Source organism: Phyllostomus discolor, chromosome 12, assembly GCF_004126475.2.
Source record: "Phyllostomus discolor isolate MPI-MPIP mPhyDis1 chromosome 12, mPhyDis1.pri.v3, whole genome shotgun sequence".
Taxonomy (NCBI): domain Eukaryota; kingdom Metazoa; phylum Chordata; class Mammalia; order Chiroptera; family Phyllostomidae; genus Phyllostomus; species Phyllostomus discolor.
The window spans coordinates 4977845-5084553 of record NC_040914.2 but is presented as its reverse complement, the minus strand read 5'-3'; the positions used below and the strand labels follow the sequence as shown (position 1 = coordinate 5084553).

Here is a 106709-nt window from a genome sequence, read left to right as displayed (position 1 = left end):
TGAGATTAGAGCAGAATTAAATTACATAGATACTAAGAGAACAATTCTAAGGATTAATAAATTCAGGAGCTGTTTCTATGAAAAGATAAACAAAATTAAAAAATCTTTTACCAGACCCAGTAAGAAGATAAAAGAGAAGACCCAAATAAATTAAATAAAAAATGAAAGAGGATAAATTACAACCATTACCACAGAAATACAAATGATTGTAAGAAATTACTATGAACAACTGTATACAAAGAAATTTTAAAACTTGGGCGAAATAGACAATTTCTAGAAACACATAATCTTCCAAAATTTAAACAGGAAGATGCAGGAAGCTGGAATAGATGGACAATAACTAGTGACATTGAAGCAGTAATCAAAAGACTCCCAACACACAAAAGCCCTGGACTGGATGGCCTCATGTGAAAAAAATTTAAAACACTTAGGGAAGAGCTAAACCCTTATCCTACTCAAACTTTTCCAAAAATTCAAGTAGAGGGAAACTCAAATACCCAAATGCTTTTTACAAGGCCAGCATTTTCCTAATTCCAAAACCAGGTAAAGACGCAAAGAGGAAAGAAAACTACAGGCCAATTTTGACGATGAACATAGATGCAAAAATCCTCAACAAAATATTGACAAATTGGTAGGAGCTCCTTCTTTCTTTGTGCTGCATAGTATTCTACCATACAAATATACCGTAGTTTTTTTTGATGCATTCATTACTAATGGGCACATAGGTTCTCCTACCCTTTGCAACAGCATGGATGGAACTGGAGAGCTTTATGCTAAGTGAAATAAGCCGGATGGTGAAGGATAAATACCATATGATCTCATCTTCAAGTGGAACCTAATCAATAAAACAAACAAGCAAACAAAATATAACCAGACACATTGAAATTAAGAACAGTCTGACAGTAACCAGAGGGGAGGTGGGAAGGGAAAATGGGGGAAAAGGGGAGAAGGAGTTTCAGGAACAACTATAAAGGACACATGGATAAAACCAAGGTAGGGGTGGAGTTAAGGGAGGGAGGGAGGAATGGCTGGGGTGGAGGGAAAATGCAGAAAACTGTACTTGAACAACAATGAAATAACTTTTTAAAAAACTGCTGACAAAAAGCTTTATCATATAGAAAAAAAATACTGGCAAACTGGATCCAAGAATACATTATAAAGATCATACACCATGATCAAGTGGGGTTCATCCCAGGGATGCAAGGATGGCTCAATATCCACAAATCAATAAACATAATACATCACATAAAACAAGAAAATACAAAAATCATTTGATCATACCAATAGATGCTGAAAAGGCATATAGTTAGGTATAGCACTCATTCAGCAAACTGGCAGTAGAAGGAGCATACTTGACGTAATAAAGGCCATATACAAGAAACCTACAGCCAACATCATACTAAAAAAAACCCCAGTAAAATCTTTTCCCTTAAGATCAGGAAGAAGAAAAGAGTGTCTGCTTTCACCAGTTCTGTTCAACATAGTACTAGAATTTGTAGCCACAGAGATAAGACAAGAAAAAGAAATAAAAGGAACCAGATTGGAAATGAGGGAGTTAAAGTGTCATTGTTTGCCAATGACATGATAGTGTACAGAGAAAATACTATTGATGCCACCAGAAAACTGCTTGATCTGATAAATGAATATGGCAAAACAGCAAGGAAACAGTCAATATCCAGAAATCAAGGGCATTTCTGTACACCGACAATGAAATATCAAAAACAGAAATCAGGAAAAAAATCAAATTTGACATAGCAACAAGAAAAATAAAGACCTAGGAATACTTCTGGCCAAGATGGAGGCATAGGTGGAAGCACTGTGCCTCCTCGCACAACCAAGATAGAGACAACAACAATTTAGAAACAGAATAACAACCAGAACAGACAGAAAATTGATCTGAATGGAAGTCGGACAACCAAGAAGTTGAAATAAACCCATTCATCCAGACCGGTGGGAGGGGCAGAGTTGGGCAGTGAGGCTCGGGGTGTGGTGTGGAGAGCAGAGAGTGTTGGGACTGGTGGTGTAAGGCATCCAGGGGCGGGTAAGGCATCTGGGGCACGCAAGACCACAGGGGGTGGACCCTGAGTGCACAAGTGACAGCTGGCAGACCCTGGCTGAGGGGTGGCAACCAGCAGGACCAGTGAGGCAGCCAGTGTGAAGCAAGGCACTGTGAGCAACCCAGGATCCCAGCACTGGGAAATAGAGCCTTGGGGCACTGATTGAGGACACCTGTGGGGATTGAGGTGCACAGAGAGACACACAGCTGCACAGGAGAGGTCCTTGGAAAGTTCCACAGTGTGCACAACCCCACCTGCATGGGAATTGGCAACAGAGGGGCTCAGTTTGCTCGGAGGAAGCAGCAGAAGGGACTGAAGTCCCACAGAGATAGGAGCAAGCGCCATTGTTCCCTCTCCACCCCACCCCCACATACAACGTCACAACCCAGTGACTGAGGTGCCCAGCCCTGGTGAACACCTAAGGCTCTGCCCCTCACTGCAACAGGCATGACCAGACCAAAAAAAAAAAAAAGTAAGAAAGAAAGAAAAGAAAAGAAAAGAAAAAAGAAAAGAAACAAAGAAAGAAATGGCTCAAACAGAAGACCAAATGAAAGCCCCAGAACCCATCCTTTTAAGCGACTGGGAGCTAGCCAACCTATCAGATGCACAGTTCAAAGCACTGGTGATCAGGAAGCTCACAGAATTGGTTGATTTTGGTCACAAATTAGATGAAAAAATAAAGGCTACAATAAGTGAAATGAAGAGAAAAATACACAGGGAACCAATCATGATGGAAAGAAAGCTGGGTTTCACATCAATGGAGTGGACCAGAAGGAAGAAAGAAACATACAACCAGAAAAGTATGAAGAAATAAGAATTCAAAAAAATGAGGAGAGGAACCTCCAGGAACACCTCATTAGGAACCTCCAGGACATCTTTAAATGTTCCAACTTCTGAATTATAGGGATACCAGAAGGAGAAGAGGAAGAGCAACAAGTAGAAATCTTATTTGAACAAATAATAAAGGAGAGCTTCCCCATTCTGTCAAAGGAAATAGACTTCCAGGAAGCTCAGAGAGTCCCAAAGAAGTTCAACCCAAGAAGGAACACTCCAAGGCACATCATAATTACATTACCCAAGATAAAAGTTAAGCACTGAATCCTAGAATCAGCAAGAGAAAAGGAGGCAGTTACCTACAAAGCAGTTCCCATCAGACTTCCAGCTGATTTCTCAAAAGAGATCTTGCAGGCAAGAAAGCGCTGGAAAGAAGCATTCCAAGTCATGAAAGACAAGGGCCTACATCTAAAATTGCTCTATCCAGCAAAGCTTTCATTTAGAATGGGAGGGTAGATCAAGTGCTTCTTAGATAAGGTCAAGTAAAAGGAATTCATCATCACCAAGCCCTTATTATATGAAATGTTAAAGGGACTTATCTAAGAAATAGAAGATAAAAAACTATGAACAGTACAATGACAGCAAACTCACAATTATTACCAACCATACCTAAAGCATAAGCAAACAACTAGAATGGGAGCAGGACCACAGGAATGGAGATCACATGGAGGGTTAGCAACAGGGGAGTGGAAGGAGGAGAGGGGGGGGGAAAGGCACCGAGAATAAGCATAGATGGTAGCTAGAAAATGGACAGGAGGAAGGCAAGAATAGTATGGGAAATGTAGAAGCTAAAGAACTTATGACACATGGACATGAACTAAAGGGGGGAGAATGTGGTGGGAGAGGGTGTGCATGGTGGAGGGGAGTAAAGGGGGGAAATGGGACAACTGTAATAGCATAATCAATAAAATATATTAAAAAAAAGACCTAGGAATAAACCTAACCAAGGAGGTAAAAGGCCTATAATCAGAAAACTACACAACACTGAAGAAAGAAATTAAGGAAGACACAAATAAATGGAAGCATATACCATGTTCATCAACTGGAAGAATTAACATCATCAAAATGTCCATGCTACCCAAAGAAATTGATAGATACAATGCAATCCTTATTGAAATACCAATGACATATTTCACAGATATAGAACAAGCATTTCAAAATTTATATTGAATGATAAATGACTCTAAATAGCTGCAGCAATTTTGAGAAAGAAGAATAAAGTAGGATGGATCACAATGCCTGACATCAAACTATATTACAAGGCCACAGTACTTGCCATGGTACTGGCATAAGAACAGACACATAGAACAATGGAGCAGAATAGAGAGCCTAGCAATAAACCCAAGTCTCTATGTTCAATTGATATTCAACTAAGAAGGCAGAAATATAAAATGGAGTAAAAATATCCTCTTCAACAAATGGTGTTGGGAGATCTAGACAGCTACATACATGCAAAAAGATGAAAGTTGATCACCAACTTACACCATATACAGAAATAAACTAAAGATAGATTAAAGACTTAAATATAAGTTGTGACATCATAAAAGTCATAGAGGAGAACATAGGCAGGGAAATCTCAGATATTCCTCACAACAACATTTTCACTGATATGTCCCCTAAAATAAGGGAAATGAAGAGACACAACCTCATCAAAATAAAAAGCTCCTGCATGGCTAAAGAAACATCAGTAAAATGAATAGGGAGCCAGCTGTATGGGAAAATATATTTGCAAATGATACTTTGAACAAGGGTTTGATTTCCAAAATATATAAAGTACTCACAGGAATCCACACCAGCAAGACAAAGAATCCAATTTAAAAATGGGCAAAGGACCTGAACAGACACTTCTTCAAGACTTACAGAAGGTCCAGAGAAATATGAGAGGATGCTCAGCATCACTAGCCATCAGAGAGATGCAAATTAAAACAGAAATGATTTGCCACTTCACACTGGTCAGAATGGCATCATAACCAAATCAAGAAAGAAGTGCTGTTGAGGTTTTGGACAAACAGGAACCATAGTATGCTGTTGGTGGGAATGCAGACTGGTGCAGCCACTGTGGAAAACAGTATGGAATTTCCTCAAAAAACTACAAATGGAACTGCCTTTTGACCCAGCAATTACAGCACTGGCATTATATCCCAAGAACCCTGAAACACCAATCCAAAAGAACGTATGCACCCAATGTTTATAGCAGCACAGTTTACAACAGCCAAGTGCTGGATGCAACCTAAGTGCCCACCAGTAAATGAATGAATTAAAAAAACATCATATACATACAGGATGGAATACTACATAGTAGATAAAAGAAGGAGCTCCTACCCTTTGCAACAGCATGGATGGATCTGAGGAGCATTATGCTAAGTGAAATAGGCCAGGTGGTAAAAGACAAATACCATATGATCTCACCTTCAAGTGGCACCTAATCAATAAACAAGCAAGCAAAACATAACCAGAGATACTAAAATAAACAACAAACTGACTAATCATAGGGGTGGTGGAAGGGGATAGCTGGGGAGAAAGAGGGAAGTGCCCTCAAGGAACATGTATAAAGGACACATGCACAAATTTAAAGGGGGGTAGGATCAAGGGTGGGAGGTGGGCATGGCTGGGGTGAGTGGGAATGGTGGGGTGAAAATGGAGACAACTATACTTGAAGAACAGTAAAAAAAGAAAGATAAAAAATTTTCCTGATATTTTTTGGTGCTCCTATGTTGGGTACATATATGGTATAATGTTTATGTCTTCTTGATGAATTCTTCCCTTCAATATTATGAATTGACCTTGTCTGTCTCTTTTTATGTCCTTTGTTTTGAAATCTATTTTGTCTGATGTAAGTATTGCTACACTGGCTTTTCTCTTCAGTCCATTTGCTTAGAATGCTTTTTTCCAACCTGTCACTGTCGGTCTAAGTGTTTTGTTCTGAGGTGGGTCTCTTAGGCAGTGTATATACAGGTCATGTTTTCTTATCTATTCAGCTACCCTATGTGTTTGGGTCAGAGCACTGAATCCATTTATATTAAAAGTTATTATTGATGGGCACTTTATTCATTGCCATTTTTACACTATGTAACTCTGTTCCCTGCCCCTCTCTCTCTCTCTCACTCTCTCTCACTCTTTTTCTTCACCTTCTTATAGCAGTTGCTTTAGCATGTCTTGCAGTTCTGGTTTGGTAGTGCTGTATACATTTAGCCTTCTTTTGTCTAGGAAACTCCTTATTTTTCCTCCCATTTTCATTGAGAGCCTTGCTGGATAGAGTAGTTTCAGTTGCAGGCCTTTGCTTTTCATTATTTGTGATATTTCTTGCCAATTTCTTCTGGCTTGTAGTGTTTCTGTTGAGATGTCAGCTGCTAGTCTTATCAGGGCTCCCTGGTATGTTACTTCCTGTTTTTCCCTTGCTGCCTTTAAGATTCTCTCTTTGTCTTTGAATTTTGCCATTTTAATCGTGATGTGTCTTGTGTGGTCCTCTTTGGGTTTATTGATTGGGCCCTTTGTGATTCATGGACCTATGTGACATTTTCTCTCATCAAGTTAGGGAATTTTTCTATCATACTTTTTCAAACAGATATCTTTTCCTTCAGCTATCCCTGTTACACAGATATTATTATGGTTCATGTTGTCCTGAAGCTCCCTTTACCCCTCTTCATTATTTTTGAGTCTTTTTTCATTGTTCTGTTCTGTCTGGGAATTTTTTCCTTCCTTGTCCTCCAGTCTCACTGATTTGATCCTCTGCTTCATCTACCCTGCTTTTAATTCTTTCAGGCTTGGACCTCTCTATTCTCACCATGCTGTTTCTGAAGCCTGTACCTCCTACAACTGCTCTTGCCACCCTGGTAGATCACAGTTCCTGAGCCAATCTCCAGCTGACCTGACTCTATGCAGCCAGCAGTGCTTGATTGGACAAAAGTCGTGGGCCACCTAGAAAACCCAAGTCATTTGTTTTCAGTCCACCTATAAAGCCCAGGCCATCAGCTTCTGGGCATCCCACAGGCTGGCTGGTTCCTGCATACCTCTGCACACTCCTCATGCTCTTCTCCACATATGCTGTCACTCACAGATGCTTTCACTTGCTCTCCATTCTGAGTTCTGATTTCAAATCCAGAGTGTGTCTGACAGCAGATAGATTGAGCTGCCTGCTACTTAGCTGCCATCTTGGATTCCCCTCTTGTTTTATTTTATTCTTTTTGGGGAATTGTTTTTGTTGTTATTGTTTTTCTTTTATTTTTATCTTGTTTTCCCTTGTTTTGTTTTGTCATCACCTGTACAACAGTTTGTACAATGTGCTCCAGGCTGAGCCTCATAGTTAGCCAGCCTGCAGGTTCCCACCCACAAAAGAGCCAACAGGAATCAAGGCCCAATTACAACAGAAAGGCTTATGTAATTCACACAAGGGACATTACTAGAGCATCCAGCTTAGGAAAACAAAAACACTGTATGACTAGGTTTCACAGGACACTTATTACATTAGGCAATAGCATTAAGACTGGGAGACATGGCAGTTCAATTTAATACATACATACAAACACAAATAAATAGCCAAAATGGGGAGATAAAGAAACAAACTCCAAATGAAAGAACAAGTGGAATCTGCAGAAAAAGAGCTAAGTGAAATAGAGGTAAGCAATTTATCACATATGGAGTTCAAATCAATGATTATCAAGGATGCTCAGAAAAACTAGTATTACAATGAGAACAACAACAGCATGGTAAAAGACTTAGAAACCACAAATAAGTACCAAGCTGACAAGAATAATATCACATATGATATCAATAATACACTGGAAGGAATTAGAAGTGGATGAAGCAGAGGATTGAATTAATGAGTTGTAAAACAAGGTTGGAAAAAACACCTGATAAGTATGACAAAAAAGAGAAAAGTATTTAAAAGGATGAGGATAATTTAAGGAAACTTTGGGACAACATGAGATGTAAAATATCCACATCATTGTGGTATCAGAAGTAGAAGAAAATGAGCAAGAGATACAGAACCTGCTTGAAGAAATTACAGAAAACTTCACAAATCTGGTAAAGGAAAAAATTCACACAAGTTTAGGGGGTGCAGAGAGTCCCAATAAAGATGAACCCCAAAAAACCCACACCTAGACACATCATAATTAAAATGGCAAAAAATAAAGACAAAGAAAGAATATTAAAAGCAGCAAGAGAAAAACAGTTACCTACAAGAGACTTCTCATAATGCTTTCAGGTGACTTCTCAACAGAAACACTTCAAGCCAGAAGGGATTGGCATGAAATATTCAAAGTAATGTGTAGGAAGGATTCATAACAAAAATTACTCTTTCCAGTTAGGCTATCATTTAAAATTGAAGGTAAAATAAAGAGCTTACCAGACAAAAAAGAGTAAAGGAATTCACCATCTACAAACCAGTATTGCAAGAAAATGTTAAAAGGACTGTATAAGGAGAAGAAGAAATAATGAGAGAGTAACAGGAGCAAAAGGAATTTTAAAAAGCATCTATCAATGATAACATTAAATGTAAATGAATTAAATGCTCCAATCAAAAGACATAGGGTAGCTGAACAGATAAGAAAACATGACTCACATATGTTTTCTACAAGAGATCTTAGAACAAAAGATACACACAGGTTGAAAGTGAAGAGATGTAGGAAAATATTCCATGCAAATGGAAGGAAAAAGGGCTGTGGTAACATTACTTATATATGACAAAATAGATTTCAAAACAAAGGTCACAAGAAGAAACAAGGAGCCCTTTCTGGTGTGGCTCAGTGAATTGAGTGCTGGCCTGCAAACCAAAGGGTCACCAGTTCAATTCCCAGTCTAGGGCACATGCCTGGGTTGCAGGCCAGGTCCCCAGTGAGGGGTGTTTGAGAGGTAATCACTCATTGATGTTTATCTCGTTCTCCTTCTCTTCCCCTCTCTAAAAATAAATAAATACATAAAATCTTTTAAAAAAGAAGACAGAAAGAAGGTCAATACATAATACTAAACAAATCAATCCAACAAGAGGACATAACCCTGATAAAATTATATGTATCCAATATAGAAGCACCTCAATATATAAAAATTACGGTTTGTGGACTTTAAGAAAGAAGATCAACAGCAATATAATCATAAAGGGGAATTTAACACTCCACTGACATCAATGGGCATACATAAAATCAACAAGGAAACAGAGATATTTATTTCTTTTACAGAAAGGGGGAGGGTGTGAAAAAGAGAGGGAGAAAAACATTAGTGATCAATGTGTGGTTGCCTCTCATGCGCCCACTGCTGGGGACCTGGTCCACAGCCCAAGCATGTGTCCTGACTGGGAATTGAATCTGTGACCCTTTAGTTCACAGGCCAGTGCTCAATCCACTGAGTCAAACCAGCCAGGGCCAGAGATCTTAAATGAGTCATTAGATCAGATGAATTTAATTAATATTTATAGAAAATTTTACCCCATAGTAGCAGAATATACATTATTCTCACCTGCACATGAAACATTTTCAAAGACAGACCACATGTAGGGCACAAAATAAGTCTTAAAAAATTTAAGAAGACTGAAATCATATGAAGCATCTTCTTGAATCACAATGGCATGAAACTAAAAACCAACTACAATGAGTTTTTTGAGTTTAAAAACTCAAAATACTGAAACACTTGAAAGGCTAAAGCATGTTATTAAACAATGAATAGTTTACCAATGAGTCAAGAAAGAAATAAAAAACTACCTGGTAACAAATGAATATGAACACGCAATAACCCCAAATCTATGGGACACAGTTAACAGTCCTAAGAAGGAAGTTCATAGCATTACAAGCTTACCTCAAGGAGCAATACAAATCTCAAATAAGCAATCTAACTCTACACCGAGGAGAATGAGAAAAGGAACAATAAGAAAAGCCCAGAGTGGGGAGATAAAAGGAAATAATAAATATAAGAGCCAAAACAAATGACAGAGAGACTAAAAAAATACAAAAGATAAAAGAAACAAAAAGCTGGTTACTTGAAAAGATAAATAAGATTGATGAACCTTTAAGCAGACTCGTCAAGAAACAAAGAGAGAGAACCCAAATAAATGAAATCAGAGACGAAAGAGATGAAGGAACAACTGAAATCACAGAAATACAAAGGATTATGAGAAAATACTATGAACAACTATATGACAACAATTTGGACAACCTGAGTGAAATGGACAAATTCCTAAAAAACACAACCCTCCAAAACTCAATCAGGTAGGATCAGAATACCTGAATGGAATGGTAACAATTAATAATATTGAAGCAGTAAACAAAACTTCCCAGCAAACTAAAGTCATGGACTGGATGGCTTCACAGGTAAATTTTACCTAACATTTAATAAAAACTAACATACTATTCCAAAAATTTCAAGAGGAAAAAGGCTGACTTCCAAGGTCATTTACAAGGCCAATCATCTCCTAATTTCAAAACTAGATGAAGTCACTACAAAGAAAGAAATAATATGCCAATATCTCTGATGGACATATATGCCAAAATCCTCAACCAGATATTAGCACATTGGATCCAGCAATACATTAAAAAAAATCATACACCATGAACAAATGGGGTGTATTCTGGAAATGCAAGGATAATACAATATTGGCACATCAATAAATGGGATATATTATATAAACAAGGTGAAAATAAAAATCATTTTATCATACCAATAGATACAGAAAAAGCATTCGATGATATCCATCACTCATGTATGATAAAAACTCTAAGCAAAGTGGGAATAGAGAAATCATTCCTCAACATATTAAAGATCATATATGAAAAACATATAGCCAAAATCATACTCAAAGGGCAGAAACTAAAAGTGTTCCTTTAAGATCGGGAACAAGACAGGGACGTCTGCCTTCAACACTCTTATTCAACATAGTACTGGAAGACCTAACCATATCAATTAGGCAAGAAGAAGAAATAAACGACATTCAAATTGGAAAGGAGGAAGTAAGGCTGTCATTATTTGCAGATGACAGGATATTGTACAACGAATACCCTAACAACTCCATGAAAAAAAAACCACTACTAGATTTAATAAATGAATTTGGCAAAGTAGGAGGATATCAAATTAATATACAGAAATTAGTGGCACTTTAACATACCAAAATGAACTCTCAGAAAGAAAAACAGGAAAACAATCTCATTTACCATTGCAACAACAACAAAAAATAAAGTACCTAGAAATAAATTTATTCAAGGAGGTAAGAAACCTGTACTCAGAAAACTATAGGACACTTAAGAAAAAAAGAGGAAGATACAAATAAGTGAGAGCATATACCATATTCATAGATTGGGAGAATGGATATCATTAAAATGTCCATTCTTCCCAAGGCATTCTATAGATTCAACACAATGCCTATTAAAATACCAATGGCATATTTCAGAGGTCTAGAGCAAAGATTTAAAAATTTTATATGAAATCAAAAAAGACCCTGAATGGCCTCAGCAATCTTAAGAAAGAAGAACAAACTTAAAGGGAATACAATACCAGATATCATACTATACTACAAAGCCATTGTAATAAAAACAGCCTGGTAATGGTACAAGAACTGGCATTTAGATCAATAAAACAGAACAAAGAGCCCAGAAATTAGTCTACAGTTTATTGTTAATTAATATTTGACAAAGAAAGCAAGGGAATATGATGGAATAATAACAGTCTCTTCAATAAATGATGTTGGGAAAATTAGACTGGCAAAAAAAGTGAAATTAGATGACCTACTTATATCTACACAAGAATAAACACAAAATGAATAAAAGACTTAAGTGTTAAGTTATGAAATCATAAAAATCCTAGAAGAAAACACAGGCGGTAAAATGTCAGATAACTCGCATAGCAATATTTTTGCAATATATCTCCTAGAGCAAGGGAAACAAAGAAAAAAATAAACAAATGTGAGTACATCAAACTAAAAAGCTTCTACACAGCAAAATGAAAAGAGAATCCACTGTATAAGAGGACATATTTGTTCATGATATATCTGATATTGGATAACTTATAAACTATATAAAGTACTTACACAACCCAACACCAAAATAACAAACATTTCAATTTTTAAAATGGGCAAAGAACCTTAAAAGGTGCTTCTTAAAGGAGGACATACAGATGGCCAATAGGCATGTTTAAAAAAATGTCCAATGTCACTAATCATCAGAGAGATGCAAATCAAAACTGCAGTGAGGTACCACTTCAGGCCAGCCAGATGGCTGTCATCAATAGATCAAGAAAAAACAACAAAGAAAAATAATAAAATTAAAATTAAGCAAAGGATCTGAATATATATTTTGCTAAAAAAAGATATGAAAATGGCTAGTAAACACATAAAAGTATGCTTAACATTAGTAATTAGGGAAATGCAAATAAAAATACAAGTAATCATTCAAAACCTACAAGGATGAGTACCACAGAAACTGAAAATAAGTGTTGGTGAGCATGTGTAGAACTTGGAACACTGGTACAGTGATCATGAGAATAGGAAATGGTGCAGCTGCTATGGAAAAAGTTTGTCAATTCCCCAAAATGTTTAGCATAGAACTATCATATGAGCCAACAACAACCTTCCTAGATATCTAGCCAAAGGAACTAAAAGTGGGGACTTGAGCAGATACTTATATTCCAGTATGTGCTTCAGCATTATTCAAAATATCCAAAAAGGGTGAATAATCCAAGTGTCTGTTAATAAATGAATGGACAAAACAAAATGGGTTATATACATACAATTGAGTATCATTCAGCCATAAAAAGGAATCAAGTTCTGATACATGCTACAACATGGATGAACATTGAAAATATTATGCACAAAGAAATGAAAGAAGACCACCTTCTTATATCATATATAAGAATAAACTCAAAATGGATTAAAGACTTAAAGGTTAGATTGAAACCATAAAATTTTTAAAGCAAAACATAGACAATAAACCTCAAAAATCTTATGTAGCAATATTTTTTTCTGATATATCTCCTGTGGCAAGGGAAATAAAGAAAAAATAAACAAGTATGACTATATCAAACTAAAGAGTTTTTTCACAGCAAAGTAAGGCATCAACAAAATGAAAGGACAACCCACTGAATGTAAGAACTCATTTGATGATGCAACTGATATGGGCTTAATGTCCAAAATTTATAAAGAACTTATAAAACACATCACCAAAAAAGCAATCAAACTAAAAAATGGGCCTGAATAGGCATTGTTCCAAAGAGGACATACAGATGGCCCACAGACATATAAAAAGATGCTCAACATCACTAATCATCAAAGAAATGCAAATTAAAACCACAATGAGATATCTCCACACACCTGTCACAATGACTATCATCAATTTAAAAAAAAAGTGTCAGTGAGGATGTAGAGAAAAGGGAACCCTGTGTACGATTAGTGGGAATGTGAATTGGTGAAGCCACTATGTAAAGCAGTATGCTGTTACCTCAAAAAATTGAAAAATGGAACTGCCTTATGACCCTGTAATTCCCCTTATAAGAATATAACCAAAGAAACCTGAAACGTTAAATCAAAAGAATATATGCACCCCTATGTTCACTGCAGCATTATTTACAATAGCCAAAATCTGGAATCAGCCCAAATGCCCATTAGTAGATAAGTGGATAAAAAAGCTGCGGTACATTTGTACAATGGAATACTACTTATCCTCTTAAAAAGAAGGAAATCTTATCCCATGTGACTGCATGAATGAACTTGGAGAGAATTATTCTAAGTGAAATAAGTCAGAGAAAAACAAGTACCATATTATTTTGTTTATATGTGAACTCTAATGAACAAAATAAGACAACAAACAAAATAGAAACAGACTTGTAGGTACACAGAACCCATTGATGACTATCAGAGGGGAGAAGGTTGGGGCACTGGGTGAAAATGGTGAAGGGATTAAGGGACAAAACTTTATAGATATAGTTAACAATATGGTGATTAGCAGAGGGAAAGGAGGTAAGGGGAGATAAAAGAGGGTAAAGGTGTTGATAAATGGTGATGCAAGGAGAGTTGCTTGGGGTGGCCAACACACATAAGAATAGACAGACAATGTGTTATAGAATTGTGCACCTGAAACCTGTGTAATTTTATGGACCAATGCCACCCCAATAAATTCAATAAATTAAAAAACAAATAAAATTTATGCCAAGTGAAGTAAGTCATACAAAAAAGGACAAATATTTTATTTTGCTTGTATGAAATATTTGGATTAGACAACTTAATAAAGAAAGAAAATAAATTGGAGGTCACCAGGGCCTGTGGGAAAGGAAGCAGTGGGAGGTATTCCCTAGTGGTTAAAAAGTCTTTGTTTGGGATGATAAATTTTTTGGAAATAGTGGTAAAGATTGCACAACATTGTGGATGTACTTGATGACAATTAACAATATTAAATGGCAAATTTTATCTTCTATATACTTTATAATAATATACCAAAATCATTAAAACTTTACTTTCAATGGGTTAATGATATGGCATGTGAATTATATCTTAAGAAAACTGTTTTAAAAAACAGACAGCTGGAGTGGTTGTATTAATATCTACAAAGTAGATTTCAGAGGAAAAATATTACAAGGATAAAGAATATATTTTCATAATAATAAGGTAGTCAGTTCATCAAGAGGAAATAATCATTGTAAATGTTTATGAACCTAATAATTGCATCAAAATACATGATACAAAAACTGACAAAACTGGTAGGAGAAAGAGACAAATGCACAAGTGTAAGTCACAGATTCCAATACCACTCTCAATAATTTCTAGAACAATCAGAAAATCAGATAAAACAGAGAACACTTAAAAATACTATTATTTAACCTAACTGATATTTATAGAGCACTGCAACCAACAACAGCAAGTGCACATGGAACATTTACAAAGATGGAACATTTACAAAGATAAAAGATACACATTCTGGGCCACAAAACAAGCATTTTTCCATGATGAAGTTAAATTTAAAATCAATAACTGGAAGACATCTGGATAGTTCCCCAATTTTTGCAAACATTTACATTTCTTTTTTAAAAATTTTTAAAATTTTTTATAAAGTTTTTTTAATATGTTTTTTTTAGATTTTATTTATTTTATTTATTTTTAGAGAGGGAAGGGGGGGAGAAAGAGAGAGAAACATCAATGTGGGGTTTCTGGGGGTCATGGCCTGCAACCCAGGCATGTACCCTGACTGGGAATCGAAACTGCAACACTTTGGTTCGCAGCCCTCACTCAATCCACTGAGCTACGCCAGTCAGGGCTAACATTTACATTTCTAAGTAACCAGTTACTTAAAGAAAAGTTGAAAGGAAATTAGTATTTTGGACTGAAAGAAAATGAAAATATATTACATAAAAATCATGGTATGCCACTGAATCAGAATTCAGGGGTAAATTTTAAGAACTAAATACTATAAAAAAACCAAATTCTTGTAAATAAAAGAATGAGTCAACATTATAATTTCTGAAGCCACTACTGACACATTACATCAAACTTTTGAAGATACCTGTAAGAAAGAATAAGATGATGGTGTAAAAAATACTTAAAATAAAAGGTTAATTACGAAAAAGAGAACTAAATACTACAAAACAACCATAGATCCAAGATGGAGGAGTGAGAGAAAGCTACACTAACCTCCTCCCAGAACCAATATGGAATTACAACTAAATTGTAGAGAAATCATCTTGAATAACCAACTCAACACTAGTTAGAGAGAAGACTTACAGCCATAGACAGAAGAAACCACTTCAGCACAATGCGACTGACAGGGAGTGCGATGTAAGAGGGCTGGCTGGGCTCCCATGGGCAGCTGCTGAAGTGCCAGAGAGATATTTCAGCAGCTGGCGGGGGAGAGCGGGGGCAGCAGGGTTCCTTCTGAGAAGTGTGGGGTCTAAACCCCAAGTTGGGTTCCTTAGCCCCAGCACCAGAGCTAGAAAGGAACCCAAATAACACCCAAGCTGTTAAAATTCATCAGGTGTTCTGTCTGCCAGGGAGAGATGATTAGAGATGTAGAGAGCCTTTTAAAGGGCCAAAGGACAAAATTTCATTTGCAGCCACTTACTTGGGGTGCCAGCAAAGGGAGGGCAGAGTGGATTACAGATGCTTGGACTAGAGTCTGGGGTTGGTGGCTCTGGGGAGAGAACTGAAGGGACATCTGTCAAGATCCCTGTGCTGAGTCATTCCCCATAGTGCAGGAGCCATCTCTCTCAGGCAGAGTACTCGTCTCTAAATGGCATCAGCCTGAGGTGAAGCAATAGTCTCACCCCCAGAAATTACTCTGCCCCACCCTGTGGTGCTTAAGCCTGAACTGCCAATCACAAACTGATTAGATTAAAAACTGCTCAGCTTAATGGCTGATTAGTTTAACATCTAAGATCGAAAATACCAAATGGGAAGCAACCAAATTGGGAAGACAAAGAAATATACCCCAAATGAAAGAACAAGAGAATTTTCCAAAGAACCAGATGAAATGCAAGTGAGCAATTTATCAGATAGAAAGTTTGAGTAATGATTATAAGGATATTCAACAGCATGAACGAAAACATAGGAACCATAAGAAGGATCACTCAGAAATAAAGAATGCAATATCTGAGATAAATAATACACTGAAAGGAATAAATAGTAGGTTAGATTAAGCAGAGGATCAATCCAGTGTTTTGGAAGACAAGGTAAAAAAAACAAAGCAGAGCAGCAAAAAAACAAAAGAATTTATTATTTTATTTTATTTTATTTTACTTATTTTATTTTAATTCTTTTTTTTTAGATTTTATTTATTTACTTTTTTAGAGAGGAGAAGGGAGGGAGAAACAGAGATAAACAATCAAGGTGTGGTTGCCTCTCACATGGCCCCCACTGGGGACCTGGCCCGCAACCCAGGCATGTGCCCTGACTGGGAATCAAACCTGCAACCCTTTGGTTTGCAGCCCACACTCAATCTACTTAGCTATGCCAGCCAGGGCAAGACAAAAGAATTTTAAAAAATGAGGAGAGCTTGGACAATATGAAGTGTAAAAACATCTGTATCATGGGAATACCAGAAGGAGAAGAGAGTGAGCAAGGGATTGAGAATCTACGTGAAGGCATAACAACTGAAAGCTTCCCTAATCTGGTGAAGGAAAAAGTTGCACAAGTCCAGGAAGCTCAGAAAATCCCAAACAAATTGGATCCAAAGAGGCCTACACTGAGATACATCATAATTAAATGACCAGGAGAGAATTCTAACAACCACAAGAGAAAAGCAGGTAGTTACCTACAAGGGAGCACCAAATACTGTCATCTGATTAATCATCAGAAACATTTCAGGCCAGAAGGCAGTGGCTTGAAATATTCAAGGTGATAATAAGCAAGGAACTACAGACAAGGCTACTTTACCCAGCAAGGCTATCATTTAAAATTGAAGGAGAAATAAGGAAATTCCCAGACAAGAAAAAGCTAAAGGAGTTTTTGTTAACACCAAACTAATATGGCAACAAATGTTAAAGGGCTTGCTTAAGAAGAAGAAGAAGAAACAGAGAAAGGGTGGAAAAAAACAGAGGAAAACAGTCTAACAATTAAATGGCACTACATACGTATCTATCAATAATTACCATAAATATAAATGGCTTAAATGTTCCAACAAAACACAGAGGGTAGCTAAATGAATAAGAAAACAAGAGCCACATATATGTTTCCTTCAAGATTCCTATCTCAGATCAAACGATACACAAAGATTAAAAGTAAAGGGTTGGAAAAAGATATGTCATACAAATAGAAAGGAAAAAAGCTGGGGTAACAGTACTTATATCTGACAAAATAAACTTTAAAACCAAAGATATAGTAAGAGACAAAGAAGGACACTACAGGATGACAAAGAGAATGATCCAACAAGAGGATGTAGCCCTAGTAAACATTTATATACCTAACATAGGGGCACCTAAATATGTGAAGAAAATCTTGATGGACATAAAAGAAGAGATCAACAAAAATACAATCATAGCTGGGATTTTAACAACCCACTGACCTCAATGGATAGATCTTCCAGGCAGAAAATCAACAAGGAGACAGTGGCCTTAAATGACACACTAGATTAAATGGATATAATTGATCTCTTCAGAGCACTTAACCCCAAAGCAGCAGAATATACATAAATTTTCAAGTGCACATGGAACGTTTTCTAGGGTAGACCACATGCTAGGACACAAAACAAGTCTCGATAAATTTAAGAAGATTGGAATCATATCAAGCATCTCTGATCACAATGCTATGAAACCAGAAGTCAGTCACAAGAAGAACAGTGAAAAATATGCAATGACATGGAAGCTAAATAACATGTTATTAAACAATGAATGGGTCAACCATGAGATCAAGGAAGAAATCAAAAGATACCTCGAAACAAAAGTTAATGAGGACACAACAATTTAATATCTGTGGGATACTGGGAAAGCAATCGTAAGAGGGAAATTCATACCATTACAGGCTTATCTCAAAACAAACAAACGAACAAACAAACAAACAAACAAGAAAAAGCTCAAATAAACAATCTAACTTCACACTTAAAGGGACTTGAAAAGGAACAACAAACAAAGCCGACTTTGAGTAGAAGGAAGGAAACAATTAAGATCAGAGCAGAAATAAATGAAATAGTTTAAAAAAATGACACAAAAGCCCTGGCTGGCATAGCTCAGTGGATTAAGTACAGGCCTGCAAACCAGAGTGTCGCTGGTCAAGGCACATGCCTGGGTTGTGGGCCAGGTCCCCAGTAGGGGGCATGAGAGGCAACCACACATTGATGTTTTTCTCTCTCTCTCACCTTTTCATTCCCTTCTCTCTAAAAATAAATAAATAAAATCTTTAAAACAATGACTCAAAAGATCAATTAATCCAAGAGCTGGTTCTTGGAAAAGATAAACAAGATTGACAAACCTTTAACCACACTCATCAAGAAAAAGAGAGAGGACTCAAATAAATAAAATCAGAAATGAAAGAGGAGAAATAACAACTGACACCAAAGAAATACAAAGGATTGTAAGAAAACATTGTGAACAAGTATATGCCAGCAAACTGGACAACCCAGACAACATGGATAAATTCCTGGAAATGATAGGGGACTCGAAACTTGGAAAATGTTAGCTTAAGGAAAAAAGCTGTAAGTCTAGCAAGTAATGTGTATGTTAAGCTTTTGTTTCAGAAACTATACATAAGGCCCATCCTGGCTCATGGAAGAAGCAGCCGACCTCCTGGGGCACTGATAGAGGATTACCTCCTGGGGACACCCAAACCTTTGTTCCAGGAAGAAGCAGGTGAATACTCCTCCCCCTTGGAAACAGCTAACTGCTCAGGACAGGAATGTTGCTATTTCTGAATCTCAAAGCCCTCACTGCACCTTGTTTGTCCTCCCCCAACCCCCTTATAAAAGATCTGGCCAGGAAAGAGAAGGGAAAATGGTTTTGTTGGGGTATGAACCTGCCATCTCCTTGGGTCGCCGGCCATCTGAATAAAGCGCCCTAAAAGATTCAATCACTGTCATTGCTTATTGGATTTGGTACTGACAGGCAGCCCGAACGCTGGTGTCTTTTCCGGTTACAGAAACATACACTCTTCCAAAACTAAATTAGAAAGAATCAGACAATCTGAATAGACAGATTACACCTAGTGAAATTGAAGCAGTAATCAAAAAACTCCCCACAAACAAAAGCTCACAACCAGATAGTTTCACAGGTTAATTTTACCAAACATCCAAGAAGAACTAACACCTCTCCTTCTCAAACTATTTCACAAAATTCAAGAGGAGGGAAGGCTCTCAAACTCATTTTATGAGGTCAGCATTATCCTAATTCCAAAACCAGATAAAGACTCTACAAAAAAAGAAAATTATAGGCCAATATCACTGATGAATATAGATGCTAAAATCCTCAACAAAATATTAACAAACCAAATACAGTAATGGTATCAAAAAGATCATACACCATGCTCAAGTGGGGTTTATTCCAGGAATACAAGGGTGGTACGACATTCACAAATCAATAAATGTGATTCACCACATAAACAAAATGAAGGATAAAACCACATGATTATATCAATAGATGCAGAAAAAGCTTTTGATAAAATCCACCACCCACTTCTGATAAAAACTCTCAGCAAAGTGGAAGAAGAGTGAACATACCTAAACATAATAAAGGCCATATATGACAAACCCACTGCCAGTATCATAGTCAATGGGCAAAAACTTGAAGCGTTCCCCCTTAGATCAGGAACAAGACAGGGATGTCTGGTTTTACCAGTCTTATTCAACATAATACTGGAAATTCTAGCCACAGCAATCAGACAAGAAAAGGAAATAAAAGGCATGCAAATTGGAAAGGAAGTAGTAAAACTTTCTTTATTTGTAGATGACATGACACTGTACATAGAGAACTGCAAAGATTCCACCAAGAAACTACTAGAACTGATACATTAATTCAGCAAAGTAGCAGGATAAAAAATTAATATTCAGAAATCTGTTGCATTTTTAGAAGCCAACACTGAAATAACAGGAAGGGAAATTAAGGAAACAATCCCATTCACAATTGCTTCAAAAATAATAAAATACCTAGGAATAAACCTAACCAATCATGTGAAAGACCTGTACTCAGAAAATTATAAGACACTGAAGAAAGAAATTGAAGAAGATACAAATAAATGGAAGCACGTACCATGTTCATGGATAGGAAGAACTAATATCATTAAAATGTCCATACTATCCAAAGCAATTTATAGATTTAACACAATCCTTAACAAGATTCCAATGATGTATTTTACAGGACTTGATCAAGTATGTCAAAAATTTATATGGAACCACAAAAGGCCTGCATAGCAACAGTGATCCTGAAAAAGAACAACAAAGTTGGAGGAATCATGCTGCCTAATATCAAACTATAGTACTAGGCCATAGTAATCAAAATGGTCTGGTACTGGCATAAAAACAGACACATAGATCAATGCAACAGAATAGAGAGCCCAGAAATAAACTTACACCTTTATAGTCAATTAATATTTGACAGAAGAGCAAGCACATACAATGGGCTAAAGATAGTTTATTCAATACACTCAATACACATTGTTGGGAAAACTGGACAGATACATGCAGAAAAATGAAAGTAGATGACCACTTTACACCACACATAAGAATAAATTCAAAATGGATCAAATACTTAAATGTTAGACCTGGAACCTTAAAAATCCTAGAAGAAAACAAAGGCAGCAAAATCTTGGACGTTACTCATAGAAATTGTTTAGCAGATATATCTCCACAGGCTAGGGAAGCAAAAGAAAAAATAAACAAACGGGACTTCATCAAACTAAAAAGCTTTTCACAGCAAAGGAAATGATCAACAAAATAAAAAGACAACGCACAGAATGGGAGAACATATTCGTCAATACATATGATAAGGTGTTAATATCCAAAGTTTATAAAGTACTTACAAAACTCAACACCAAAAAAACCAAACAACCCAATTAAAAATTGGGTGAAGGACATGAATAGACACCTCTTCAAAGGGGACATACAGCTGGCCATTAAATACATGAAAAGAGGACATACAGATGGCCAATGAATATATGAAAGATGCTCAACATCAATAATCATCAGAGAAATGCAAATTAAACCACAATGAAATACTATCTCACACCTTTCAGAATGGCTATTTATCTATAAATCAAAAAACAACAAATGCTGGCAAGGATGTAGAGAAAGGGGAAGCCTTTTACACTGTTGGTGGGAATGCAGATTGGTGCAGCCACTGTGGAAAGCAGTATAGAGATACTCAAAAAATTAAAAATGATCTGCCTTTTGACCCACCAGCCCCACTTCTGGGAATATATTCAGAGGAACCCAAAACACTAATTCGAAAGAACATGAGCGCCCCTGTTCATTGCAACATCATTTACAGTCCCCAGGATATGGAAGTAGTCCTATCCATCACTAGATGAGTGGAGAACACAATTATGGGACATTTATACAATGGAATTTTACTTGGCCAAGATAAAAAAAGAAAATTTTACCCTTTACAACAGTACTGATGGGCCTGGAGAACATTATGTTAAGTGAAATAAGCCAGTCAGAGAAAGAAAAATACCATGTAATTTCACTCATATGTGGAATCTAACAAACAAATTGAACTAATAAGCTAAACAGAGACAGACTCATAGATGGAGAGCAGATGATAGCTAATAGAGTGATGGGAGGTTCGGGTGGGAGGGATTGAAAAAAAAGGAGAAAGGACTCATGGACATGGATAACAGTGTGGTGATTGCTGGGGGGCATAAAGGGATTAAATGGTAATTGAAAAAATATAATAAAGATGATATGTTTAAAAAAACTAAATACTAATATTAGCAAAGAAGGAAGGTTTCAAATTAATGACTTCACCTTTCACTTTAAGGAATTAAAAAAGGAAGAGCTAGTTAAAGATAATGTAAAGAAAACAAAAAATTATAAAGATTGGAGCATAAATCAAATGAAACAGAAAACAGAATAATTTCAAAAACTGGAATCAAATGTAGTTCTTTCAGATTAGTAAAAATGATGAAACTATAGCCAGACTGACTGATCAGGAAAGAAAGGGAAATAACAAACTATCCATATCAGGAATTAGGTAACATCACTGCAGATTCTACAATTGTTAAAATAACAAAGTATATCATAGTAACTTAATATAATACATTAAACTACTTAGATGAAATAAAAAATCCTTCTTGACACAAACTATCCAACCTTACTAAAGAACTAGTTAATCTGAATAGCCTTATATCTACAAACATAAATTGAATTTGCAATTTAAAACCATCCTATCAAAAATCCCACCAAATTCAGATGGCTTCACTGGGAAATTATTTAAATATTTCTATTTAATTTTAACTTCTATTAAACATTTAAAATTCTCTTAAGCATTTGAGGAAGAAATGATAACAATTTTATACAAATTCTTCCAGAATACTAAAAAGAGGATATTCACTACTCAATCTATGACTTATTTAGATAAAATATTATTCTCCCCTCAAACTGCAGACCAATATTCCTCATTAACCTACTTACAAAAAAATCTTAGTAAAATTTTAGAAAATTGAATCTAACAATAATGAAGATTATAATGCACAATGGCCAAGTGGTGTTAATCCCAAGAATGTAAGATTTGAAGCCCAGTGTAATTCACTGTATTAACAAGCTAAAAGAGAAAGGTAATATTATCATCTCGATAGATGCAAAAAATATTTGACAAAATTTAACATCTATTCTTGATAAATGCACTAATCAGAAAAAGAAAAATATCTTCCTCAAACCAATGAGGGACATCTACCAAAAGCCTTCAGCTACCATTTTAAGTAATAGGACAAAATGGAATACTCTCCCTCTAATATCCTGTACCTGGCAACAATATCTATTCTCTCCTCTTCTCTTCAATCTTGTATTGAAGATGTAGCCAGTGATATAAAAAAAGAAAAGGAAATAAATAACATACAGATTTGATAGTGTGATAGAGAGTCTAATTCCATTTTTTAATATTTGACTACATAGTTTTTTAATGTTTAAACAAGAAGTTTATTTAAACAACAAGATGCTTAGCTTGAAGGGAAAAACTATCTAGGGTTTATTTATTTTACTGTAACATCCCTACTGAAAGATAGATTGCCTTACATGTAGCAGCTACATATAAAAGTTATAAAATTGTCCTTGGTTTAATAATAATGAATGAAAAACTTTAAAATTATCTAATTAAATAAGGTATGCAAGAGTTTTTGTTCTTTTTTGTTAAACAGTGAGAGCAAAATAACTGGAATATGAAGGTAAGAACTGAATGAGCATATTATTTATGGAGAAATTGAGTATTTTCACAGAACCATTATTTTTCTATATCTTATCTCCATTTGATGTTGATCAGAACATGCCATTGGCCTTTTGGGTTTTTTTTTTTAATGAAATATGCTGTGCACATACACCAGTTACTTTATGTACTGTACAGGAATGGTAAAGTGGAAAATGAAAGAATAGAGAAAACTATGCTGTAATAATTAGGATGTGGTGGAACCAAATGGCGGTTTTCTAATTGAGAGTGTTTTATTGATCTAGAGGAACAGAGTTCTGGAGTAAATAGCGAGTTCCCTTTTTTTGCCGCTGGAACATACCAATTGTATCTTCATCCTCCATTTCCAATAGTGCAGGTGTGTCTGTTTCACTGATTGGCTGCTCATCAAATTGAAATCTGATCTGTCTCCTTGACAAACCCTGCAGTTCACAATACACTTTCCTTAGTTTACTAAGTGGTGTATACCTCTTAATTTTAAACTGCACCATGGAAACATCCTGCCCAACTACCTTCAAATTAATGATTGCTGTTTTCAATCTTGACTCCTTTGAGTTTTTCATCTGCCATGGCAAGTTCCAGGGACTCCTCAGCTGCCACTTTGCAAAGGAGGTACCAGGTCTGCATCCCCAAGGAGCATACGAACGGTATCAGATGCAGCAGCTGCTTCTGGCTTTTATGCTTCACTCCTCCTTCTTCCTTTTGTGCCCCATGTCTGGACAAACTCAGGTGCTCCCTCCTTTGGCACTTGGAGGAAATTTAAATAACTATAAACCTCTGCCATAAAAACTCCAGGCCAATTTCTTGTCTTTCCCCTTGCAAACCATTAGCAGACTTTCTTGGGAAGCCTGCTCCATTTTCCCCTACAAAGATTCACTGTGTGAATGATTAAACCTTTCATACTTGTCTTGGTGTGCATGTGTGTATGTGGCAGGGGTCATAAGTTTCAACATCTCAACCAAATTTTGGGTTGGGGGTCCATCTTATACTTGCAGATTGGCAACCGTAGGTAGGGATAGGTACCACTGTCTTTTCTCACAATTGATATGATCATCTATGTAGAATATTCAATGAAACTTCAAAAGCTCTAGTAGAAATAGCAATAGTGATTTAGCAAGTTAATAGGCTGAAGGATCAAAATACAAAAAGCAATTTTATTTTTATATACTCATAAAGAACAACTGAAAATTGAAATAAAGAATACCATTTACAATAGCATCGAACTCTGAAATACACAGGGCTAAATCTGGCAAAAGATTTTATTACCTATACATTAAAAACTATAAAATACTCTGAGAGAAATAAAAAATTTAAATAAATGGAGATAGTGTTCATGGGTCATGATTCATAACTTAAAAGATATTAGTTCTCCCCAAATTGATCTATATACTCAATAAAAACGCCAGATAAATGTTTGTTTTTTGGGGGTGTTAAAAATTGATAAATTCCTTCTAAAATTTCCGTTTGTCCAAAAGGAATTAAAACTCAGTTCATGCAAAAAACTGTACATGAATGTATATAGTAGCTTTAATTACAATAGCCAAAAGTTGGAAACTTGCCCATGTGTTCTTTAATGAGTGAATGGCTAAACAAACTGTGATACATTCACGTGAAATAAAAGGGACTTAATTGGCCTGGCTGGTGTAGCTCAGAGGATTGAGCGCAGGCTGCTAAACCAAAGGGTCTCCAGTTTGATTTCAAATCAGGGCATATGCCTGAGTTGCGGGCCAGGTCCCCAGTGGGGCCACGTGAGAGGCAACCACACACTGATGTTTCTCTCTCTCTCCTTCTCCTCCCCTCCCCCTCTCTAAAAATAAATAACATCTTTAGAAAAAGAAATTAATTATACATGTAAAACATGTATGAATCTTCAGGGAATTATGCTGAGTGAAAAAACCAATACTAAAATTAAATACTCTTTGATTTGATTTATATAATATTCTTGAAAGGTAACATTATAGAGATGGAGAACAGATTAGAATTGCCAGGCCTTACAGAGAGGTTTGTGGGGGAGTGCGGAGAGAAGTGTGTGTGCCTCTAAAAGAACAACATAAAGAATCCTTGTGATAATGGAAATATTCTAAATCTTGACTGTATTAATATCCAGTTTGTGATACTGTATATGGTTTTGTAAGTTATCATTGGGGGGAAAATGGTAAAGTGTATATGGGATATCTGAATTATTTCTTTCTTAAAAGTTATGCTTGAAAACTGCATGAAAATCTGCATGAAAATCTAGTATTACCTCAAAATAAAAAGTTTAGTTAAAAAAAAAGCTAGGCCAAAAAGAAGACAAATTCTAAAATGGTAGACCAAAAACCCAACTACATTAAATGTAAATTCACAAAATATGTCAAATTTAAAAAGGTTGTCATTATTTTTAAAGATTATGCATTTAATAAGAGACACTTTACAAAATAAAACAGTGCCTGGCTGTTGTGGCTTAGTGGGTTGAGTGCCTGCCTGTGAACTGAAATGCCACTGGTTTAATTCCCAGTCAGGGCCTATGCCTGAGATGCTGGGCAGGTCCCTGGTTGGGGTGAGAGAAAGGCAGCTGATTGATGTTTCTCTCACACATTGATGCTGCTCTCTCTCTGTTTCTCCCTTCCTTCCCCACTCTCTAGAAATAAATAAATAAATAAAATATTTTAAAAATAAAAATAATAAAATAGAATGATTAAAATTAAAAGGTAGAAAGAAATAAAACATGCACTAGCCAAAAGAGAGGAATGTGAAGCTATACTATTAAAATAGACTAAGAATAAAGGCAGTATTATAAATAAAATGTAGATTCCATAATTTCCTGTTGGATCAATCCAACGGGAAGCTATTACAACTCTAAAAATTTAGATTTTTAGAGAGCTTCAAAACATATAAAGCAAAGCTTAACAGGAATAAACAGAGAAAGAGACAATTTTACAAGTATAAAAAATGAAATCAGGAAGCTGGAGGGATGTAGAACCAACTCTGCTCTTTTCTCATCTGTTAACCAAACAATTAGAAAAAAAAAAACAATTCTAATGGTAAACAGAAAAAAAATTGATAGGGGATTCAAGAGTTGGAAAATTTTAGTTTAAGGTAAATAGCTAATAAGCCTAGTAGGTAATGCATATTGTTTCAGGATCTGCAGGCATGGCTTGCTACTCCCAGGAGAGACAGCCAACCTCCTGGGGCACAGCTAATGCCACTGACTGGGGCACAGCTGGAGATGTCCCAGAGATCGGGTTGCAGGAAGAGACAGACACCACCTGCCTGCCGGGGGACAGCTAACTGCCCAGGGAAAGAATGCTGCAATTTTTAAATCTAATTTTCCCTGAATTTCCAAACCCCCCACTGCACTTTGTATATTCTCTATTTTAAGGGACACATGGACAAAACCAAAGGGGGTAGGTTTGAGGGTGGGAGGAGGGGATGGGTGGGGGGACATGGTGGAGTGAAAATGGAGACAACTGTATTGAACAATTAAAAAAAAGATCAATAACTAAAAAAAAAGGCTTGCTTGAAGGAAAATGTAAGGCGGTTAATTAGGGTATGAACCCACTGTCTTCTCAGATTGCCAGTCATCTGAATAAAGTACCCATAAAGACTCAATCCCTGTCTCTGTTTATTAGGTTTGGTATGTGACAGGCAGCACAAACACCAGCTTTTCTGATTTCAAAACTACTGTTGGTAAAGACATGGGACAAATAAGCAAAACTTATTTGGAGGACTGTTCTCCATACACAGTGTTTGACTAGGAATCCCTTGTCCCTTCCCAGACATAGTTTCACACTGAAACAGTGCCGTTCATCATCCACTGAAAGGAAGGCTATCTGCTACTGCATCATAGGGATAACATAGTCCTTTGGGCTTTGTGTAGCTGGGAGGTAAGTTTATGGGCTAGAAGCCCCTGATGCCTTCAAGGACTACAAGTTCCTGGTATTAAGTATGCTGTAGTTTCCAATATTTTGCTCACTTTGTCAACATATCATGATACAAAAAGGTGGGCTAATGTTTTCATAGATATTCTCTCCGCTTTAGTGTCTACTTCAACATTATTCCAGTGAGTCTTCAACTCTCATTGTCAATTATTTGTGAATTCTTCTTAAGTCAGAGTGGGACCCATCCAAAACGCTGAGAAAAGAATCAGGTTGTTTGGGCGGGAGTGACATAAGTAACAGTGTAAAAAAGCATGGATGTTTCATGAACACAGACTCACAAATCTCTATAATTTCTCCCATTTAATATTTTGATGATTCTGGTTTATCGACTTACCCTTATTGGTAATATTGTAACAGAGGCCAGTCAGAAGCACAAAGAATTTGTTCACCTGCTAGCACTCCACAGTGTTCAGCCTTTCTGGGCTGCCACAGTAAGTCCCTGGCAGGTGTAACCAACTCCAAGCTCTCAGGGTGGGTGCTGTAACCAGCCGGAGCAGCCCCCCAGTTATACATCATACGTCAAAGTTATGCATACCTTCTGGCTCCATTCTGGCTGAAAGAGTACTCTGTTGTTACTAATACACAAAATAGCTGTTTTTGCATATCAGGTATAAGGCTGGCCTACAAAATAACTCTCAATGGTCCTGCTCCATGTGTTCTTTCCTCCAGCTAGGCCTATTATCCTGTATTCCTAGACACTCCAGGTTCTGGACCCTGTTATAAATTGACAACACATTGTCTCTCAACAAAACTTCAGGATCAGAATCAAATGGTCACAATATAAGATGCGACCATAATCACACAAATGGGTGCAAATTCGCACGACCCCCAAAGTCAGTGGACCTCAGAATCTCTCGACTCCACAGACTCCCTACCACAGAATTCACAGCTACAATTTTCAACACACAATCATACAAGGCAACTCCTCCCCTTTCTGACTGCCGCCAGAAACTCGAGGCTCAGGCTGGCCGGTCTAGACCCGCCAGCAGGCCTAACTGTCCAACCACCTTTATCCCGCTGAAGTCCGGTCTTAGGTGCAGCCCACACCAGACGGAACTAAACCGACTGAGTTGTGCTCCCTTACTGGACCAGGCACCGTAACCCCAGGAACCTGAACATCCTGTTAAGGTGCTTTTTTTGCAGATACAGATTTGTGCCGCTAAGGCTTCTGGGGAATGTAGTCCGGTGCAGGAAAGCTGTGGACCTTTTCAGATTCTTTTCAGCACAAAGTGGCACTCCCACGGACTCCGAGTCCCGGGATTAAGGGAAGCTGCTTCCCTGAAACTTAAATCGAGCTTCCTCTGCAGATCTGGGGGCCCTTAAACACCGCTGTTGGTTTTTGACAGTATATGCAAAAGGAAAAAACAGTCCAGCCTGGGTGAGCCGCGGAGGGGTGTGGGAAGTGTCGTCCAGCTTCTAACCACCCGAGGCTCGCGCTGCCCCCAGCCGCAGCCCGTACTGACCATCGTGGAGTCCCTGCAGCACCACGCACCAGCTGTGCCACTTGGACGGCGTTGAGATGTGGAACTGGGGCCTTTGTCTGCGAGCCCGGTGGTGAGTCCTCAGGCAGCTGCGAGCTCGGAGGCCGGGACTTGGTGCCGGGTGGGAGTAGGGGCCTGCGGACCATTGCCTGTGTTGTTGGAGGAGGATGCCCTGCAGGGCTTTGCCCGTGCGGGTGGTCCGCGTGAGTGGCCTGTTGAAGACAGCGCGTGGCACGACGTTACTGTATTTGCCAGATATTTGTGACAAAGTGTGGCCGTGGGGTCGTGTGTATAAGCGATTTTGGTGGATGTGTTTTTCCTTTTATGCTTCAATATGAACGCGCGTGAGAGCGTGCCTGACTATGCTGGGGTCGGTGAGTGAACGAGAAACTCCGTGGATGGAAGGTAGAATACGGTTGTGTGTGTAGATTTGGGAGATTGTATCAGTGTTTCATTTCTTTGGTAACGGTAATAAGAAATAGGTTTTCATATGAGACGTCAATAGCCCTAATACCTTGTTTTAATGTTTAAATTGTATTTTTGTGTATTAGTCACGTTGTTTTATGGCATACTAACTTCACGCTCCTTTTCCCTGACTCTCTGCCCTAAATTGCAATATACAGAGTTGCCGATAAACACTAGTGCTTATAGTGCACTTTACTAATTTTGGGGTCGTGAGGTGGTACAGGCTCCTAGTGGTGGAACTCATGGGTCAAAATGTATGCTCCTATTAACGGCTCCCTCAATATATCCAGTTATAATCGTCTGAGGTTCCAATAACCTGCAGTATTATTGTCATTGTATAAGATTGCATGTATTCATATTCATACACTCTTGATAACAATGGATATCATTAATATTAGTAATCTTTGTAAAAATTGAATAAATGCTGGAGGCATGATACAGTAAATTTTGGGTAAAGAGTTCCTTAGAGTCTGGTTTGGATGCCATCAAAATTGGATGCCACAGACAGACAGTTTTTGTGTGCTGGTCACTCAGATACTTAATGCATTTTCACCGAATACATTCCATGTGAACTGCACTTCAGAGGACCCTGGGGATATAGTAGAGAACAAGGCAGAAAGTGGTCCTGCTCTCACGGCTCAGAGTGTAGTGTGGTGCAGAGGGCCTGCAGTGGTGAGACGGCTACGAAATACTTGCAGTGTCCCTAAGTTTTAAGGATCAAAGTTCAGCTCTAAAGAATGACAAAACCATGTTGAATTGATCCAGACAGTGTCCTCAGACACACGTTAAGAACTGCCATGTCATTAGATGTTATTGACACATTAGACCCACTTGCCTGTTTTCCACTTAATAGTCTTAGTAATAAATGAAAAAATCACTGAGATCTCAGGTACCCATTTGAGTATGGGGAAGCTTCCTGGAATGAAGAATCAGGAGGGAGACTAAGAAAACAGTCTTCGCACAAACACTTCTTGCTCAAAATTGTTTTGCACTGAACATTTTATAAGAAGTTTTCTTATTATATTCTTCTTAGCTTTCTGGAGTAAAATCAGCTGGCTGAGAATCATTAGAAAAGTACTAAGCCTTTTCAAACCTAAAATAAAAAGTTTTATTGAAACTTTAAAAACAAATCTACCCATATATCTGTAACTATCTTTCTACCTAAGAAGTTAATGCATAGTTCAGATGCTTTATAACTTTACAGTCTCTAAATATATGAATAAGTCAAACCAAATGTCATATTCTAACACCTGTTACAAATAAACACAGAGAAATATTAATTTGTTAACCTCGTAGATGTAAAATAATTTCTTTAATTTGCAGTTATTTGATTACTACTGAAGGCAAGCATTAAAATATTTTTATGAATTTTGTTTCCTAAAGTGATGTTCTATTTTCAAATTTATTTTTTCAAAGTCCTTAATGTATTAAGGATTCATTCATTCATTTACTCCACCATTTATTGAATGCTGTATGTGGGTCAGGAACAATTCTAAATGCTTGGGATGTAGCATTGAACAAAGGAGACAAACTGCCTGCTGTTATGGTACTTACATGGTTAAGGGCCAGATAATAAGTGAGGTAAATTAAATATAACATACATTAAATAGTGAAAAATACTAAGATAAAATATAAAGCAGAAAGATAAATAGAATTAGGAATGGGAGTTGGAGTTTTAGGATGGGGTAGGAATCTTAAAATGTATAAATAAAAATATGAAGGATGTAAAGGAACTAGGTATGTGTGTAGTTGAGGGTAGGTTATTCCAGGCAGAGTGAACAACAGTTATAAAGCCCAGAGGTGGTAACATGCAGTTAAAATGAAGAGGCTGGCGTGACTGAAACAGAACAAATGAGAGGGTGAGTGGTGAGAGATGAGAGAAAAATGATAAGTGGAAGGAAGTAGGGCAGATCAGGTTGGGCCTTATGGGCCATATTAATGATTTTGGCTTTTAATCTAAATGAGATGGGAAGCTGTTGGAGAGTTTTGAACATGGGAGTGATATTACCTGCAAATAATTTAAGATGATTGCTTTGGCTGCTCTGATGAGAGGACTATGGGAAGAAGAATGGAGAAAGGGCAGAAGTGGAGAGACCAATTTGGAAACTATTGCAAGAACTAGGGGAAAGATGTTGGTGACCTGGACCAGAGAAGTAAAAATGATGAGAAGTAATCACGTACTACATAAAACTTGAAGACAAAGCTGATACAATTGCTGATAAAACTGATGTGGAATGTAAGTGTGACAAGATGTCACAGTATTTTTTTTAGCTGAACAACTTGAAGAATAGAGTTATCATTAGCTGAGAAAGGAAAGAAAAAAGGAAAAACTGGCTTGGGGCTTAGGGAGATAGTGAGATTTTAGTTTATGTGAAGTGGGAGGTACCAATTAGACATTCAGTTGGAGGTACTAAGTTCGCAGTGAGATACACAAGTCCGAATTTCAAAAGAAAGATCTAAGATCTAGGTTGGAGACATACATTTGGGAATTATTAGCATTTAGATGATATTTGTTTATTTAAAAAAATTTTATTGTTTTTCGGTTACAATTGTCCCAGTTTTCCCCCCAGTTGCTCTCCCCTGTCCTGCGTCTCCTCAGTCAGTCCCCAGGCTGTTCTACATTACCATGGGTCCTTTATACACATTACTTGACTAGACCCTTCCCTTTCTTTCCCCTGTTACCCCTTTATCCCCTTCCCTCTTTTCACTGTCAGTTTGTTCTTTATTTCCAAGTCTCGGGTTCTGTTTTGCTCTTTTGTTTGTTTTGTTCATTAGGTTCCACTTATAGGTAAGATCATATGGTATTTGTCTTTCACCACCTGGTTTATTTCATTTACCATAATACTCTCCAGTTTCATCCATGCTGTCCCAGAGGGTAGGAGCTCCTTCATTCTTTTTGTTGCATAGTATTCCATTGTGTAAATGGTCCACAGTTTTTTGATCCACTCATTTACTGATGGACACTTAGATTGCTTCTAGCACTTGGCTATTAAAATTGCGCTGCTATGAAATTTGGGGTGCATAGGTTCTTTTGAATTAGTGTTTCAGGATTCTTAGGGCATAATCCCAGCAGAAGGATCATTGGATCGAAAGGCACTTCCATTTGTAGTTTTCTGAGGAAATTCCATACTGTTTTCCACAGTGGCTGCACCAGTCTGCATTCCCACCAACAGTGCACTAGGGCTCTCTTTTCTCTACAACCTCACCAGCACTTGTTCTTTGTTGATTTATTAATGATGGCCATTCTGAAGGGGTGAAAGGGTATCTCATTGTGGTTTTAATTTGCATCTTTGTGAAGGCTAGTGATGTTGCACATCCTTTCATATGTCTTTGTGCCCACTGTATGTCCTCTTTCAGGTCCTTTGCACATTTTTAAAAAAGATTTTATTTATTTAATTTTAGAAAGAAGGGAAGGGAGGCAGGAAGAGAGGAAGAGAAATATCAATGTGTGGTTGCCTCTCATGTGGCCCCCACTGTGGACCTGGCCTGTAACCCAGGCATGTACCCTGACTAGGAATCCAATTTGCGACCCTTTGGTCCTCAGCCCATGCTCAATCCACTGAGCTACACCAGCCAGGACCCTTTGCGCATTTTTTAATTGAATTGTTTGTCTTTCTGCTGTTGAGTCGTATGAGTTCTTTATATATTTTGGAGATCAAATCCTTGTCTGAGGTATCATTGGCAAACAAATATGTTTTCTCATACAATTTGATCCCTTTAATTTTGCTGATGTTTTCTTTAATTGTGCAGAAGCTTTTCAATTTGATGTAGTCCCATTTGTTTATTCTTTCCTTTATGTCCCTTGCTCTAGGAGATACATCAGTGAAGATATTGCTGTATAGGATATCTGATATTTTACTGATTGTGTTTTCTTTTAGGACTTTTATGGTGTCACAACTTATATTTAAGTCTTTTATCCATCTTGAATTTATTTTTGTGTATGCTGTAAGTTTGTGGTCTAGTTTCATCTTTTCTCATGTACCCATCCAGCTCTCCCAGCACAGTTTGTTGAAGAGGCTATTTTTACTCCATTTTATGCTCCTGCCCCCTTTGTCAAATATTAATTGACCATAGAGACTTGGGTTTATTTCTGGGGTCTCTTATTCCATTAGAACAGACACATCTGTTCCATTGATGTATGTGTCTGTTCTTATTGCCAGTACCAGATGTTTTGATTACAGTGGCCTTGTGATATTGTTTGATATTGGGTATTGTGGTCACTCCTACTTTGCACTTGTTTCTCAAAATTGCAAAGCTTTCGGGGTCATTTATGGTTCCATATGAATTTTTGAAATATTTGTTCTGTATCTGTGAAATATGTCAGTCATATTTTAATAGAGATTGTTTTGAATCTAGAAATTGCTTTGGATAGTATGGACATTATGATGATGTTAATTCTTCCAGTCCATGACCATGGTATATGCTTCCATTTATTTGTGCCTTTCTTAATTTCTTTCTTTAGTGTTGTATAGTTTTCCCAGTATAGGTCTTTTACCTTCTTGGTTAGGTTTATTCCTAGGTGGTTTATTTTTCCTGTTGCTATAGCAAATGGGATATTTTTCCTAATATCTGTTTTTGGTATTTGATTGTTGGTATACAAAAATGCTTTCAATTTCTGAATATTGACTTTGTATCCTACTGTTTTGCCAAATTCACTTATTGAGTAAAGTCTACAGTGTTTTCTAGGTGCACTATCATGTCATCTACAAATAATGACAGTTTTACTTCCTCCTTTCCTGTCTCAATGACTTTTATTTCTTTTTCTGTCTGATTGCTCTGAATAGAAGTGGTCCTAATCTTAGTGGGAAAGTTTTTAGTTTTTGCCTGTTAAGTATGATGTTGGCTGTAGGTTTCTCTATGTGGTCTTTATTATGTTGAGGAATGCTCCCTCTATTCCCACTTTGCTGAGTTTTTTTTATCATAAAGGGTGCTATACCATATCAAATGATTTTTTCACATCTATTGATACATTCATGTGATTTTTGTCTTTCCTTGTGAATATTGAACCATCCTTTCATCCCTGGGATAAATCCCACTGGGTCATGGTGTATGATCTTTTTAATATATTGCTGCATGCGATTTCCCAATATTTTGTTGAGGAATTCAGCATCTATGTTCATCAGCAATATCAACCTGTAGTTTTCTTTCTTTGTTGTGTGTTTATCTAATTTTGGGATTAGGATGATGCTGGCCTCATAACAAGTGTTAGGGAGTCTTTTCTCTTTTTGGATTTTTTGGAATAGTTTGTGAAGGATAGAGGTTAGCTCTTTAAATGTTTTATAAAATTCTACTGTGCAACCATCCAGTCCAGCACTTTTGTGTGACGGGAGTTTTTTGATTACTGCTTCAATTTTGTCAGCTGTTACCGGTCTGTTAATGCTTTCTGCTTCTGCTTCATTCAGTTTTGGAAGATTGTGTTTTTAGAAATTTGTCCATTTCACCCAGGTTCTCAAATTTCTTGGCATGTAGTTGTTGGTAGTGATTTCTTACATTCCTTTGTATTTCTGTGGTATCAGTTATAATTTCTTCTCTTTCATTTCTGATTTTATTTATTTGGGTCTTCTCCTTTTTTCTTGATGAGTCTGCTTAAAGGCTTGTTGATTTTTTTGATCTTTTCAAAGAACCAACTCCTGGATTTATGGATCCTTTGAATTATTCTTTTAGTCTCTATGTCATTTAATTCTGCTCTGATCTTGGTTATTTCCCTCCTTCTACTTGCTCTGGACTTTGTTTCTTGTTGTTCCTCCAATTCTTGTAGATGTGGGGTTAGGTTGTTTATTTGAAATGTGTCTATCTTTTTTAGGTAGGACTCTATCGCTATAATCTTCCCTCTCTGGACTGCCTTTGTTGTGTCCTATAGGTTTTTGACTGTTGGGAGTTCATTTTCTTTGTTTCTAAAATTTTGTTTGATTTTTTCCTTGAGCTCGTTAACCCATTCATTGTTTAATAGCATGCTATTTATTCTCCATGAATTTGAATGTTTTTGAGTTTTTTCCTTGAAGTTGGTTTCTAGTTTCAGTCCCTTGTCAGAGAAAATGCTTGATATGATTTCAATATTTTTTAATTTGTTGAGGCTTGTTTTGTGTCCTTTCATGTAGTCTGTCTTTGAAAATGGTGCATGTGCATTTGAAAAGAATGTGTATTTTGCTTCTTTGGAATGAAAGGTTCTGTATATATCAGTTAAGTCTATTTGATGTAATGTGTCTGTTCAGCATCACAATATCTTTGTTGATACTTTGTTTGGAAGGTATATCCATTTTTGACAGTGAGGTGTTAAAATGCCCGACTATAAGTGTGTTGCTCTCTGTCTTTTTCTTGAAGTCCTCCAAGGTTTTCCTTATATATTTGGGTGCTCCTATGTTGGGTACATATATGTTTACAATGTTTTATGTCTTCTTGATGGATTCTTCCCTTGAGTATTACGGAGTCCTTCTGTGTCTCTTTCTATGGCCTTTGTTTTGAAGTCTGTTTTGTCTGAAATAAGTGTTGCTACCCCATGTTTTTTTTCCTGTCCATTTGCTTGGAATATTTTTTTCCAACTCTTCCCTTTCAGTCTTCACCGTAGGTCTTTTTTTCTGAGATGTGTGTCTTGTAGGCAGCATATGTATGGGTCATGTTTTCTTATCTAGTCAGTTACCCTATGTCTTTTGATTGGGGCATTTAATCCATTTATATTTAAAGTAATTATTAATAGGTACTTACTCAGTGCCATTTTAACCCTTTGTAGCTGTGTTACTCTGTCTCTCTTTTCCTCTTTTTAAAGCAGTCCCTTTGTTGTATCTTGAAATCCTGGTTTGGTGGAAGTGTATTCTTTTAGACTTATTTTGTCTGGGAAACTCCTTATTTGGCCTTCCATTTTAATTGAGAGCCTCACTTGGTAGAGTAGTCTTGGTGGCAGACTTTTTTTCCATTACTTGGAATATTTCTTGCCATTACCTTCTGGATTGTAGTATTCCTGTTGAGAAGTCAGCTGCTAGCCTTATTGGCACTTATTTGTATGTTACTATCTGTTTCTCCCTTGCTGCTTTTAAGATTGTTTCTTTGTTTTTAAAATTTGGCATTTTAATTATGATGTGTCTTGGAAAAGGCCTCTTTGGGTTCATCTTGATTGGGATCCTCTATGCTTCCTCGGGTTCTATGGCTGTTCCCCTCTAGGTTCAGGAATTTTTCTGTCATTATTTTTTCCAAACAGGTTTTCTTTCTTTTTTCCCATTTTTTTAAAATTTTATTGTTGTTCTTCAAGTATAGTTGTCTGCCTTTTTCCTTCACCTCTCCCTGCTACCCCAGCCATCCCCACTTGCCTCCCCTGATTCCACCCACTATTGGCTTGTCCATGTGTCCTTTATCGTTGTTCCTGAAAACCCTTCACCCTTTTCCTCCCATTATCCCATCCCATCTCCCCTCTGGTTACTGTCTGTTTGTTCTTAATTTCAATGTCTCTGGTTACATTTTGCTTGTTTGCTTGTTTTGTTTACTAGGTTCCACTTAAAGGTGAGATAGCGGTACAATTTATAATAGCCAAGTGCTAGAAACAACCTAAGTGCCCATCTGTAAGTGCATGGATCAAAAAACTATGGTACATTTACAGAATGGAATACTACACTGCAGAAAGAAAGAAGGAGGTCCTACCCTTTGTGACAGCATTGATGGAACTGGAGAGCATTATGCTAAGTGAGATAAGCCAGGCAGTCAAACAGGTTTTCTATTCTTTGCTCCTTTTCTTCTCCTTCTGGTATCCTATGATTTGAATTTGTTGTGTTTCATGTTGTCCTGAGGTTCCCTTAAGCTCTCCTCAGACTTTTTGAGTCTTTTTTCGTGCTGCTGCTCTACGTGGGTATTTCTTTCTACCTTGTCTTCCAGCTCACTATTTGGTTCTCTGCTTCATCCAGCCTACTTGTAATTTTTTCTTATGTATTTTTATTTCAGATATTGTATTTGTTATATCTTCCTTGTTTTTTTTATTGTTTCTATTTCCTTTTTCATGCTGTTATAGTTTCTGCTTAATTCCATGTAGTTGTCATTGAGTTCCTGGAACATCATTATAACCACTTTTTTGAATTCTGTGTCTGATAGTTTGCTTGCTTCTATTTCACTTAGCTCTTTTATAGGGGGTCTTCCATGCCTTTTGGTTGTGGTTTCATTCTTTGTCTTCCCATTTTATGTGACTCCTTTTTGTTTTGTTTCTGCATCTCAGGATACTCTGCTTTGCCAATCATTGTGGGATGAGCTTCTATGGTAGGAGTTTTGTAAGACTCAGTGGTACAGTCTCTTTGATCTTGTTGTCTGGATGCTCTTGGGTTTCCCTTTCTTCCATTTGTGTGGACTCTTATTATACTTGGTGTTTACTTGTTTCTGGCTATTTTATTGGTGTTTTCTTCCTTCCAGTGGGCTTAATGGTAGTCACAACTCTCACCTCATCTTCTATGCTGTTGTACAAATACTGGTTAACAAATCAGTGTTACCCAATAACCAAACCTATGTCAGCAAAAAGAACCCCCCTACCACATCAGCAATCTGAATTTCTATTGAGCAAAGATTAATAAAATTGAAGAGAGATTATGGATATTGTAAGATATGACAAAGGGAATATGAGATAACTAAAAGAGGGGCAAATGTTATTGTGTGGTAATATGGAGGAGAATTGGTAAGAGTAGGGATAAAACCAAAATGAAGAAAGGGAGAGAACAAAATTTAAAATGTACATAAAACACAAAAGACAATGGGAACAATGGGGTAAGGTAAGGCATGGGAAGAGTATACTATGTGGTTTTAAGCAAAATTGAAAGGTTTTGGCTCAACGAGAACAAAACTGCAGCAAACCCACAGCAGGGCTGAGCAATGATAGCATAATGAAGTTTAATAAAGGTGGAACGGGAATAGGAATATTCTAGCAAAGTGAAAAGTGAATATAAGATGTCTACTATAAAGAAAAATGATTTTGAGAGGATGGGGGAAGCAAATTAATAAGAACAAGGAGTAAAGCCAACATTGAGAGAGGGGAAAAAAGAAAATAAATGAAATAAAATTCCTCACCCAACTGATCAGGGGCAGGGGGAAGGCAAAATGGAGTAAGACAGAGGGCAAATATTCTGTGGTATTTAAAGTACAAATAGTGAACAAAGAGGAGATCTGTTGGAGAAGTACAGCAACAACCAGGGTATTTTGCCCAACTAGCCACTGTTTATAAAAGGTGGAAGAGAGATAAGACTCTTACAAGAGGGGGAAAAGATTGTGAGCTGACTTAAGAAAGAAGAGCACTTATGTGAGGTTAGATGGAGGAGAAGTGGTGAGAATAAGAGATAGGAACACAGTGTAGTGTGAAAAAAAAAGAAGTTTACCACAATAGTAATAAAGTTTAGGAAGATTGTGAAATGCTTTAAGACCAGGGAAGGGTGCTGTGTGGGATTTGGGATGGAAATAACATGATAAAAAATATGTAATCTGAATAAAAATAATAAAAAGTAAAAGGCCAAGAGTAGTGAGTTATTTGGACTATGAGTGAAGTGAAAGAAGAAGAGTTAAAATGCAATCTGATAAGGAGAAAAATACAAACAAAAATTCTAAATAAATGAAAAGAAAGAAGATAAATAATAGAAACCATGCAAGTTCTGATGAAGATTAAGGTGAAATTTGTCTCAGCCTTTGGTGTTCACCTTCTGACTTCTTTGTGGATCTCTGGTTTTGTCTCAGCTCCATGTCCTCCTGCCTTACTCTTGGGGGAATAAAAAGACCCCTGATGGTTGTTGTTAAGCCAGCAGGGACAGTTTTGCAGATCTTCCTGGCTTTTACAGGCAGTGGGGGGTTGGGCTTGGTTTTTCCTCTTTGGTGGTTGGGCAAGGAATGGGGCTCAGCGTGGGCAACGGTAATCTCAGGTGCCCAGTTTCCAGTCCATGCCCTCAGAGCACTGTGTGGCATGCATTCTCCACTTTGCACAGTTGTGCTGGCCTGGTGCCAATAAACCACCTCACTTTGCACCCCTTTGATCAATCTGTGAAGGGCACTGAGTGGGAGTAAATTGCACCCACAATCCTCCCTCCCTGATGGTTGGCAGCTATGCATCTGTGGTCCTCTCCCAGTGTACCCTAGTTCCCCTTTTGAAAAAAGTCTCTTTGGGTGCTACTGATGCTCCAAGCCACTGCCCAGCTTTCCTTACACTTCAACTCTCAGGCAGTCGCCAGTCACAGCCCACCCTTCTGCCAGCTCCAGTTGCCGCTAGGATTCTTCCCACTCTCTGGCACTGTCCTGGCAACCGCTGCCCCAGCTTCAGGCACCAGCTGGTGGCACACCTGGTGTTTGTCTGCCTTGCCTTCCTCATCCCCCTGCCTGCCTTGCCTTCCTCATCCCCCTCATGAGAGAGCATTCATGTCTCTCCTAGAGCAGGTCTGCAATTTGCCCATCCTGGAAGGGGAGGGAGCTGCTAGGCTAGCTCTCACTGACCTGGCTCTCCTCCGATGTTTTTCCCTGGCAGCCATGATTTCTGGTGCCATGTCCCAGACTTTCCACATCTGGCTATGAAACCTCTTTACTGCCTGTTTTGAAGCTTCCTCTGCATACTTTGGCTTCCAAACTTCTTATCAGCTAAGATTCTGTTGGATGTTCACTTTGTCCTTTGGAAGATCAGCTAAGTGTCCCAGTTGCCGTGCATGAGCAAGTCTTCTTTCTGAAAAGTTTCATATCATATTTAAACTGCTGAAAAATAAAGATAAGGATAAAAAATTTGAAGGCAACAAGAGAAATAGAAACATTACCTACTGAAGAATAAGGATAAGAATCACATACAGCTGACAAATTTTCAGAGTGCTCTGAAAGATAAAAGCTATCAATCCACAATTCTATAACAAGCAAAAATATTCTTCAAAAATGAAGAATAAAGATTTTTTCAGTTAAACAAAAACCTGCACTAGCAGACTTCTCTACAGGAAATGCTAAAGGAGGAAGTTCTTTAGGTAGAAGTTGTTCAAACTTGAATATGTACAAAGAATTGAAGAACATTAGAATTGAAGTAAATAAGGGTAAAATAAAATTCATTTTATTTTTATTTGCTCTAAAAGCTAAAAGATTGAAGTAAATATTATATGTTTATAGCATAGGTAAAACTAAAATATATCATAACTATAGCAGAAAGGATGGGAGGGAGGAATTTGGAATATATTGTTGTAAGTTTCTATACAACAAGATATACTATTTGAAGGTAGACTCAGATTAATAAGAAATAGATATTGTAAAAACCTAGAGAGAGACTTCTGGCCAAGATGGAGGTGTAGGTAGCCACACTGTGCCTCCTCACACAACCAAGATAGGGACTACACCAATTTAGAAACAGAATAACAACCAGAACTGACAGAAAATTGAATTGTATGGAAGTCGGACAACCAAGGAGTTAAAATAGACACATGCATCCAGACTTACAGGAGGGGCAGAGTCCAGCAGCCAGGCAGAGAGGGGCCTTGGCACAAAGAGTGGTGGGACTGGGCGTGTAAGGCATCCTAGGCATGCAAGACCATAGCAGGCAGACCCTGGGTGTGCAGGTGGCAGCTGGCAGACCCAGCGAGGTGGCGACTGTGAAGCAAGGCACTGCGCACAAACCAGGATCCCAGCACTGGGAAATAGAGCCTCGGGACACTGATTGAAAACACCTGTGGGGATTGAGGCACAGGGAGAGACTCCCAGCCTCACAGGAGAGTTCATTGGAGAGACTCACAGGGTCCTAGAATGTGCACAAGCCCACTCATGCAGGAATTAGCATCGGAAAGGCCCAGTTTGCTTGGGGGAAGTGGCGGAAGGGACTGAAATCCACAGAGAGTGAGGAGCAAGCACCATTGTTCTCTCTTGGACCCCGCCCCCATATACAGCATCACAACCCAGCCACTGAGCTGCCCTGCCCTGGTGAACACCTAGGCCTCTGCCCCTGATACATAACAGATGAGACAAGCACCCCTCCCCCCAAAAAATGGCCCAAATGAAAGAACAGATCAAAGTGCTACAGCAAGTACAACTAAGCAAACAAGAGATAGCCAACCTATCAGATGCACAGTTCAAAGCACTGGTGATCAGGATGCTCACAGAATTGGATGGATTTGGTCGCAAATTAGATGAAAACATGAAGGCTACAATAAGTGAAATGAAGGAAAATGCACAGGGAACCAATAGTGATGGGAAGAAAACTGGGACTCAAATCAATGGAGTGGACCAGAAGGAAGAAAGAAACAAACAACTAGAAAAGAATGAAGAAACAAGAATTCAAAAAATGAGGAGAGGCTTAGGAACTTCCAGGACATCTTTTGGGGTACCAGAAGGGGAAGAGGAAGAGCAACAAATGTAAAAGTTATATGAACAAATAATAAAAGAGAACGTGACCAATCTGGCAAAGGAAATAGACTTCCAGGAAGCTCAGAGAATCCCAAAGAAGTTGGACCCAAGGAGGAACACACCAAGGTACATCATAATTACATTAGCCAAGGTAAAAATGAAGGAGAGAATCCTAGAAGCAGCAAGAGATAAGGAGACAGTTACCTACAAAGGAGTTCCCATCAGATTATCAGCTGATTTCTCAAAAAAGATCTTGCAGGCAAGAAGGGGCCAGAAAGAAGTATTCCAAGTCATGAAAGGCAAGGACCTACATCCCAGATTGCTCTATCCAGCAAAGCTTTCATTTAGAATGGAAGGGCAGATAAAGTGGTTCTCAGACAAGGTCAAGTTAAAGGAGTTCATCATCACCAAGCCCTTATTTTATGAAATGTTAAAGGGACTTATCTAAGAAAAAGAAGATAAAAAACATGTACAGTAAAGTAACAGCAAACTCACAATTATTAACAATGACACCTAAAACAAAAGCAAACTAAGCAAACAACCAGAACAGGAGCAGCACCACAGAAATAGAGATCACATGGAGGGTTAGCAACAGGGGAGTGGGAAGAGGAGAGAGGGGGAAAAGGTATGGAGAATAAATAGCATAGATGGTAGGTAGAAAATAGATGGGGAGGGCAAGAGTAGTATGGGGAATGTAGAAGCTAAAGAACTTATGACACATGGACATGAACTGATGGGGGATAATGTGGGTGGGAGAGAGTGTGCAGGGTGGAGGGGAATGAAAGGGTGTAATGGGACTATAATAGAATAATCAATAAAATATATTTAAAAAATAATTTTCTTAATGGAAAAAAAGAAAAAACCTAGAGAAACCACTAAGTTTTTTTCAGAGATAAAAGGAATAACAAAAATTGCTCAATTACCCAAGCCAAGGAAGAAAGTTGGGGATGGCTGAAAAGCAGAACAAGTGGAGCAAATAGAAAACAGCTAAGAAGATGGTAGAAATTTATCTAACTATATCAATAATTATTTTAAATGTACCCGTTAAAAGATAAAAATGGAGTTTATCACACTGGGTAAAAGATTCCCTAAATGCTGTTTACAAGAAGCCCATTTTAAATATAAAGAATAATACATTAGCTCTCACTTGTGTGGCTCAGTTGTTTGGAGTTTTGTCCAGTCACCAAAAGTTTGCAGATTCAGTTCCTGGTCAGAGCACATACCTAGTTTGCAGGTTTGATCCTTGGTCCAGGTGTGTACAGGAGACAACCAATCAATACCTCTCTCTTGCATCGAGGTTACTCTCTCTTCCTTTCTCTCTCCCTCCTTCTCTCTCTAATAGACAATGAAAAAAAAATGTCAGGTAGGATTAAAAATAGATTATAAGAAATAAAATAAAATTACATTTCTTGGGCTCCATTAAATTCAACATCCCAAGTTAGGAAAAAGACATTTACACATATGTTTATCCCCCAGGGTGGCAGTGTGGAGTTCTATTTTTTTAAAAAGAACGATACATTAAAAATAAATGATAAAAATATGATATAAAATATTAATCAAAACAAATATGAAGTTGCAACTTTAATATTAAACATGTAGACTTTAGAACAAGGAATATTATTAGGGATGAAGAGAAACATTACATAATGATAAAGGGGCTTGTTTTCTAAGAAGACACAAGTATTCCTAAATGTGTGCAGCTGAACATGAACTTCAAAATATATAAGGCAAAAACTGATAAAATTAAAATGAGAAGTAGACAAATACACAACTATAGCTGGGGGTTTGAAAGCTCCTCTCAGTAATAAAAAAAATAGGACAGAATATCAGAAAGGTTATAGAAGACCTGAAAAACAACTAGCATTTAAGACTTAAATGGGGGAGTTCTGGCCAAGATGGAGGTGTAGGCTGAAACCCTTTCCTTCCTCGCATAACCAAAAGGAGAATAACAACCAATCTAAAATCAATAAACAACCAGAAGTGCCAGAGAAATCAAACTGCATGGAACTCTGACAACCAAGGAATTAAAGAAACAGGCAGGTGGATGGAGAGCACCTGGGGCAAGGTGGTAGGCTGTGTGGGCGGGGCTGGCCGAAAGGACCTTGGGCAAGGCGGTGGACTGTATGGGTGGGGCTGGCTGAATGAGAAACAGATTCAGAGCTGACTGTGGACTATGGCAGGGGTTGCCATGGTGGGAGACACTCCCAGTCTCACATGAGAGTTCATTGGAAAGTGGAGCTAGAGCCCATCAAGCAAACTGCACTGTTCTCTCTCTGACCCCTCCCACACAGATAGCACCACAATGCAACAAAGAGGGTTGCCTGGTGAATACCTAAGGCCCCGCCCCCTTACAACTTAACAGGTGTGTGGAGACAAAGAAATATGACCCAAATGGAAGGACAGAGCAAAATTCCAGAGAAAGAGCTAGGCAATGAGCGGATAGCCAACCTAACTGATGTGGAATTCAAAACACTAGCAATCTAGATGCTCACAGAACTGATTGAGCTTGGTTGCAAAATGAAAGAACAAATGTAGGATACCAAAAGTGAAATAAAGCAAAATGTTCAGGGAACCAACAGTGACAGGAAGGAAACCAAGATTCAAATCGATGATTTGGAACAAAGGAAGAAATAAACATCCAACTGGAACAGAATGAAGAAACAAGAATTCAAGAAATGAAGAGAGGCTTAGGAACCTTTGGGACAACCTGCAATGTTCCAATATCCGAATTATAGGGGTGCTGGAAGGGGAAGAACAACAGCAAGAAATTGAAAACTTATTTGAACAAATAATGAAGGAAAACTTCCCCAATCTGGCAAAGAAAGTAGACTTCTAGGAAGTCCTGGAAGCCCAGAGAGTCCCAAAGAAGTTGGACCCAAGGAGGAACACACCAAGACACATCATTGTTAAGTTACCCAAGATTAAAGATAAAGAGAGAATCTTAAAAGCAGCAAGAGGAAAGGAGACAGTTACCTACAAAGGAGTGCCAATAAGGTAATCAGCTGATTTCTCAAAAGAAATCTTATAGGCAAGAAGGGGCTGGAAAGAAGTATTTGAAGTCATGAAAGGCAAGGACCTACATCCCAGATTGCTCTATCCAGCAAAGCTTTCATTTAGAATGGAAGGGCAGATAAAGTGGTTCTCAGACAAGGTCAAGTTAAAGGAGTTCATCATCACCAAGCCCTTATTATATGAAATGTTAAAGGGACTTATCTGAGAAATTGAAGAAGATCAAAAACTATGAACAGTAAAATGACAACAAACTCACAACTATCAACAACTGAACCTAAAAACAACAACAAAAACTAAGCAAACAATTAGAACAGGAACAGAATCAGAGAAATGGACACGGAGGGTTTTCAGTGGGAGGGGCAGGGGAGGAATGGGGGAAAGGTACAGGGAATAAGAAGCATAATCAGTAGGCATAAAATGGATGGGGAGAGGTTAAGAGTGGTATATGAAACAGAAATCAAAGAACTTATATGTACAACCCATGAACATGAACTCAGGGGTGGGGAAATGCTGGACAGTTGGGGGGTGGAGGGTGGAGGGGGGATCAAGGGGGAAAGTTGGGAAAGCTGTAATAGCATAATCAATAAAATATGCTTAAAAAAAGATGTAAATCGGGTGTCCACCCTGCGGGCCATGGGCTACCTGTGACCCCAGATGACTATGAATGTGGCCCAATACAAAATCACAAATTTATTTAAAACATGGTGAGATTTTTTGTGATTACGTGTTGCAATGTCAGGTAAAATAAATGTACATATGCTCTTGCTATTTGTATGTATGTATGGCTTCAGTTTTACAGTCGTGTGCGGCTTCCAGTGTGTTATCTTCCAAGTGCAGACAGTATGATTGACACCAGCAGACATTACATGTGCTTGTGGTGATATAGTGAGGCAGTGATTATAAATAATATTCCAACCTACCATTTCAATGTTAGGTGATTGATGTTATTTAGAAGTCAGGTAAGCATTCTTATTTGATTATTAAAGGTACTTCTACACCTCAGTGGTGCCTCACACATTGCCTGCCACACTTCACAATCAGCTGTCTGCCTCATCCTGGCAACCAAGAGGGCTGTGGAAAGGCCGAAACCTTGCTTTGTCTTTTCCTGTCAATTAATTTTCATAAAATCCCTTATCTATGATTATGTTTTTAATCCCAGCATGGCTTCTACAACGTCTCAAAAGGAAACAGAACCCCCAAAAAGAAAAGTTACGAATGTAGGAAGATTGTTCAACAAAAAGTGCACATATGACTACTTTTTTGTCAAGCCAAATAGTAAGGCATTCTGCTTAATTTGTACGGAATTTGTGCAAGTTTTTAAAGAGTATGATTTGAAAAGGCATTATATGCAAAAAAGAAAACAAACCATGCTGCCCAATTCAATGGGTAGGAAGAATTCGGTGTGTCATAAGGACAAAGTAGCAGAACTGGAAAAAATATCTCTTCTCAACAAAATTTTTTTTCAGAACATTACAGCTCAGGAGGATTCCATTGTGAAAACCAGTTATGTGGTAGCTTATTTAATAACAAAAAATCAAAACCATTTAGTGATGGTGAGTATATTAAGCAATGTACAGAAAGCATGGCAGATATAATTTGTCCTGAAAAAAAGGGGGATATTTGTCAAATCAGTTTGTCTCACCTGACCATAGCCAGGCAAACTGAAGAAATTTTAATGTCTATTGAAAGAAGTTTGGGGAGTAAAGCTGCTAATTTTAAATTTTATGCTTTGGTGATGGATGATAGCACTGATGCTACAGATATGGCTCAACTGGCCAATTTTATTAGAGGCATTAATGACTAATATAATGTCACTGAAGCAATAACTTCTTTAGTGCTATTAAAAGACCCAACTAAATCAAGAGATTTATATGAAGTGAAAGCTATGTTAAAGTGATTTTCTTTGTCTGTTGTCAACATGTCTGATATATTTACTGATGCTGTCCTAACGATGGGGCTTGCACAGTTAATAGAAAACAGTACAATTGCTGCTCAAAAGTCACATTTGACAAAGTATTATTGCATAATACATCTTGAAAATTTATGCATAAAAGCTTTAAAACTGGATAATATGCAAACCATCATCAAGACTGTGAATTTCATAAAAGCCAAGGGACTGAATCATCACCAACTCCAGGAATTCCTTAAAAGTATTGATGCTGACTTTGGTGACATCATTTATTTTTTGGAAGTAAGATGGATAAGTAGAGGCCAAATGTTGAAAAGATTTTATCATTTACGAAATGTTATCAAGTCATTTATGGTATCAAAAAACAAATTTGTGGACTTCCAGTCAAGATGGAGGTGTAGGTAGACATACTGTGCCTCCTCACACGACCAAAAGAAGGACAACAATTTAAAAACAAAAAACAACCAGAACGGACAGAATCTCGAACTATATTAAAATCTGACAACCAAGGAGTTAAAAGACACACTCATCCAGTCCTGTAGGAAGAGCAGAGAAGGACACATGGAGAGGACTCGTGGCAAAGTGGTGGTAGAGGACCAGGGTGGGCAAGGCAGCAGCTGGCACACTCAGCACCAGATTGTGGAGTGGAATGCGCAAGGCTGCAGCTGGCCCGCAAGACTGTGGCAGCAGCTGTGGAGCAGGTGATCCCACATTTTCGTGCAGATAAACTGGGAGGAACAATTGGGGAATGAGACACACCATGCAACCCAGGGTCCCAGTGTAGGGAAATAAAGCCTCAAACCACTGATTGAAAACACCCGTGGGGGTTGAGGGAGTGGGATAAACTCCCAGCCTCACAGGAGAGTTCATTGGAGAGACCCAAGGGTCCTAGAACATACACAAACCCACCCACATGGAAATCAGCACCAGAAGGGCCCAATTTGCTTGTGGGAATTGGGGGAAGTAACTGAAAGCTGGCAGAGAGTGGAGCAAGTGCCATTGTTCCTTCTCAGACCCCTGCCACAGAAACAGCATCACAACCCAGCGATGTGGGTTGCCTGGCCCTGGTGAATACCTGAGGCTCCGCCCCTCGTTACGTAACAGGCATGTCAAGACAAAAAAAAAAAAAAAATGGCCCAAATGAAAGGACAGATGAAAGCTCCAGAAAAAATACAACTAAGTGATGAAGAGATAGCCAACCTATCAGATGCACAGTTCAAAATACTGGTAATCAGGATGCTTACAGAATGGTTGAATTTGGTCACAAATTAGATGAAAAAAATGAAGGCTATGCTAAGTGAAATAAAGGAAAACGTACAGGGAACCAATAGTGATGGGAAGGAAACTGGGACTCAGATCAACAGTGTGGACCAGAAGGAAGAAAGAAACAAACAACCAGAAAAGAATGAAGAAACAAGAATTCAAAAACATGAGGAGAGGCTTAGGAACCTCCAGGACATCTTTAAACATTCCAACATCGAAATTATAGGGGTACCAGAAGGGGTAGAGGAAAAGCAACAGATTGAACACGTATTTGAACAAATAATAAAGGAGAACTTCCCCAAGCTGGCAAAGGAAATAGACTTCCAGGAAATCCCGGAAGCTCAGAGAGCCCCAAAGAAGTTGGACCCAAGAAGAAACACACCAAGGCACATCATAATTACATTAGCCAAGGTAAAAATGAAGGAGAGAATCCTAGAAGCAGCAAGAGATAAGGGGACAGTCACCTACAAAGAAGTTCCCATCAGAATGTCAGCTGATTTCTCAAAAGAGACCTTGCAGGCAAGAAGGGGCTGGAAAGAAGTATTCCAAGTCATGAAAGGCAAGGACCTACATACCAGATTGCTCTATCCAGCAAAGCTCTCATTTAGAATGGGAGGGCAGATAAAGTGCTTCTCAGATAAGGTCAAGTTAAAGGAGTTCATCATCACCAAGCCCTTATTTTATGAAATGTTAAAGGGACTTATCTAAGAAAAGAAGATTAAAAAAAAACATGTATAGTAAAAGGACAGCAAACTCACAATTATTAGCAACCACACCTAAAGCAAAACCAAAAGAAAATAAGCAAACAACTAGAACAGGAACAGAACCACAGAAATGGAGATCACATGGAGGGTTAGCAACAGGGGAGTGGAAGGAGGAGAGAGGGGGAAAAGGTACAGAGAATAAATAGCATAAATTGTAGGTTGAAAATAGACAGGGGGAGGGTAAGAATAGTATGGGAAATGTAGAAGCTAAAGAACTTATAAGTATGACACATGGACATGACTAAAGTGGGGGATGTGGGTGGGAGAGTGTACAGAGTGGAGGGGAATGAAAGGGGAAACGGTACAACTGTAATAGCATAATCAATAAAATATACTAAAAATAAAAAAAAGATGTTTGAGAATTGAGGTTTGACTATACTCTGTCCTTTTCTCCCCATTCCTAATTCCTATTTCCAGAGAGAACCAATTTCTAATCGTTAATTTCTTGGTTTTACTCTATTTTTCTAAATCATATGTTTATTCTGCTATTATTTGACACTTTAAAAATTAGTGATTTTTTTTTTACTGTGGAAAATAAGAATTTAACTCAGCACTGCCAATGTCTCTGATACACTTCATTCTCACACACAAACTTTCTACTCCTTCCTTAAAATATAAATTATGTTACCATTTTGGTTAAATGACCATTTAGTCGCCATTTTGGTTAAATTCTTATGTAGTTGGTACTTAAATGTTTCTCTTTAAATGTTTCAGTACACTAAAATACCTTAGGTTCTTGCCAGTTTTATAATTTTCTTGGTTATATGCTTTCACGAAGCTAGCTAGCTCCATGTGAACTGTTTATTCTCTGTTGCAGAGCTGTGGATAAATTCATGGGACGTCTCCTATTCCTTCCCATTCCTTCACATCTCCTCTTCCACATTTGCTCTCCTATTCATTTTCACTTAAGCTCCACATGATCACACCAGTCATCCTTGTAGTTATTAGCACCTCTGTGTTATGAATATTGTTGGTCTTTCTGACGGACCCAAATCATTTTGTTACAGTGTTACCTTAGTCTGTTGGGAGTGGCATGTTTCTGAAACCACAAACAAGCCTGGCCTAATGGCTTTTATTTTCTTCTCCAGCTCTGCCTTCTCAGGCTCTGCCCATTCCCAGAAAGAAGAGGAAATGACTGAGTCCCAGGTAAAATTTAAATACTGTATTTTTTCCTTGCCTTATTCTACAGTGTAGTTTAAGAGGATTGCAGTAATCCATGCAGTAAATTGGAAAATATTACATAGATACATATTTTCAGAGGAAATGGAGTTAGAAGATTAAAACCAGGAAAGAGTTAATATATGGTTATGCAGAAAACCAGTCATTCAGAGACATTAAAGTTGGGCTTCAATTTTGAGTTTCATTATTATAGGTAAAGCAAACCAGACCAGAAATTCATGACATAATTTTCATTGTACATAAGGATGAAAATGAACATTTCTTAGCAGAAGTAAACTTTTCATTGGCACCTAGGTCAATGAAGACATTATTGTATGACTTCTTATAGTTGATAAATACAGCTTTTCTGATGGTTTGTTTTGATCAATGATAAAATGAAGAATATATGTTAAAATAGCTTAGCATTGGAAAGAACATAGATGAAGATTATCAGAAAAAGGGATAAATTATAGTATTACATGTAATAGAAGACTACATAACAATAAAACAAATAGCAGATTACTGCTTCTCACAAAAACATGATAAATCTCACAAAAATATGGAGTAGGAGAAGCCAGGAATAAAAGTGTGTGTGTGTCAGTTATAAAAATAATGTATAGCTGAATTCAGTTTATTTTTTTGTTCTTTGAAAAAAATTACAGGTAATAACAACCTTTGAAAAATGTAACCGGAAGAAGGAATCCTCAATTTCACACAAATATTGCTACTGCTTCCTGTACCTGGTGATGTTAAATTACATAATATCAAATTAGGATGCATGTTTATTTTTCCCCCCACTTCAATATGGACTAAATGATTCCTATGATAATTAAGGACTGCTTTTGGAATAGTGCCAGAAATTTTTCCAGAAATCTAATTTTTGCCAATAATGTCCTCTAAGTTTCTGAATTTAAACTCTCCGCTGACTTAGTTGATTAAATAATTCATCCTCTGGACATAACTGGAAACCTTTCCATCTCCCCCACTCAATGCCTGCTCTCCATCCTCTCTCCTTCAATTCCCACACTTAATGCAGCCAGATTGGATTTTTGGTATCTGTCTGGAGGAAGTAGCAAAGATGTGTGGTTTGAAGTGGATTGAGCTTGAGGTACAGTCCTAAAATATTCCTGATACCCTTCAAACATAGATTCTTCTGTCTTTAGGAAGCCAATGATATTTAGAAAATCCCTGAGCGAATGAAGGTCACAAAGAGAGATAACTGAAAGCTGTAATTAAACTTGATCTTTTAAAAAACATTTCAAATATACTTACTGTTTAGGGAGTAAGACTTACAGATTGTGCCAGTATTCTACTTTTTTTTTTATTAGTGTGTATAAAACCCCTTATGTAGCTAACTCTATCTACCATCTTTTGTCCTGTGGCTCATGGCCTCAATTAAATTTGGACATCCCATTTTTACCTCAGATACAATGTAGGTACAGCTTAAACAGCCATTTTTTTTCTCTCTCAAATTCATGATCCTGAACCTACTGAACTAAAATCTTCAACTTTAATGCACAGGCATCTCCCTTTCCAAGGGGATTGTAAACTTTGTGGGAAGAGACCATAATTTAGACATTTAAAAATCCTGATACTTTATAAGAAAATATTCAGTAAATATTTGTCAATGGAAAAATCAAAAATAGTTAAATATGTAATTTAACAACATAGAAAATTGACAAAATTTGCACAGTTTGATTATCTGGGTGTTTTAAAACACTCTGATTTCTGTAATACAGATGACGTTTTGTAAATCCTAACAGCTAACGAAATTTTCTTCTGTTTCCCCGGCCCAAGGAGTTATATCAGGAAAAATATTGCTACCAGAAATTTCCAAGATTTTACTGCTTGTTTTCTCCTAGGATTTTTATGGTTTTGAGTCTAACATTTGTTTTTAATCCATTTTGAATTTTCTTTTGTGGTGTATGGTATAGGAAGGTGGTCTCATTTCTTTTTTTCTTTTTTATGTATCTGTCCAATTTACCCAACACTATTTATTGAATAGAATATCTTTACCCTGTTGTGTGTTTGCCTTTTCTTCTTGCCAAATATTAACTGACCATAAAGGCGTGGGTTTATTTCTGGGTTCTTGATACTGTTTCATCTATATGTCTTTTTTCATGCCAGTACCATGCTGTTTTGATTACTTTAGTTTTATTTCAGGGAGTATGATTGGAAAGTTTAAAATTAATCTTTTAGTTTGATTTTAGTGTGATTCCTTCAACTTTCTTCTTCTTTCTCAAGATTGCTCTCATTATTTGGGGTCCTTTGTGGTACCATATAGAATTTTGGAATATTTGTTCTAATTTTGTGAAGCATGCCTTTGGTATCTTCATAGTAATTGTGATGAATCCATACATTGCTTTGGATAGTATGGACATTTTAAGAATATTAATACTTTCTGTTCATGAACATGGTATATGCCTCTACTTACTTGTATATTCTTTCATTTCTTTTATTCAGTATCTTATAATTTTCCAATTACAGGTCTTTATGTCCATTGTTAAATTTACCTTATTCCTAGGTATATTATGCATTATGAAGCAATTGTGAATGGGATTGTTTTCTTAATTTCCCTTTCTGAGAGTTTATTATTGGTATATAAAAGTGAAACTGATTTCCTCCATGGAACTGTGCTTTGCAAGAGTATTCAGGGCCTGGCAAGGGTGACTCAGAAAGTCTGGTAGGGTGGTGGTAGTGCTTGCACTCTGTAGGGAGGAGGAATGGGCACTTCCTCTCCTTCCTGTGGCAACATAGGCTGAACTCGCTATGAAAGCCCACTGTGCCTCCCTGCAATGCAGCTGCAGAGCCCAGTGAATGGCTATCTGACTCCAGGAATGAAGGCTGCCTGTGAAATGGTCTCAGAAACCCAGCTCTGTGTGGCTCGCTGGCACCTTTTGGCAACTCAACCAAGCAGAATGGGATCCAAAATAAATCAATCTCGCTTGGAACTATAGTCTGTCCACACACCACCAGTGACTGCAGGGCAGGGTTGAGGCTCCCAGCTCTACTCTGCCTCCAAATGGGCCAAATGTCCCATTTTCTCATGCCATCCAACCAAGCAGAAAGGGCCCAAATTTCCAGCCCAGCACATCACACCCTTGCTTTGGAAGACTAAGCTCAGGACAGGGTAGACCAAGTGATTCAGCGGGTGGGGGAGGGGCAGCACCTGTGTGCTCAGTGTGGGCGAGACAGCCCTCTTCCTCAAGCCTCACAGGTTACACTCTGACCTGCTATCTGCCCAAAGTTCTTCCAGACAACAGAGGGCCACATAAAGTCACTGCTGCTTGTACCCAGTGGACCCTTTCTTTAGCCCTGAAGTGCCATGTGACCCTTCTAGTAGTCACAGATCTGAGCAAACTTCCCAACCTAGTTTTGTAACAATGAGCTCACTTCTTGGCTGGAATGGTGCACTTCAAGTCTCCCAAATGGATTGAATCCCTACTGATTCCCACCACCTGGTGCTACACAGGTTTCCCTTCCCCTCTCTCGTTGCTCTTGACTGGGGCCCCTGTATGGGGCTAGGACCACACACTCCCATGGGGAAGAAGTTCTGCTGCTGCAGTATTCCTCGGCTTTCACATTTGCCACACATGCGCAAGGTGGCTTACCCTATCCTTCTGTCTTCCCATCTTCCTCTGTGCTCCTGTTTATAAAATTTTAAATCAGCTACACTTCAGCTGGTTTTTCAACTTGATTGCTCTGCAGTTTAGCTGCAAATTTGAACCATACCTGTGAGAAAACTGATGAAAGTTCCAGCTACTTGCAGCCTTCTTGGGATCTAGGTCCTTGCTTTTTATCAGTTTGAATTTACATGCTGTTTCTGGACTGAAATGTTTCTGTTGAGAAATCAGCTGACAGTCTTATGGGAGCTTTCTTACAGGTAGCTGTTTTTGTCTTGTGGCTTTGAAAATTCTCTTTGCTATTTTAATTATGATTTGTCTTGGCGTGGGTCTTTGGGGGTTCATCTTGTTTGGGACCCTCTGTACTTCCTGGACTTGTGTGTCTTTTTCTTTTCTAGGTTAGGGAAGTTTTCAGTCATTATTTCTTCAAATAGGTTCTTGATTCCTTGCTCTCTCTCTCTTCTTTTTCTGGTACCCCTATCATGTGGATTTTGTTATACTTCATAATGTACCAAAGACCTCTTAAACTATACTCATTCTTTGTAATTGTTTTTTTTTTCATTTTTGCTGCTCTGATTAAATGTTTGTTTTTTTACCTTGTGTTCCAAATCGATTATTGATCTTCTGCTTCATCTGACCTACTGTTTGTTTCTTCCATTGTACTCTTGATATCAGATATTGTATACTTCATTTCTGATGGGTCCTTTTTAGTGGTTTCTATGTTCTTTTACATAATGTTTTCTTTAAGTTCCTTGAGCGTCTTTTATTTTATTTTAATTTTTAACATTTTTTAAATTGTTGTTCAAGTACAGTTTTCTGCCTTTCATCCACACCCCAGCTCTCTCCACCTCCCTCCCCTGTTTCCACTCCCCTTGTTAGTGTCCATATGTCATTTATAATTGTTCCTGTAAACCCTTCACCCTTTTCCCCCATTATCCTCTCTCCTTTCCCCCTCCCTTCTGGTCATTGTTGGCCTGTTCTCAATTTCACTGTCTTTGGTTATATTGTTGTTCATTTTGTTGATTAGGTTCCTGTCAAAGGTGAGATCATATGGTATTTGTATTTCACCACCTCACTTATTTCACTTAGCATAGAGCTCTCCAGCTCCATTCAAGCTGTTGCAAAGGGTAGGAGCTCCTTCTTTCTTTCTGCTGCATAGAGTTCCATTGTGTAAGTGTTTTGATCCATTCATTTACTGATGGGCACTTAGGTTGCTTCCAGCACTTGGCTATTGTAAACTGTGCTGCTATGACCATTGGGGTGCATAGGTTCTTATGGATTGTGGTTGCAGGATTCCTTGGAATATACTCCTAGCAGTGGAATTGCCAGGTGAAAAGGTAGTTCCATTTTTAGTTTTCTGAGGAAATTCCATACTGTTTTCCATAGTGGTTGCATCAGTCTGCTGTCCCACCAACAGTGCACTAGGCTTCCCTTTTCTGCACATACTCTCCAACACTTGTTGTTTGTTGCTTTGTTTATGATGGCCATTCTCAATGGTGTGAAGTGGTATCTCATTATGGTTTTAATTGCATCTCTCTGATGGCTAGCATTGCTAAGCATCTTTTCATATGTCTCCAGACCCTGTGTATGTCCTCCTTGGAAAAGTGTCTCTTCAAGTCCTTTGCCCATTTTTTAATTTGTTTTTTTGTTTGTTTGTTTGTTTTCCTAGAGTGGAGTCATGTAAGTTCTTTATATATTTTGGATATCAAACCCTTGTCTGAGGTATCACTGGCAAATATGTTTTCCCATATGGTTGGTTCTCTTTTCATTTTAATACTGCTTTCTTTATCCGTGCAGAAGACTTTTGTTTTGATAAGATCCCATTTGTTTATTCTTTCTTTTATGTCCCTTGCTCTAGGGGACATATCAGTGAAAATATTGCTGCATGGAATATCAGATTTTCCTGCCTATTTTGTCCTCTGGGACTTTAATGGTGTCATGACTTACATTTAAGTCTTTTATCCACCTTGAATTTGTTTTTGTGTATAGTGTAAGTTGGTGCTCGAGTTTCAATTTTGTGCATGTAGCTGTCTAGCTCTCCTAACACCATTTGTTGAAGAGGCTATTTTAACTCCATTTTATGCTGCTGCCCCCCTTTGTCAAATATGAATTGACCATAGAGACTTGGGTTTATTTCTGGGCTTTCTATTGTGTTCCATTGGGTCATGTATCTGTTCCAATGCTAATACTAGGTTGTTTTGATTATAGTGGCCTTGTAATACAGTTTGGTATCAGGTATTGTGATCCTTCCTACTTTGCTCTTCTTTCTCAAAATTGCTGCAGCTATTTGGGGTCATTTATGGTTCCGTATAAATTTTTGAAGTGTTCGTTTTGTATCTGTGAAGTATGCTATTGGTACTTTAATAGGGATTGTATTGAATACAAATTTCTTTGGGTAGTATGAACATTTTGATCATGTTAATTCTTCTGATCTGTGAACACCGTATATGTTTCCATTTGTTTGTGTCTTCCTTAATTTCTTTCTTCAGTGTTGTGTAGTTTTTTGATTACAGGTCTTTTACCTCTTTGGTTAGGTTTATTCCTAGGTACTTTCCTAATTTCTGTTTCTGGTATTTCATTGTTGGTGTACAAAAATGTCTTTGATTTCTGAATATTGACTTTTTATCCCACTGTTTTGCCAAATTCACTTATTAGGTCTAGTAGTTTTTTGGTGGAATCTATAGGATTTTCTATGTACACTATCATATCATCTGCAAACAATGCCAGTTTTGTTTCCTCTTTTCCAATTTGGATGCCTTTTATTTCTTTTTCTTGTCTGATTGCTGTGGCTAGGACTTCCAATACTATGTTGAATAGGGGTGGTGAGAATGGACAATCTTTTCTTATTCCTAATCTTAGTGGGAATGTTTTTTAGTTTTTGCCCATTGAATATGATTTTGGCTGTAGGTCTCTTGCATATGGCTTTTATTATGTTGAGGAATGTCCCCTCTATTCCCACTTAGCTTAGTGTTTTAATCATAAATGGGTGCTGTACCTTACTAAATGCTTTTTACGCATCTATTGATATGATCATGTGATTTTTGTCTTTGCTTTTGTTTATGTGATGTATTTCATTTATTGATTTGTGAATATTGTACCATCCTTGGATCCCTGGGATGAATGCCACTTGGTCATGTTGTACGATCTTTTTAATGTATTGCTAGATGTAGTTTGCCAGTATTTTGTTGAGATTTTTACCATCTGCATTCATCAGCGATACGATATTGGCCTGCAGTTTTCTTTCTTTCTTGTGTCTTTATCTGGTTTTGGGATTGGAATGATGCTGGCTTCATAAAAAGAATTTGGTAGCCTTCCTTCTTCTTGGATTTTATGGAATAGTCTGTGGAGGATAGTAGTTAGCTTTAAATGATATTTTAAATTCTCCTATGAAATTGTCTGATCCAGGGATTTTGTGTGCTGGTAGTTGTTTGAGTACTGCTTCAATTTTGCCAGCTATTATCGATCTGTTCAGGCTTTCTGCTTCTTCTTCATTCAGTTCTGGAACATTATATGTTTCTAGAAATTTGTCCATTTGTGTTGCAACTGATGAAGGCTGGGCAGATCCACTCTTTCCTCCGGGAGTTGGAAGAAAATGCACAGAGCCATGGGTGAGCCATGCATGCTGCAAGCTGCATGTGTAACTAGTGGGAAGCCCCTACTTATTTAAGTGCTCTAGGGGAAGCCAGAAAACTGCTAGAACTTTACATAACATAACATAATTCTGTGCATGCGAGCCTACTTCATGGTATGGGAACAGTTTATTGGACCCAGTCTCATGAGGCTCCTCCAAAGCTATAGGAACACTGCTCCCTTTAATTACCCATATACCCGAGCAAGGAAGCCAGACTGCCTCCACTTACCCTAGAATCCTCTCCTCTGGGTTCCTTCCCTTACAATCTATGCAAGGATATCTTCTGTGAAGTTCCCTCCTTGAGGAGGGCAGAACCCTGCATCCATAACCCACAATAGCAGTGGAGGCTATAGTAACAAGCAAGCAAAACACAAGCACTGCTACCCAGGACTGTAAGAACCCACCGCCATTCAGTAGTTAGGGATGCTCACCATTCTTATAAAGAATCACCTGTCAGGTGTTCAATGGCACAGGTCTCAGAGGCTAATGCCCGTAAGGCTTGACTAACATTGTGGTGGACATCAGGGACATATACACAGCATTCTGCACCTACTAGGGCACATACCCCACCTTGGGATGCAGTAAGCATATCTAAAGCCATACGATTCTACAATGCTACTTTTCTTAATTGATACACTTCCTCATTTAACAAGCTGAAGGAATCATGTGTAGCATTCAATGCATGAGCATTGTGCAAAGCCAAAGCAGTTATTTCAGTCTCAGTGACTATAGAAGCAGCTTGAGGAGAAAAAACAGCTAACAGATAATACCACCAGGGGGTACACTTTACCTGGTGTTGTGATTTAAATTCCTCCCAGTTTGTTGACAGGCTTATAAGAGTTTTCTGAACTCAAGCAGGCCAATAAGGCCATCCTCCAGTACAACAGCCAGTCCAATGTCCAGGCAAGTAAGGCCACCCATGCGGGCCACACACCCAGAGAGCTCCAGGAGGAACTGCAGCCCATGCATCATCCTCTGTCCCTAGAAATGCGCTAAAGTCTGAGTCTGGCACAGGCCAATCAGAGTCCAGCCCACCTGGGCTTCTCCTTCAGGGTTCTCAATGCAAAGGGGAGGTGGTCCAGCTAGCTCCATGCCCTCAGCTGTTAAGTACACCAAGTCATCCCATACAGAGTAGCAGCTTAACGACTTGGGCCAGTCACACTGCTGCTTCACCTCAGTATAGATGTCAGTCCAGGTAGCATTCCATAAGGGATGTTCACTGTTCCACTGGTTCTGAAGCCAAGTCCAACTGGAGACAGAAACAGGAGAGATGCACCATGGAAGGCCAGCCAACATGCTCACGGGGAGTTCAATGCAGACCCAGTATGCTTATTCATTAGCCATTGAGGCATAGGTATGAACCCAGTCCACAAAGGTGTTACTTTGCACCCTAAGGGTGAAAAGACAGAGCAATTATAGGCACCAGTAAAGGCAAGTCACAACCCTCTGGCAATATATAAGTCAGCTTCTGGTCAGTCAATAAAACAGTGGCTGTCAGAGGGAGTCTTCCTGGGCATGAATACCAGACCTTTTGTGCCTCAACTGAGAGTTCAGCATTGTTTTGCAATAACAGTGGAGAACTCATAATGGGCCATAGGGAAATCACAGAGGTGCCATGAAGAAGCATTTCATAGTCTTCTGGCCTTGGATATGTCACCTGTAAGACTGGGAGCCATGTCCCAATCACCCAGGGCACTATTTGTAAGTTTCTCTCCACCCCTTGGCCCCAAGGGGCACAAGAGCCATCCAATGCATGTGTTTGGGGGTGGCTTATACTTCCCAAGGCCATGTGCAGGTGGCTGTTTGCCCTCTCTCCAGGTACTCTGGAGTGGGCAAGAGAATATTCCTCTGTTTTCCCATGCCTGGTTTCAGCAAAGCATCCTTAGTCTGTACCTGCAGCTGAACTGGAGCTGCAGTCTGGTGGAGCAGTGCCCAAGCAAGCAGTGCTTCCACTGGAGCACTGCTGGGCCCTCCATCTGACTCCTCTCATTAGGGCCCTCCATCTGACTCCTCTCCTTAGAGTCCAGGGGACAGTCCACAAGCGTTTAGTCCAACCCCTCAACATAGGGGTGGCAGTTACAGCTCACAGGCCCTGCTTTAAGAGACCATTGTACCATTCAGTCATTCCAGCAGCTTGGGGATGATAGGCTACATGAAATTTCTAGTCAATGTGTAAGTCCCGAGCCCATTGTTGTACCATGGCCCCAGTAAAATGTGCCCCCTGATCACTTTTAGTAATTAGGGGTCGCCCATAAGCAGCAATCACTGCTTTCTGATCTGGGTGCCATGTGGGATAAGCAGCTAAAAGTCCTGTGGCTGTGTCCACACCTGTAAGAGCATACTTACATCCCTTTGAACTAGGTAGGGGCCCAATTACATCCACCTGCCACCAGGTCAGCAGTACCTGTCCCCACACTCCCTGTCCAGAAGTTCCCACAGGCCTTTGGGGGATGCTCTTGCGAGCAGACAACACAGGTCTTACATGCTTCTTGTGCCTCTGCCATTGTAACAGGTAACCTCCAACTTTTGATAGGGGACCTTGGAGTTAATTTTAGCCAAAGGTCCAGAGGATATTTCCTCCCTTGTCTCGGGAGGCTGACACAGCTAGATGATCTTGCAGCTGGACCGAACAGGCTTCTCTGGGCTCTTGGGACATATTCCTAGCTTCCCCCGTTAGCTTCTTCTTCTGGGGCCACAGGAAGTGTCGGTGAGCTCATAGCTGCTTCCAGAGCTCTAACAGGTATGCATGGCTTCCCGTCAATCTTAGAGTGATCAACTCCAGCCCTTAAAAGATCTAACCACATCTGTGTTCTAGTTACCTGAATGGGGCCAATGTTCAGCCAGGAAACAGAGGGACTCTGAGAAACTATGCAAACAGCTTTCCATTGGCAGCGAGACTTCACCTCTCTCAGACTAGTCACCATAGTCATGACGTCATTTATGTGATGGCCAACCTACCGCATGAAAATCACCATCAGTGAACCAGAAAAGGGAGTGGGCACATGCTGCCACATAAGACCTCATATTCCACATCATTCATCATCATGATTGAATGGGCTGGTGCATGGCCAACTTCCGCAAGATTTGCACTAAGTCTGTGAAAGAATGCCACTTGCTCACTGTATATGGCACATCACCTGCATTTTCCCAGACAGTACAGATAGCTGCCATCACCCACTCCATCAGAGAATGTGAGCCCTGCCTCCATCACAGCCATGGGCGCAGGGAGGGATATGTCATGGTAGATAGTAACTTTTCCATCTCAGCATCAAATACATGATACTATTCACCCCTAGGTCCCACAAGCACAAGAGCCACATAGCCAAGGGCTCCTCTGTTTGCTGGTGAAACTGATTTGTGAGCTCAACCAGCTCTGCTTGTGTATATGGCCTATAAGTGGTATGTTCCACCATTGGTGCAGGGCCTACCAGTATCCCCAACACCATGGACTGTTGGGATTTCATCTTCTGTATCATTACGGGGCGGGCCTTTTAGGAACACGGTTCCAGGTTGATGTTATCTTCCTCTGACTCTGTGTCGTCCACTGCAGCAGGAGACAGGGATCTGCATTGCTATTCCACTTCTCGCAGTTCTTCTAGGACACCAATCCTGGCTTCCAGGGCTTCTTCTCATCCTTGGAGCTCACTTAGCTTCTCTGTGTCTCAGGGCACAGCCTCTATCTCAGCTCAAAAAACTGAAACACCCAGCCCATGACCCTGTGGCTGCAAGGACACTGGGCCACTCCAGGGTTTCCTCGACCTCATGTAGGGTGTTCTCCACAGTGTCAGGGGTGCCTCTGACATCAGGCCACTCCCTTGAAGGGGCCTGTGAGGTCAGGAGGCTTGCCACTGGTTGCCATGGATGCCCTGGGACAGTCCACCTGTCGAGACTTCCCTCGGAAGATCCCGTGGGCTCCCCCATTTCTGTACCATGGGTATCCTGCCACTACGCCAATTGTGTTGAAACCAATCAAGGCCGGGCAGATCTACTCTTGCCTCCAGAAGACGGAAGAAAATGCACAGAACTGTGGGGATGCTTGACATGCCTTTATTCATGGATGGGTGAGCCACACACACTGCAAGCTGCATGTTTAGTGGGAAGCCCCTACTCATTTAAGTACTAGAGGGGAACAAAGCCAGCAAACTGCTAAAACATAACATAAAACATAACATAACATAACATATAACATAACATAAAATACAACATAACAATTTTGTGCATGCAAGCCCACTTTATGTTATGGAAACAGTTTATTGGACCCAGTCTCAAGGCTATGAGAACCCTGGTTTTCAGGCCCCTCCAAGGCTATGGGAACACTGATCCTCTTAATTACCCAGACACCTGGGCGAGGAAGCCAGACTGCCTCCTCTTACCCTACACCATATCACCCAGGTTTTCAAACTTCATGGCATATAGTTGTTTACCAGAATTTCTTACAATCCTTTGTGTTTCTGTGCTGTCAGTTGTAATCTCCCCTCTTTCATTTCTAATTTTGTTTATTTCCATTCTCTCTTTCTTTCTTGGAGTCTGCTTAAAGTGTTGCCTTTATCTTTTCAGAAAACTAGCTCTAGGACTTATTGATACTTTGCATTGTTCTTTTGGTCTGTATGTCATTTAATTCTGCTCTGATCTTGGTTATTTCATTCCTTCTACTCGCTCTGGGCTTTGTATTTTTATTGTTTCTCCAGTTCTTGTAGATGTAGGGTTAGGTTTATTTGAAATGTTTCAGACCTCTGGCCAAGATGGAGGCATAGACGGTCGTACTATGCCTTCTCGCACATCCAAAACTAAAGACAACAAGAATTTAGAAACAAAAAACAACCAGAACTGAGAGAAATGAATGAATGTAAGTGTGACTACCATTCATCCAGACCAGTAAGGAGGGGCAGAGTCGGAGGCCTATGGAGAGAGGTCAGGGGGTCCCGGCAGGAAAAAGTGGTGGCTGGCAAATGTGGGTGCACAGGGCACAGATGGCAGTTGGCAGACCCCAGAAGCGCAGGGGCAGCTGACAGACTGGTGGCAGACCCTGGGCGTGGGAGGCAATGAGCAGACCCAATGAGGCGCGCGCAAGGCAGCTGGCTGTCCACAACCACACATTCGTGCGCAAACTAAGTGAAAACAGACAGCCACACAGACCTCACAACCCAGGGACCCAGCACCAGGAAACAAAGCCTAAAGGCACCAACTGAAAACACCTGTGGGAATTGAGGCCGGGAGATTCTCTCAGCATCACAGGAGGCTCCTTGGGGAGACCCACAGAGTCTGAGAAAGTACATAAGCCCACCCCCTGGGAGCCAGCACCAGAAGGGCCCAATTTGCTTGTGGGAAGTGGCAAAGGGGACTGAAGTCCTAGAGAGAGTGGAGCAGGCACCATTGATCCCTCTTGGACCCTGCCCCACATGCAACGTCACAACCCAGCAACTGAGGTGCCCCACACTGGTGAACACTTAAGGCTCCACTCCTCATACATAACAGGTGCAACCAGACCAAAGGAAAAGATAAAATAAAAGATGGCTCAAACAGAATTAAAAGCCCCAGATCCAGTTTTTTTAAGTGACTGAGGGATAGCCAACCTATCAGATGCACAGTTCAAAGCACTGGTGATTAGGATGCTCACAGAATTGGTTGACTTTGGTCATAAATTAGATAAACGAATGAAGGCTACTATAAGAGAAATGAAGGAAAATGCACAGGGGATCAATAGTGATGGAAAAAAAAAACTGGGTTTCAAATCAATGGAAGGGACAAGAAGGAAGAAAGGAACATCCAACCAGAAAAGAATGAAGCAACAAGAATTCAAAAAAATGAGGAGAGGCTTAGGAACCTCCAGGACATCTTTAAACGTTCCAGCATCTGAATTATAGGGGTACCAGAACGGGAATAGGAAAAACAACAAGTGGAAAAGTTATTTGAACATATAATAAAGGAGAATTCCCCAATCTGGCAAGGGAAATAGACTTCCAGGAAGTCCAGGAAGCTCAGAGAGTCCCAAAGAAGTTGGACCCAAGGAGGAACATACCAAGGCACATCGTAATTACATTAGCCAAGGTAAAAATGAAGGAGAGAATCCTAGAAGCAGCAAGAGATAAGGGGACAGTCACCTACAAAGGAATTCCCATCAGACTGTCAGCTGATTTCTCCAAAGAGACCTTACAGGCAAGAAAGGGCTGGAAAGAAGTATTTCAAGTCATGAAAGACAAGGACCTACATCCAAGATTGCTCTATCCAGCAAAGCTTTCATTTAGAATGGGAGGGCAGATAAAGTGCTTCTCAGATAAGGTCAAGTTAAAGGAGTTCATCATCACCAAGCCCTTACTATATGAAATGTTAAAGGGACTTATCTAAAAAAAGAAGATAAAAAATATGAACAGTAAAAAAAGACATCAAACTCACAGTTAGTAACAACCATACCTAAAACAAAAGCAAACTAAGCAAACAAATAGAACAGGAACAGAACCACAGAAATGGAGATCACATGGAGGGTTAGCAACAGGGAAGTGGGAGGAAGAGAGAGGGGGAAAAGATATAGAGAATAAGTAGCATAGACAATAGGTAGAAAATAGAGAGAGGACAAAAATAGTATGGGAAATGTAGAAGCTTAAAGAACTTATGACACATGGACATGAACTAAAGGGGGGAATGTGGGTGGGAGAGGGTGGGTAGGGTGGAGGGGAGTGAAGGGGAAAATGGGACAACTGTAATAGCATAATCAATAAAATATATTAAAAAAAGAAATGTTTCTATCTTTTTTAGGTAGACCTGTATTGTTATGAATTTCTCTCAAGACTGCCTTCACTGTGTCCCATAGATTCTGGGCTGTTGTATGTTCATTTTCATTTGTTTCCAGAAACTTCTTGATCTCATTATTAACCCATGCATTTTTTAGAGCATGCTATTCAATCTCCAAGAGTTTGAATATTTTTTGATTTTTTCCTTGAGGTTAGTTTCTAGTTTCAAGTCCTTGTGGTCTGAGAAAATGCTTGATATGATTTCAATTTTCTTGAATTTGTTGAGGTTTCTTTTGTGTCCTATCATGTGGCCTAATTTGAAAACATTCTATGTGCATTTGAAAAGAATGTGTATTTTGCTTCCTTGGGATGCAACATTCTATATGTATCAGTTAAGTCCATTTGATCTAATGAGTCATTCATAGCCACAATATCTTTGTTGATATTTTCTTTGGAAGATGTATCCATTCTTGAAAGAGAGATGTTAAAATGCCCTGCTGTAAGAGTGTTGCTCTTTGTTGGAGTCCTCCAAGATTTTCCTTATGTATTTTGGTGCTCCTGTGTTTGGTGCATATATGTTTACAATATTTATGTCTTCTTGATGGATTCTTCCCTTGAGTATTATTGTAGGAGACCATTTTGCGTGGCATGGGCCCTTGTCCCACTCGGAGATGCACAGGACCCACGCCCACGGATAGGTTCTCCCATGGGGAGTTAGGCACAATGGGGCAATGTGCCTAGGCCACTTTGAGTCGTGCTGTTGCTGAAAAACTCCCTCACCCTGAATTGAGGACATTTACTGCACAGTAACTTGCTAAAATCTATGCTAAACCTTCCAAAGATGAGTATAACTGGTTCAACCACTGTTGCCTTTTCTTTTGCAAATATCCCTCTTCTGTGATGTTATTAGCGGCATTGACTCCGTTGTTTTCTGTAAAAGGTAACCACCTAAAGTGAACCTGTGCATAGTAAATGAGGACCATCATGTAATGTGCAGAGAAGAGAAATAAAGGCTTGTCATGGCAGAGGCCACGGCTTTTGCTCCTCTTGAGAGAAAAGCCATGCTGTCCCTTTTCCTCCACTGGACTCGGTAGTCCCTGTGAATGTCTCATTTCATCCATAATGACATGGACATTGCGAGCCAGTGTCTGCATCAATTATGACGTATTTTTCTGGGTCTCTTTTTATGGCCTTTGTTTTGAAGTCCATTTTGTCTGATGTAAGTATTGCTACCCCAGCTTTCCTTTCCTATCTGTGTGCTTGTAATATTTTTTTTCCAAGTCTTCACCTTCGGTCTGTGTGTGTCTTTTTTCCCAAGGTGGGTCTCTCTTAGGCAACATATGTGCGGGTCATGTGTTCTAATCCTTTCAGCTACCCTATGTCTTGTGATGGGAGCATGTAATCCACTTACACTGAGGTTATTATTGATAGGTACTTATTCATCGCCATTTTTTCCTTTTGTGCCCGTGTTCCTCTCTCACTCTTTTTCCTCCTCTTCTTAAAGCAGTCCCTTTAGCATAAGTTGAAGTGCTGGTTTGATGGAGTTGTATTGTTTCAACCTTCTTTTGTCTGGGAAACTCTGTATTTCACCTTCATTTTAACTGAGAGCTTTGTTGGATAGAGTTCTCTTGATTGCAGGCCTTTGCTTTTCAATACTTGGTATATTTTTGCCATTCCCTTCTGGCTTGTAGTGTTTCCATTGAGAACTCAGCTACTAGCCTTATGGGGGCTCCCTTGTATGTTATTTCCTGTTTCTCCCTTGCTTCCTTTATGATTCTCTCTTTGTCTTTAAATTTTGCCATTTTAATTATGATGTGTCTTGGAGTGGGTCTTTTTGTATTCTTATTACTGGGACCCTTTCTGCTTCCTGGATTTGTGTGACTTTTTCTTTCATCAAATTAGGTAAGTTTTCCATCGTTACTTTTTCAAGTAGGTTTTCTATCCCTTGCTCCTCTTCTGCTTCTGGTATTCCTGATACAGATAATATTATGTTCATGTTGTCTTGCAGTTCCCTTAACACCACTTCATTCTTTTTTAGTCTTTTTTTCTTTTCTTGTTTTTTCTGGGAGTTTTTTTCTACCTTGTCCTCCAGCCCACTGATTCGTTTCTCTGCTTCATCTAGCCTACTTTTGATTCCTTCTCCTGTGTTCTTCAATTCAGAAATTGTGGTTTTAATTTCCTCTTGGCTCTTATTGATAGTTTCTATGCCCTTTTTAGTGGTGATATAGTTTTCAGTACGTTCCTAGTAGTTTCTCTGTAGTTTTTGTTAATTTGCAGTGAGCTCATTGAGCTTCCTTTAACCATTGCTTTGTACTCAATATCTGATAGTTTACTTACCTCTGTATCTTTTAGCACTCTTTCTCAGAAAATCTCCTTTCCTTTTGATTGGGGGTTGTTTCTTGTCTTCCCATTATTAGTGAGACTCTTCTTGTTTGCATCTGATTCTAAATTGACCAGTTGTGACTTCCTGGCTTTGTGGTGTGAACTTCTATGGTAGGAAACCTGTGAGATTCAGTGGTGCAGTCTCCTTGATCTCCTGAAGTTGATGCTCTTGGGATGCCTTGTATGTGATTTATGTTGGTTTTCTGGATGTAATGGGGTTTTGATTATTGTTGGGTCTTTCTTTGGTTGGTTGTTCCCTCCAGCTGGTTGACTGAGGGTCACTCTGCCTGCCACATCTTGTGTGCTGTTGTGCAGGTGCTGTCAGAATAAAACCACAAAGCCCAGGAAACAAACCTACACCCACAAATATAACTTTCCCCCTGAATCCCACTATCAACAGCCCATGAACCAGTATTAATAAGGTTGTAGAGAGATTAAGACCACTCTAGCTGGTTTGGCTTAGTGGATTGAGCACTGAAGAGCAACTGGACACCTGCCCCAAAGGTTCACTTATTTGATTCCCAGTCAGGGCAAATGCCTGGGTTGTGGGGCAGGTCTCCATTTGGGGGCTTATGAGAGGTAACCACACATTGCTGTTTCTTTCCCTATCTTTCTGCCTCCCATCCCCTCTGTCTAAATATAATTAAAATATTTAAAAGAGAGAGAGATTGATAGCATTACAAGAAAGGAGAGCAGATGTGAGATGACCTACAGAAAGAAAAATGATTTTTAGAGGATAGAGGGAGGAGCACTAATAACAGTTCAGAGTTGGAGCAATGAGAAGAGAGAAAGTGAAATTTACATAGTGAATAAAAAAGGGAATGAAAAATATGGAATGGAGTATGAGAAGGGAAGGGTATAGTATTAGGTTTAAACAGAAAATAAAATAAAGTGAGAGAGAGAAAGAAAAAGGAAGGAAAATAATAAATAAATAATAAAAATATAAGAGCCAAATTGGAGAGACAGATCCACCACAGCATTATCAACAACAAACAAGCTAAAATTAATATAGGTGGTATCGGAATAAAAGTGAAAAAGGAATCAAAAGCTTAGGAGATGTTTAGAGGTATGGGAAATGATTTTGAAATGATACTGGGAGAGGGAATACTAAGAGTGAGGAATATAAACCCGGTTAAGACAGGGAAAAACTAAAATTTGAAACTAAAGGAAAAAGAAAAAAATAAAAGGAGAATAAAGAAAAGTAAAAGGACAAGATGGAAAAGAAATAGAAGAAAGACAAAAAAGAAAAAAATAGACCAAGATGGCAAAATAAAAAATTTTAGACCAAGAAAAAGAGTAGGAGAGAGGACCAGTACAATTTGATATTTGAAATACAAAATGATCCCTGGCTGGTGTGACTCAGTGGATTGACTGCTGGCCTGGGAACCAAGGGGTTGCTGGTTCGATTCCTAGTCAGGGAGCTTCCCTGGGTTGTGGTCCAGGTCCCTGATAGGCGGGGTGCGAGAGTCAGCCACCCACTGATATACAAAATTAGTGAAGACCTAAATTTAAAATTGAAAAAAATGCTACATGAACTACCCTACCCACAACCAACTAGCAAACATAGCCAAAGGTGGAGTGAGAACGTGGGTATTTTAAGAGTGGGGGGAAAAGGGTGTGAGAATACCATTGACAAGAAAATTGTTTTTGGATGGGAGAGAAACAGTAAGAGTACAGAATGGAAACAAATTATAGTAAGAGAGAAAACAAAATTTGAAGTGAGAATAATAAGAGAAATGAAGGAGGTAAAATAGGGTAAGAGAAGAGGAGCAAAATATGTGAATTGAAATTCACTGTAGTATAAAATCTAGTGACTTAATATGTTCAAACTTGCTGGACAAGAAATGAATGTCAAAAGTGCAAAGGCAAGTACAAAGGCCTCTGCCTTTTCTGGAGCCCAGGGTAAGTGGCTGCAAATGAAAATTTGTGTGTTAGCCCTTTAAATGGCTCTTTGCATCTCCAGCCATCTGTCTTTGGCAGAGAGTAACCCTGCTGCTCTTTTTCTGCATGCAGGAAAGAAAATATCGTAAATTATGGAGAAGACTACCAGGGATTTCATCTTGGTAGCCTCTTGTATTAACCACTTTCTGGATCTGCCTCTGGTGATATCAGATGTTGACCCTTTCTGACCTTAGACAGCCTGCTGTGAGACTGCCAGGAATCTGTCTACTATCTATTGTTGTCTCCTTCAGTTGTTAATCTAAGTCACTCTGCACTCAGCAGTCAGGCTTAAGCCCCATAGGGTGAGGTAGAATCCCTCCTGGTGTATTGTTTCCCCTCAAGCTGCTACTTCTGGGAGGGAAGTGGTCTGCCTGAGCAGGATGGCTGCTGCAGTATGGGTGATGACTCAACCTCAGCATCCTGGCGGCTACTCTTTCTGTTCTCTCCCCAAAGCCTCCATCCCTAGTCTCTCCTCAAGGGTCTCTAGTCCACTCTGTCTCCTGTGCCTTTGCCAGGGATCTACTGTCTGTGGCTGACTCCTCCAGTTACTAATGCAGTCACTCTGCACTCAGCAGTCAGGCTTAAGTACCATAAGACAGGTCAGAATCCCTCCTGAGGCCAGTGCTATTGTTTCCCCTCTTGCTGCTGCTGCTTGGAGTGGACTGGTCTGCCTGAACAGGATGACTGCTGCCCTATGGGTGTTGACTCACTACTGAGATCCTGGCTCAGCTCTCTTCCCAAAGCTTCCATCCCTAGTCTCCCCTAAGGTGTCTCTAGCCCACCCTGCCCCTGCTTTTTCTGGAGCCCAGGATAAGTGGCTGCAAAGGAAAATTTGTATGTTAGCCCTTTAAATGGGTCTTTGCATCTCCAGCCATCTGCCTTTGGCAGAGAGCAACCCTGCTGCTTTTTGCCATTTTTTGAGTTCTGTTGCTCTAGGCTGAAGATCCCAACTTAGGGTTTAGACTACACAATTCTCAGGGGAATCCAACTGGTCTCTTAATTATTCCTCCAGCGCTGCTGCCTGTGGGCACCTAGCCAGTCTTCTCTAGTTTCCACTGCATTCCTTGTAATACAGGTTGGTGCTGAAGCCAATTCTTCTGTCTGTCTGAGGTTGTAAGTCTTCTCTCTTGCTATTGCTCAGTTGGTTGTTCTAGGTGATTTCTCCAGAATTTAGTTTTAATTCCAGATTGGTCTTGGGAGGAAGTTAATGTGGCATCCATTAACTCCTCTGCTGTCTTGCCTCCTCTCACCAGAAGTCATTCCTATGTTGACACTGGTTAATATGATTCAAATATACATTTCTATGATACGAGACCTGTATATTGCACTGTGTGCCCACCACCCAAAATCAAACCATTTTCCATCACTATATATTAGGCTTCTCCACCATCACCCCTACCTCCACCCCAAGATCCTCCCTTCTGGTAACTACCACATTGCTGTGTATCCTATGAGTTTGAGTTTTATATTTCACATATGAGTGAAATCGTGGTTCTCAGCTTTTTCTGACTGCCTTACTTCCATTAGCATAATGCTCTCCAGGGTCATTCATGTTGTTGCAAATTACAGCATTTTGTCTTCCCTTATGGCTGAGTGGTATTCCAGTGTATACATACACCACATCTTTATTCAGTCCTCTATTGAAGGACACTTAGGTTGTCTTCATGTCTTGGCCACTGTGAATAATGCTGCAATGAACATAGGAGTACATGTATCTTTGTAACTACATATTTTTGAGTTTTTCAGGTAGGTACCTAAGAGACTGACTACTGGGTCATATGGTAACTTTATTAATGTTTTGAGACACTGCCAGACTGTTTTCCATAGTCTACATTCCATAGTGTACACTGGTTGTAGCAGTGTACATTCCCACCAGCAGTGAAGGAGAAATCCTTTCTCTCCAACACTTGTTATTATTTGTCTTGTTGATAATAGCCATTCTAATGGGTGTGCAGTGGTATCTCATTGTAATTTTTAATTCAATTTCCATAATATCTAGTGAAAACCTTTTCAAGAAGCTGAACATCTTTTCATCAATCTATTGGCCATTTCTATATTTTCTTGGGAGAAGTGTCCAGGTACTCTGCCAATTTTTTAATTGGATTGCTTCTATGGTGTTGAATTGTATGAGTTCTTATATATTTTGGATATTAACCCTTTGTCAGAGCTGATTTTTGCTAAAATATTCTCCCATTTGGTCAATTGCCTTTTTGTTTTGTTGTCAGTTTCTTATGCTGTGCAGAAGCTTTTAGTTTGATACAGTCCCATTCATTTATTTTTGTCTTTACTTCCCTTGCCTAGGGGGTGAAATTTATAAAATGTTCTCTAAGACCAAGGTTCATAAGTTTAGTTCCTATGTTTTTTTTGTATGTAATTGTTTCAAGTCTTATATTTAGGTCTTTGATTCATTTTGAATTAATTTTTCACATGGGGACAAACTCTAATCTAGTTACATTCCTTTGCAAGTGGCTTTTTAATTTTCCCAATAGCACTTATTGAAGAGACTTTCTTTTTTCCACTGGGTGTTTTTGGCTTTTTTGTCAAAAATTATTTGCCAATACATGTGTTTTTATTTCTTGGATCTTAATTTCATTCCAGTGTTCTGTGTTTCTGTCAATACCATGCTGTTTTATCATAGTTCTGTACTATAATTTGCAGTTGAGTGGTGTGATATCTCTGGCTTTATTCATTTTCTCAGGATTGATTTGGATATTTGGTGTCCTTTGTAGTTCCATCCAAATCTGATGATTTTGTGTTCTGTTTGTTCAATTTTGTTCTTTTTAAAAATATATATATTTTATGATTACGCTATTTCAGTTGTCCCATTTTCCCCCCTTCACTCTCCCCCTCCCTGCACACCCCCTCCCACCCACATTCTCCTCCTTTAGCTCATGTCAATAGGTTGTACATATAAGTTCTTTGGCTTCCACATTTCCTATACTATTCTTACCCTCCCCATTCTATTTTCTACCTACCATCTATGCTACTTATTCTCTGTACCTTTTCCTCCCCTCTCCCCTTCCCACTCCCCTGTTGATTACCTTCCATGTGATCTCCATTTCTGTGGTTCTGTTCCTGTTCTATTTGTTTGCTTAGTTTGCTTTTGTTTTAGGTATGGTTGTTACTAATTGTGAGTTTGATGTCTTTTTTTACTGTTCATATTTTTTATCTTCTTTTTCTTAGATAAATCCTTTAAACATTTCATATAATAAGGGCTTGGTGATGATGAACTCCTTTAACTTGACCTTATCTGAGAAGCACTTTATCTGCCCTCCCATTCTAAATGAAAGCTTTGCTGGATAGAGCAATCTTGGATGTAGGTCCTTGCCTTTCATGACTTGGAATACTTCTTTCCAGCCCCTCCTTGCCTGCAAGGTCTCTTTTGAGAAATCAGCTGACAGTCTTATGGGAACTCCTTTGTAGGTAACTGCCTCCTTTTCTCTTGCTGCTTTTAGGATTCTCTCCTTCGTTTTAATCTTGGGTAATCATGATGTGCCTTTGTGTGTTCCTCTTTGGATCCAACTTCTTTGGGGCTCTCTGAGCTTCCTGGACTTCCTGGAAGTTTATTTCCTTTGCCAGATTGGGGAAGTTCTCCTTTATTATTTGTTCAAATAACTTTTCCACTTGTTGCTCTTCCTCTTCTCCTCCTCGTACCCCTATAATTCAGATGTTGGAATGTTTATTAAAGATGTCCTGGAGGTTCCTAAGCCTCTCTCATTTTTTTTTTTGAATTCCTGTTTCTTCCTTCTTTTCTGGTTGGATGTTTCTTTCTTTCTTCTGGTCCACACCATTGGTTTGAGTCCCAGTTTCCTTCTTATCACTATTGGTTCCCTGTACATTTTCTTTTATTTCACTTAGCATAGCCTTTATTTTTTCATCTAATTTGCGACCAAATTCAACCAATTCTGTGAGCATCCTGATCACCAGTGTTTTAAACTGTGCATCTGATCGGTTGGCTATCTCTTCATCACTTAGTTGTATTTTTTTTTGAAGCTTTCATCTGTTCTTTCATTTGGGCCATTGTTTTTTTTTTTGTCTTGACATGCCTGTTACCTAGTGAGGGGCAGAGCCTTAGGTATTCACTAGAGTGGGGTAACCCATGTTACTGCATTGTGACACTGTATATGGGGCAGTGGTCCAAGAGGGAACAATGGCACTTGCTCTGCTCTCTGCAGGATTTCAGTCACTTCCTCTGCATCCCACAAGCAAATTGGGCCCTTCTGGTGCTGATTTCCATGTGGATGGGTTTGTGTATGTTCTAGGACCCTGTGGGTCTCTCCAATGAATTCTGTGAGGCTTGGAGTTTCTCCCACTGCCTCAACCCCCACAGGTGTTTTCAATCAGTGATTTGAGGCTTTATTTCCCCATGCTGAGGCCCTGGGTTGTGCATCCCATCCCGCTCCCCAGGTGTGTTTCTCCTGGTTTATCTGCAAGTGTATGTGGAACCGCTCAATCCGAAATCCACCACCTCACTGGGTCCGCCCACTGCTGCCTTGCTGGCCAGCTGCAGCCTTGTGTGCCCTGCTCCACAATCTGCTGCCTCAGTGGGTTCGCCAGCCATGGCCTTGCTGCGAGTCCTCTCTGCCCCAGCTTCCCGACTCCACCCCTTCTACTGGTCTAGATGAATATGTCTTCTTTAACTCTTTGGTTGTCAGACTTTCATACAGTTCGATTTTCTGTCAGTTCTGGTTGTTTTTTGTTTGTTTGCTTTTAAATTGTTGTTGTCCTTCTTTTGGTTGTGCGAGGAGGCACAGTGTGTCTCCCTATGCCTTCCTCTTGGCCGGAAATCTCAATTTTGTTTTATTAAAAAAAAAGACGTTCAGATTTTACTGGACATTGTATTAAGTCTGTATATTGCTTTGAGTAATATGGCCATTTTAACCATGTTGATTATTCTAATCCATGAACACAGAATATCATTCCAATTGTGTCTTTTTTCAATATCTTTTAGTAATACTTAGTAGTTCAGTGTATAGGTCTTTCAATCTTTTGATAAGTTTAATCCTAGGTATTTTATTTTTTTGGTTGCAATTGCAAAAGGAATTGTTTTTTCGTTTCCTTTAATGTAGCTTCATTGTTAGCATACAGGAAAGCAGTAGATTTTTGTATATTGATTTTATGTCCTGCAAGTTTACTGTATTTGCTTATTGTTTCTAGTAGTTTTTTTAGTAGAGTCTTTAGAGTTTTCTATACACAGAATCCTCTGCAAAAAAGTAATACTTTAAATCTTCACTTCCACTTGGGATGCCCTTTATTTCTTTTTCTTGCCTGATGGTTCTGGCTAGAACTTTCCATAACTATGTTCAATAAGAGTGGTGAGAGTGAACATCCTTGTCTTGTTCCTGATTTTAGAGATAGAGCTTTCCAGTTTTACACCATTGAGTATGATATTGCCTGAGGGTTTGTCATATCTGACACTTATTACCTGAGGTGCTTTCTACATAGGGTCTAACAAAATGGTTCTTTGTCTTTAATTGACACCCAGTGATATTGATAGCTTAATTTCAGCCAATTTTTACTCAGCAGGTGTTCTGTTCTGTTTTCTTTCTCCATGGAAATGTTGAACACAGGATGCTTGCAATTTCATATCCTCCTCTCTTTGCCCTGGGTTCTATGACTAGAATTTAGCAGAGAGATTATTATTCTTACATTTTCCCTTCCTGACCTAGGTTTAGGTTTTATGCATACCTTATTAATGTTCCACTGTGCCTGACAAGGTGTTTGCCATGGCTTCCAAGGTAGTTGTCAAGACCTTCTATTCTATTTCAGTTGGATGTTCTACCATAACACAAATTTTGCATATCCTTCTCTCCCTGCTTCTGTTTCATCCAGATCCTGACTTCATATTTTTCCTGCCTCATTGAATCACAGACATCTGGAGAATCCTCAAAACAATTAAGTTGAATAAAGTTTTATATTTTCCCATCTTCCACACTCAATATAAATTGGTGCCTGAGACCTCTTTAACCCATGGTGGTTATTAAAGATACATGCTTGCTAATTCAGTGAATGAACATAACCTGACAAGGTATTGCTAATGAAATGTTTTTCTTTTAGAAATATTTTTAAAGCAGGTAAATTTTTATACCTCTTACCTGTGCATACCATGAGAACCCAGTTTAGTATGTTTTTTCCACATCATCTAAGATGGATGAATTCAAATTGAGTAGAAGTGTGTTGTTACAGGGAACAGTGACATTCAAAGATGTGGCTATTGACTTCACCCAGGAAGAGTGGCAGCAATTGGATTCTTCTCAAAGGAACCTATACTGGAATGTGATGCTAGAAAACTATAACAACTTAATCACAGTGGGTAAGGGTAGTTTATTGTATAACCCAAATTCTTGGAGTAAAGTTGCTTTTTCCTCCCAGTTTTCTGAGGTGTAGGAACCTTCAAGTGTTAAACGGAATTTAGCCTTTAGATGCCTTTATTCATGTGAATGTGCATGCTGCAACTTTCAGAACAAAAGGTCCTTTTTGGTTATGACTCTGGGAGGGGGCAGCATCTCCAGAAACCATACTTTTCTTGTCCTTCAGAAAACCTCGTTTCCCTGGGAGAGCCTAAATTCTTGAATAATTCTTTGTTCTAGTATTTATGCCTAAATCATATGTCATTTCCCTTTGACAGGCTGTCCATTCATCAAACCTTATGTGATTTTTAAGTTGGAGCAAGAAGAAGAACCATGGGTTGTGGAGGAGGAAGAAGTGTTAAGGAGACACTGTCCAGGTTAGTGGGAGGGAACCAGATAGGTGAGAAGGAGCCAGGACCTTTTATTAATTAATGTGTAAATAGTTGATTCCTCTAAAATGTTCTTCAAAGATATTTTCCTAAAGACTAGACTTTTATAGTGACAATTGGTTTGAATTTTTTAAAAACCTAAGGTATCACTTCTAAGTAAGGTTCTTAACTTCTTTCCTCAGAAGTTATTTTCAAGAAACTTAAAAGGCCAGTTAGCCTTTTTACTTGGATGTTAGATATCAACATTTCATAACTCATTTCCAGCTTTAATTTAATAATCATTCTGTTTTTGACATCTCCAGTGTCTCTGCCCACCTTTTTATATAAGATCCTTTCTTTTTGTGTTCATATATTCATGGAATTACAGTTGTTCAAATAAACCTGTTAACATTTATAGTCCTTTATTTTCTCATTTCTTGTTCCTTCCATAGTAAATGCCTTAACATCACATTTTGTACCCATAATCATACCCACTGTATTGTTAGCTTTTGCTCTCATACTTCAATAATGGCTACATTTTACTTCAAGAAAAGTCTTAAAGATAGTGATACTTTTCAGTTTGCTCACATTATCTGCTACATTTGTCTTGTATACATATGCTCATATTTCTGTGTGTATATGTGTGATGTGTGCATACACATAGAAGATCTGTCTGGAAAAAGTCCAACCATTGCTAATATAATGAGAATGGTTTACACAACATCATTGTAACCTGGAAGCCAAGGAGAGAGTACTGGAATATGCATGCATGAACAGTGACAACTCCACTGTACTAGTCAGTGGGGGTGGTTGACGCTGTTCAGTGAGCATGTTTACTGTGTGGTTGTCACATTCAAAATAATTGAGTGAGTAGAACAATGAATCTGCATCAGATTTTGCATTAAGCTTGAATATTCCTCTACAGAAACTATTCCAGTGATTTAGAAGGCTGCAGCTATGGGAAACTGGTGATTGGCAGCTTTGTCATGGCAGCATGCCTGCTTGTGCATCACATCTCATGGAGAGATTTATTGTGAAACATCAAAACACCCAGGTGACTCAGATGCCCTACAGCCCAGATTTGGTGCCCTGTGACTTCTGGCTTTTCCCAAAACTAAAATCACCTTTGAAAGGGAAGAAATAGGATTTGATGAGTTCTCAGTGGAAACACTACAGTCCAGAAGGGAATGGCAAGAAATATTCTAAGTAACAAATACCGAAGACCTACAACCAAGACTACTCTATCCACCAAGGCTCTCAATTAAAATGTTAGGTGAAACAAAGTTTCCCAGGCAAAAGAAGGCTGAAGGAATACACCTACATCAAACCAGGACTGCAAGATATCTACAGGCTCTGCACGAAGAAAAGGAAGAAAAAGAGAAAGAAACACAGGTACAAAGGAAGCAAAATAGCAATGAATAAGTACCTAGCAATAATAACCTTACATGTAAATGGATTAAATGCTCCAATCAAAAGCCATAGAGTAGCTTCATGGATAAGGAATCATGACCTGCAGATATGCTGCCTACAAGAGACCCACCTGAGAACAAAAGACCTATACAGACTGAAAGTGAAGGTTTGTAAAAAAAATATTCCAAGGAAATGGACAGGAAAAAAAAAAAGCTAGGGTAGCAATATTCATACCAGACAAAAGAGACTTCAAAACAAGGGCCATCAAAAAAGACCCAGAGGATAATTCATGATACTCAAGGGAAGAATCAATCAAGAACACAAAATAAACATATATGCATCCAACATAGGACCACACCAATATATAAGAAAAATCTTGGAGGACAGTGCCTTAGATTAAATGGACTTAAATGATACATATAGAACCTTTCATCCTAAAGAAACAAAATACACATTCTTTTCAAATGCACGTGGAACATTTTAAAAGATAGACCACATGATAGGACACAAAACAAGCCTCAAAAAATTTAAGAAATGTGAAATTATACCAAGCTTTTTATTCAGACCACAAGGGGCTGACTAGAAACCCACCACAAGGAAAAAACTCAAAAATACTCAAATTCATGGAGATAGAATTGCATGCTATTAAACAATGAATGGGTCAAGAATGAGATCAGGAAGAAATCAAAAAGTTTCTGGAAACAAATGAAAATGAACTCATAATAGTTCAAAACTTATGGCATACAGCGAAGGCAGCCCTGAGAGGGATGTTCATAGTGATACAGGCCTACCTAAAAAAAAAATAGAAATGTTTCAAATAAACAACCTAACCCTACATCTACAAGAACTGGAAGAACAACAACAAAGACAGCCCAGAACAAGTAGAAGAAAGAAATAACCAATCTCAGAGCAGAATGAAATGGCATGGAAGCTAAGAGAACAATTCTAAGGGTCCATAAATCCAGGAGCTGGTTCTTTGAAAAGATAAACAAAATCAACAAGCCTGTAATCAGACTCATCAAGAAAAAAAGAGAGAGTTCCAAAATAAACACAATCAGAAATGGAAGAGGAGAGATTACAACTGTTACCATAGAAATACAAGGGATTGTAAGAAATTGTTACAAAGAACTATATGCCAAGAAATTTGAACACCTAGGTGACATGGACAAATATCTAGGAAAATAATGATCTTCCAAAACTGAATAAAGCAGAAGCAGAAAGCCTGAACAGACCAATAATAGCTAGTAGCTACTGAAATTGAAACAGTAATCAAAAATCTCCCAGCACACAAAGAAAAGCCCTAGAACAGATGGTTTCATAGAACTTTTAAAACACTCTAGGGGACTTCTGGCCAAGATGGAGGTGTAGGTAGACATGCTGTGCCTCCTTGCACAACCAAAAGAAGGACAACAACAATTTAAAAACAAAAAACAACCGGAACTGACAGAAAATCAAACTGTATGGAAGTCTGACAACCAAGGAGTTAAAGAAGACACATTCATGCAGAATGGTAGGAGGCGTGGGGACCAGCAGCCAGTCAGAGAGGACTCACAGCAAGGCCATGATTGGTGGACCCAGTGAGGTGGCGGATTGTGGAGCAGGGTGCACAAGGCTGCAGCTGGCCAGCAAGGCAGCAGTGGGCGGGCCCACAGGGCAGTGGATTGTGGACTGGGCGGTCCCACATTTGTGTGCAGAGAAACTGGGAGAAACAACTGGGGAGCAGGATAGATTGCTGAACCCAGAGCCCCAGCTCGGGGGAATAAAGCCTCAAACCACTGATTAAAAACACCTGTGGGGGTTGAGGTGGCAGTGGGAGAAGTTCCCAGCCTCACAGGAGAGTTTGTTGGAGAGACCTGCAGGGTCCTAGAATGTACACAAGCCCACCCACATGGGAACGAGCACAAGAAGGACCCAAATTGCTTGTGGGAAGTGGAGGAAGTGACTGAAATCCTGCAGAGAGTAGAGCAAGTGCCATTGTTCTCTCTCGGACACCTGCCCCACGTACAGCGTCACAACCCAGCTACATGGGTTGCCCCACCTGGGTGAACACCTAAGGCTCTGCCACTTACTATGTAACAGGTACATCAAGACCCCCCCCAAAAATGGCCTAAACAAAAGAACAGGTCAAAGCTCCAGAAAAAAATACAACTAAGCAATGAAGAGATAGCCAACCTATCAGATGCAAATTTCAAAACACTGGTAATCAGGATGCTCACAGAATTGGTTGAATTTGGTCTCAAATTAGATGAAAAAAATGATGGCTATGTTAAGTGAAATAAAAGAAAATGTACAGGGAACCAATAGTGATGAGAAGGAAACTGAGACTCAAACCAATGGTGTGGACCAGAAGAAAGAAAGAAACATCCAACCAGAAAAGAAGGAAGAAACAGGAATTCAAAAAAAAAAAAAAATGAGAGAGGCTTAGGAACCTCCAGGACATCTTTAGTAAACATTCCAACATCTGAATTTTAGGGGTATGAGGAGGAGAAGAGGAAGAGCAACAAGAGGAAAAGTTATTTGAACAAATAATAAAGGAGAACTTCCCCAATCTGGCAAAGGAAATAGACTTCCAGGAAGTCCAGGAAGCTCAGAGAGCCCCAAAGAAGTTGGATCCAAAGAGGAACACACAAAGGTACATCATGATTACCCAAGATTAAAACGAAGGAGAGAATCCTAAAAGCAGCAAGAGAAAAGGAGGCAGTTACCTACAAAGGAGTTCCCATAAGACTGTCAGCTGATTTCTCAAAAGAGACCTTGCAGGCAAGGAGGGGCTGGAAAGAAGTATTCCAAGTCATGAAAGGCAAGGACCTACATCCAAGATTGCTCTATCCAGCAAAGCTTTCATTTAGAATGGGAGGGCAGATAAAGTGCTTCTCAGATAAGGTCAAGTTAAAGGAGTTCATCATCACCAAGCCCTTATTATATGAAATGTTTAAAGGATTTATCTAAGAAAAAGAAGATAAAAAATATGAACAGTAAAAAAAGACATCAAACTCACAATTAGTAACAACCATACCTAAAACAAAAGCAAACTAAGCAAACAAATAGAACAGGAACAGAACCACAGAAATGGAGATCACATGGAAGGTAATCAACAGGGGAGTGGGAAGGGGAGAGGGGAGGAAAAGGTACAGAGAATAAGTAGCATAGATGGTAGGTAGAAAATAGAAAGGGGAGGGTAAGAATAGTATAGGAAATGTGGAAGCCAAAGAACTTATATGTACAACCTATTGACATGAGCTAAAGGAGGAGAATGTGGGTGGGAGGGGGTGTGCAGGGAGGGGGAGAGTGAAGGGGGGAAAATGGGACAACTGAAATAGCATAATCATAAAATATAAATATTTTTAAAAAGAACAAAATTGAACAAACAGGGGAGGAACAGGGGGAGGGCAGGAATAGTGTGGGAAATGTAGAAGCTAAAGAACTTATGACACATGAACATGAACTAAAGGGGGGAATGTGGGTGGGAGGGGGTGTGCAGGGTGGAGGGGAGTGAAGGGGGAAAGTTGGACAACTGTAATAGCGTAATCAATAAAATATGTTTAAAAAATAAATAAACCCAAGTATCTACAATTAATATTGAACAAGGGAAAACAGCATAAAATGGAGCAAAAATAGCGTCTTCAACAAATAATCTGGAGAGCTAGACAGCTACATGCAAAAAAAAAAATGAAACTCGATAACCAACTTTCATCATTCACAAAAATAAATTCAAGGTGGATAAAAGACTTAAATATAAGTCATGATACCATAAAAGTCCTAGAGGTGAAAATAGAGAAGGAAAATCTCAGATATTCCATGCAGCAATATTTTCACTGATATGTCCCCGAAAGCAGGGGACATAAAGGAAAGAATAAACATGGGATCTCATCAAAATAAAAAGCATCTGCATGGCTAAAGAAAACAGCATTAAAATGAAAAGAGAACCAACTGTATGGGAAAACGTATTTTCCAATGTTACCTCAGACAAGGGTTTGATCTCCAAAATATATAAAGAAGTCACAGACCTCCACTCCAGGAAGACAAAGAACCCAATTATAAAATGGGCAAAGGAGTTGAACAGACAATTCTCCAAAAAGGACATGCAAAGGGTCCAGAGACATATGAAAATATGCTCAGCATCACTACCCATCAGAGATGCAAATGAAAACCACAATGAGATACCTCTTTACATCAGTTACAATGGCCATCATAAACAAAGCAACAAACAACAAATGTTGGAGATTATGTGGAGAAAAGGGTACCCTAGTGCACTGTTGGTGGGATTGCAGACTGGTGCCGCCACTGTGGGAAACAGTTTGGAATTTCCTCAGAAAACTATAAATGAAACTGCCTTTTCACCCAGAAATTTCACTGCTTAGATTATACCCTAAGAATCCTGAAACATCAGTTCAAAAGTACCTATGCACCCCAATGTTCATAGCAGCACAATTTACAATAGCAAGGTGCTGGAAGCAAACTATGGTACATTTACATGATGCAATACTACTCAATAGGGAGACAGAAGGAGCTCCTCCCATTTGTGACAGTAAAACTGGTGAGCATTATTCTCAGTGAAAAAAGCCAGGTAGTGAAAGAGAAATATCATATGATCTCACCTATAAGTGAAACCTAATCAACAAAACAAGCAAGCAAAATATAAGCATGGACATTGAAATTAAGAACAAACAGAGTAACCAGAGGAGAGTTTGGTGGGGATGATGAGGGGAAAACGGTGAAGAGTTTTTAGGGACATGTATAATGGACTCATAGACAAAACCAAAGGGGGATAGGATCAAGGGTGGGAAGTTAGGATGGCTGTGGTCGGGGGGGATTGATGGTGGGGGGATGGATGCAACTTTATTTGAACAATAATAAAAAAAATTAATAAAAATATCCCCATAATATTAATTTAATTTTTTAAAAGGATGGTCTTGTAAATCACCTCTTCTTTCTTCTTCAGTTTCTTAGTACTTGTGATTAAGGTTTTTTAGTAGTTTTTATAGTTAATATATTGCAATTAGAAAAACATGGCCTTTATAATGGTTTGTTTACACATGCACACACACACACACAGGTGTGTCCAGAAAAAGTCTAACCATTGTAAATGTAACAAGATTGGGCCCTGGCTGGTATGGCTCAGTGGATTGAGCACCAGAATGCAAACCAAAGGGTCATCCATTCAATTCTCAATCAGGGCATATACCTGGGTTGCAGCCCAAGTAGGTGACCCTTGAGAGGCAACCACACAGTGATGTCCCTCTGTCTTTTTCTCTTTCCCTTCTCCTTTCCAAAAATAAATAGATAACATCTTTGTAAAAAAATGAGAATGGTTTGTGTGACACTGTTGTAACCTGGCAGCCCAGGAAAGTGGCCTGGAATGCACATGTGTGAACAATGACAACTTTACTGTACTAGTCAGTGGGGCAGTAGATGCCCTCGAAGGAGCATGTGTACTGTGTGGCTGTCACATTCAAAATGAGCAAGTAGAGCAACGAATCTGTATCAAATTTTGCATTAAGTTTGAATGTTCCTCTGTGGAAACTATTCCAATGATTTAGAAGGCCACAGCTATGGGCAACTGGTAATTGGCAGCTTCATCATGAGAACATGCCCACTTGTGCATTACGTCTTGTGCAGTTTTTTTTTTTTTTTTTGCAAAACATAAGCACCCAGGTGACTCAGACCCCCTACAGCTCAGATTTGGTGCCCTGTGACTTCTGGTTTTTCCTGAAAGTAAAATCACCTTTGAAAGGGAAGAGTTGTCAGACCATCGATGGGATTCAGGAAAATACAGTGGGACAGCTGATGGCAATTGGGAGAACTGAGTGTGGTACCAAAGTGCCTACCTTGAAGGGGACTGAGGCGTCATTGTCCTCTGTACAATGTTTCTTGTATCTTGCATCTTCTTCAATAAATGTCTCTATTTTTTATAGTGCATAGATGGATACTTTCTGGACAGACCACCCACCTATACTCCCCCGATATACACGCAGGTACATATACCAAGGTTTTGTGGACATTTGAAAGAACATGTAGTTTTTGTGAGATACAAAATTGTATTACTGGAGATTTAACCAAACACAGTTTTATCTGTTTTGTTTGTCAAAATCATGGGTTGTGTTCTAGTTTTACACAAAAATGTAGGAGAGCCATGGCTGGTGTGGTTCAGTTCATTGAGTTCTGGTCTGTGAACCAAAGGGTTGCCAGTTCAATTCCCAGTCAGGGCACATGCCTGGGTTGTAGGCCAGGTCCCTAGTAGGGGGCATGTGAGAGGCAACCACACATTAATGTTTCTTTCCTCTTTTTCTCCCTCCCTTCCCCTTTCTAAAACTAAATAAAATCTTCTTTAAAAATGTAGGAGCATTCTGATGCGCCCTTTGTTGCTGCTCCCCTAGCTGCTGTGTTTTTTCTGGTATTCCTTATTTGCAGCTCCTGGATCTGGATTTCACATTTATTAATTCTAAAATAATTTCTGCATTGACTCAATTTTCTGAAGTTTTACTACGTGAAGTATATAATTTAATAAAAATGACTTGTCATTTGAAAGCAACCATTCCTGATGTGAATATTCCTTTTTGAGAGATGCATTACTGTAAATTTTGTTTAGAATTAAAATTGGAAATTAAAGCTTTCTCTTTTGCTCTGAAAAAAAACCCTCTACACACTCTTTTGTATTTTGTATCTTTTAAATATATTGTTTTCAGTGACACACTTATTGTATTTGCTTCTTCATGTTTGATGGTTTCTAAATGCAAATTAAAATTTTAAAATCTTAACTTCCAATAATGTTATTGTTTGAAATTGGGTTGCTTAATTTTTTTTAAAACTTCACCCAAGTACATTTTTTTCATTCCTTGTTTAGAGAGAGTGGGGCAAGGGAAGGGAGGAAGGGAGAGAGAGAAACATCCAAGCGAGATAGAAGCATCAATTAGTTGGCTACAGTATGCCCAGGACCAGGGATGATAGGCACCCAGATCAGAGATTGAACCCACAACCTAGGTATGTGCTCTAATCAGAGTCAAATCCATAACATTTCTATCATGGGAAATCCAACCAACTGAGCCACACCTGCAGCCAGGGCAAGGTTGCTTTCTTATGAAGATTATTAGCATATGCTTCTCGTGAGTGCCAATAGACATTACCAAGTGAGGACCAGTTGAATATTTTTGGAAGGTCCTGACTTACTGTAGGAACCTCAGTTGAGTTTCTCTTTCTTATTGCTGGCCCAAGGCTTATACTTCAGTTAACAGGACTTTTGTTTGCATAGGTATTCAAGTCAGACCCATTTTCTAGTTTGTTTTCTAATTTCCTCTCTTAGATCTGATTTTGGCTAATACTTGTTTATTTTCGTTTTGTTCATTTTTTGTGTATGGTGCTCAGGTGTGGTTGGTGAAGAGTACTGAGGTGTCCTTAGAAGATTTATGCCCCTTCCTATATTCCCAGTGATGCATCCTAATTTCTGTTTTATCTATTATCTTTCTGTTTTACAATGTGAGGTTACCCCACCACATTTTCAATATTAAAATTCCTAACTAGTGTCTCTCTCTCTCTTTTTTCCCCCTCACCACTAGCTGGTGTTCTTTGTGTCAGGTGGTTTTATTTTCTCTTCCTTTTCCCCCTTGTTTCTGCTAGCTAATTTTTCATCCCTATTTGCCTTCTCACTGTTTCTTCTTGAAGTATTTACATTTATATTTTGACATTCTGTTTTATAGGTGCTGATTTCATTGTTTTTTAATTCATGGCAATACAATTAATCAGAATTTTAATTTCCTTGTATTTTTGCTTGCTTTCTTTATATCATGTTTCTGTTATTTTTTCCCTTGTAATATTTTTTTGTGAATATAATGTTTTATAAATTTTTTCTTTATTTTTATTATTTACATTATTACAGACATTCCGATTTTCCCTCCTTTTGCCCCCGTCTTCCCTGCCCCCACTCCCATTTCTTCTGGCTATCCCCGCACAGTTGTCTGTGTCTGTGTTATGCATGTATGTTTGGCTAACAACAAGACCCTAGTAATACTTTTCATAGATTAATTCCAGCACCTTTTGATTTTCGAGTGAGGATAGTTCTTTTTGACCTGCCTTAAAGAAGGATGATATTTGGTGAAGGAAAATGAATGCTCTAATCTAGAGTAGGGGTTAGCAAACTGGAATGTAAGCCTTTGTTTTTGCAAATAAACTTTTTTGGGAACACGGTCACACCCAATCATTTATATCTTATCTGTAGCTTTTTCACATTACAACAGCAAAGTTTACTAGTTGCATCAAAAATTATATGGTTTACAGCCCTGACCAGGGTTTAGCTGGTTGGGCATCATTCCACAAAGCAAAAGGTCACTGGTTCAATTCCCAATCAGGGTATATGCCTGGGTTTCAGGTTCAGTACCTAGTTTGGGTGTGTACAGGAGACAACAGATCGATGTATCTTTCTCACATTGATGTTTCTCTTCCTCTTTTTCTCTCCTCCCCTTCCTCTCTCTCTAAAAAGAAATAAATAAAATCTTTTAAAAAATTATATGGCATACAAAGCCTAAAATACTTACTATCTAACCCTTTAAGAAAAAGTTTGCCAACTCAGTATCTATGACTATGCTTCATATTGAAGCCCCTTATTCTACATGTTTGTGTGTGTAGAAGTATGTTTAGACTTTACTTATTCTCATTCAAAAAGGAAACTGCAGTTGCAAGTCTTCTCATAATTGAATCTTATACTCTAACCTCAGTAGACTTTCCTAAAAAGATAGTATGTCAGAATGTTTCCTCATTCATTCCTGGCTTCTCTGACATTTTGGGATATCAAATCTTCCTGTAACTAATCTATACTCTTGAATTTCAATGTTGTAATCATGAGATAATTAATTCTGCCCTTCAAGATGTGATCTACATTTTGACACAGTCAGCTGCTTGCTCTACCTAATATCAGCATGAATAGGTGTCTTTTTTTAGAATCCTTCCTCTGTCTCAGCCTGTACTGTATTTGTTAACACTAATTTATTTAATATAATTTTGAGGATATTCACCCCATAGGAACATTGAAGAATCGATGACTTTTCTTTTGCCTTGTTTATAGAGAGGAAAGATTAGATATTTTATCATTCTACTATCATGGAATCTTCTCTTTCACATTTGATATTTTGATCTTGCCCTTGGAATATTTTTTCACTTCTCCTTGGATAGTACCTTTTTTTAAAATTTTATTTTAATCATTGTTCAAGTACAGTTTTCTCCCATTTACTCCCATTCCAGCCCGCCCACCCAACCCTCCCCACTTCCCTCCCATTACCACCCTCCCCCTAGTTTTTGTCCATGTGTCCTTTAAATTTGTTCCTGTAAACCCTACCCATTCTCCCCTGAAATTCCCTCTTCTCTCCCCTGTGGCTTGGATAGTACCTTGATGACCTAGTCTTACCTTCTCCCTTAACACATTTTGCTTAATTGAGCTTCTTTTTCCCCAAAATGAAGTGAGCCAAAAGCTTAGTATTCTTCCTTCTTTACATTTATTGTCTGCAACCAAGTCTCTGTCTTTTCCTGGTTTACCTCTTCACAGGAAATTTTCCTTTAAGTTAGTTTCAGTCTAGGAGAGGGAGGAAACTCCATTTTCCCATCTTAGAGCTAAGCAGCAATACAAGACTGTGTCTTACCTTCAGTATGTAGACCTCACTTATTCTCTCTATGCTTGAGCCCATTCTTTCTGTATTCTTCTGCCTGGTGTCCCTGAATCTAGCGCCTTTCAGCTATATTGTTTTGAGAGCAATCTTTCAACCTCTCTTGGGTAAAGCAGTGATTTTGTCTTTGTTAGATTATACCTTTTTCCTTATCTCATATTAGTGTGATTTTAGATGGGATCAGAGATAAATTAATGTCTTTATTATACCATATTTAAGCTCAGTTTCTCACTCTTTGTTTTACCTTCTGCTCACTATACTTTTTCCTTATCCAGTCATGCTAGGTAGGCTCTTTCAGTTTCATGTTCTAACTCTTTCATCTAATAATTACCTTCCTGTTGTTCCCCTTTTTATTAATTACTGCATTACTCAAAATAACTGTATGTACTTTTTAAATTATACAATGCATGCTTATAGGACAAGTTTTTTTAAAGTACTGAAAATTAATTAAACTTTCCTTAATCATTTTCCCTCAGGCCGACCTGTAGCGTGTGGGTTTTTGACATCTTATAGGAAAGATTTCACAACACAAGTCCAGGGGATATTGACACTACATTTATTAAAGCTGAGGACAATGAAATAAAGGAAGGACTTAGGATAGAAAAAGTAACGTGAGTGAGGAGAGAGCCTAGGTGGTGCTCTGCTTTGGCTCCATAGAAATGTTATAGGAAAGGAGTGAGCCAAGGCGGGGCTGCTGTTAGCTCACTGAGAAGTGAAGGTCACAGATACAGAAGTAAGCCAAGGCAGAGTTTCTTTTAGCTCACTGGGAAGTCAGAAAAAAGGAGGCCTTGGAGATAGGATCACAGGGTAAGCCTAGGTTGAGCTGCCGCTGCCTGCTGCTACCATGGCTGCAAGTCTCATGGGGACCCTTAGAGTTTAGGAGAAAGCAAAAAGTTCATGCCTGGGAAGGGGCATGGGATACTCTAGAGAGAGCCTGCACTGTCTTTGTCCTAAGGGCTTTTTATCTTTATTTTTTCTGTGGTGGAGAATCTTAGGAGAGAATTTCAGCAGAATATTTATCAGCTTCCCAGGTGCATTTTTAATGTGCTGTTGTTTCAAAATGAACACATGGGGCATTTTGAATTGTTCTTTGGTCTGCTATTTTGTTTTATCTTGAGTCTGGCTTTTAATGTTTTGTTGTTGTTGTTGCTGTTGTTGTTATTTAGCTGGTACAAATGACATTAACTGGGTCTGTTCTTTATTTTCCCAGACCAGGGCGATTTAAGTATTCATTGGTTAGGGAGGGGAGGTATAAACCATTCACTCTCAAGTGTCCTTGGTTAGGGGAGATAAGGTCCTGCAATTCACCAGTTGGTTGTAAGTTGCTCAAACTGTTTGGCCTTAATTTTCTTGTCTCAGTTTCCCTATTCCAGTTGCCAGAAATTTTCTTAGCTTTTTACTATCTTGTCACAGTGGAAACCCTAGCATCAGGAAACCATAGTTCCTTTGAGCTATTACTTAATTGTATTTTCAAACATTCTTATTGAAACCACTTTAATTTCTTAGGTTATCCTGTGATAATTGTCATCTTTGCTGTTGAATGTTCTTGTCCAAGGATATGATATGCTATTTACCTTAGTTTTATAGGGCTGCCATAAAAAAAGTACCATAAATTGGGTGGATTAGAATAACAGAAATTTATTCTGCTATTTGTGAAGACTGGAAATACTAAATTAAGGTGTCAAAGGATTATGCTCCCTCTGAAACCTGTAGAAGGACACTTCCTTGCCCCTTTCTGCTTCTGGTAGTCCCAGAAATTGTTTTGGCTTGTGATGTAATAGCTCCAGTCTGTCTTTACCTTCACGTGGTATTCTTCCTGTGTTTCTGTTTCTTCATGTATTATTCTTTTTATAAGAACACCATTGATTTTAATTTAGGGGTTACCCTAGTCAACTACAATGTCATCTTAACTTATTATATCTGCAATAACTCTATTTCTAAATAACTTCAGATTACTCAGATAACTTCTGAGGTTCTGGGGTGTTAGGACTTCAACACATACTTTTTGGTGGAGGGAAGGGGGCACATAGTTCAACCCATGGCACGTCTTTATTCAAATCTGTGTATAGATTTTAAAGTTTCCTTATAATTTTGGGACCTTTCTAGTTAAATTTATTCTATATTTTTATGTTTTTATTTCATTTATAAGTGTAGTCTTCTGTTTTATTTTTGTAAATAGTTGTTTATATATATGAAGGTTATTGAAACTGAATATTTGCTATATATTGTGAATTTAGTGTTTATTTTATAATTATTTTTCAATTGACTCTCTTTGAAAATAATAAAAATAAAAGTTACAAGCTTATGTGAACCCTTAAATAAAAGTTAAAATAATCATGTTAATTTGTCCTAGTCGTGAACATGGTATGTGTTTCCCGTTTTTCTATCTTCTTCAATTTCTTTCTTCAGTGTCTTCTAATTTTCTGAGTACAGGTCTTTTACATCTTTGGTTAGGTTTACTCCTAGGTATTTTTTTAAGCAATCGTGAATGGGATTGTTTTTTTAATTTCCCTTTCTATTAGTTATTGGCATATAAAAATGCAACTAATTTCTGAATATTGATTTTGTACCCTGCTACTTTGCTGAATTCATTTATCAGTTCTAGTAGTTTCTTGATGGAATCTTTGGTGTTCTCTATGTGCAATATCATGTCATCTGCAAATAAAGGCAGTTTTACTTCTTTCTTTCCAATTTGGATGACTCTTATTTCTCCTTCTCATTTGATTGCTGTGGGTGAAACCATAAAAATCCTAAAAGAAAACATAGGTGGCAAAATCTCGGATATTGCTCATAGAAATTGTTTAGTGAATATCTCTCCACAGGCAAGGGAAACAAAAGAAAAAAAATAAACAAATAGGACTTCATCAAACTAAAAAATTTTAGCACAATAAAGGAAATCATCAACAAATAAAAAGACAGCTCAGAGAATGGGAGAACATATTTGCTGATACATCTGATACGGGGTTAATATCCAAAATTTATAAAGTACTTACAAAACTCAATACCAAAAAAATAAACAACCCAATTAAAAAATGGGCAAAGGACTTGAATAGAGAGGTCTCCAAAGACAACATAGAGATGTCCAGTAAACATATCAAAAGATGCTCAACATGACTAATCATCAGAGAAATACAAATAACCACAGTGAGATACCATCTCACACCTTTCAGAATGGCTATCATCAATAAATCAAAAAACAGTAAGTGCTGGCAAAGATATGGAGGAAGGGGAACTCTTTTCCACTGTTGGTGGGAATGCAGACTAGTGCAGTCACTGTGGAAAGCAGTATGGAAATACCTCAAAAAATTAAAAATGGATCTGCCTTTTGACCCAGAGATCTCACTTCTGGGAATATATCTGAATGAACTAAAATCACTAATTCAAAAGAAAATAAGCACCCCTATGTTCATTGCAGCATTATTTTCCATCATCAAGATATGGAAGCAGTCCAAGTGTCCATCAATTTATCAGTGGGTAAACAACTATGGCACATTTACACAATGGAATTCTACTTGAAGAAAAACAGAAGAAAAATTTACCCTTTGCAACAGTATGGATGGACCTGGAGAACATTATATTAAGTGAAATAAGCCAGTGAGAGAAAGACAAATACTGTATGATTTTACTCATGTGGAATCTAATGAACAAACGGAACTAACAAGCAAAACAGAGACAGACTGATAGATGGAAAACACATCTTCAGCTAGTGGGGCAGAAAGGTAGTGGGGTGGAGGGATCAAACAAAAAAATAAAAGGACGTGGACAACAGGGTGGTGATTTCTAGGGCAAGAGGTGTTTAAGGACACAAATGATAATGGAAAAAATATAATAAATAGTATTTTAAAAGGAAAAAAGTACATCTAGAATTTAAAAAGTTAAAATTTTAAAGCTTTTAGTTTTATTTTCATTATAATGGGAATGATTTAATCATTAAAGTTTTTAATTGAGTTTATTTGGGTGACATTGGTTGACAAACATACAGGCTTTAAGTGTACATCTCAATGAAACATCTGCATACTGCATCATGTGACAGTTGCCCAAAGTAAAGTCTTTTTTTGTCCACATTTATCCCCCTTTTCCCCCTTTTCATCTCCCTCAATCCCTTTTCCCTCTGGCTATCACCATACTGTTGTGTGTGTCTGTGTGTTTTATACATATTTTGCTTAGTATCTTCACCTTTTCTTCACCTAACCCTCCAACCCTGCTCCCCTCTCACAGCTGTCAGTCCATTCTATGTATCTCTGCTTCTGTTTCTATTTTGTTTGCTAAATTATGTTGTTCATTAGATTCCACAGATAAGTGAGATCATATGGTATTTGTCTTTCTCTGACTGACTTTACTTAGCGTAATATTCTCCAGGTCCGTCCATGTTGCTGCAAAAGGTAAGATTTACTTCTTTTTTTCCTAAGGTAGAGTAGTATTACATTGTGTAAATATATCACACCTTTTTTTAATCCACTTAACCACTGATGGGTGCTTGGGCTGTTTTCATATCTTGGCTATTATAAATAATGCTCTAATGAACATAGGGGTACATATATTCTCAAAAGTCAACTGACTCTTGATTTTGCAGGTAAATTGTTTTATTGTTGGCAAATAATGTTAATTTTACCTTTGCTTTCCAACTTTGTACACTTTTTGTTTACCTAATTTACTATTCAGTACTGTAATGATAGTGGCATAGTACTCATCTTCCTCCTGACTGTGATGTGTATGCTTTGGGAATTTTCCCATTAACCATGGTGCTTTTGTTTAAGTTGTACTATACTTTATTTCTCAAGTTAAATAAAGTGTCTGGCCCTATTTTAAAGTTATTTTTAAATGAAATATAGATGCTGAGTTTTGTCATCTCTTTAATATTTTGGGAAATCATTACTTCACTTTTCCCTTTTGACCAATTTACTTATAGTAAATAATTTTTCTAATATGAAAACATGCTTATATTCCTGAAAAAAAAATCTACTCATGTGTGATATATCTTATGTTTATTGTGCTTTCTGGGTTCTTTATTTAATTTTCTTCTAGGTCATTGTGATATTTTATGTAGAATTTTTACCTTGAAATTCCTGAGTGAAATTGGTGTATAATTTGCTTTTTTTTATCATCATCTTTCTCAGGTTTTGGTATTAATTTTGCTTGTTCCACACATACAAAAAAGTGGAAATTCTACTTTTTTTCTTTTGTAACATTTTGCATATTAGTGTTGTCTCAAATATTTATTAAAATTCCATGTGAATCTATTTGTTATGTTTTTAGGGGATTTCTTCTTATGTTTTTAGGGGATTTCTTTTTATGGAAATTAGCCTACTAGATTTTCTATATGGTTTAGAGTCATTTTTGTCATTTACATTTTCTAGGAAATTATTTATATCAAACAATGTGCAATAATGTATTTCAATAGAGTCCTGTCAATTTTATGATTTTACTTCCTGTCTCTTTTTTCTTTATTATTATTTCTTTATTTGTAAATTCTGCATGTTTTATTTATTCAACAGTTAATCTGTTTTTTTTTCTCAGATCCCATTTAAAAGCAATTAAGTCTATTTGTATTCATAAATGTCTGCTTTTATTCATATTAACCTTCCTGAAATTTTCTAAAACTTAGAAAATAGGAGGTATATGTATTTGGAATTTTCTTAATAGTGGGAAACTAGGCCTTAAGCCATGAATCAGTCCTATAATAGCATGTTTTTTAAATCTTCTTGCTATTATAATATTGGAAGAATTTATAAGTAATATTTATTTACATTCTGTTTTAGGAGAAATATGGAGAATTGATGACCATCAGAATATACAGGACAAACTTTTGACACAACTTGAAGATAAGTTTATAAAAACACTGACTGAAGAAAAATTCAGTGAATGTGATAAAAAATTTTCTGATTCATTTTCTCCAAATTCAGACTTTTTTTCTTCTAGTCACAACTTTCATGACTATAACTTATTTGGAAAACGTCTAGAATGTAATTTTCACTGTCATAATAATGAGAGAATTCTTATAAGAAAGGAATACTATGAATATAATGAACCTATAAAGTCATCTGGCAATAGCTTATCAAATCTTGTAGTAACCCCCTTTAAGTGTAATAATTGTGGAAAAGGATTTAGTCAAACCTTGGATCTCATCAGACACCTGAGAATTCATACTGGAGAGAAACCCTATGAATGTAAAAAATGTAGAAAAGCCTTTAGCCATAAGGAAAACTTCCTAAAACATCAGAAAATTCACAGTAGAGAACAATCTTATGAATGTAATAAATGTGAGAAAGCTTTCATTAAAGTGTCAAATCTCATTAGACATCAAAGAATTCATACTGGAGAGAAACCCTATGCATGTAAGGAATGTGGAAAATTCTTCAGTCAGAAATCAAATCTCATTGATCATGAAAAAATTCACACTGGAGAGAAACCTTATGCATGTGATGTATGCAGGAAAACATTCAGCCAGAAGCAAAGCCTCATTGCACACCAGAAAGTTCATACTAGGGAGAAACCTTATGCATGTAATGAATGTGGTAAAGCTTTCCCCCGAATTGCATCTCTTGCTCTTCATATGAGAAGTCATACAGGAGAAAAACCTTATAAATGTGATAAATGTGGAAAAGCCTTCTCTCAGTTTTCCATGCTTATTATACATATGAGAATTCATACAGGTGAGAAACCCTATGAATGTAAAGAATGTGGAAAATCCTTCTCTCAAAGCTCAGCCCTTACTGTACATATGAGGAGTCATACTGGTGAAAAACCCTATGAATGTAAGGAATGTGGAAAAGCCTTCAGCCACAAGAAAAACTTCATTACACACCAAAAGATTCATACTAGAGAGAAACCTTATGAATGTAATGAATGTGGGAAAGCATTTATTCAGATGTCAAATCTTGTTAGACACCACAGAATTCACACTGGAGAAAAACCCTATATATGTAAAGAATGTGGGAAAGCCTTTAGCCAGAAATCAAATCTCATTGCTCATGAAAAAATTCATTCTGGAGAGAAACCCTATAAATGTAATGAATGTGGTAAAGCCTTCAGCCAAAAGCAAAACTTTATTACACATCAGAAAGTTCACACTGGAGAGAAACCTTATGATTGTAATAAATGTGGTAAAGCCTTCTCTCAAATTGCATCCCTTACTCTTCATCTGAGAAGTCACACAGGGGAAAAACCCTATGAATGTGATAAATGTGGGAAATCCTTCTCTCAGTGCTCATTGCTTAATTTACATATGAGAAGTCATACAGGTGAGAAGCCTTATGTATGTAATGAATGTGGAAAAGCTTTCTCTCAAAGAACTTCCCTTATTGTACATATGAGAGGTCATACTGGTGAGAAACCCTATGAATGTAATAAATGTGGAAAAGCCTTCTCTCAAAGCTCATCCCTTACTATACATGTACGAGGTCATACAGGTGAGAAACCTTTTGACTGTAGTAAATGTGGAAAAGCCTTCTCTCAAATCTCATCTCTTACACTTCATATGAGAAAACATACAGGTGAGAAGCCGTATCATTGTAATGAGTGTGGTAAGGCTTTCAGTCAAAAGTCACATCTTATTAGACACCAGAAAATTCATGCTTATTAGAAATAGAAACCTTATGAATATTGTAAATATGGAAATACCTTCAGAAGGAATTAGCACCTTCTAACATATTACGTAATTGATTCTAGAGCTGAAAACTGTGATATGGGAAAGCTTTTGAAGAAGTCACACATTTGTGAAACATGAGAATTATTACCAAGGTTACAAATTGTGTAATGAAAAAGCTGATCATCCATAACTTTTAGCAGATATTGTATCTATTGCTATTTATTAATCATTCAAAGTAAAGCTTGAAACAAGTTATTTTCTGTCAGCTTATCAACATGATACTTGAGCTCCTAACCAATATATTATCAAGAAAAAGATTGGAAGGAAGAAGAAACTATAAAAATAAACTTTTATATGAGAAATAATTAGAAAATGTGTTGATATAAAATTAGAAATATGTTCATATATACTTCAAATACTATGTCTAAGAATAGACACAATGAATATATGTATCACATTTTGAAGAGCATATGATAATGCTTAAATTTTAGAAAAATAACATGGAAAAGTCTTGGCATTATAAACAATATTTTTTTTACAAATCTCTAACATACTTGTAAAGTACTTCTACTCAGAGTTTTCATTAGTTATAATTTTAAAAATTTTACAAACTGATTCAAAATTTTATATTGGAATGTGAAGTCCTGTAAATAACTGAAGAAAATGTTACAAACAGAAAAACAGAAGACAGTCTACTAGATATCATATACTTTATTTAAAACTGCATCATTTAAACAGTGTGTTCTTGATGAGTAAGTCAGTAGGAACAAATTGAGGATTGAAGGAAAAAGACATGTGGATTTTGTGTGTGACAGTGCTATGGAAATTATTGGAAAAAGAATGGCCTATTTGATAGTGGAAGATTCATATCAACAAGAAACATTAGCTCTCTATACCATATATAAAAGTAAAATTCAAGTAGATTAAAGGACAATATAAAAAGCAAAATTCTAAAACTATGATGAAAATAGAATATATTTATTACTATAAAGTAACAGGAGTTTTTAAAAAACACACATAAATATGAAACAATTCTATTTTGGTGTATTGGTTTCAGAGGCACCCAAATATGTGTACAAAGAACTATATGTGTTCACTTTGTTTTATTATGGTGTATTGTCATAGTAGCACCAATATATATGCACAAAGAGATATATGTGTTCACTCTATTATGCTTTGTATTACTATAAATTAGGCATAGCATAAATTTTTATGGTATAGAGATAGATCATTATGATGTGCTTATTTATTTGATATAATACAGTATTTACAGAATACAAATTTGACATAGTTGCCTGGATAGTTTACAACATAATAGGAGTAAAAAGCAAAGTGTACAATGAAATATGATACATTTGTACAATATAATAAAATAATGCAAAGAATAGTACTGTGTATTGACCATGGATCCATATATTACTGTGGTTTCTACTTGTAGGGAGTGGGAAAGGTATGGAGGGAGTAGTTACATTTACCTGTAATAGTTCTTAAAGAATGAAAGCAAATATAACAGTGGTAACAAATCTGGTTGTCAAAATTGTGTTGCTTTTTTTGGTATTATTTCTTGCTTTTGTTTATTACCTATTCTAAAAAATAAGTAGAGTTGGTACAGGAAACCTGGGCCCATATAAATAATTTTTAAGTGGATTCTTATTTTTGATCAGATACTAACATTTACAGAGAATTCCTATTGCTAATACACAAACCAAACCTGAATTAAAATAATGCTTTGCTTACTGTGTCCTCATAATGTGAATTAAGATAATAAAAATTTGTTGTTCTCATCTAATTTTTAACTTAATTTTTATTTCAAATATTATTTTTTTTCTGAGTTGAAAGTAGTAAAATAGCAAAAGAAATAGTATTTGGGATAACTGACATTCTATTTCAGAAAAAAGTTGCATGCATTTGGGTTGGTTTCAGATTGAGGGGAAACATCATCCATGCATACTATAATATGTGATTAATGTTCTAACATGTCAAGCCCAAGGATAGTAACTCACATCAGAACAGAAGCAATTTCAATGTATCCAAAAAGTTGGATGGGGCAGGGGAGAGCAAAAGCAGAAAAATGAAAATAACTGTAGCTGAACAACAATAAAAACAAAATAAGGTTTCTTTGGTTTCTGGATCCTTAAATTAGGGTGCATATGCTAGTGATTTTATATATATCAGATAAGGGCCCAGTGGATGTGAAAGGTCATTACTACAGCTCTTTTATAATATGTTGAGGACTTTTAAATATTTTTGGTCCTCAAATTTCCTTTTCTGTGAGTAGCCCATTCATATATTATGATTATATTTTTTCCTACTGGGACTTTAAAAATGTTTAGATTTAGAACTAATCAACAAAACAAACAACCAAATACAACCAGAGACACTGAAATGAAGAACAAACTGGCAGTAACCAGAGGGGAAGAGGAGTAATTGGGGAAAATAGAGAAGGGGCCATCAAGGAACATGCATAAAGGACACATGGACAAAGTCAAAGAGGGTAGGTTTGAGGATGGGAGGTGAAGGTGGGTGGGGTGGTGTAAGGAACTGCTTCACATGGCATGGACTTGTAGCTCAGCCTCCATGTGGAAAACCAGTGGGGGGAGAGTGGCATGCAGGACCACGCCCACAGAGAGATTTTCTTGTGGGGAATCAGGCCTGCATTGTACCTAGACTGCTAAGAGACTTGCTTTTGCTAAAACTCCCTCACCCTGAATTGAGGCAGCAAGGTCTTACCACAACTTCCTAAAATCTGAGCTAATCCTCCCAAGTATGGTGTGTGACTGGTTCAACAACTTTTCCTCTTGGTCTGCAACATTCTTCTCTTTGAAGTAATTAGCAACATTCTTTCCTTTGTTATCTGTAAAAGGTAATCCCCTGCAGTGAACCTGTGCATAGTAAATGAGGACTACCCTCCATGTAATGTACCCAGAAAAGCAATAAAAGCCTGTCCAAGCAGGGACTGAGGTTTCTGGCCCTCTCACCCTCTCTCTCTCAGAGAGTAGCCATGCCATCCCTTTCTCTCTACAGGACTTCTGTAGTCCATGTATATTTGTTCACAAGCAACCATAACGTACATGGATCCTGCTGGCCAGGATCTGCCACAGGGTGGGGGCACAGTGAGGGGGAAATGGAGACAACTGTACCTGAACAAGAATGCAAAAAGTATAAAAATACAGAGGAGTTTGACACAAAAAAAGAAGTATGGATTTATGGAAGTTATAGAAATAATATCCTGTGGTACTGTTTAGTTGGTATGACTTACATCCCATTTTCTCTCTTGGTAATACCTTGTATAACTACAGTACAGTGTCAGCTTTGGCACTGGAATGATCCACAGACCTTATCATATTTCACTAGTTTTATATGCACTTGTGTATGTGTCCATGTAATTCTATATAATGTTATCTTATGAAATTTGTGTAACTACAATCACAATCAAGATATAGAACTTCTGACACCACAAAGACCCCTTGTTCTATCCCTTTGTAGTAACATCCAACCTTTCCTCTTTCTGCTTCCCACTCAACCCTGGCAACCACTAATCTATTCTTGATCATTTTGTCATGTCAAGAATGTTTTATAAATGGAAGTATACACTATATAACCTTTTGAGATAGGCTTTTTACATTCAATATAATTCCCTTTAAATACATCCCACTTTTTCAGGTACAATAATTTGTTGCTCTGAAGAAGGTGTTTTTTTTTTTTTAATAATTTTCTATGGTATGGATAATTTTACTGTGGTTTCTTTAATTACTCAGCCACTGAATGAAATTTGGGTTTTTCCAGTTTGGGGTCGTTACAAATAAAACAACTGTAAACATTTGTCCAGCAATTTCACTTCTGAAAAGATATCCACAGGAAACAAACAAAAATCTATGGAAGAAATAACTGTGCCTCCATGTTCATACTAGCATTTACACAATAACCAAGAAATGGAAAAAACAAATATCCAATGAATGCAAGGATAGAAAAGAATGGATATAGAAAAATATTCAGCCATAAAAAGAAGGAAATTGTGCCATTTTCTGATATGAATGGACTTTGAGGGCATTATGTAAAGTGAGAAAAAGGCAAATATTTTATGATATCACTTATATGTGGACTCTAAAATCAAAGACATGTGAAAAAACAAAGCTAATAGAAAAAAATTATATTCATGGTTACCAGAGGTGGGAATAAAGCAGGGGGAACTGGATGAAAGTGGTTAAAATATACAAACTTCCACTTAAAAGATAAATAAGTACTAGTTATGTAATGTATATCATAACTGCATTTTACTCTGCTATATTTAAAAGCTTTTAGAAGAGTAGATCCTCATAGTCCTCATTACAAACATTTTTTCTTTTTTTAATTTCTCTTGTACCTACATGAGCTGATGAATGTTAACAAAACATATTGTGATAACCATTTCACAGTATGTATAATGGAAGTCATTATGTTGTATACCTTAAAAATACATAGTGCTGTATGATAATTATATCTCAATAAAACTACAGAGATAAAATTCCAGTTCTCCAGTTAATAATCCAGGTAGGTATAGACATTTACAGTAGATATTTTAAGGTTCTTTATTTTAATTAAATTTATTGGGGTGACATTGGTTAATAGAATTATATGTTTCAAGTGTACTATTTTATGATATATGCTCTGTACATTGAAATGTGTGCCTACCACTCAAACTCAAATCTTTTATTTATATGTATTTGACCCCTTTACTATACCTCCATCCTCCTACCCTCTGGTAACCACCATACTATAGTCTATTTTTTTCTTTTTCTTCTTTTTTATTATTCAAGTATAATTGTCTTTATTTTTCCACCACCACTTTCCCCCACCCCACCCCAACCTTCAATCCTTCCCTGCTTTGGCTTTGTCCATGTGCCCTTTATACATGTTCCTCAACAACCCTTCCCTTTCTTTTGCCTGTTATCCCCCTCCTCCCTCCCTTACTGTTATTGTCAGTTTGTTCTTTATTTCAATGTCTCTGGTTATATTTTGCTTGCTTGTTTGTTTTGTTGATTAGGTTACAACTATAGGTGAGATCATGTGGTATTTGTCTTTCACCACCTGGCTTGTTTCAGTTAGCATAATGCTCTCCAGTTCCATCCATGCTGCCATGAAGGCTAGGAGCTCCTTCTTTCTGCTGCGTAGTATTCCATTGTATAAATATACCACAGTTTTTTGATCCATTCATTTACTGATGGGCACTTAGGTTGCCTCCAGCACTTGGCTATTGTAAATTGTGCTGCTATGAACATTGGGGTGCATAGGTTCATTTGAATTGGTGTTTTAGGGTCCTTAGGGTATAATCCTAGCAGTGGAATTGCTGGGTCTGAAGGCAATTCCATTTTGAATTTTTTGAGGAAATTCCATACTGTTTTCCACAGTGGCTGCACAAGTCTGCATTCCCACCAACAATGTACTAGGGTTTCTTTTTCTCCACAATCTTGCCTGCACTTATTGTTTGTTGGTTTGTTTATGATAACCATTCTGACCTGTGTGAAGTGGTATCTCATTGTGGTTTTAATTTGCAGCATCTTTTCATTTGTCTCTGGGCCCTCTGGAAATCCTACTTGGAGAAGAGTCTATTCAAGTCTTTTGCCCACTTTTTTTTTAAGTTGGATTGCTTGTCTTCCTGGATTGCAGTCATGAGAGTTCTTTATGTCTTTTGGAAATCAACCCTTGTCCAATGTCTGATCAGCAAATATATTTTCCATAAATGACCCCATATGGCTTAAGCAATTTTGAGAAAGAAGAACAAAGTTGGATATCAGGAATCACAATACCTGATATCAAACTCTATTCAAGACTACTGTAATCAAAGTACTCTTGTATTGGCATAAGGGCAGACAAATAGATCAATGGAACAGAATAGAGAGCCTAGAAACAAACCCAAGTCTCTATGGTCAATTAATATTTGACAAAATTGTTGAATTTATAAATGCTTTTCTGTATCAGATGAGATGATCATGTGGATTTTTCCCTCTGCTCTATTAATATAATGTATTACATTAATTTTTTTTCTTATTTTGAACAAGCCTTGTATTCCTGGGAGAAATCCTGCATTGGCATGCTGTTATGATCCTCATAATGTACTGTTTGATTTGGTTTGCTAGTATTTTGTTGTAAAGCTTTATTTCTATATCCATGAGGGATATTTATCTGCAGTTTTTATTTCTAGTATTTTCTGGTTTTGGTATCAGAATAATGATAGTTTCAAATAATGTTAGGAAGTATTCCTTCCTATTTCTTGGGAGAGTTTGACTAGGATTGGTATTAATTTTTCTTTAAATTCACTGGTGAACTTTTTGAGGAGTGTGGAACTACTGATTTAATCTCTTGTTAGAGGTCTATTGAGATTTTTTTATCCCTTAAGTTGTTAATATGAGTAAAGATTTGTATATTTGATCTAGATATTTAATTTGTTAGTGTACAGTGTTTATAGTATTGCCTTATAATCCTTTTAATTTCTTTAAAATTGGTTATGTCCCCATTTTCATTTCTGATTTTAGTTACTTACGTCTCTCATTTTTCTTAAACACTTTGACTAAAAGTTGTCAATTTTGTTGATTTTTTCAAAGAACACTTTTTAAATCGCTTTTAAAGAAAGAAAGGGAGAGAGGAAACCATAGATGTGAAAAAGAAACATCAATTGGTTACCTCCTGTATGCATCCAGACTGGGGATTATATGTGCCCAGACCAAGGATTGAGCCAGGAAACTTTCTGTCATGGGACTACACTCCAACCAACTGAGCTATACCAGCTAGGGCTGGAAGAAAAAACTTTTAAACTTACCAATTCCTTATTTTTTAAAATTCTTTATATTGTTTATCTCTGCTTTCATCCACATTTCCTTCCTATGCCTTTGGGTTTACTTTGCTCTTCTTTTTCTAGTTCCTTAAGATGTAAACTTAGATTGAGATTTTCTTTTTTAATGTATGCTTTTACTTTGATGAATTTACCTCTGAGCATTGCTTTCATTGCTTCTCATAAGTTTTGTAATGTGTTTGTATTTTCTTTTGTGTCAAAGTATTTTCTAATTTTCTTAGGGATTTCTTTTTTTGTACAAGTGGTTGTTTCAGAGTAGATTTTTCATAAGAATTCAGGTTTGACTAGAGGCAAGCAAGGATTCTGCCCAGGTTCCAGTTGTCTATAGGTTCTCCTCCTGTTGTTGCTAGTGCAATTCCTGGGACTCAGGAATCCAAAATGACAGAGGAGTGAGTGGAAGTTAGTGTAACCTCCTCCAAGGACCAACCTGGAACTGCAATGAAATTGTGAAGAAATCATCCAGAATAAACAACTGAACAATAGTGGGAGAGAAGCCTTTAACCATAGACAACAGAATAAACAGCTTCAACACAAGATGACTTGTAAGGAGTGTGGAGGGGACGTGAAAGTGCTGGCTAGGCCCCCCTGAGTGGCAGCTGAAGTGCCAAAGGAATATCTCCACAGCTGGGGGATACCCTGAGAAGGATGGAGTCTAAGCTCTAAGCTGGGCTACCCTGCCTACAGTACTGGAACCTGAAACCACACAAACAACATCCAGCTGTGAAAAGCAGCAGGGTTTCTGCCAGAGACGGATGACTGGAGATGCAAAGAGCCATTTATGGAGCCAATGCATAAATTTTCATATGCAGCCACTTACCCTTAGTTCCAGCAAAGGTGTGAGCAGAGTGGAGAAGAAACTGGGGACAGTGGCTTTGGAGAGAGAACTGAGAGAGCAGCAGCCAGGATCCCAGTGCCGAGTCATCTCCCATACTGCATTACCATCTTGATCAGGCAAATTACTCCCATCCATGTGGCATCAGCCTGAGGGGAAACAATAGTACTGCCCTAAGTACTGCCCTTATCTGCCCCAACCTGTGGTGCTTAAGCCTGACTGCTGATTATAGGGTGACTAGATTAACAACTGAAGGAGTCTGCCACACATGGTAGATCCATGGTAGTCTTAAACACACTGGCTAAGGCCAGATGGGGTCACCATCTGACATCACCAGAAGTGGATCCAGAAGGAAAAATCAGTACGCCTGCACAAGAGCATACAAGATATGGTGGGTGGAGAGATCCTCAATCAGCCAGCTGGAGGGAAGGACCACTGAAGAATGACCCAACAACAATTAAAACCCAATTACATCCAGAGAGCCAACATAAAGGGCATCCCAAGTGCATCAGGTTCAGGAAACCAAGGAGACTGCACCACTGAATCCCACAGGACTCCCACCATAGAAGTTCACACCACAAATACAGGAAGTCAAAGCAGATCACTTTGAGAAAAAGAAACCAAAAAGAGTCTCTTCTATAATGCAAAGAAACAACAACCAATTGAAAGGGAAGAAGGAATCCCCAGAAAGACTGCTAAATGAAATAGAGGCAAGTGAACTGTCTGACACTGAGTTCAAAACAGTGGTTATAAGGAAGCTCAGTGAGCTCAGGGAGAGTTACAAGAATTACAAGGAAGCTACAAGGAACTTACTAGGAACTACATCAACATGAAAAAGGACATAGAAACTATCAAAAAGAGCCAGAAAAATACAATTTCTGAATTGAAGAACACAGTACAAGAAATTAAAAGCAGGCTAGATTAAGCAGAGGATCGAATCAGCAAGCTGTGAGGAAAAGGTAGATAAAAATTCCTAGAAAGAGCAAGAAAAAGAAAAAATTATAAAGAGGGGTTATGAGAGATACAGGACAACATGAGACACAATATCCATATAGTAGGGATACCAGAAGGAGAAGAGGAGGAACAGCACAGGGAAAACCTGTTTGAAAAAGTAATGATGGGAAACTTCCCTAATTTGATGACAGAAAAGTCAGTCACACAAGTCTAGGAAGGGGAAATTGCAATCAAGATGAGCCCAAAGAGGCCACCTCCAAGACATATCATAATTAAAATGGCAAAATTACAAGACAAAGGGAGAAACAAGAAGGAACATACAAGGGAGCTCCAAGAAGGCTGCCACCTGATTTCTCAACAGAAACACTACAACCCAGAAGGGAATGTTAAGAAATATTCCAAGTAATGTAAAGCAAGGGCCTGCAACCAAGACCACTCAAGCCATCAAGCCTCTCATTTAAAATGGAAGGCAAAATAAGGAGTTTCCCAGATAAGAGAAGCCTAAAAGGATACACCTTCATCATACCAACACTGGAAGACATGCTAAAGGGACTGCTTTAAGAAGATGAAGAAAAAGAGTGAGAGAGAGAGGAACACAAGTATAAAGGGGAAAATGGCAATGAATAAGTACCTATCAATAATAACCTTAAATGTAAATGGATTAAACTCTTCAACGAAGAGACATAAGGTAGCCAAATGGATGAAAAAAATATGACTCACACATATGCTGGCTACAAGAGACCCACTTCAGAACAAAAGACCTACATAGGCTTAAATTGAAGGGTTGGAAGGAAATATTCCAAGCAAATAGACAGGGAAAAAAAAGCTGAGGTTTCAATATTTATATCAGACAAAATAGATTCAAACCAAAGGCCTTAAAAAAATACCCAAAAGGCCACATCATAATACTGAAAGGAAGAATTCATCAAGAAGACATAAGCATTGTAAACATATATGTACCCAACATAGGAACACCCAAATACATAGGAAAATCTTGGAGGACTTCAAGAAAGATATAGACAGCAACACACTTATAAAAGGGGATCTGAACACCCCACTGTCAATAATGGATACAACTTCCAAAAAAAAAAAAATCAACAAGGATGCCCTGGCTGGTGTGGCTCAGTGTATTGAGTGTCAGCCTGCAAACCAAAGGGTAGCCAGCTCATTCCCAGTCAGGGCACATGCCTGGGTTGATCCACCTCTGTTTTTTCATCAGTTCAAGGTCTCGAGGTGAGTCATCCAACTTCTGATACCTCTACCTGTATCACTTTCACCTTCTAGAGAAAGCTTCTGTTGTGACAGAAGGGTGGGACCCCTGGGACTCCCTTGGGAGGTACTGTTCAGTCTTCTGGGAAAATTGTGGGTGTTTTCCCCCTGCTCCTGCACCACCCCTCTTGGTCTAACCCAGCTTATTCCCAATAATGTATAGTTTCTCATTTATTAGTTGTCTGTGTCATGGGTTTGGGGCAGCTGTGTGTGTGAGCCAAGGCTGGGTGGGGACCTGGTTCCCCCTTGCTGCAGTGCTTTCTGATCTCCCTATTTTGCTGGCCTCTGTGAAATAGGGCCCTAGGAATCAGTATTTTGTCTCTCTGAGAAAAGTTCAAAATGGGCCTTTTAGGCATCCTTCTTGCTATCTTTATCTTGTGGAAATACACCCTGCAGGGTTTTTGAGCCTGCCCTGCCTGTTTTGCAGATATTCCCACTCCTGCAGGAGGTGGGGAGCTGGGTGCAACCTTTCCTTCCTGGAGGTCCAAGCTCCGCCAGCCAAGGGGGCTCTGTCTGGCTTTAAATAATCTCATATGCACAGCTCCCGCTCTTCCAGTTTTCTGCCCACAGCCCTCACAGCAGAGAAAACCCTGCATTCTCCATTCTGTGCAGCCTCTGCCCTGCAAGCTGTGCCAGGCTAGGGCTGAGAAATCCCCTTCTTTTGCACCTTTCTGATCAATCTGCCCAGCTTCACTGAGTTAGAGCAAACTGTACCCTTAATCCTTTCCCATTGCTGGTAGGGCAGCTACACATGGGGTCCCTACCCAGCATGCTTCAGTTCCCCTTTAAAAAGTCTCTCTGGGCACTTTCATTGCAGAACTGAGTCACTGTCCAGATTTCTGTTCATGTTGACCCTCCACAAAGCCAAGAGTCTCTCACAGTCATGACTGGTCCCACCCAGCTTCCTCCACCCAACCCATGTGCAGGTAGTATCCTTCTCTCTCTCTCTCTGGCACTCTCCTGGTAGGTGTTTGCTACTGCAGCTATGGGTGTACTGTTTGCTGTGTGTGTGTAGCCTGGATTTCTCCAACTTTGTGTATCCAAGTTGCTCCTGGCTCAGGTGTAGGGATTCACTGCCCTGGGATGGGGAGGGGGGAGCCACAAAACTGATCTTTGACCAGACTCTCTGGGACTAGAGCACCACACCCAGGGTACTTCCCCATCCTCAAATAAACTCTTACTGCCCATTGTGAAGCATCTTTTGTGCTCCTTGGCTTCCAAACTTCATATAAGCTAAGATTCCATTAAATGTTCAGCTTAGTTTTGGAAGATCAGCCAAGTGTCCAAGTTGGGTGCAAGTGGACTCAGCTTCCACCTATTTGACTGCCATCTTCCTCCCCCCAAATCCTTGCTTTAAAAAGAGGAAAAAATAAGGAAAAATAGAAGAAAATTGTTTAAAAAATAAAATGACCCTTGAAACATGTCTACCACTTTAAATGGGCATGGCTTAAATGATCCAATCAAAAGACAGGGTAGCTGAATGGATTAAAGAAAAAAAAAAACATATACATGCTGTCTCTGAGAGACCAACCTCCAATTGAAAGATCCACAATTACTAAAAGTAAAAAGATGGAAAAAGATATTTCATGCAAATGGAAAGGAGAAAAAAAGCTGAAGTAACAATACTTTTATGTGACTAAATAAACTTTATTTTTAATTGTAATATTTTTTATTGTTGTTCAAGTACAGTTTTCTGCCTTCCCCCACCACCATTCTAGCTCTCCCTTCCTCCCTCCCCTGTTTCCACATCCCCCCATTATTGTCCATGTGTCTTTTATAATTGTTCCTGCAAACCCTTCTCCCTTTTCCCCTTTAATCCCCTCCACTCTCTCTTCTGGTCACTGTCAGCCTGTTCTCAATTTCAATGTTTTTGGTTGTATTTTGCTTGCTTGTTTGTTTTGTTGACATAGTGGCAGAGTGACCCTCACTCAACCAGCTGGAGGCAAGGGCCCACCAAAGAATGACACAACAACAATCAAAACACAATTACATCCTTAGAGCCAACATAAGTGGCATTAAGGGCATCCCAAAAGCATCAAGTTAGGGAGATCAAGGAGACTGCACCACTTAATATCACAGGTCTCCTACCATAGAAGTTCTCACCACAAAAACAGGGAGTCAAAAAACATCAATTAAAAAAGCAGAAGAAAACAAGAAGAATCTCACCAAAAATGGGAAGACAAACAATCCCCAATCAAAGGAAAGGAAGAACCATCAGAAAAAGTGCTAAATTAAATAGAGGCAAGTCAACTATCAGATATTGAGTTCAAAGCAGTTGCTATTAGGAAGCTGAATGAGCTCACTGAGAATACCAAAAAATACAGCAAAACTATGAGGAACTCACTGCAAACTATACCAACATGAAAAGGGAAATAGAAACTATCAACAAGAGCCAAGAGGAAAAGAAGAATGCAATTTCTGAATTGAAGAACACAGGAGAAGGAATCAAAAGCAGGTTAGATGAAGCAGAGGACCCATTCAGTGGCCTGGGGGACAAGGTAGGAAAAAAAAAACCACACAGACAAAGCAAGAAAAGGAAAAATGACTCAGAAAGAATGAAGAGGTGGTAGGGGAGCTGCAAGACAAGATGAAACATAATAATATCCATATAACAGAGATACCAGAAGGAGAAGAGCAAGGGATAGAAAACCTGTTTGAAAAAGTAATGTTGGAAAACTTACCTAATTTGATGAAAGAAAAAGTTACACAAATCCAAGAAGCACAGAGGGTCTTAATCAAGAGAAACCCAAAAGGCCCACTCCAAGACACGTCAAAATTAAAATGGCAAAATTCCAAGACAAAGAGAGAATCTAAGGGCAACAAGGGAGAATCAGGATGTAACATACAAGGGAGCCCCAATAAGGCTAGCAGTTGAGTTCTCAATGGAAACACTACAAGCCAGAAGGGAATGGCAAGAAATATTCCAAGTAATGAAAAAAAAGCCTGCAAAAAAGACTACTCTATCCAGGGCTTCCAGCCACGATGGAGGCATAGGTAGACACACTGTGACTCCTCACACAACCAAAATTAATGACAACAAAAATTTAGAAACAAAAAACAACCAGAACAGACAGAAAATTGAACTCTATGGAAGTCCCAACAACCATTCATCCAGACTGGTAAGAGGGGTGGAGCTGGCCAGCAGAGAGGGGTCATGACAGGAAAAAGCAGTGGCTGGCAGACCTGGGCGCTCAGGGCACA

The 106709-nt window shown here is 38.3% G+C and overlaps 1 protein-coding gene and 1 pseudogene across 2 annotated transcripts; one reads left to right on the top strand and one right to left on the bottom strand.

The window, feature by feature from the left end:
* Positions 1-23926: 23926 nt before the first annotated feature.
* Positions 23927-24242, bottom strand: LOC114511234 (annotated as a pseudogene).
* A 4418-nt stretch (positions 24243-28660) lies between these two features.
* ZNF569 (zinc finger protein 569) lies at positions 28661-95259 on the top strand. 2 transcript variants are annotated; one of them, XM_036012910.1, is made up of 5 exons: positions 28661-28970; positions 49884-49941; positions 74445-74571; positions 74887-74985; positions 91796-95259. In XM_036012910.1, exons 1-5 carry the CDS (start codon positions 28942-28944, stop codon positions 93616-93618), a joined length of 2136 nt encoding a protein of 711 aa, XP_035868803.1. In that variant the 5' UTR covers positions 28661-28941; the 3' UTR covers positions 93619-95259. The 2 variants fall into 2 exon arrangements, with proteins under 2 accessions (XP_035868803.1, XP_028385509.1); XM_028529708.2 differs by having other exon boundaries at positions 28661-29146.
* Positions 95260-106709: the final 11450 nt, after the last annotated feature.

Bases quoted from the DNA above. Each gene is read 5' to 3' on its own strand.
- ZNF569 (XM_028529708.2), top strand. From the start codon at position 29,112: ATGTGGAACTGGGGCCTTTGTCTGCGAGCCCGGTG. The intron at 49,942-74,444 runs GTAAAATTTAAA...GTGTTGTTACAG, and splicing joins AGGAAATGACTGAGTCCCAG to GGAACAGTGACATTCAAAGA. The intron at 74,572-74,886 runs GTAAGGGTAGTT...TCCCTTTGACAG, and splicing joins TAACAACTTAATCACAGTGG to GCTGTCCATTCATCAAACCT.